Raw genomic sequence first — 144,179 nt, forward strand, 5'->3', positions numbered from 1 at the left:
TCGTCTTATCGGGAAGCAAGAATTTACAAGTCAACTTTGATTTTGCTTCCTGATGAATCTTCTCACATCTTCACTCACCTTCGCTGTGGTTCTGTCTCGTCCTGCTCAATTCGCGCCGGGTCGGCTCTGGTCTGCGATTCGCAATGCAAAATATGTCAAACTATGAAGTGTGGAGTCTCACAGACGGAGGCTGACTGAGCTCTGAGGTTGATGGGCTCGAACTGAGAGATGCAGACACACCGGCCACACCTCCCAACCTGTCCTGCTTCTTTGCTCATTCACCATGTCATGTGACATGTTTGCATTCCTGTGGGAGGACAACCAGACAGATAAACGTGGCCCGACTCCCCAGCGACGCAGAAAAGCAACGACGTCATGCTGGAAGATCACAGCACTTACTTAGCAAGCATCAGGACGGGGTTGCTATGATATGCTGTAATGTAGCATGACGTCATGTCAGCATTCCTGGGACAGTTTATGTCCCACACGTGTTAGCTTTATGTAACCAACCAGATCGTTGACCCCGCCCACCGCACCTGCTTGATGGGTGACAAATAACAGAATAAATATACTTTCTAATAGCCTTACATTATTTAGCATGCCAGTCTATGAAAATTCCAATAATTTGCAATAAATTAATATATCAATGAATATAAAGGTCCAGTTCATTTACAAAACCATGAAATGACTTAAAATTCCAAGTCAGTACATCAAAATTAAATGAAAATGTGATTGAAAAATTAAACCCCTAGATTAAATAAAAATGCCATGAAAGCAATACAATATACTGAATTCATTAAAAAAGTTGTGAAATACATCAATTAATGATTTTATAAGTTTTCAGTATAGTTGAAGATAGGACAATAGAATACATGAGTTGTCACTGAAATGAGAAAGGCTTTATGATCCATCTTATTTTATGATCTATCTTATCCTGACTGTGGGTGGACACGAGGGGGTGCGTTGATCCGACGAGAAAAAAAACTCTCACTTTCCACTTTAATTGTTAAAAAAGACAACAACAAAACAAGAAAGGCACAGTAAGTGCAGCTCGTCATCGTCGCTATCAGCAGCGAGGCCCGCGGTCGTCGCCGTCCGTCTTGCTGATGAAGAGCCTCTTGAGGAAGAGGAGCTGCAGGTACCCCGAGGCGACCACCAACACGGTGAGCGCCGCCGACCACCACGTGACGTAACGCGCGTTTGACAGCAGCAGGAAGTAGTCGGCGCTCCTCCTCATGCGGCCAAAGTTGTAGTAGCGAAACATGTGGAAGACGTGGTTCTCCACCTTGTGGGCGGAGTCCTGAAACATCAAAGTAGGCCAATCAGTCTCCGCCCTGGTGGTGTCTTGGTGGAGGTCAAGATGGGAGGACCTCGATGATGCTCAGGGTGTTGTTCAGCTGTTTGGCCACTTCTTCCTTCCTGTCGTCGTCGTTATTGGCGGACGGGCGGTGCTCGTCGTAGTAGACGCCGAAGCTGAGGAAGACCTGCATGGTTCCGAAGTGGTTGTGGAAGTTGCTGAAACACATCTGGTAGAACCCTGATGTCCAACACCCACATGTAACAAATACATAAAAGGAGATCAATGAAAAATGATTTCGCTGGCCCCGCCCCTTCCCGCCTCAATATATGGCAGCACCCACATCAAGCATCGCCTGTCCCGTCATGCCCTCATGAGGAGCATGTGCTTTCATGTCCACGTGGACTCACAGTCCAACACGTACCTGTCTCCTTGGCCTCAAATTCCACCTGACCGGTGGCGTCGTCCACGCTGGACAGCAGAAGGCCGCTTGGAGCGTTGACGGTGACCGACAGGTGCCTGTCATGGCCGATGCCCGTCACCCACTGGACCTGCATGCAACTCACGTAACAAGGTCAAAAGTGAAACACCGTTCTTTCATTTTTCCAGAGTTTGACCCTGGAACAGACTATTTCTTCACTTGTAAGACAATCAGCAGAAATATTTAGCATTGAAGCTTTTTTACAAAACAAGGTTGGTGCTAAAAGTGTAATTTGAAGCTAAATGTAAACAAAGTAGTCCTGACTCACCATGAAGCTCAGGTAGAACTTCTCACCAGTGTGAGCAAAGTTCCAGAAACAGTCCATGCCGGTGGCAGACAGCACCACAGAGAAGTCGTACTGGTCTGCACCCCAGAACAGCTCCTGGTCCGTGATGTTGGCATGGGGAGCCGTCAGGGGCCCGCCGCGGGCCGCACCCCAGAACGCGAGGAGGAGGACGGAGCAGAGCGCGTGCTGCTTCATGTCTCCACTCAGCAATGATTAGCTGCAGGAACGCTGTGGGAAGGTTGAGCGGGCCCACAGCTGGACTGGATGCTGATATGAACACCACCCCCCTCCCTTAAATCTCCAAATAACATGGGAACCAGGTGAGAAAATTCTACAGATTTTTATTTCAGGTGTCAATCAAACAAGACACGCCCACATCAACACTGACAGCACCAGGACCTCCAAGGGGTGGAGGACCAGCAGGGAAGTCTCCATCCCTTACTTCCTGCTCTAAGCTAGCACTCGAAAGTGAAAGTGAAAGTCAGTAAACAATGAACACTCAAATCAGCTGCAGGAAGTCAACAAGGAGTCATTTAAATGTTTGAGCTTCATGGGGACGACGTCAATGTCTTTCTCATGACGCAATCCTTCCACGTGTGCATGTGGACACACGCGCACACACACACACAACTGCATCCTGAGTAAACAAACGTTATGATGAACTTCAGCACTAGAAAGGAACCACTTTTACACCTGGACAGGGGCGTGTATTGACCATGGGAACGTCACTGGGGAGGCGTGTCATTGCAAAGGGGTGTATCTTGGCCACTAGAAAGAAGTGGGTCTTCACAATGGGGTGTGTCACTGTAGAGAGGTGTGTCTTGGTCATGAGGCAAGTCACTCGTGTGTGGCGTGTCACTACAAAGAGGCATGTCTTGGCAATGGGGCGAGTCACTGGTGTGTGTTGTGTCAGTGGAGAGGGGTGTGTCTTGACCATGGGGCGGGTCACTAGAGAGGTGTATCACCTGAAAGGGGTGTGTCAAAGGAGAGGGGCAGTCTTGGCCATGGGGTGTATCCGTGGCAGCTCCATGGGCGTGCATGTGGGGGTGAAGTTAAAGGGGGCTAGTGGGTCCAGTGTGCAGGTCATGTGACTTGATGAGTCAGTGGGCGTGTGAAAGTGATTCGTGGAGGCGTGTGTTAATGGAGATAAGTTGTCCAATGATGACATCACAGCAGAGGGCGACATCCCTCTCGTGAGCTGGAGTGTCGTGTCAGGGCCATGGCCGCATGTCCGAACTCGTACGTCGTGTGCCGACGGTGAGCGCTCTCCAGAGGGCAGCGTGCGCCACCGAGATAGGGACCGTCCTCTCAGATTGGGAGTGCTGTCTGTGCATTGTAATGGGCTGCTGATGTCCACCGTTCCACCGCGTCGCAGCATCCGTGCATCTGGACTCACCTGCATGGACACAAGTCATTCAACCAGTGTTACATAAAGTCCACTAAGAAGACTCCAACATGTCAGCCAAGGAGGCTTGTGGCCAGATGAGCAGTAATGTTGACTCCTTGATGTGTCCAGTGGCACCTGCGTTTACCTGCGTGTGCACAGCTGAGCGACATGAAGGACTGCAGGAGCTTTTCTTCATCTTCTGAATCCTGAACAAAAGCGCATCAAATCACATGACTCCACTACAGACTCGCTCAGGGAAGCGGAGGCGGCAGAGGTGGGGGCAACCTGCTAGCGGTGACATCATGTCGAGCGGCGCGGTCGCCGGTCCTGAGATGCTGGACGAAGGAGTGCGCTGCAGAGAGACAGCGGGGAGGTTTGGCTCACCCAAAGTGACCGCACGTTTTAAAACGTGTACTCCATTACCCAGAGTGCCTTTGGGCACGGACAGAAGCTTGATAGGCTCGTCTTCAGGGGAAAGTCCAGACGCTTTCTGCAGCGCTCGCAGGATCTCTGTGTTCTTCAGGCGCAAACAGGAAAAGTAGTTGAAGACATTTCATTGCCATATCTGCCAAAATTGACCACTATGACACGGGATGAGATAACTTGCTTTCATTCTGTGATGTGGGACATGCCATGGCTGACTTCATGCAGTGTTAAGGTAATGTCATGTAAGCTAATGTGTCATTACTGCCACTTAGTGGCCACATGCAGTACTACACATCACTTGTATTTCCATATGTTTGGACTAATAATACACCATAGTCTACCACCAAGCAGCCGTCACTTATTCATTTCTGAAAAAAATGCGATATAGCGATAATGGCACCACACCATTACGAGGGACAAATGTAGTCACAAATAGTGATTAATCATAATTAATTTGAAAACTGTGATTGATCTGATAAAAATGTTTAATCATTTGACAGACCCATTTTTTTCTCATCTGAGAATAAAATGTTCTTCCACCTTTCAATGTCCCATGTTTGGTACAATTTTGTGGCCTGATGGTTATCGTACTGCACTCAGCACCAGTAACAACCTTCATTGGGCCGAGCATGGTACCGTGTCTTGACAGATAGCCAATGGGCTCCTCCCAGCTCATTTTTTGGGGTCAATTTTGTTCCATACATATGGAAAGGAACCAGGCTTGTGGGCATCCTGAAGCAGCTGATAGGTACCGGCAGGCCAAATGGCACGCGGCTTTGGCGGTGGTCGAAGCAAAAACTCGGGTGTGGGAGGAGTTCGGTGAGGCCATGGAGCACGACTTTCGGTTGGTCTCGAAGAGGTTCTGGCAAACCATCCGGCGCCTCAGAAAGGGGAAGCAGTGCCCGGTTGACATTGTTTACAGTGGGGACGGGGGTCTGCTGACCTCAACTGAGGATATACAAGTAGTTGGGCGGTGGAAGGAATACTTTGAGGCCCTTCTCAATCCCACTGACATACTGTACCTTCCATAGAGAAATCAGAGTCTGAGGACACAAACGAGGACAGTTTCATCAGTGTGGCTGAGGTATGTGGGGTAGTCAAAACGCTCCCCAGTGGCAAAGCTCCGGGGGTGGACCAGTTTCTCCCCGAGTTCCTCAAGGCTCTGGATGTTGAGGGACTGTCTTGGCTGACACGTCTCTTCAGCATTGCGTGAAAGTCGTCAACAGTACCTCTGGATTGGCAGACCGGGGTGGTGGTCTCCCTTTTCAAGAAGGGTGATCGGAGGGTGTGTTCCAACCATAGGGGGATCACACTTCTCAGTCTCCCTGGGAAAGTCTATTCCAGGGTTCTGAAGAGAAGGGTACGACCGTTAGTCAAACCTCGGTTAAAGGAGGTGCAATGTGGTTTTCGTCCTGGTCACGGAACACTGGACCAGCTCTACAACCTTGCAAGGGTACTGGAGGGTACATGGGAGTTTGCCCAACCGGTCTACATGTCCTTTGTGGACTTGGAAAATGCATGGCACAGTGTCCCTCGTGGTGTCCTGTGGGGGGTGCTCCAGGAGTACAGGATTGGTGGCGCGCTACTACGTACCATTTGGCCCTGGTACTACATACCATTTGGCCCTTGAGAAGGAGCCTGGCTCGCATTGCCAGCAGTAAGTCCAGCCTGTTTCCGATGAACGTTGGCCTCCGCTAAGGCTGCTCTTGGTCACCCATTCTGTTCATCATTTTTATGGACAGAATTTCTAGGAGCAGCCAAGGCGTTGACTGAGTACAGTTCGGGGACCTTAGGATCTGGTCTCTGCTATTCGCAGACGACGTGGTCCTGATGGCCTCATGCGGCTGTGACCTTCAGCGTTTACTGGAGCGGTTTGCATCTGAGTGTGAAGCTTCTGGGATGAGAGTCAGCTCCTCCAAATCTGAGGCCATGGTTCTCAGTGGGAAAAGGGCGGGTTGGGAATGAGGTCCTGCCCCAGGTGGAGGAGTTCAAGTATCTCGGGGTCTTGTTCATGAGTGAGGGAAGGTTGGAGCGTGAGGTGGAAAGGCGGATCGGCGTAGCGTCTGCAGTAATGCGGTTGCTGTACCGGACCGCCGTTGTGAAGCAAGATCTGAGCCGGAAGGCAAAGCTCTCAATTTACCGATTGATCTATGTTCCCACCCTCACCTATGGTCACGAGCTTTGGAACGTGACCAAAAGAACGAGATGGTTGATACAAGCGGCTGAAATGAGTTTCCTCCGTAGGGTGGCTGGACTCACCCTGCGAGATATGGTGAGGAGCTCAGAGTAGAGGATGAAGGGTCTATTTTGATACTTTTTATTTTGTAAAAAGGCTTAAAAAAACGTTTAAAATGTCAACAAAAGTTTGCATTAGTTTTGTGTTTACGTGATAAAGCAAAGTGACAACCGTTCCATTTTTTTTGCATTGCTGGTGTTGTTTTTTGTTTAATTTCTAGAATGTGCTGTGGGCCAATAAAAAAAATGAGCTGCAGGCCACAAAAGACCCCGTGGCAGTAGTTTAAATCCCTGCTATATAGTACCATTCACGTAATTTAACATTGAAACATTTTAGAACTTTAAGTCTCCTCAAATTCATGGTTAATGGTTTTACTGCTTTTATTCTTTCTTGTCTTCTTTTGTGCCAAATGTTATTACTGCATTTCATCAACCCGCCTTCAGGGACTAAAGATAGAAATCAGCCACTGACTATCATCTTGCATATTTACATGAAAATGTCCTTCTCAAATAAAACAAAACTACAAATGTGTGAAGCCACCTTCCCGCCGAGCTCGTAGGCGCTGTCCAGCGGTGTCCTCTGCCTCCTGTTCCTGAGTTCGGGGGAGGCTCCACCCCTCAGCAGCAGCTCCACCAGCGCCGGGTGTCTGCCACGTACCGCCTCGTGCAGCGCCGTGTTTCCCTGATTGTTGGCCACATTCACCAGTGCCTGGCTCTGGGGATTACATGACAGCTTCACTGGAGACTACGCCCTGTGTCTGCTGTGCAGTCGCCCACCGGCGCACGTGTTCACTAGGAATGGGCCGGCTACTGGTTTCAAGATATACCACGGGATGAAAAAGTTACTTTTCCATCATAAGGCTCCTGATCAAATCAAAGATGGTGCCCTCCACGGATGTCCACCACAATCCTGAGTTGCTTCTACAGATGCACTATCGAAAGTGTCCTTACCGCCTCCATCACTGTTTGGTACGGTAACTGTACAACACGTGATAGGAAGGCACTCCAGCGGGTGATCAAGACCTCACAGAACATTGTTGGGGCAGCCCTCCCCTCACTGCAAGACATTTATAAATCTAGAGTCCTACGAAGAACACACAACCTCATCAAGGACAGCACACATCCACAACACTCATTATTCACACTCCTACCGTCAGGCAGACGCTACAGGAGTTTGAAGTCCAGGACCACAAGGCTGGCAAACAGCTTTTACCCACAGGCCATCAGGCTTCTCAACGAAGCACTCGCACACGCCGCACGCAACACACGCACACACTCATAGCACTTTATTTATTTATTTATTTATTTGTATTATTTGCTTGTATTAATGTCTCTTCTGTTGTTGTTGCTTAATTTATTGGTATATATGTTTATGTGTTTATGTTTCTTATGTTCTTATTCTTTCTTGTGTTTCCTTTCTTTTCTTGGGAGTATGAACAGAATAAGATTTTCATTGCATGGTATAACTGCTGTTTTACCATGCACATGACAATAAAACTCTTGAATCTTGAATCTTGAATCTTGAATCTGAGGAATGAGAGAACGTGGAGGTCCAGCACGGCCACCATGTGGAAATGCTTTGTCACGTCCTGTCTTAGTCCTTGCAGTCGGGACCTGGCTTCTATCTATTGAAACCACGGGCTTGAGCTGTGTTGCTAAAAGCTGAGCAACCTCACTGTCAGGGCGTGTTGCCTCGTTAGCATCGAGCGGCTATATAATGAGACACGTGCCCTCATCCCATAGCAAGTGGATTTCACCTGGCTTTGCAGCTATCCAACTAATGTGTAAGCACATACCACTACACTAGTACATCTTCCACATCATAAGCTAATACTGTAAGTTGTACATGTCATTGTTTCATACTGTAGGTTGGAGTGTAAACGCGTATTGACACTACACATTGTGGCGTAAAAGGAGTAAATAACAGAATACACTAATATAGCATTACTCACTGAAAACATTGTACTCAGGTGAAAGACTCCTTTGACATTTAGAAGACGTGGTCTATTTACAACAAGTGTACTTGTTAAACGCATGCGCAGTAGCGTTATGCGGTAGACCTTTACAATGTTGTCCCAACCGGTACAGGCGACATATTACTCACGCTGAGGGTCACCAAATACGGACATGTGATTCAGAAGGAGACAGTAGTGGAGGATAAGCGGTATAAAGCGTCGACTCGCCACTGAACAGCAAGCAACAACCACATGACCGGGAAACGGAAGTGAATGTTTTAAGTACACCGTGGGTCACCCGCAATGTTCCCTCTACTGTAAGCGGCACGCCTGTGCGATCACACGTAGCTCCAGCGTTCTCACTTCACAGCAAATCTCCTGTATGTAGTGAACAAAATACAATCCTGTAAATGATATAAACGCATAAGACTTCCTTCTGTACCATTTTGCAATACAACTCCATGAGTGACGGGAACAATTTTGGTAACAACTTTGGACAGTTGTGATACTAGTGTGCACGTCTTATGGCGCCTACAGGGGTCCAAGGAATGCTCAGATACTTGACAAATTCGGGGGAACATTGGTCGCCACACAGGCAAATGAATGACAACTCAACAATCCAACAACTCCACAACACTCTTGTGGACGAGGTGAGACTTGCACATTCACCACAATGTCATGTAATAACACAACATGATGAGGTCTTTTTAAATTATTTATGTTCGCAGTGATTGCATTTTGGCTTTGTTTTTTGACAAAAAAAACTTGAGTTGCAGGATTAGACACGGTAGACTGCATTTTATTTATGACTTATTTAGAAAGAATTCTGTTATTTTTTCTTATTTATTTGAATGATCCACTTCCATCATCCATCCATTTTCTATACCGCTTCTCCTCATTAGGGTCACGGGGGTATGCTGGAGCCTATCTCAGTTGACTTCAGGCGAGAGGCGGGGTACACTCTGGACTGGTTGCCAGCCAATCGCAGGGCACATATAGACAAACAACCATTCACACTCACATTCATACCTATGGACAATTTAGAGTCACCAATTAACCTAACATGCATGTTTTTGGAATGTGGGAGGAAACCAGGGCACCCGGAGAAAACGCACGCACGCACGGGGAGAATATCGAACCCAGGTCTTCCTGATCTCCAGACTGTGACTGTGTGGCCAACGTGCTAACCACTAGACCACCGTGCGGTCACATTTCCATCATGTTCTATTTTATTCTTTTAACATGACTGTTTGTTTCTCTTCTTTTCTACAAAGACATTTCAAAGTAAACATTTTAGAGCTGTAATTCTAATACTGTGAAACGGTGCTACTTTTTCCCAAGGTTACTGAAAGGAGAAGATGGCGGGTACGGTGGCTGGGCTCTCCCTTAGTGATAAGGTGGCAAGTACTGCCATCCGGAGAGTAGCACTGCTGGAGCCAGATGAGGTGGCTTGGGCATCTGGTCAGGATGCCTCCCGGACACTTCCCTGGGGTGGTGTTCAGGGCACGTCCGACTGGTAGGAGGCCTCAGGGAAGACCTAGGACACGTTGGACAGACTATGTCTCTCAACTGGCCTGGGGACACCTAGGGATCTGCCGGGAGGAGCTGGACAAAGTAGGCAGGGAGAGGGAAGTCTGGGCTTCCCTGCTTAGGCTGCTGCCCCCACGAGCCCACCTGGGATAAGCGGTAGAAGATGGATGGTTTTCATACCAGCCCGTGGCCAGTGCTCACCTGTATGAGGGCTGTGGCAGTGTCCAGGTTGCCACAGAGACAAGCGTGTATCAAGGCTGTGTTGCCGTACTGATCCTTCTTATTAAGCTTGGCGTTGCACTCCAGCAGAAAGACCACCACCTGAACACACAAGCACGTTTAAGCCCCGGCTGTCAATCATCTCTCACATGCACACCCACCTGCACGTGGCTATTCCGGCTAGCCAGATGAAGAGGCGTGGCCTTCTGGTTGGTGCGCCCATTAACGCTGGCCCCGTGGCGGACGAGCAGCGCGGTCAGCTCCACATGACCGTGCATGGCAGCCACGTGGAGCGGCGTGAAGCCGTCCGCGTTACAGCTGTTGACGCCTAGTGTGCCCGCCTGCGCTGTGGACAGCTGCAAGACACACAAGAGCACACGCACGTGATGGGCTACCAAGAAATGTCCACGTCCACACTCTGTTCTGGCTGTTCTGTCAATGTCACGCCGATTCACGTGCGTGGTCAGACCTTCTGAGCCGGCGCGCACATTAGACACTGGCACAGAGGGTGACACAGCGGCGCCTCTGATGGCACTTCCCCTTCCTCCTTCTCTTCTTCATCAGTCCACTCCAGCAGGTAGCGCACCTGAAACATGATGCACACGTGCACATTAGAATGACTGTCACCCGTCCAGATGTGTGTTCTCACCATTTCCAAGTCACCGTCTGCGACTGCTCGAAGCAGCTTCTCCACCTGTCAATTACAAACCCCGTCACCATGGTGACATGCAGCGGCTTAGATGTTTGTGTCGTGTTGTCAAGTGTCACCTGGCGATGTCGCACGAGCACTCGCTCGGGCTGTGGCTCGCAGCTCACGGAGGAAGTGCTGGACACGGACGAGCGCCGGCTGCTGCGGTCTGACGCCGTGGGAGAAACGCCGGGTGCACACTGACACACAGGCGCATCACATGTGTTGACATGGACACGTCACATGGAAAAATGAAGACGTCTTCTCGACTCACATTCAATCCACGTCCGCCACGCCTGCACAGCTGGCCGCTCTGCGTCGACTTCAACAAAGTGAGGACCTGCGGAGCACCAAAGCATGCAGTTTAAGCGTGCGTGCGCACGTGAGAGCACGTCAGGAAGGCTTTGATGATCTCAACTGATCTGAGGTCCGACTGAGTCAAACATCTGCTATGAATAACAGGAGCCAATCACATGCCTCCTGAAGCCATTCAGCGATCAGCTGGGTCACCACTCGTGATGAGTCGCTTATGAGCTTAAAAGAAGCGAATGAAGCACCATGGCGACCATCTTCACAAGGAACAGCTGACATTGTGGTACTTTCTCACATGTGACTCAGTGATCCCCATACATTCATTTATTTGTGGTGAGCTGCCACAAATAGATTAGATAGAAGTAAAACACATTAGAATGGGACTGTCACTAAATGTAGCTTGTGGTTCCAACTCCGTACAGCAGACGGTATCATCACCCCGCTGCTTAACACACTTCATACACACCTGGTCTGCCAGAGAAGAAGACGTAGCAGGAAGGATCACTGTTGCTAACTTAGCCAGTATTCACAGCCCTCTAGATTGGCTTTTCCAAAAAAGCAACTACTGGATACTTTAGGAGACTAACAGGAAAGTACGTAACGCTCTTCTCAACGAAGTAGGCAGTGCATTTTTTTTCAAAGCTTTTTTTAGTTTATTATTATTATGATTATTCTTTATACACACGCACACACACTGGCCTTGGAGTTGAGCGCACAATGAAGCGGAGTGTCTCGGTTCTTATTGAGCACATTGATGCTGGCGTTGTTCTCCAGCAGAACCTGGATGATGCCCTCGTAGCCCCAGCGCGAGGCCAAGTGAAGCGGTGTGTCGCCTTTGTCATTGTGCAGGTCCAGGCTGCACGTTTGGAAGTCGTAGTAGACCAGAGCCTTCACGCACTGACATACCACAAGAACAACAACATCAGTGACATGTCCAAAGAGATGAGGTGCTGGACAATCACCTCAACTGAACAACACAACCATGAGAGTAAGTCGCCAACGATTTAATCATGTGACTCACATCCTCGTGTCCATACATGCAAGCCAGGTGCAGCGGTGTGTTGCCGTTGTTGTCCTGAGCGTCGGCATCTGCCTTATAGTGCAACAGCAGCAGCTGTGGAACACAAACACAGCACTGGCACATGATCACGCTGATGTGTGTGTGCATGCTTACCGTGACTCCCTGGTATCCCTTTTGACACGCCAAGTGCAGCGGCGTGAGTGTGTGGTAATCTGTGGCGTTGACTGGTGCTCCTTTGGACACCAGCAGGTCAATCATCCGAGCCTGACCTGTAACACAGACATATTTAGCCACGTGTGTGTGTCAGAGCTGTGTGGTGACAGTTGCTCACCACAGATGGCAGCGACGTGCAGAGGTGTATAACTCCTGTCGTCCCTGGAGAATGGTGTGATGATGGACGGGTTATTCAACTTCCTGTGACAATAAAAGAAGGAGACATGGTCATTTGAGTGGGATGAGCCATGTGCCCATTTTAGCTGTGTGTAAAGCGAAGCCTGGATTATAGCATATGTTACGCCAGCTTGCTCCTCCCTCTCCAAACCCGCCTGCATAGCTTGACACCTCCAAAACAATGTAACCTGGCAAGGCAGCGACAAGGACTGTGAAGGCTGTGATTGGTCAGGTTGGAGTACATAATCTCCGGGGTGCTTTCAACTCATTGGGAGGGTGCCTTCTCCAATTTCAGATCAACATTTGCAAAAAAAAAAAAAAAGTATTTTGTAACAAAGCTAATTCCAGCTCCGTTAACACTTCCCTTATGTCTTTAAGTCCCATTCTTGCTTACAAGAAAGAAAGCTAACAAGCTAACAATTTAACATAACAGTTGTGTTTGCTCACTGAGTTGAGTCAGAAACAGCGCTCCTAGTGTTAGGGCTGACAATTACATGTCACGCCCCCCCTACCACAACGAAAAACTGTGGAAGGAACATGACAGCGTTAAACTACATAGAAGCATAACCCAGGCCTCACACAAAAGAACAGAGCTTCTGACCCGGAGAGCTGGAGGTCACAGAGATGGCACGAGCAGAGAGGGTGACACGTGCGTCCATCATCTTCACTTGCGGCTTCACCTTTGCTCAGCAGACGCTCAACCTCGGCCTCGCTTCCATTTGCGATGTGCTGCAGGATACACGTGCACACAAGGACACATGGCAAACTTCATAGCAAATCTTCTCCTAAATCTTGAAGTACACAAATGATTCCAGTGGTTTCTGAAGTGAGAAAGTCATTTACTGTAATCACTGGAACCACGTCACAGCAGCTGCAGCAAGATGAGGCAGTAAAACAAAGCAGGATGTGTGATGGCGAGTGTGCAGATGCAGGGAGACATGGAAGTAATTTATTTGATCTATATTTGGGTGTTTTTCACTCTTTGCAAATTTAGGAAAAAAACCCACTAGAGATGCACAATATCTTTTTTTCAATCCGATACTGATTACTTTCTGCTTCTCAAGACCTTTATATCTCCTTTTTAAAATGTAGATGTAAGTGTAGTTAGTGCACACGTGGAGGGAAGAAGGACTGGAACAACTAATGAAATATCATGACATGACTACTACCACAGCACTACTATCAGGAGAACCAGAGCATAGAGGGGGAGGAGCCACCTGCTGTGGCCCAGCAAGGTGCACTGCAGTTGGGCACACACTGGTGTGAAGCCACAAAGGTCTCTGGCAAGCCTTTTGCACTTTTCAAACACCGTGGCACAACAAGCCTCAGGCATGGTAGCCATCGGGAGTGGACAAAAAAAAGTCAAGGTGAAATTCTATCCATTTAAAGGGAAGGATGACAACAAACTGGAATAAGAGATACGTAAGATGATGATTTATCTATTTATAAAACACACATAGGATGACGATTTATCTATAAGAGATATGCAAGATGATGATTTATCTATTTATAAAAGATACGTCAGATGATTATCTGTATTTATAAAAGATACGTAGGTTGATTATTAATTTATAAAAAATATGTAGGATAATGACTTATCTATTTATAAAAGATATGTAGGATAATGACTTATCTATTTATAAAAGATATGTAGGATGATGACTTATCTATTTATCAGTGCTCATGTCAAACTTTATCAAAACATCACCATGCAAAATACTAATTTTTAATCATGTTCAATATTTCAAATGAATGAAGATAACAGGAGTAGGGGGTACAAGACTTCACATCAAAAGACTGAAGGGGTACGCCACTGTAGTTTGGAAACCACTTTCTTAGCCCAACGTGGCCCGAGGGTCAAACTACTTGCCTACCAATTCTAATAGGTTTCTATAGGCTTCTATATGTTTCTTTACATTTCTATATCTTTCTATAGGTTTCTGTTTCTATAGGATTCTATGTTTCTATATGTTTCTTTACATTTCTATATCTTTCTATAGGTTTCTGTTTCTATAAGATTCTATGTTTCTATAGGATTCTATATCTTTCTATGGGTTTCTCTATGTTTCTACAAGATTCTACATGTTTCTATAGATTCTATAGGATTCTATATGTTTCTATAGGATTTGATATGTTTCAATAGGTTTCTGGGGCTTACCTCAAACAGACAGCTGATGGGTGTGGCAGTGCTCTGAACCAGAAGACTCACATTCTGTGTCAGCTTCACCTTGTTGTTAGCCTCAACACAACCCTGATGACACCAAACATGGACCAACGTCACATCTGCTCACTGTGTGAGTGTGTGTGTGTATTTCTGTTATCTGTCCTTGTGTATCTTTCAATGACAAATGTGGTCAAGGTGTACATCACACATATGGCATCTGCTTGGAACAGGAGATGACTGGCTAAGAAAAATACTTCCTGCTTTTGACGGTGAAAAGCATGAACAGCGGGCAGAGCCTATTAGGTGGCGTGCAGAAGAAAAAGGAGTGACGCACAGATAGCGTGTGGTGCAGTTTCCCCAGGTTGATGTACTCCACTGCAGCCTCAAAGGTGCTCAGGCAGTAACTCAGCTCATCTTTGCTGGAGTGACTGAAGCAGAAGTTCTTCATGTAGCTCAGGTTGGTCACCCTGCAAGCAAAACATTCACAAGTTGTAGCATCTAGCTCAGGTCTCAGCCAGCACCCTTCCATGCTCACCAGTTGGGAATGTCCATCTTGACCAGCAGGTAGAGGATGACGGTGAGCAGGTCATCTGCACACACAGCTTCTATGCTGACTGCAGTACACACACACACACACACAAAATGAGCGAGCTAACGTCATGACCTCCCCTCAAATGACTTAACTGGCGCCATCGTGCAGGCTGACAGGGATGATTGTTGAGGCCAGCACTTGCGACACAAAGTGGACAACATGACACAGCAAACATAGCGTGAGCAACACACTCTACAGACAAGGAGAGGGGATGAGCGCTTGGATGACTTTTACATGCTGAAATGCTCATCAGAAATTGATTGTAGGGGTGTCACGAGACAAGACCATACACAAAATTAGGTCTACAAGAACAAGATGAGACGAGATTTTAACTTTTAAGAAAAGTACAATGAAAAAATATTAGACAAAATATTGCACTCTACTAATATCATTTCTGCTACATTACTCTTCTGCATTCTGTGTGTATGCTAGCAGCCCCGCCTCCACCCACGGAGACAAAAAGACACTCTGACAGACAAAAGAGCTCACTGTTTGTTCTACGGAAAAAGCGAGCTGAAAGCAATGCACAGAGTGAACCCTCTTCCTGCCAGACACGCATGCACATGGCAACATATTGATTATGCGCTTCATTTTCATTTCTTGTGTGATCCATTTATTACTTATCGTCCCAGGCCTAGAGCCCCAATGAGACATTTTTTTCTCAACAAGAAATCTTGTCATGCTTTAATCTTGTGACACCCCCAATTGATTGTGTGAAGAAGTGCAGCACGCTGCTCACCCGTGGACGTGGGCGTGTGTGTGGCAGTCAGGGCGACACGGTGCAAGCACAGGAGCTTGAACAGCGGAGACGTCTGCTGGTTGAGTCGACCCAGCTCTCGCTTAGCGCGAGGCAAGTTGACGCTGTAGCAAAACAACAAAGTGCCATCTTAAACGACCATTGCAAAGATGCCACTGGACTCTTTGTTGCTAGCAGTCCTTGCTGGCCAGTGTTGCTCTGTGACGATGAAAGAACATCAGGAAATCGTACAAAAAACAGCAGATCGTAAAAGGATATGTAGAAAAAAAATTGATTGGCCTCTGATGACCCCGTGCACATGCCTGAGCAGCACCAATGGATGTTGGCTTTTGATACGCTGGGACTGTAAAAATATTTCACATCGATTCACTGTATAGTCTCCGTCCTTAACACGCTGCCGACCGTCTGCTCGGCATGAAAAACACCACGAGTCACGTTAGACCGCATCAGTGCTTCATGACAACCCCAGGGTGCCGGGACAGCTGAGCGTTCATGAAGGCACCCTATTCTGTGACCAATCAGAAGAACCCACCTGAACTCGGGTCTGACTCCCAAGTCTTTGTGCTGGAGGTCCTGCAGACTCCTGGTGGTCTTGTTGAAGGCGGCATCCTGTTGGAAGACACAAACAGCAATGACAGCCATCTTGAATGGAGTCCCAGGTCCTGCTGGCTTGCACCGTACCTGGCTGGCTTCAAGCGTGCCCACCAAGTTGAAGATGAGGCCGTGAATACCGTGATGAAGGTAGACCTGCAAGAGAGGAAGCCATGTGACTACGCACAGCGAGTCAAGAGCAGGGGCTTAGACTGAAGTGCTGACTACCTCCACTGCTTGTTTCAGCACACGCATTTGGACCTCCTGCTTGGCCAGTACCTTCTGCATGCAAACACAAACAGTATCAGAACACACTGCACCACCAGGAGGGAAGGGGGGGAGGGGGGGTTATCTGACTAATATTTTTTTGGCGTCCTCATGGCTGATAATAATAACGATAATAATATAACCTCCTCACATGACCGCTCCTGATTATCATTTCATGAGCAGAGACATGGTTACCATAGCAACTTGAGATGTTCTTCTATGAGTTCTGGCAGCCGTGAGGAAGTCATTCAATCTTAGAGGTCCCCTATTACGCAAAAGTGACTTGATGATGTTGTAATAGTAACTTGTGTCCTTAGAGTGTGTGAACAAGAACTAAACATAAGAATCCATCATCTTCCTCATTTCTTTGTTCCACTTTTGCGAGAAGAGGCGCTCAAACGCTCCTTCTTCAAGTTCCATGAAGGAAAATCCTCCTGGACATGATACCACCTCTGTCTGGCGGTGTCTTGCCCAACCTTCCGGTTTCTGGACGACCTGCTGTACCTCCTGAGCCGCTGCCGCCGGTCTCCGTGTTTGGTGAGACAGGCGCCAGACTCCTCACTAAGGTTCCCCAGGGAACACATTTACTGTGACACTGCTGGAGCAGAAGATGTATTTACATCTTCCACGGCTTATTTACTGGTATTGCGTCTACTATATGGGCTAACACCAGTGTAAAGCCATTTCAAGCCATTTATGGAAGCCACTGAGTAAAGAACTCAGACAATGCACTAAAATTAGCCATTTTAAGAAAGTGTACAAGCAGCTGATGTTTACAAAATATAAGAACTACTATGCTGAGCCGCATGAAGTGCACATGTTCTACTTACCAGACCAGAGTCTCTCAGCACACACTGAAGACATCGAGTGTACAGGCCGTGGACCGAGTCCTGGCAGAGGAGAGAGCACTTTGACTGTGCATATTGAGTATACAGGCTAGACATCAAAGTGCTTTACAGAAAAGAAGGGGAAATCATTCCATAAAAGGAAAAACGGAATAAAAAGTAAAGAGTGCAGATCACATAATTATATGCACAGTTGAGGAAAAGTGTTTTCAGCTTGGATTTGAACATTGCCAACGCTGAGGATTGTCGCACATCTCCTGGAAGACTGTTCCAGATTTTGGCAGCAGAAAGCTGAAACGCAGCCTCACCGTGGTTAGTCCTGACCTTGTTGGAGATTTTTGGAGGTGTTTTAATAGTCCATTCATTAGCTGCCTCTTTCTACCTGTTTTTTACAACTTTAGAAGGCACACACAAGAGAAAGACGTGTTCATGATTGTGGCCATTTTTAAGTGCACTTTTCCTTTAAGAAATGCTTCCAAATGGAGTGAGGCAGGAGGACAAAGTAAGAAGCCAAAACGTACCACTTCCACAAGGAATGGGAGAACTTTTTTCATTCTATCCTGTGGGACATGCCATGGCTGACTACGTGCAGTGGTAAGGTCATCTAATCTAATGTCTCATCACTACTGGCAGCTAGAGGCCAGGATACGACAAATGACTTGTCCTTCAATATGTCTTATTAATACTAATAGTCCACAGTCAACCATGATAGAGTGAGGGAGTGATGTGTGAAGCGTAAGCTTTATAAAATGTCTTACTGTGTTTACTTGAGTTACTTTTCACTTCCAACATCTATAACAATATTGTAGTATCAGGACACAAAATCAGATGGGATCTGAGGCCAAAAACGCTGACCAGCACATCTCAAACACAGACAGACGTTCAGTGAAGTCACATTCCTAGCGTGGTGTGACACGTGGGGAATAAAGGTGATAAAGGTGATAGACAGACAGATATAACATCCTACTATGTGATGTCGCAGTCCCTTCTTCTCGTGCTCCTTGAAGGCCTGACGGAAGTTTAGGATCATCTTGTCCAACTTGTTGATATAGCGGCCCAGGAAGTCCTTGACCTCCCCCAGGCTCTTCGGGTAGTACGGCGCAGTAGGGCCAATTTCAGCCGGGCCCGGTGCCGCCTCGAAGGGCCGGGAGATGCAAAGGATGTTGTAGCTCTGCTCCCGCTCGTTGTAGAAGGTCTCCTCAAACAGGATAGGGACGGACGAGCCGGATCCCAGCAGGACCTGCCTGTCATGGATCCTGACCTCCTGCCATATGCCACAGAACATGAGAACATGTCCCAACACCGTGGTCCAGCTGATGAATGGGATGCTAAGACCAAACCTTTCCATCAGCAGTGTGGTAGTGCTCCTCCACAGGCTGCAGTACGTAGCTGTCAAAGTGACAGTCTGACAGGGCGCTCGCACCCAAGCTGACACGGCACGGCACCAGAACCTGCACCACACCATCATCATCATCAGTCACTGTGGTGAAAGTAGGAACGTGCAGTATTTTGGCAAAGTTACTGCATATTGCTTCATCAAAACTGGCTTGTTTGAGAATACACTGTTCAACAGAAACCACACAACCCTACCAGTGCCCATCCAAGATTATGATGCTCTTTCAAAGCACTGATACCAGTATAATGATGATGCAAAAATGGATTTGTTTTTACCTATGTGACATGCATCATGTGAAGCCAGGTGGTTGTGCAGAGAATAATTAGTAGACAACCAACGACACTACTCAAATGATTGTATCCAGAGAAAACCACTGCTGATTGTAAAATATTGCTACATGCAAATACCCCAATTTACTTTCAAAGCATTCAACTGTGTTTAGTTTAAGGCTATACAGAGTACAATCGACACGTAACATTGCTAGCTGCTATTTTTGTGGCTATACAGAGTACACTCAACAAGCTAAAATCACCAGCTGCTATAGTTGCTAGTTTAATGGCTATATAAAGTACAATGAACAAGCTAATTTTGCTAGCTGCTAGTTTTTGGCTATAGTTGCTAATTTTATGGCTATATAAAGTACAATCAACAAGCTAATGTCGGTAGCTGCTAGTTTTGTAGCTATTCACTACTTTATTGATTGTAGTACTTGTACAATGAACAAAGTAATATCGCTAGCTACTAGTATAGATGGTCGTCATGTTGCTAGCAACACCAGGAGCTGGCTGACGTGCTAATAAAGTTGTCAGAAAAGAGCAGCTAGCCACACAGTAAACATGTGACAAGTGTATCACTTGACTGTCATTTGCTGTGCACATGACATCTTCAACAATCTGTTCCAGGATGACATGAAATAAAGCAATTGAAAGGGCTTTGATTGCTACTTTCTCCTCTGCGTTAAGTGCCCGTGTAAAGGTCATTTTGCAGGTGAGCATTTCACTGTGAAATGTGTGTTAGTTGCAGTAATATCCTGTTTCGATGGTACTCACATCCCCTGTTTTGCTGTTTGAATGTTATCTAACCATCTCAGATCACCAAATTAGCTATTTTCTAGCATGTCATGATATCATCATCCATGGTGATGGGATCTCGTCCCACAGACACAGGGCGTAGTGCCAAGCTTGGTAGCCATGGTAACACAAGAAAACAAGAACAACTAACAAGGTGCTGCAAAGCTAAGCAGTGATCAGCAGGCTGATCTAGAGTGGAGGTTTCTACTCAAGGTACGAAGACTGAAATAGAAAGAGATACAAAAAAAAAAAGAAATGAAAAGAAAAACGCTCACAATGCTGTGGAGCTCGGCCACTCGGGCGCACAGGTCTGGCCTCTGCTTCACCAGCGCCAAGTAGAAGGGGTTCTTGGTGATGTTCTCATCATACGCTGCCATGGGGAGCTGCAGGTTCAGAACCTGGAGGAACCAAGGAGGATGTTATGTGGGCAGCTCACACGCCATGTTACAACTGAACTTCCATGACAAAATGTGACGTTTCATGTTTTCATGCACGTGTTTCCACGTGCACTTCCCACCCACGCGTTGCTGACCATCTCCTTCATGATCCAATACAAACGGTAATAAATCATTTCATACCAGTGTACAGACAAAGCAGTAGCAGCAGGACAGAAGAAAAGGCATTGACTCACCTCCTCACTGGTCAGCTTCATCCTCACACACACACTCAATGACTCTACCCTTTTCCACTGGGCTTTTTTGGAGCTGCTTCTCCACTGTCATGGTTCCACAACTGGTGGGACCTGACGCTGTCTTTTTTGGTTTGACTCTGGCTCCCAAAGCTTGCTGGCCAGTGAGTCAACTGTTTGCATAATAAGCTGGGCGGGGTTACCCCCCCAAAAAAGATGGCCGCTGCGTGTTTTGTTGGGTCTTTCAAACAAATAACAGAGTTCAGAAATTAAAGAAGGCCTGCACAGGCTGAGACCAAAACAAAGACCTCGACAGGAGTGGCAGCGGTCAGAGGAAAGTAATGCCTTCTTTTGAGGAGCTCTACAAAATTTTTGGGCCACAGACGCCAGCGTGCCAGCTTGCTGATGGGTTAAATACCACAATGCTGTGCTTGTCCCAACTCCTCCCACCCCTAGTGGCACATGTCAGACATGCCTGGACTCCCATAACCCTAAGTTGTATCAGTTTCATTTAATATCCATGGCACAGTTTTGGGTGAAAATACTATGCATCCATCCATCTTCTATGCCACTTATCCTCATTAGGGTTCTAGGGGTATGCTGGAGCCTATCCCAGGTGACTTGGGGTGACGTCAGGGGTGCTCATTACGTCGCCAACGTTGTGTTGGTCGATCAAGTCACCCAAATGGTAAATGTCACTTTGTAGATGTCTTGTGGCATCAGTCAGCTGACATAACCCTCCTCCTGATTGACTCTTGGCGCTTGTGTGGCAAAGCAAGTGGTCTGCAGCGTGACATGGATCATGCAACTTTCATTTGTGAAGGTTTGCAAAGCGTTTTCTCCGCTTCCGTTTGTGATAGAATTTGATCATTGAAAAATGTGTCCATTGCAGAAAGCTTGTCTTTTGCAAAATCATTTTCATTTCCTGTGCATGTGTCACGTTTGATTGCAAATGCTAGCAAATGCTAACGCCTGGCAGCTACTTTCACTGACATACTACATACTACTGACATATGTACACAACTACTGAGGAACTACCTTTATTGCCATATTGAATTGAATTGTCCATTATGAGTGAATAACAACTACTTTGATGATCTATAAACTGAATGTCAAATACTAATCATTAGCGTTTAGTAGTTTCGTGGTTAGATTTGATGTATGTGTTATATAGTCAGACATACTGTAGATCATGTTGACGTGTGCGTATTTACATGTACATAAATGTACATCAATACTCATGCTCATATACTTTATATATACAGTATGTGTGTATGTTTTTTCTGCACTACTTTGTGCTCTGTAGATGATGTGATGTGTCAATGTCGATAAAGTTGTTATGTTAGCCATCTGAGCAGATGAAATACATTGTTTCTGGTGCTGAACCGTTTCCCGAGTATAATAGTGCGTGTGTGAACCTTTAAACGAGAGACAATAACTTCAAGTTCTTTGTAGAAAGGCGTTTTATGAAGTACATTTCCTTGTAGTCACTTGCATCGCCACATCCAATATGGCGGCGGCGTTGACGTACGGCTCAGCACTCGAGGCCGCGTGCGCGTGTATGGTTTTGACAGCAGCGCTTCCTGTTTCCCAGCATGCTTTGCTGTACTGTTTCTGTACATGGCTGCTAAGTTACATGTTTAGAGCACAAATAGCTGTCAGTTATTCAGCATTATTGGTTGGTAGTGTCTTTCTTGTCTGTTATCTACCTATTATGTTGCTGTGTGATGCTTTTTTTAGCTCTTTCTTTAAAGACACCGTGAGTAAGAATGGTAATGGTTTCATTCATCTGGAACATGCACCCAAAGTATACTGGAGCCCATCACATAACACAATTCTGCATGTGCAAGGAGGCGTAGGAAGAAGCAAAGCTTTATGTCCATACACGGCCACTCCTCCTCCACATTTGTTGTTCCTATCGACGCACTTCATGCCATAACTTTCTAGCTCAAAGTCCATGCACTTGTCAGCGTTGATCCAAGTTTCTGAGATTGCTAGTATTTTGAAGGGTTATGGTTATGATGACCCCCCCCGCCCGCCCCCCGTGATCTCTATCGCGCTGGTAAGTTCATCGTAAGCTCTGTTGCTAAATAAATAGTTACTTCTTCCCCACTGGCTTGTGAGCGGCAAAATATTAACAACATGATTCAGCAATGTTGCAACGTTGGCGCCAAAAGGCCGACATCAGCTTTCAAAGTAGGGGAAAAACCCACGGCGACGTTGGCCGATATCACATTTTCATGCCAATATCGGGCTGATAATTATTGGTGGCCGATATTATGGGCAGTGATGGTGAGATGAAGCCCCATGAAGCATGGCTACCTTGAGTCAACTGTGCCAGCACATGTACGACATCTCATTAGGAATTATTTACTCTTTGGCGTCATCAAGAGGCCGATGACATATACTACAAAACAAGTGACAGGACCCCAGTGAAACACAGTATATAGAAACAGGAATTCACTTTTGTTACTTGTAATTTAAAAAAAGAATTAAACCCCCAATATTTTCACTGGTTTTTATTGGTTTTCATTTTTATTTTTTTTATTAAAAAAAAAAGAGGAATTTTCTGCAAAGAGCCAAGACTAAGGCGGTTCCGCTTTTTTGCGAAGATTTCTCCCGCTTTTGGCAAAAAATCCTCTCACAAGGCACAGATGTAGCTGGAGTGGAAAGGTACATGACAGCCAGTGTGAATACATTTGGAAACAATTTCTTAGCTTTCTCCAGTACTGCAGTGGGTCCTCCTGTCTGTCTATGTTTGCTTCTGCCAGGCATTGATGCATTTACTGTCAGTGATGTAGATGCGGGGGTTTTAATTTGCTGAATGGATCTGTCTAGGCGGTGCCACAGTTTGCTTCCTGAGAGAGAAAAACAGTCTAAGTCACTATATAGCAAAATAAATGTTCATATAGCGTATACATTACCTCTGTTTACCTTTCTTTTTGGTTCCATCTTGAAAACACTCGCTGATCGCTAACCAAAGACCAACCAAACCAAACACAAGGTGAGCGGGTCGACTGCACTGAGTTTGGCTGTGCCTTACGCTTCAAATGACACGCGGTTCCCACGCCAAACCAGCAAACCGCTTCCTGAATCAGTCACGTGGTACGGTGGTTCAGGAAGCTTCCAACGTCATCGCTTACGTCATCAAACCACGCTTCGCCTGGACTTTTGCTGACACTTCGAATCCTTGATACAGACCGTAACGTCACAAATTATGGGAAAACCCTAATATATCCTCAATGTTTGTGGTAGGAGGTGTAGCTCTTTGGAATGTGGTCGTATTAAAAGTAGCCCACAGGCTGAATAAGCGAGCACCCCTGTGCTACATCTACTATCTGCATGTATCTGCTAATATTCCGCACACTTTGACCACAGTTAGTTTGAAATCCAATTTTAAATGTCATAAAATGTTTCACCACACTTTATTTTGAAAAAGATGCACCGGACTCACCTGTCTGCCCTGTTGGCACTCAGCAGATAATGAGAGAAATAAAACAACGAGAGAAAGGTATTTGAAATTAACCTGTCTTGTTCAAGCCTGACCTTCAACGACCCTGATGCTGACAGTATTGCCCACAGTAAATTTCAATACACTAGGTCCCCAACTTACGAACACAATTGGTTCCAGACGACCGTTCTTATGTCGAATTGTTCTTAAGTAGGGGAAAAGGTAATATTACCAATGATATAGGTACTACATGTACGTGTATACAGATACAGTATATGTGTATGTATGTAAATATGAGTTTGGATGCAGTAGTAATATTAAACGAGGTTAATTAATGGAAAAAACAATAATAAAAATGATATAATAATATGTAATGATAAATGTTATTTACCTTTGAAGAGGAGTGGTCGAGCATATGTCGTTGTGGAGGAGTTGGAAGGGGAGTTATTGAAAAAAAGGACAAATCGTCGTCGTCGTTAGACTCTTCTAAAAGAGGTAGTGTTCTGTGGGTGGTGTAGAATTAAGCAGGCCTATTAACTCTTCATAAACTTTAATCACACGCTCTGTCCAGGTTGTATCATACAGCTAAAACTTAGCTTTCTACTTACCGGTAGCTGTCTCTGCCCAGTCTGTTGGTCCCATTAGCAGGGTCACAGTGCCCTCTACTGGTTAAGCATGTACAGTAGCAGTAGAAATACTGATTGGCGACTACAAGGCAAAATGAAATAAAATATAGACCAGTTGGCTTGTGTTCGTACCAGTGAGTGTTCGCTAGTCGGTGTTCATAAGTTGGGGACCTAGTGTATTACAAGAAAAAAGTTGCTGCCACAGCAATGCAGCAACAGCACAACACAGCGGCGCCAGTCCGCCCCCATGCAGCCCACTACCACAGCTTCAAAAAAATCCTAAGGGAAACCTTGCCTTTATGGATAACGTTACACCACGTAAATACGCACCCACATGTGTTGGGTGGCTCGCTCTGGTGCCAAATGAGCACTTTTGAAACAGTGCCGGTGCTAAAACACACACTTTAAAAAAGGAAAACATTAAAATGTTGTCCCAAAACAATACCTTTATATTTTTTACAGAATTTTGTGACATGCAAGTTGTACAGATTAGTCATCGAAATAAAACAATAAGCAACACATTCACCAATCAACAAGTTGTCCTAATTATCACAGTAATACTACACATAGGGACAGCAACAGATTCAAGATTCAATTCAGATGGTTGATATGCAACTGTTAGACTAGCCTCACAGCAGTGTTTGCTAGTGAATCCTACATGTAAGAGTTGTGTATTGGTTGCACAACAACCTGCTTGTGTTGTAACGTTGCTATTGAGAATTGTGGTGTTGGTGAATGCACTGACTGTGATTGGTGGGTAACGAGCAAGTGTTGTGTTGCTGCCAGTTGTTGCCAGTTACTACCAGATGTTAGGATGCTGAGATTTCCTTAGCATCCCTACTTCCTCAAAATCCAAACTGAGAGCTCACAGCCTTTAAACAATATCTTACGCAAGCATCGTCCTTGTTATCACAGCCAACGTAGACTACTTTATACTACTAACACTGCTTCACTTCTTTTTAATCATGTGTGCCTGTTACCAATGTTGCCTTAAAACATTGCCTGTACACTTTCTAAAGCCTTTACTTTGGCTGAAGCTTGACCCTGGAACGGATTATTTCTGACGGGGGTTCCCTGCCCGTCAAGTGCAACATGACCCAATTTACAAAGGTTATTTAGGAAACGACGGATTCTCGTAACACATTCATAAAGACATGTTAAAAAATCGTATTCATGACTTGTGTGGGAATATTTTGTCACTGTCAGGCTGCTGTAGATGTTAGCTAACAAGATAACGGAACAATAACCAACAGGATAACCCAGCAAGATGGACAAATGGAAAGACCTACCTTTGCACTATTGTTTTATTCACATTTCGAAACAAACAATGTTAATGCCCGGCATGTTTGTGTCTATCAGATGGTTTCTGCCCATCCAATCCCAACTAGGACCGGAAGTGTGAAGAATTAGCTCTATTAGTAGCTATAAACAAGACTCTGTTAGCATCAGCTAGCACTACACAACCACAGGCAGAAAATAAGCGTCATCAAGCGTGATGGAGCAACAAAATGGTTTTCTTTTACCTTTTATCAACACGTCGGCTGGCTGGGGCGGTGTCACACCGCTTCAGAAGCCCGTCATGAGCTGGCTGAGGTCCGCCTTACTTCGCTTCGTTAGACGCTAGCTAGCTAACAACGCGTTACGTGCTTCCGTCTGTCATGATCAGTCCCAACACGTTTCATACTTGCACTCGATTCTCCGTCCTGGTGATATCAACTACAATCAAACATGTTAAAAAAACAGTCATGTTGCGAAAACCTTGCCAAAGATGCTCCATCTATGGAAGGACCTACTCCAAAAACGCTAGACAAAGATCCTCTATATCGGGAGTTCTCAACCGGTCTCACCCTGGGATCCACATTTTCCAGTGGTCATTAACAATTAGCAAAGGAATAACGAGGAATGCTAACCGGACCTCCAAAAAGTGTAAAAGTCACAAGAAAGAGGTGCTCATTGGAACACGGACAGGAAATCGCCAAATCGCACTCTCTAATGTTGTTAAACTGCCTTTATTGTTTTATGACATATCTTAATGGACCTCAGTCGACCTCAACGCTTAATTTTAACAATCATAAACAGCTTTATTGGCCAAGTGTGCTTCCACAAAGAAGGAATTTGGCTTCGGTTAATATAGCTCTCATTGTACATACACACGACACTTAATAGCGAGTAATTCAAAATTACGATTGAGATGTGCATTTGGGTTCATAATATGACAGTGTAATTCAAGTAAGTGGGTGTGTGATTAAAAAACCGGGACATTAAGGCGACTCATGCTGCCATTTTTGTATTTTGTCTGTATTCCAACTACTTATGCTGGCATTGTGTTGTTTGCGGTACGTGATACTGTACCTCTCAGTGCAGACATGTCAGTGACCCAACCCCATGAAGTTATGCTTTGCTTATGCAACAAAGCTTGTACTGTACTTGAGCATCTCTCATAGCAAGAATACAAAGCTAGGAATTTACCATCAGAATGTTCAAGAGCGGACGCACGGTAGTCTAGTGGTTAGCCAATACAGGAACAGCCTGGAGATCGGGAAGACGTTGGTTCGATTCTCCACTGGGCATTTCTGTGTGGAGTTTGCATGTTCTCCCCGTGTCCGCGTGGGTTTTCTCCGGGCACTCCGGCTTCCTCCCACATTCCCAAAAACATGCAGGTGAGGTTAATTGGCGACTCTAAATTGTCCATAGGTATGAATGTGAGTGTGAATGGTTGTTTGTCTATATGTGCCCTGCGATTGGCTGGCAACCAGTCCAGGGTGTACCCCGCCTGTCGCCCGAAGTCAGCTGGGATAGGCTCCAGCATGCCCCCGCGACCCTAATGAGGATGAAGCGGTATAGAAAATGGATGGATGGATGTTCAAGAGCGGGGGGAGGAGTAACCTGCATTTTTTTAATAAAACTGACTGCATGGGCAAGGTTTTTAAAATACCACAGTGCCATCTAGTGGTGGGAAAGAGGCCTTAAATTTTTTGTGCACTTGGCTTTGCTACATCCCAACGTTTGAATTTGATCTTTCTCTTTGTACCTTTTTTGTTCCTTCCCATGATAAACCAACTTAATGAACAAGCATCTGAGTGCCCTCATGCCAGGTCTTACTGCAAAGGTCTTCAGGACATACAATGCCTCCATCACGCTACAAGAGCAACTCAAAGAGCTCACAAATGGTAATCACTTACCCAATTTAATGTAATCTCCTTAAAATAACAGTACTGGTGATATATATATAATGACTGCATTTGCGTCTAACTTTATTAGCAGTATGTTACCAAATATACCCAAAAGTTGTGACTCTTTTCAAGATTTTGCAGAATATGATGTGTCTTTTGACTGTTTCAGGTGTAAAAGAATGGGGATACCTATTGAAAAAATCTACAATAAGAGCCAAAGAGACAAGTTTGCCTGGGCCATTGAGATGACGGAGGTGGACTTTGAGTTCTAACTGCCCACTTGGACATGAATGCAATAAACAACCGATCTGCCATAATATAAACTAAAGTGATTCATGTTACATTTGTAACATCTTGACATGTCATTTGTTGACATTTTCATGCAGTTTTAGGTCACAGTCAAGCTCTACTCTTTGACAGTTTTGTTTGCTGCTTCTCTGTTGGACACTTTGTCATATTGCTGTATTTTGTGTTTGCATTTATTTGAATAAAGATTCCTAAAATGCAGTGACGTGCCAGGTGTCTTTTCAGTTGGAAACACCCAGTTTATTTGGATGAACTAAAGCGTACAGAGTGAACATAAGTCATGAGATATTAACTTGCATTGAAACAGTTGAAAAGCACCTTGTAGTTAATTATATACAAAATATGTCCTAGCACCAACTTTAACCTGTGTAATACAGTACAACTGTGTTTTAGTAAATATTTTTAATAGAAGGAAATCTCTGTTGGAATGCATCTCACACCTCATCAACAGTATTGTCTGCCACTGTAATGATGTTCTCCAATGTGAATTTGTCACAACAGCCCTGGGCAACCGCCTCCATCAACCAGCACGTCCCAAGAATCCGCTATGATATCGGACAACACCCTGGTCAGTGCACTAAATCAATTTGTATTTGTGCACAAAAGCATTCTAAAATTCTAATAAGCAAACCACACTACTCTACCTTACAAATAACATTCAGACCCCCCCAAAAAAATCAATACATGTAACAGTTTGTCACAATAGTCAGTCTGTGTGTGTGTATATATATATATATATATATATATATATATATATATATATATATATATATATATATATATATATATATATATATATATATATATATATATTTAAAAAAATCACGCAAACATCAAATCAATGTCATCCTCAGGATTGGAACTCCACTGCACCAGTACACAGCATCAGACTGCGTGTCTCTAGGAACCTGTAAGGAATGAACACAGTGTAAATGTTTAGCACTGATGCAACAGTATTTGTTGCAGCAGTCCTCCACTCATATCTTTTTGTATTTGCAATATTCAGGAACCCTGAGAGGAATAGATGCAGCCATGCAAAATGGAGATGGTTCATTTCACCTTCACGAGGAGCCTTGACCCTCTTTCGGCTTTTCGGGTGTTGCCTCATTTTCTTCCACACCTGCCTGGGTCATCAGGTCAGCAATGTTCTTCTCCAGGTCATCAATCCGTGTGCTCATCTCATCAAGTGGCGGAGCAGTTAAGGTGAATTGCAGACGACTCTTTGGAATGAATTACGGTACATGGGCATGCTCACTGGGAAAGAAATGTGGTTGCAATGAACAACACTACAAGTTCTGAGCCTTGCAACACAGTAATCAAGTAGCATTAGAAATGCAGGATATTCCTCCCGATGATCTGGTCTGACATGGTCTGGAACTTGTCTTGCATCTGTTGCAGCAAGGTCTGGACCTGGCAAAACAATCAGGAATTGAGCTGAAATGACAACGGAACTCAGAAATGCCATCCGTAAATCCCATCAATTTGACATAAGCGACATAATTTCCCTGGCAACTCAGACAGACAAAAAAATCTGCTCGAATGAAGATAAATGTGTTTCCTAGACAATATGAAAACGCATGATTATTTATTTCACTGAAATGAATTCATAAACCCACATTGCACACTTTGTGCGCACTGCAGCGTTAACATTGCGTAAATGCTGTGACATTGTACCTGAAACATCCAAAATGTGTAAACTAACAGCGTCCTGGGTTTGATTAATTTACTGTAAGATGATAGCAAAAAACCGTATGGTTAGGAAAGAGCTAGGAGGAACTAATACGCTGTCTCGTTGACAACATAAAGTCATCCCAAACCAACACAATTAACCACTCTCTGTTAAAAACAAACAAACAAAAAACATTGGGTGTGATAAAATACACTGACAAGGGAATAACAACTATATTGTCTATAATATTGTAAATGTAAACAGACGTACAGTATGACAACACTGATGAACACACGGAAGCGCTTTGGGGTACCAAAAGTACCTGCGCGTCTTATGCCAGCGAAATGAATTAACCGTAGGTTTTGTGACATTTTCTTTCAAAACTAAATATCAATTTAGACATTGTAAGTGCAAAAATCTGGCTAACCAGCTATGCTCGCAAATTATAGCTACATAGCCAGCTAGTGTCGTTAGCTTATGGTTAGCCGCTGCTATCCAAACTGCTAACGCTAGCTTGCTCCCTGGATCACAACTCACCACATTTGTAAGATCCTGCACTGACTTGGGGTCCGTCTCAGCCATTGTTTTCTTCAAAAATATATATTTTAACCCCCCCAAAAAGGTCACGGAATTTTCTTCCAAAAAATCATAGCGCTCCGTCGCACCATTCCTTGCGTAGTCAGCTGTTCCGCAACACGAAGGAAATCTCGCGAGAGTTGAGTGCAGCTTTAAAATGAATGTGGGACTTTGTGTTTTTCAAGGAGGAACATGAGCACGAGTGTGTAGTTTTATTTTGCCCCAATAGCGTCTGACTCTGAGCCTCGAGGACCCGTTAGTCAGGACGTGAAGCTGTGTTCTAACTTTGTATTTTTCGATTTGTTGGGCGCACAATTCGGCACTCACAAAAGGAGCGCATGTGTGTGAGCGCGCTTGGAAGGCGCGCTCTTGTTGCGGTCTCCCCCTCCGGGAGTTTGGATTGAAAAGTTGGAGTTGTCAGTGGAGCACTTTGAAGAAACAACAACAACAACTAACCATCTAGTTAAAAAAAGCGGATGAAGACAGGTAAAGTTAAACTACAAGTTGATCCTGCGATACCATGCTATTCATATCAAAGGCGACTCATGCTGACATTCTTGCATTGTGTCTGTATTGCAACCGCAGTATATGTAAGAACATTCCAACTACTTATGCTGGCATTGTGTTGTTTGCACGTTACTGATACTGGTGCTTTACCTCCAAACGTGATACTGTACCTCTCAGTGCAGACATGTCAGTGACCCAACCCCATGAAGTTATGCTTTGCTTATGCAACAAAGCTTGTACTGTTCCTGCAGACCTAATGCCTTCAGGTATACTGTAGCTATTCGTTCACAACAGTATGGAAGACATGTCTGGATGAATATATGATGATCAGTGCATCTCTGAGTAATATTTAACTCCAGTCATTTTTATGGATTATGGAACACTGTTTTTGCTGACTGTCTGACGTCTTTGTTCTGCAATGACCGCCCTGCTTTGAGTTTTTAACATTTGCTCCCAAAGAACCTGTTCATGAGGTTTTTCTTGTCCTCTAACATGTGGGCCAGTTGGTTTAAAGCCATATTGTGTGACCTGTCAGCTGACACTGGTTACTTATTTTGTATGGGACAGCACGGTGGGGTAGTGGTTTGCATGTTCCCCCTGTGCGTGCGTTTTCTGTCCTTGCTTCCAATCACATCCCAAAAACATGTGTTGGTTCAGAGGTGTCCAAAGTGCGGCCCCTGGCTGTTGTTATTTTATTGGCCCGCAGCGCATTCTGCAAAAATGGAATAAACTGTAGTAATATCACAAAATAAAGTACAAATATAGTATGGTTAAAAAAAAGAGCTGTAAAAATAGAATAACACTGTAATATAATGAGGAAAACAACTTCAGTTTAGCAGCATAAAGTTGATATATTAAAGAAAAAAGACATTTTCTAAAGTTGTTATACAAACAAACAAACAAAACGAATAAAGCTTTGGGAAAAATATATACTATTACGCGAATAAAGTCAAAATGTAATGGGAAAAAGTCATAATGACAAGAAGAACATTTCCAAGAAGAAAGCTGAAATAGTTGGAAATTAATCGAAAAAAGAACAGCAGAAATGGGAAAAAAATGCTGTAATTTTACATGAATAAAGTAAGAGAGAACTAAGTCTTACTATAATGAGAAAAAGGGGCAATTTTCTGAGAATAAACTCATAATATTATGAGGAAAAATAATATTTTAGTAGCATAGAGTTGAAATATTAAAGAAACAAATACGTTCTTTTTTTTAAGTCATAATATGATGAGAAACAAACAAAACATAATAAAACATAATAAAGTTTTACATTCTGGATATTAGGTTGGGGGGAAAGTTGTCATATTATGGGAATAACGTTATAATACTACGAAAAAAAAATTACAAAGATTGTTTAAGTAGAAAGTTGAAATATTTGGAAAATAAAAAAATAAATAAACACAGTCTCTCCAACGTGTCCTGTGTCTTCCCTTCCCTTCTACCGGTTGGACGTGCTCAGGGAGGCATCCTGACCAGATAACCAAGCCACCTCATCTGGCTCCTCTCAATGCGAAGGAGCAGCGGTTCTACTCAGTTTGTCCCGAATGACAGTGCTTCCCACCTTATCTCTAAGGGAGACCAGCCACTCTACAGAGAAAACTCATTTCAGCCACTTGTCCTTGATCTTGTCCTTCGGTCACTACCCAAAGCTCATGACCATAGGTGAGGGTAGAAACGTAGATTGACCGGTAAATTGAGAGCTTTGCCTTTCGGCTCAACTCCCTCTTCACCACAACGGACTGCATCGCTGCAGACGCCGCACGCTCCATCCTTCCCTGACTTGTCAACAAAACCCCGAGGAACTTAAACTCCTCCACTGGGGGCAGATCTCATCCCCGACCCGGAGATGGCATGCCACCCTTTTCTGGGCGAGAACCATGGACTCAGACTTGGAGGTGCTGATTCTCATCCCGGCCGCTTTACACTCGGTTGCGAACCGATCCAGCGAGAGTTGAAGGTCAAGGCTCGATGAAGCCAGCAGGACCACATCATCTGCAAAAAGCAGAAACCTGATCCTGAAGCCACCAAACCAGAACCCCTTAACGCTCTGGCTGCGCCAAGAAATTCTGTCCACAAAAGTAATGAATAGAATTGGTGGAGCGGAGTCCAACCCTCACTGGAAAGGTGTCCGGTTTACTACTGCAGGCTCAGATTCAGCTGGAGAATCACAGCTCAGAACATATTTGCTTTCCTCAGGAGCTGCGTATCAACACTGCTAATAAAGTAGTCTGAGATGAAATAAACCTGGTTATTTGCACTCCTGGATGCGTTACAGAATTACCCAACTGTGAAAGTTGATTTTATTCATTGTACGACTGCTTGTTAGGCCGCATGAAGCATAAAACATCATTGTTTCAGGGATTATGGCGTATTAACAGTAAATACCACGACAGGCTGTAAAGTACAATGTTTACTCTGAAGTCTCAGGGTGACAAATCATGAGGGAGGAGGAAGAAAGCTTATCTTCATATTGAGGCGGCGAATGGAGACACCTCCCTTGCAGTCCTCCTCAGTAGTTTTTCACATTTACTCTGCGTCATAAATGTATTACTTGAATGTATTGTTTTAATGACACAGAAGAGCATTAGGACAGATTGCATAATCCAGTGTGCATAATTGGCCATGACATATGTGCATGTAATGACAATTTGTCAGACATAAGTGCAAGCGCTGGTAGCTGTTTGGTTAATTAAATAATTAATTAAGTAATTAATTAAATACTGGTCAAAATTTTAAGACAAGTTGAAAAAAAGTTGAAAAATTGTAAGAATTTACATTTTGCACTGTTGGGTCTTAAGGAGGTTCTACGGTACATCGGGCTTCAAAATGCCAAAAGGAAGAAATGGGAGTGGAACAAAAACATTTCTGAGAAAGTAACTTATTGCAAACAAACATAAAGTGAAATAGGCTGTTCATCAGCTGATCAAAAGTTTAAGATCACCGCATTTAAAAGCCAAACTCTTGGCAAAAATGTGGGTTCAATGTGTTTTTCTGTCAGGTATTCACACTGACATGATCTCTTGATGGCAAAGGCAAAAAAGTAACATTCCCACTAGCCTCATGAAAACACTGGCATCAAACATCACCAAAGTTCACTTTAGTTCTTGTAATTTTTCAACTGGTGTTAAAATTTTGATGAGGAGTGTATTAGCAGGATTACACAAAAACTGAAAAGAAAACAATTTCCACAATGTTTGTCGGAAATTGGCACGTGAACAGAGAAGGAAGAAACACTAATTTCAATTGTGATGTAGCTCTGGATATAAGTGCAATTCCGGTTGGAGCCAAAAAGATCCAGCAGATGGCCATCATAGTTGTTTAGATGTAAAGCTCATATTTCACAATGTTGCTCAGACTCTAATTCATACCAATCTCTTCCCAGGTTCCTTGGATGCCACTGATCTCCTCCTTGTATGATGGATGGTCTCCAGGAGGAAGAAACGGAAGGTTCATGGATGCTGTTGTCCTGGCTAGCGTCCTGCCTCATGGTATTTGGAGGATCCCTTCCCTACGTACCCCAATATCAGGAGATCCAGAGGAGCAGCAACACTGAGGGATTCTCTACCAGAGTGTGTCTGGTTTTGCTCATAGCCAACATCCTGCGAATCTTTTTCTGGTAAGGGTATGTAATGAATTGTTCAAATGAGTGATAATTCAGTGTGTTTTATTATGACGCTCTAGTCAGAAGTTAATGGAGTCTACAGTACCCTGAAAGCATTACTTTGATACTTCGGAGCGGCTGTCGAAGCTAGTGCTTCTGTAGCACAAAAAACTTTTGCGTTTCACAGCAAAACTACGGTGCGTTCAAGAACTGCCAAACTCAAAGACGTTTGACAAACAACATTTTCTAACTCCTTAACTTCCTAACAGTGGTACATGTAGGCTTTATTACCTGTACTATCATATATTTGTATGAGATGTGTTTTTTGGGGAAAACATTTTTACCCAAAAATCTGCAAATTTTCGGATTTGCCAGGAATGCTGACTTGTGAATGTGCGGGGATGCACTGTAATACAAAAAATGCTTACAGAGGCTAATGAATGACTATGAGATGTAAACACAAAGAGACAGCAGCAGAGGCTTTACAGTGCTACCATCCATACATTTTCCATGCTGCTTATCCTCACTAGGGTCGGGGGAGTATGCTGGAGCTTATCCCAGCTGACTTTGGGTGTGATGTGGGGTACACCATGGACTGGTTGCCAGCCATTTGCAGGGCACATATAGACAAACAAACATTCACACCCTATGGACAAGTTAGAGTCACCAATTAACCTAACATGCCTGCTATTGGAATGTGGAAGGATGCCAGAGTACCCGGACAAAACCCACGCACGAGAACATGCAAAGTCCACACAGGGGAGAGCGGAGAGCAACTTCATCTGACTGATCTTTTTTTGTTCCTCTGTTCCTGTTGCTTGCGCTCGTTATCCAAATGTAAGTGACTGTTTGTTTGCATCTGTGCAGGATAGGAAAGCAGTTTGAGCTCACGTTGCTGCTCCAGAGTGTGGTGATGATCCTCACCATGTTTGCTATGCTCCACCTTTGCAGCACAGTCCACAACACCAACCGTGTGAGCACCAAGCAACACCGTCTTACAGGTTAGCAGCTTTGAGTTGCCTTTATTACAATAACATCTCAATCATATGTGATAGAAACAGTGACTGCTGTCCTTGCAAAATGTCTTAATTGCTACTTCTTGCCAAAAGATCAGGCCATTGGAAAACTTTTTTCATGTGTATATAGAACTCACTTTCCAGTTATGCATCCCTCCTGTGTCTTTAATGAACAGCTCATTTTCAATGCAAACTTGACAGTTTTAAACAGCTTTCAGCTGGTAATGAGGAACCCCCAAGTAACTATTAGTGATTTCTACATAAAAAAAATATAATAAACTCACTTATACTGTGAATAAATAAAGGTATCAATGGGAAAGGCTAACCTGACCACAAGGTTAAGCTAGAGCCTATTATGGGGGTAATGTGGATGAAATTTATAGCTTTGTTCTCTGTGTTTCATGGAAAAATAGCGAAAAACAACAATCAGGCTTTGTGTGTGCGCTAATGGCTAAGCTTGACTGATACTTTAGGCTTGGTACTTTAAAAGTGAACGTATAATTTGTTATTATTTTTGTAAATATTATGCAAATTTAGTAAAAGTGGAGTTATCGATCGAAGTAACGACTACAGAGCTGCAACAAATACTCAGTGATTTAATGATTATCCAATTAATCCGCAACAATTTTGGTATTCAATTTTTTTCGAATTGAAATTCCAGCCTCTCGAATGTGAATATTTCTTTATTTCCTTAGTCACCCATGAGGCCGCACGGCGGCCTAGTGGTTAGCATGTTGGCCACACAGTCTCAGATCTCCGGGTACTCCGGTTTCCTTCCAAAAATATTGTTATGTTATCAGATCTCCGGGTACTCCGGTTTCCTTCCAAAAATATTGTTATGTTATCAGATCTCCGGGTACTCCGGTTTCCTTCCAAAATAATGCATCTTAGGCTAACAGGAGACTCTAAATTGTCCATAGGTATGAATGTGAGTGTGAATGGTTGGTTGTCTATATGTGCCCTGTGATTGGCTGGCGACCAGTCCAGGGTGTACCCCGCCTCTTGCCCAAAGTCAGCTGGGATAGGCTCCAGCATACCCGCGACCCTAGTGAGGATAAGCGGCATAGAAGATGGATGGATGGATGGATGGATATTCACACACATCAACCTTGAATTTGGAAAACAGCGATTGACATTTGTGCCTCTTTTCTGATATGTTGGGGACCAAACCACTAACTGTTGGTGTTTGGTTCATATTGATTTGGTCTGTCTGGGGCCTAACCGAATCAACAAGTTTCAGATTAATCGAATAAGAAAATAAGTGTTCATTGCAGCCCTAAATGAATAAATGCCCCAAATGAGCTGGTGTAACACTCATCATAGACACAGTTTGATCAAAGATGAATGTGATTTTAAACCTTTTCTTGGTGAATAAGGATGCTCAGACAACTAAAGACCAGAGACCAAACAACTGCTAACAAAGTTGGTGTTTTCTCCTCCTCAAACACGTCAACAAAACCCATAAGTTCAGGTTAAATCATACAAAAGCGTGTCCTCAATGTCTGGTTTAAATATAGATAAATACCCCATGACCATGGCCGTCCAGTAGGATTGGCCTGAGGTCCGGTTTCACAGAATGTGGCACTGAAGGGGGATGGTGGGCGTCCGAACAAGAATAGATTAGGGCAACCTTTCAGTAAAAAACACTGCCATGTTCGACAGCGTCATCACCATGTGAAGTAACTTCCTCAGTTGTGTCAACATGATTTCCAAATATGCAAATGTTTCCGTTTCTCATCTCCTTGAGAAACACAGTTTCCTGCTTTGTATCAGCATTTTTTTCTTCTTCCTGTAATGCTACTTGTTTACTGTTCTCTTCTCTCATCTGCTTTCACCATCTCCCCCCTCTTCCTTCTCTTGTGTTTCATTTCCCCCATTCTGTTCTCCATGTCTACACACGTACACTCTATAGACAAACTTTTGGCTCTGCAATGGCTGCACCTACATGAAGTGAAAGTGGAAGAAAATATAGTAGGTCTCTACTTAGCAGCAGTAACATCTTCCACTCTTCTGGGAAGTCTTTCCACAACATGTGTGTGGGTGGTATTTATTTAATTTTCATCTAGAAAAACGTTTGTAAGTCAGAGGTTGCTGACGTTGGACCATCTCTGCTCTAGTTCATTCTTCCGCACCAAACACCCCATAGAGTGTCTTTATGGACATTTCTTTGTGCAATCTACAGAGTTGCAATCATAGAATTGTCAAAAAGTTGTGGTAAGATGATATTTAAGATTCAGGGAGGAATAAGGGGTCTAGTCCAACTCCTGATTGATTTGTTTATTAATCATTTATAGCCGTGATATTCACTTCTCACTGGATCGGTTCACAGCCAAGTGTGAAGCAGCTAGGAAGCCGTGAAGCTGCTTAGGCTGTTGCCCCCACAACTCGACTACAGATAAGCGGAAGAAGATGGATGGATGGATGTAGCGAGGGTCGAGGTGCTCAATTAAGCATTTTTAAACCCAATATTACCGTACTCTGGCTCTTTTCTATTACAGTCAATTACCGTTTGCCGTCCTGTGGGCGTTTCCAGTGTGATCCCGCTTCAAATGCGTGTTGAGGTTGGCCGTATTAAACTTTCCCGGTTCTATGCCGCCACAGGAAACTTGTGCATGACAAGTTTTGCACTCAGCTGTGACGTCTTTGTTTAAACTTTAACGAAAAATCCTGCCACACGGCCGACATCACTCCAACTCCTCGCTAAATACGCTGGCACAGACCGTTGTTGTGATCATGTGGGCTCGATCCGGCCGCTGCTGGATCGACATGCTGGGGCGGAGTCTGGAATCGACTGCTTGTATCGGAGTGCCAGTATCGGAGATTTTAGACACAAGCCGATATAATCTGATATCTCAATATTGGATCAATATTGGATATACACAATACTGTAGTTGCTAATCTGATTCTATCAAAGAAAAACACAACATGGATAACCATGTGTCTGTCCCGATTGTGCATCGGTTTATAGCTGGACAGATGTACTGTGTATCACGTGTCTCTGGGTTCAGCCAGCGTCTGGAGGAATCTTGCATCCTGTGCTGAGTTGTCTTTTGTGCATTATTATTGTTATTATTATTATTGTTATTTTTAATAAGCCTCTTCTGGTTGAAATTGTTCTTGCAATTTAACTTTAGCTTTCGTTAGCAATGTGTGAGGCTTGAAACTGACCAAGCATCCTGCAAATCAGTTTCACTTACTGCGACTTCCATGCAGTTCACAGCTCAAAGAGTAGCACAGCGGCCTCCCCTGCTGCTTGGAGAAGGTATTGTCAAACTAGAAAAGAAAATGTTATGTCTGGAATACAACTGGGGCCTGCCCTACTTGCAGAAAAAAAAGATTTTCTGGACCATATTTTGTTTTCTCTCGTAACTAAAAATTGGTTAATGAGTAGGTTTGTTGTTTGATGTTTCTCTTTATTTTTCTCAAGCTGCCGAGTCTCTCCTGTAGTCTTCTGGTTCCGAGGTGAGGCTGGCCCCATAGATTACTTCTTGAACTTTTAACCTTTTTAACACCTGCAAAAGTAGATGTAGCATGGTGGAATGCGCTTTTGAAAGGCCTGGAAACTTGTCTTCACTTTTTAAACGGTTAAGGAGAATCCAAAGTTATTTTTCCACTTCTTCAGAGGAGGTTAGATTTTTTAGTTCAGCTTGTAAGAAAGGACCCATCAAGCTTATTTGACTTTCTTCCAGAGGTTGGAGATAGTCAGTGTTTTGCAAGTCTCGGATAAACGGAGGAAAATGGATGGATGAATGAATGAATGGATTCTCATGGAATACTTTTATATGCAAGAGTTAGTAGAGGTAAAGTAGTTACCCTGCATAAAGGTGTAGTTTGCCCGGGGTGTGCATGTGTATGTTGGAAAAATGGGCTGGCAACATCGCTTTCGGAATTCAATTTTCTTGGAAATATATTGACTTGGATGCGGGGCTTGACCGATGTGTAATACAGTCTAGGGATTTTTAGTGATGTTTTTTTCTGCCAGCAGAGGGCACATGCGCCCTATTTATCAAACTATAACGCTCTTTCACGAAGCCTCCGCCTTACAAATATCCTAAATGAATTTGAGGAGCGACACAAACACATTACATCACACATTACAGCACTACATGAACTTTTTTTTTTCAAAGTTAGCCTCATGACTCCATTCTTTGTGCTGTCCTGTAAGTTTTGTTCCTGCTCAGTGAGCAACAATATGACATCTGAAAATGACTTTTTATCTAACTTCATTCTCAGCCCATAAATTAAAGATTGATTACCCCACACATTATTCATCCAGTAAGCCCTTTTTGCTCAGTTGAATTTAATGTCGGCTGTGTAATATATATTGTGTCGCTTCTTCCGGACTTGCAGGGTTGCAAATGTGAATTTCTTTCTTCCCCACTTGGAAGAGACAATGAATATTGCATTTAAGTATGTCGTTTTGTCTACATGTGCCCTGTGACTGACTGACAACCAGTCCACCTCGCGCATTTAAAATCAGTTTGGATAGGCTCATCCATGACCCTGAAAACAATAAGCAATACGGAAAATGAATGAATAATCTTCAAGGACTTGGACCCAGTACACCAAACTCTGTGTGGTGCAGTGCAGAGTGTGATCACTCTGTCACTCACGCTTATCTACAGCGCTCAGGCAGCAGTGCAGCAGGACAAATTGGGTGTAATGAACTCAAGCAACTCAAGCATAGAAACGCACAAACACATATCCACACTTTGCAGCCCAGGCAATTGCATTGACAATATCCTGCGACACAGAGGAATGCGTTCTGTCTACTTTCAATGTGTTTCATTATCCCCCTGATAACTGTTTAATTGGCAAGGTAAATTAAGTCAGTATGGTCATTAACAGTTCCTGCTTTTGGATTGCTTGCACAGAATCATTTTGGAATGGAAATGAAAGAAATTGCCTTTCAGGTTGAACTTGTGGTAATAATTGTATGCTTTCAAGTAAGTAGTTGAACAGTTACTGCGTGCGTCTGAGTAGCTCATGTTTAGTCTAATTCTAAATGACCGTTCAGCAAGTGGAGAAATTAATGTTTTTTTTTTTTTTTTGCTGTGTAGACAGTTTTGCACGCCTAATCGATTAGTCACGGCTGCAATCTCTATTTCCTGTTGAGCTTGTAACTGCTGCTATTTTTGCTGTACATGTCAAAGCAATGATTACGCCATGCATTTATAATGACGGATAGAAATCTTTAATTTTTGAAGCCGAGCAGAGTTTTCGTCAAAGATGGTAGAGCACTGCATTGCGGCGCAAGATCACAGTAGAGCTGGGGTGTTCAAAGTGAGGCACAATGTAGAAATACAATTTTTAAAAACAACAAAAATGTGAAAAATTGAGCAAAAAGGCAGAATGTGATGACAAAAAGCTGAAATGTTAATGCTAATAACAAATTATGCAAAGCTTTGTCCTGAAATATATATACAGTACTGAATTACAGTATTATAGTTTTTTATTACAGTAATCCCTTGTTTATACTTTGCTTAATTGATTCCAAGTGGAAACTGTTGGCGATTGTGTGTAAGAAACTCAATTCAGTCTTGTTTTGTTGCGGGGAAGTATGCTAAGATGAAGGCTGAAAACATTCAGGGAGATCTTATATAAGTTTTTATTTAACTTTACAAGAGTTGCTGTCGAGCTTGTTAAGTCCCTGTAGTTTTTGGTGTGTCTGAACTTAAAACAAGGATACGTGATATGTACAGTGGGTACAGAAAGTATTCAGAACGCTTGAAATGCCTGTTCTAGCTCAAAAGGGTGCTTCTACTCAATACTGAGCACAGGGTCTGAATACTTATGACCATGTGATATTTCAGTTTTTCTTTGTTGCCCCTAAACTGCCTACAGTTTTTTTTTGTTTTAAGTACAGCCTCAAAATGTCAAGGATCTTACCTGAATATTCACTTTTGCATATGGAGTGGTCTGTTGGTCGCTCTTGTACACCTTTCTAATGCAAAAAGTGTTGTATTGTAAGTGTTGTAAGGGGTTGCCTACCTTAGAGAATAAATATCATGCAGAGCATCACCCCGTCAAAACAGAGCTGTCCTATCCAGTCTTGAATGGTCCAGTTGTGATCGATTCAATGCCTTGGATGAATGAGAATATTCACACATTTTTATGACGTTATAACAGTTGTACTGTATGTGTCACGAGCGCCTGTTCACCACCGAGCGTAAGAAAAGTCCCCTACCTCTCACACATCGCGTCTATTATTTTGTAAGTGCGGAGAGGTTTATAACAGTTTATATGGCAACCTTTTACATATTGTAAAACCCTCTGTGTCGATGTGCTCATCCTTGTTTTTTCGTGGGCATTTTCGGTGAAGTTGATGTCCTTCAGTCAGTCCCCTTGCCCTTTACTGTCCTGTGGGATGATTTCCGTTGAAACTGCATACTGCATACACTGCAAACAGTGTTCGTGCTGAGGACCCTTATGAGAAATGGACTGTAGTTCCGCCAGAATGCATGAATGATCAGCCTTTTCCTTTTACTTTGACTCATGCCATTCTTGGGAGCTTAGCGCACGCCGGTCCTTGACTCTGCAATGTCAAGGAGGAGCTGCGATAGACACACACCCCTGTGAGGTTTAAGCTCATTATTCTCCTCATTTAGTTGAACTGAAATGAGCTCAGCCCTAACAATTCCTCCTGCACTCTCTCAGGGCTTTGTTGCTCATTGCTCTCTTATTCGACCCCCATCACCGGGGAGTGTGATGGAGTCAAACTCTAAAACCCTGCGGCACTCAAGTTGTCACATGCTCCTTGTTTCTCATGCATATCATAAATAGCAGTATATTTTAACAACATATCCACAGTTACGTAAGGCACATTATACTAGACCTAACATGCACTTTTGCATACAGTAGTCCTCCTGTCATTTTCTTTTGAAAATATCTCCCTCAACATCCTGTTAATGAGTCACTTTAAATTTGGAGATATGCTGAGCTATCAAATTGGAAGTTTTTAAGCTATAACTACAAAAAATAGGTATGGCGATTTGTATTGGGGTGGGAGAAATAATTGATTCTTAGATGCATTGCGATTCGGACATTGACGATTATTAACAGATTCATACATGTCAATAATCGATGCTGACGGAACAAAAAAAAAAAAACGGAACAAAAAGACGGAAAGCGGAAGTGCCGCACGGACAGTTTTTGGTGGTGCACCTAAGTGTAAGATGCTACCAAAATGGCTGAGCGCAAACTCCGACCCGCACCCGCTGGATTTAAAGCAAGCATCTGGAAGCACTTTGGCTTTCATGTAGTTGAAGGTAAAAATGAGCTGGACAAGAGGCAGACAATATGCAAGCTTTGTCATACAAGCTTAAAATACTTTGGGAATACGACAAATATGAGAAACCACATAGCACGTTTTTTTTCCACCCGAACCAGGAGGAAAAACAGCCAGCTGAAGTCGCTGCCATCCAGAGAACCATCGAGCAGGTGATAACAAATTTTCCACCCAACTCGGAAAAGGCAAAGCCAATCACAAAGCCAATTGCAATTTTTATTGCGAAGGATTTGTGGCCGTATTTGGTTGTTGAGAAGCAGGGCTTTTGTGCTTTGTTGCGCACTTTGGAAACCAGAGACATAAATAAGACTCATGCGAGATTCGTGTGTGTTGCTATAAGTATGCTTCAGGGACGTCAGGGATTCAGAGTTGAGTTTCAGCTTTAGTAGCCCGTGTATTTATTAGGGATTGTTGTACCTGTTGTGAGATAATTCAAACCTGCAATAAAAGCCTCTTGTTCTGGCAATGAAGTCTGGTGCTTGTGTCTCACCGAACATCACAGTAACATTACTGACATTTCATGACCAGTGTAGCATATTTAGCTATTTTTATGCTTGAAAAAGCTTAATTTAGGCCAAAAAATGTAGCATTTGCTTAAATATGCCAAAGTTTTTCCTAATAATTATCCGTATTCGACCACAAAACAGCATGATTTATTAATTAATGTATTTTTGAAAATCGTGCTTGAGTGACGCCACAGAACTCGAACCGCAAAGTGGCGAGACTGTGTACACAAAATGACACGGGGGTTTTGCATTTTTCCCAAAAATGAATACAAACTCCCACAATAATACTAAATCACTAAAAACACAGACACAAACGTATATACAGTAGCTCTGGATATGAGAGAAGCAAATATGGACAGATGAAGGTCAATTGACTCCCCATCTAAATAATAACTTTTAATCAGGCCCTGCTGTGCTAATTACTGTGCTCTTGAGCTGGCTGAGGGTAATTATACCCTAAGGAGGTATATGAACAAGTGTTAACGAGCATGTGTTTTTGTGTTTTCAAATGCATATTTTTATTTGTGGCATCATTCTGTATTTGTAGTCCATTGCTCATGCAGAAAGTTATACTGTATATTTGTATGTGCCTATGCGCAACCTCACAATTTTGCCCAGTCCTCCCTCAACATCCCTGCGAATTTTGGCCAATCATTGTTACTTTCGCCAATAGCGTTTGTCCCTGAATGGCGCTAACTAATCAAATGTAACCCTCCATGGACCCACGTCCTCACTTTCTTGTTTACATTGACAGAGATGTGGACGTGTGATGATAACACATTGCTCTCAACAGTTCTCCAGTGTTCCCAGTGAAAGCAGGAGTAAACTACATTCAATGTTTTACAACATAAATGAATGTTTAACCGCAAACCATATACTGAGAATGTCTTCAACTTGTGGACGACACAGCAGACAGAGGACAACATGGGAGCCGTTGGTGGTGGATGACACTGAAGTAGCACTAGTTGGATTCCTAGCAGGTTTTCTTTTCCCAAAATGGCACATGGATGGCATGCATGTAATGTGTATGCACGTTGCATGCAAGAGGCAAAAACATTGGGCTGTGAATGATGTGTATGACATCGGGTAGTTTATAAACACCGACCATTATGTAATTGCATGTTTCGTGTACTGTATAATAACATCACGTGTCCAGTAATTGTGTCATGTTTTTTTTTTTTACTGAAGCCCTAAATGGTCCTTACCTGAACTGCTTTGGATTCACAAACATCATCTCTCCTATGAAGGTCAACTTGTTTGATTGGAAGACCTTTATACACACACTTCGTTATTGTGCCTCCAATAATAGTGCCTCATTTGTTGCTGTCCACCGCTGGCTCTGTTCTGGTGGCATTATCTTTGATTTACACCTGTTTATCTCATGAGGAAGAAGGCCTCACATTGACGATGTGTCCGACCTAGTTGACCCTATTAAATAGTTTGGTGCACGGTGCTGTTATCGCCACCTCAGGATTCCTCCCCCTGGTCAACAACTGATTATTATCATACCCGATCACCTTCACACACAGACAGGCTTAACTTTGACTCTGCGTGTTCACTGTGCGTGTTTTTAAACAGGAAGGAAATGCTTACCACTATATATACTGTGTGTGTGTGTGTGTGTGTGTGTATGTGTGTGTGTATATACAGTATATATATATATATATATATATATATATATATATATATATATATATATATATATATATATATATGTATACTGTATATATATATACTGTACATATATACTGTATATATATATATATGTATGTATATATATCACAAACGGTGGATTAAACTTTAAGCAAGTACTGCATGTCAGTTGAAGCATGGCTGAAAATACAAGATACAATAATAATAATAATATATTTGATTGATAGAGCACTTTTCAAAAACTTTTCAACACTTTTCAAACATGCTTTACATGGTAAAAGCAAACAAATACAAGTGTACAAAATAGAAGTGGAAAGTGAAAACCAAAAAGCAGAGTTCAGAACAAATAGTTAAAAGTGCAGACCAAAGACAAGATTAAGTTAGTCCTAAAAGTGGTAAGGTCAGCAGTGTCACGGATGTGTGGCGGAAGTTAGTTCCAAAGAGAGGGGGTGGCGACAGAGAAGGCTTTGTCCCCTCAGATTCGGTGCTTGGTCCTAGGGACAGTCAGGAGGTTTGGGTATGGGACTGTCTTTAAGGTAAGAGGGGGCCTGGTTGTGGAGTGGTTTATGGGTGAGTAAGAGGATTTTGAATTGGAGGTTCTGAAGGACAGGGGTGATGTGGTCTCGTGAACGGGTACAGGTGAGGAGGCGGGCGGCAGAGTTTTGAATGTATTGGAGTTTGTTAAGGATTGGTGGATGTGCAATAAAGGATGCTATTACAGAAGTCAATACGTGATGTAATGAATGCATGAATGAGGGTTTGATTCGCTGTATTTTGAAAATCAGATAATATCGACTTCCGCCATGAGATCAGGCCGATACGCTTGCCGTATAGCGTTCGTAATTCTGGGCCACGCTCCAAAATAGTAGGTGCGGTAATGCGCCGCAAAGCTGGTTGCCACTCGACTCCCGCCACCCGCAAGAAGAAGAAAACACAACACCACCATGCAGACAAGTTAGTTTCAGTTGGACGTTGGATATTGGGCTCTGTAGCTACAGCGGTAGTTCCCCCTCACTGTGCTCGGATTGCTGTGTCATGGTGTGGGGAGCTCGAACGGGAAGTGCCGCTCTACAGTGGCGGAGCTACGTAGTGGCCAATGGTGTCCAATGGTGGCCGTGGTCACTCTTCGGGCACCCCACTGGCCATCTCACCGTTTCAGGTGTCAACTTATTGCCATGCCTATGTGAGTAATGGTCTCAACTTGGCCACCCTGGTGCAGCATTTCTGGCGCCGCCAATGCCACTGTACCCGTTGGTTGTTTATACTAGGGACCGCCAATAAATTGCTATTGTGTCGAAGAGTTTGTTAATATACAGTATTCTAAATCACACCACAAATTGATCTATAACCATGTCAAATGATTAGTCCTACCCTAAAAGTAATTTGCATGAATTTTTCCAATTTGACCTTTTATTGGATGGACTTTTATTGGATTAGGGACCTGAGTCAAAGAGGTTTGTTACAAAAGCCAACAATAATGTTGGTCATGCTGTGTAACAAAAAAAGTAATACTTTGGTTGCATTATTTTTAATGCTTTGAAGAGCTGCTTTCATAACCCTATTCAATTCCACAAATTCATGTTTGTAACAAAAGCTTATTGTTAAAATAAAAAAAGGCTCGTTACCGGATCGGGTCGGATTGGAGCTCTGAGGGTTGATGAATTTAGTGGATATACCTCTCTTCATCTTTTATCCTCTTCTTTACTGACACTTTTAGTTGTGCATGTGTGAAAAATATGATATGCGGGAGACAGAACAAGTTAAATCAGCGCAGGGGGAGTCCAATAGTAGTTAATTGGATGTCCTGCTCCTCTGTCTCTGTCATGTTCTCCTGGCATATGTTAGGAAGAGTAAAACGCTCCAGTGATGCGTCACCTCTTTAATTCCTTCCTCCGCTATCAGCAACTCCTTCAATCTCGGCAAGGTCACTCACTACAGCTCGCCAACTTTGGTTTCCCCCTCTACACGTCCATCAAGTGCAAAAAAGAGCTAAGATATTTTTCAGTTTTGTGAGTATTGCCCGTATCCCAAAACATACAAAGTTACAAATACAGGACACATTTGTTGATCGCATTTGGAGGAATCTTTGCAGACTTTCTATTTTGGACAGCCTTCACACGGCCCGATGACATCATGTAGTCCACAAATGCAAACTAGTAGGCTGAAGACCCCGAATTTAGACACAGCTAGGCCTGTCACAATAATCGATAAATCAATGAATCCAGCAATAAAAAAAAAAAGGTAGATAATTATGACTCCCTCGATAAACTGACATGTGCATGTATGCGTGCATTTTTCATCTGCTCGTCTCCCTGTGCCACACAGGCCGGATGACAAGAGGATTCACTCTGCATCTGTCTGTGCGCATTGGTTCTATAGTGGAATGAACGGAGAGAGTGAGCCCTCATCTCATTCAGCCTCTTTGTGGAAGCCGGGCTACTCGTGAGTGGATCCAGAGGATTAGGAGTTAGCCTAGTGAGACAGCAAACGCTAACATGAATGAAGACACAGAAGTGATGGTTTCTGAGGCGAATGCCACAGCCGACAGCCCCAGTGTGGCAATATTTTGCCAAAAAAAAAATCCCAAGAACGTTCCTGTGTGGACAGGGCCTTAGTTTACTCAGACACTCCATTCATCTGCTTCTGGCCCGACCCCAAAGATTGCCCATACTGTAATCTAACCTGCCTACAGTTCAAAATCAGTCAACCAATGTCCATTTGGCTTTGTTATTCTGATGTATCGGTCTTAACAACTAAACCTACTAACTAATACTATCACACACATTGACATGTCTTTTATGGTTCTGTGGTATTTTTAAATGTCACCATCCTTCATCCATCCATCACCAACTTCACCTCCATTTTCCCTTAAAGGGAAAGTTCTCTTTATACAGGCAAAGACCTCACAAACATCTGCCTGTTGCTTGCAGTTTTGTGCGTGTTTTTCTATGTAAATGGCTGTATAACATAATTAGAGATGTTCCCACTATCCCGGTGAGTAGTGTGCATAAAAGGTTGCTGGCAGACATTTTTGCGGCAGATGTGACCAAACAGCTTTGAGAAATCGCGGTGGAGCTGTCACACTGTGGAACAATGTGGCCCGAAGGCTGAATCTTAATTTGTTTGGTTTATTCACTCTGTACAAAAGATAAAAAAAATACTACAATTGTGAGAATTGGGCAGTGAAGCAACAAATTGGAAACTGGATTAAACATCAACGCTAGAAAGATGGGGGATGGGACGGAGGCACCTTAAATACATTATGCGGTTTATGGCTTTACTCACTGCTGTCACCTCCCCACACAAAGCTGTTGTAAATTAAAAACATGTAGTGACTGTTGTAATTTAAAACTTATCTGAAAGGCTCTCTGTTGTGCGCATGAGTGTGAATTTGTGCTACTTTCTAATTAAATGTGTATACTTAGTATGTTAAACATGTCATTTGTATGCAAAAGACACACAATAAGCCACTCAAAGCTGTGTGTATATAGAAACAATCACAACTACAAAGTAGGGATGCTCCGATCGATCGGCCACCGATCAAAATCGTCCGATTTCCATGAAATCGCCAGTGATCGGCATATACCGCTAAATGCCTTTCAACGCCGATCACAGAAGTCGATCACCTCTGGCTCGTCCTATTGCAGCATGCGGCCTGTAACAAGCGTCTCCCGCCCACATACCTTCACACTGAGCAGGCATGCAAAACCCAAAACAATCATGTCTGCCGTGTGGAACTTAACGATGTGACCATCAGGCAAACGGCAGCTAATGGAGCCAACGCTGGACAACATTCGCCCGTATGTGCTTGACAGTCGGCATTCTAAAGCCAATAACCCAAAAAATAATTGAATTGGACTAGATGACCAACCTCTCTCAGCGGTGGAAGACACCGCATGATACCTGGAAGTCCTGCTAGAGTGCCATCAAACAATGTACTCTCACATTCAAGGTCTCCTTAAAAAAGGCATGTCTTCTGTAAGTTTCACCAGTGATATATGTTCTCTTGAGTCAAGTATGTTTTACGGCCAAATACGGCCTTCTGGCAGTTGGGGGACCTTGGAATTGCCCTACCTTTTCCCCCTTATATAGCACCCCTGGCCAATAGCACTCATCATAAATAAATTTAAAAATGTACACATAATCTATGTGAGCGGTATCGGCAGCATAAAACCTGATCGGTGCATGCGACCTCCGCCAAGTTGGAAAAATTGTAGTTGGCACATCAACACCAAGGATTTCTGGCACGGAGGTGCTGAAAAGACTTTTATATTCACATTGCTATGGTATAAAAGTGATGCAATGCCTGTACTCACACTGCGCTGTAATCTTTTGCACTTGCATATACGAATACCTTCCAGGTTTGCTGTGCGTAAAAAGTAGTCCTTTAACATTTTCATTAATACTCCACAAAAAACATAAACATAAAAATACCTGGACTGGCATATTTACAGTGATGCCTAATATAATGTGGAGCGTTAAAAGCAGGCCAATTAAGTGAATGACCTCTGTGGAGGTCCGTGCTCCTCAAGTGCCCTTTTAGTTTCTTAATTCAGTCATTTGAAATCCACTGGGAATGTGTGTGCCAAAAAGGCATGTTTGGATAAACAAGAAATTAAATGAGTGGACACTTTTTCAGTGTAGGTGTCCCCTTCCTCCCTTTTTTACCTGCTGTTTCATGAAATCATCTCACATCTGCTTTTCATCACACAGAAGCAACCCCAGAGAGAAAGAGAGAGAGGTCAGAATTACTCTCTGTAAAAATAATTGCACAGCGCCCCGGATCCTCCCAGTGAAACTTGACAAAAAAAAAGTATTACTCCAGTCGTTATATGTTTGGTGAGATGGTTTTTGACCACGACTTTTGAATAAGAGGTGTGTGCAAGTACACCATCACAGTCGAGTAAGATCCAATACAAGAGCTTTGTATGCATTTACAGTAATAAAATATTACAACCATAATGATGAACTCATTCTAGAACTGCCATCCCAAACTGAGGCATTAGTTTCTTTATTAAAGCAGCAACCATAAAAATGGCTACAGGAAGTAAAATACAAATATAAGGCATTCAGAAGATGTTGTGATGATATGTAGTCTTCTACACCGGCCACTTGGTGTCAGTAATGTTTGGTGAGTCGCAGAAACGCCAGACTTGATCTCCAGAACAACAGGCTTTTGTTGCAGGTATAAATTATCTCACATCTAATAAAAACATGGGCCACTGTTCCTGTAGTATAAACCACACTAAGCTAAAAGTCAACTGTGAACCCCCAACATCACTTCCTGTCCACCTGCCATTCATCTCACAGGAGAACACACTTAGACACAAGCACGATTCTTGTTTGTGTCTTAAATGACTTATTTACTCTTATTATGTCTAGTTCATGTGCAGAGGTGTATGTTAAACAACATTTTAGAAGGTTGTAAACAGGTTTTCTATGCTAACCAAAAAAAAAAAAGATTTATAAATAAGGAATCCGACTTCGCGGAAATTCACTTATCGCGATGGGGTCTGGGACCAATTAACCAGGATAAACGAGGGATTACTGTATACCTAATGCCGTGGCCTGCGAGTATAGACAGTATGATTGACAGACATGACAAGTTTGATGTCACACTAGCAGAATAGAGCAGCAAGCACGGACAAGCAGCCAATAAGAGACGTCAAATAACTTTCACACGTCTTAAAACCAGCAGACAGCCTTCAGTCGCTTTGCTGGCAGGCTCACGGTGCTGAGTCAGCATGTCTTCAAGTCCCTTAAGCTGTCACTCTCTATCTTTGTCTCCGTCTTTGCGCTTCCCCTCACCTCTCCTCTCTCACTGGACTCGTCTCTGTTCGGCCGAGTGGGAAACGCCTGCGGTATAGCCTTTATACATCTACTTGAATGACTCACAGACACTCTCTTTCTGCCTGACTCACCGTGTGCACCTTCCATCTTTGTAACCAGCATTTCCCTCCGAGTGTGAAACTGTTGCACGGGTCCAACTGCTGCTGCAGAGGACCTCCCGGATGATGTGACATGCGTGAAACATGGCAGGCAGACACCTACAGCCTTATAGCACAAGGATGGATGCCTTTGAATGAATGCTTTCATCTCGAGTGTGCCTGAAAAGAAAGTAAAGAAAGGGACAATTAATTCAACTTCTACATTGCATAATTGTCCATGACACAAAAGTCCACTCTGTGTGGACGAGTAAAACTGAGCTTTTTGGTTTGTGTCATGATAGGCCTGTCACGATAATTGATAAATTGATTAATACAACCATAAATTTAAAAAAAAACGAAGTCGATAATGATGCCGGCCTCAATAAATTGACATGTGCATGCATGTGTGTTTCATTTCCTTGTCTCTCTAAACCACACAGGCTGGATGACAAGATGATTCATTCTGCATCTGTCTGTGTGCATTGGTTCTATAGCGGAATGAACAGAGAGAGTGAATCCTCCTCTAATTCAGCCTCTTTGTGGAGGCGGGGCCACTAGTGAGTGGATACGGAGTGCTAACAGCAAGATAGCCTCGTGAGCCATAATGAATGAAGGCACAGAAGCGAATATTCCGGTTTTAAACAGAATGAACACGGTGAGCGCATGAACGCCGACGACCAATACTGACAGTTTTCTCAATTGGAAAAAAAAATACGATGGAGGTGCTGTGGGCAGCGAAGCCTTTGTCCCGACAGTCAACGCTTATTGAGGCGTTTGGTTGGCAAAGTAAATATAAACAAAATTGTGCAAAATGGTGCACACTATTTAACACTATATGTTAAACCTTCCTATTAAGGAATATACTCAATGTTCATTATTTATTCAAGTGCAGTTTTGTTTACAGAGACTTGATACTCAATTTTCTTTCTATTGTATTTATTTCTGTGTGTGATTTTTATTGTGAGTGAGAGAGACACTTTTCCTTAACAGAGACAGGGTACATTTTTATTGTTTTTGGTTATGATTGTGAGTTTTATTTAAGTGTAATTTTTGCTAAAAGAGACCGAGAGTCCATTTTATTTTCATTGTTTTTTTTTTGTTCTTGACATTCCGATTACAGCGTTAAATACTCTTGACAACTTAAAGTTTATTGCTTTTGACACAATGTACTTGCATTATTATTCCACATAATTAATGAAAAAAATGGTCACCAAAAATGTTGTCAGTATCAATTATCGACGGTAATTTGTAGGCCACTTATCGACGAGCAAAATTTGTTATCGTGACAGGCCTATGTCATGAGAAATGTGCAGCGTCGTCTCGTGTTTTTAAACCTTATTTAACAACCAAACATGAAGTTATTGGCTTAATGGTGTTGGTGTCATGTTGTGCGTACTCCTTAGAACACACACACACAAAAAGCATTCATGATCTTTCCCGGGCTCCATGTAAGAGTGCGCTGATTGGGTAACACATGCAATCGACCCTCACTACCTTCATGATGGACGTAACGGGCACCCCTGGTTTGGGAGGGGGTAACATGAAGTATCACACCACTGCAGTTACAGAACAGTGCATAACGTTTGACAAACCAGTTGATTTCATCCTTTAGAAATTTTAACAATGGTAGCACAAAATAATGTACGGTTTATTGAACTTAACTAAACGGTAATGCTTGGTGGAAACAGGGCTTTAAAATCAGCAAGTCAGATGGGAAAAAAAAAAGTTTTGAGTGGGAAGAAGTGAGCTGGTCAGGGAGTGGATGCTTGGCATGATGTATGATATGAGCGGTGGAAAAATAAAAGGGATGCCCTCATGAATGATGCAGAGCTTTTCCGAGCAATTTGATTATGCAGGTAAACATAGCAAGCAGAAAAAGCCAGAGTTGAAATGAGCCGGAGAGAGATAAGAGGAGAGAGGAAGTAGTTGTGTTGCTTTATATATGAAAATGGACCCGAGTGCACGGTAGGAAAACGTAAGCGCTTAAGTGTGTATGTGTTGCCAACAGGCTGAAAGTGTACGGAGACAAAATCCATGTTAGAAATTACAGTCGTCCCTTGCCACTTGGCATTTCAAATTTCACAACTTCACTTAAAAAATATATTAATTCATAAATCCTGCTGTTTCTTGGTTGAATATGGCGTAATATTAGTAAAAAAATATGCATATTAAAGCAAATCTTACATAATTTTTGCCTAAATTGAAACATTTTCAACTATAATGGCTAAATGAACTAAAATACAAATACCTATCAGGCATTCAGAAAACGCATTCAACGGCACTGTGAATGATATGTAATATTCTGCTCTGGTCACTAGGTGTCAGTAATGTTACTGCAATGTTCGGCCAGGCCCACAAACACCAGATTTGATCACTGGAACAACAACCTTTTATTGCAGGTTTGAATTATCTCACAACAAGCACAATAATCCCTAATAAAAATCCCTCATGAAAACACAGGCCGTAACCCACGCCAAGCTAAAACTCAACATCACTTCCTGTCTGTCCGCCACTCTGCTCCCCAAGGGAACAAATTTATATCAACACACACGAGCATGAGACTTATTTATGTCTTAAATGGCTTATCTACTCTTATTGTGTCACCATATTGGGTAATATGAATGTAAAGGTGACTATATGGGTGTTATTTTGAGTGTAGAGGGCTTTAGTCATGTTAAAAAACATATTTAGAAGGTCATAAACACACTTTCTGTGCTCTAACTACAAAAATATTAAATGTATAAAGAAGGAAACGTACTTATCACGGTCAGGTCTGGAACCAATTAACCGTGATAAACGAGGGATTACTGTACAGGGAAAGGTTTGCAGCGCTGTAGATTGCTGATGTCAGCGATATTTAATGACGTACCTTAATTGTACATTAAAGTACATGATGAGCCTCTGATACAATAGGTGTAATGACGTCACGTTGTGTTGCTGTAAAGAGGACAAGAATTGCTGAAACAACTATTTGGCTCCTGTTCAGTGTCCTAGTTTAAGTTTAGACAAGGAAGGCCCCAAAAGTCGATGTTTGCCTTGTAGTGACTGTCAGAGGACTGTTATGTTATGTTTGCGTACATCTCCTGGTCCCTGTGTTGTCAGCTGTGAGCAATGCATCTTTTGTGGCTCTCGCTAATAAAGCTATTAATCATGTCCGCTGTTTGCCACAAACATGCCACAGTGCACTCGCTGCGAGACGCCTCCGCTCTGATATCCCAGATCCAAACAGCAGATGCAGCTCACCGAAAGCGATGAGAAACATTACAGACGTAACACCCAGACGCATATTATATCTTAGATTATTCTTTGCAGAGAGCAAACTTTAAAATACCGCCGTTTTTAAAGCTGGGAGCTGTGACTGAGCACTCTTTCCTGTTGCACTGTGTCAGTCACTGGTAATGTTGCTGTGTGACAGGTGACATTTTCAGTTATTTCTCCTTATTGTCTGTACTATATCACCTTGTCAGTTCCCATGACAACTGAGCAAACACGACCAGTGTTTCCCATACATTCATACATTCATAGTAAATTTCCCCGCTGTGGGATCAATAAAGTACATACAATACATAGATTGTCATAAATTTGGACCTCCACGAATAGATTTGGCGGCACCTCTTTGCCCTCGCTTACAATCATACTATAATGGGACAGTGAGTGTTGAGTTGTTGCTCTGTATGACAGGGGGCGTCACTGATCAAACACACCTGGCGTGCCAGAGAATAAGGACACGTGGTAGTTATTTGCAGCTAGAAGTACTCAAGTACAGTAAGTACAGTATAAGCAAGTATAACCCAGACACCCACCTCGGAATATGGAATGCATTATGCATCTGCTGCACCACACAGACATCAAAATAAACACCTACACACAAAATGTCCATACACCGCAAAGCATGCTGGGTAACCTGACTACTCTTTACCAACATGCTACGCTATATTATATTATATACAGTATAGGCAAATCTAGTGACTTTCTCTGGCCTTATTGATGCCTTTGGAGACAAGCAGCGGGTCCTGCTGTGAGACCCTCCCACACCTTAAAGCATGTAAAATCTCGAGAAAAAGAAGCGACATCAGAAAGTTACAATTGGTTGTCCATAGCTTTCCCAGAGCCAACTGGATGTTTGGTTGGAATAAATCATTTGCTAAAGAAAAGTTGTGAGTTTTTTCAGAGGCAAAGAGGAAATGAAATGTCAACCGCTGCTTTTCAAGATGGTTATGCCGCATTAGGTGACATTTTAAGGATAAAAAAACGAAAGTTGATGAAAAAAAATGTATGAGTCATTCACAATCTTTCAAGAGTTGTCCTCAAGTGCACACACATAGACATTGCAATGACGTCACACCCCGAGTCCCCAATTTAGTGAATGTGCTCTTATTAAAATGTCCCTTGGTTGATACTGGCTGCTTTTCCGTAACTCCACAGCCATACAGAAGCAATGAGAACTAACTGATCTTCTCACGTGTTCTTTGGAGCTGTTTTTGTTCAAGTTCGTGCAATGTGATGCGTAGGGGTGTCAAATTAAAAGATTAAATGTGAGGAATTAATTACAGTCATAATTTTTAATGAAGTTAATAACATTTTTAATCTTTACCTTTACTGTTTCTGTATGCCAGTGGCAGGCAATGCATTTGGTACCTGGGCCTTCGGCGGGGTCTTAACTGATCAGAAATTGTTCCGACAGACACTGATTCAAAAATAAAATGTAATAAAAAGTGCCGTGCCAGATTCTCAAACTGTTGCACCATAGCAAACATTGTTCCCTTATCTTCGAATACATCGTCACTGATACGCCTGACATACATCACTGCTTGTAAGTTAGTGGCTAATTTCCACCGGTGATCAGCAGTACACCGGAGCTTGCAAAGTCGGCGCTCAGCCAAATGTAACGAGCGTAAACGGAACGGCTCACGCTCGGTTTATGCATTTTTGTCAAAGTGGTTGAGATTAGGACATTTTTTTCTTCATTTTTTTGTACCAAAAATTAACCGAACCGAGCACGTCAAGAAACTGAATCAAACCGAAATTACATTTTAGTGTACCGTTACACCCCTAGTATTTACTACTGCTACCAGTAGAGGGTGTTGTATACTCATGTTGAAGACATGTGCAGCTCCACCTCAACTTTGCGTTTACGTGCCTGTATGAGCATATTAGGAACCCACAGCAGATAATAGCCTGCCAAATAAAGTGCCACAACAGTCCTTATTGGCTAAGGGAGAACCCGGGAGAATCAGGTGTTGTGTGTCCTGATTGGCTGTAGACCATTGTCAATCAGGCTCCTTCGTGCCATCGCTAGCAAACTAGCTAACTGCGTGAGCTGCTTGGTAACCTCCAATAAACAATAGAAGAAGAAGAAGAAGAAGCTAAACTGGCTAAATGAATCTTCGGTAAAGTGTATTGTGAGGGGTTTTACAGCCTTAAAACATACTGTATATAATAATTGGAAACAAAGTTGGCTACTTTGCGGATTTCACTTATTGCGGGCTATTTTGGGAACCTATCCCCCACGATAAACGAGGGAACACTGTACAGGTATATGTAACATCTCACATCTACCGTACATGGGTTGGTTTTAGCTTGTTTGCCCAATTCAAAATATCAATGTTTGGACACCCCTGCTGTACAGTATCTTGTTTTTTTCCATATCAATAATTCAAACTTCTCAGATCCCGCTTCTCATTTAACCTTTTTACTTCACTGCAATGCTTGCTTTCTTCTGCATTCAAGAAGGGAATAATACTCTTTCAAAGAAAAAGCAAGCGTTTTGCACTGCTGTGATCTTTCTATTTGTCTGTGGTGTTCAAAATCCAAACATGATAAATGGATGCGTGAATGGAAAAATGGCAAGATAGCTTTTAACCTAAGGTAATAAACTTTCTAAATATTCGGCCTAATTTTACCAAAGGCCACTTTATTCTGAAGTAATTGAAATGTAAAATCTTTGCAGGTCCTCTCCTCATTTATCTTGTTCTATTCCCTCGTGCACGTGCACAGTATTGATTTAGGTGTGCTTTCTGTGCAGAATTTCTATGCATCCTTTAATGAAACACTCCTACCTGCCTTCCTGCTGTATATTGGCTCTCTTCCTGTCTCCACTGTTCTTATGTTTTCATATTCACATACCGTAACCATACATGCACGCACCCACACACTTAATGTTCTGTTTATTCCGCTCTGCTCACTTTAGACTTGGATCTACGCTACTTCTGGAAGTGGAGTGCATTTGAGGACTACCTTCTGTTTTGTTTCGGCTTCAGTGTCCTGTGTGCGGTGGTCACCATGCTGCTGCTGGACTCTGCCATGTTTGTGGAGATGCTGGGCTCCCTGGCCGTGATGTTCGAGGCCATGCTTGGCCTCCCACAGCTTTTGCAGAACTTCCACAACCGCTCCACCAAAGGCATGAGGTACAGCACCAAGAGGTCAAATACACTTTAGGAACAAGTAATTCGTTTTCACTGCCTACCCTGATCCCACTGTCTATAATCGTTAACCTCACCGTCCAAAGAAAGCACGTTTTGTATATCTTTTATATTTTTCTAAACTAAATATGCTGGGATTGGCTGGCGACCGGTCCAGGGTGTACCCTGCCTGCCGCTCAACGTCAGCTAGGATAGGCTCCAGCATACACCCGCAACCCTAATCAGGATGAAGCGGCATAGAAAGTGGATGGATGGATGGATAAACTAAATATGCAAGTGGATAATTATAGGGGTTAAAGGAGGAAACGCTTAGTCAAGGTTTTAATCTGCATACATTTAGCACCAAATATACCAAGACAGTAGCTGTTTATACGGTCCTGCAGCGCATTAAGGATTAAAATTCTGGACACATCCTGTAGAGAAATAACTCATTGCTGCATTTCCATGGACGGATTATAAAAAGAAAGCAAGCATCCTTCATTATATTTATAAATATATAAACAGTCAAACCTCGGTTTGACTGTTTTGTCTAAAATTTTCAATAAAATTTTGTCTCAGTTTATGTACAGTATTGCACATTAAACTCGCCCGTTTGCACTGTACCGTATCGTTCCGCAAAATCGAGTGCCCAAACACTCAAAAAACACTCAAAAAAAGACCAGAAATTTGCGTCTGCAATGTGCCGGATTAGTAAATAGTCGCATCCAGACGGGAACGGATCACTCGGTGAAAATGACGTAATACACAAAGCACACCTGCGTGTGGCGCTGTGAACAGACACGCAGACAGAACCACGTCACACACCAAACTATAGAGTGTAAGGATTGAGTGTAAAGATTACTTTGGGGTGTTATTTCATGTCTACAGAGCTCTAATAATGTTAAAAAATATATTTATAAGGTCATAAACAGGTTTTCTATGCCATAACTACAAAAATACCCCATTCATAAAGAAGGAATCCTATTTTGCAGAAATTCTCATATCATGGTCGGGTCTGGAACCAATTATCTGCCCATTTTCAGAAACCCCATCTCATTTACCTTAAGTTGGAAATACAACCATGTGATCATAAAGCATCAAATGCCAGCTTAATTCACATTGAAAATCAACATTTGTGTCATTCTCAAAACCTTGGCCATGACTGTACACCAAGCAGCTGCAGAGACTGAGCTCTAGTATTATGCAGGACCCTCTGCATCACTTGAACCACCTGTTCCAGTAGTGGCCATCGGGGCACAGACTGCTGTTTCCAAAATAGAGAATCAAGACATACAAGGACTGTTTTATCCCAGCAGCTATTGTTTTTCTTAAGAACATTTCTCATTTTCACTAAGCGCAATGGACTTACATTTTATTTTATTTATTTATGTATTTACTCTAATTGTTATGGTGAGGCCTCTCTTGCACTGCACTCTAATTTACCTACAGTTCATAATACAGACAACTGAACCTGGTGGACACAAAATAAAAAGAGGTTTGATTCCTTCTGCTGCTTTTCCCCTTGAGTCTGTCCCTTTCACCGTAGACAAGAGGCAGATAAGTTGTCTACTTAATATGTTCTACACATACTGCCAGCTTTGCTGTAATGCTACAGTTCAGCTCCTTTTACTTTTCCAACTCTCTTACCCTTCATTCTTTATTTCAATGAAAATACATCTTTGATAAGGGAACACAGGCAAAGTTCAGCTTAGACCATGACAGATGAGTCTATGTGAGACAGGTGTTCATTTTCAATGCGAAGTCGCAATGTACTTAAATATGTTTCACTGTCTGTGATTTACTGTTTTCTATGGCCTGAGGTTCTTTATGGTGAATGTGCCCCATTTCACATAAAGTGTCCTCAAGGGTTACAGCTGGGCTTTCTAGAAGCATCCTTTCAGCTCAGAGCGACCATCTTGCCAAAGATGAAATGTGCAATAACACTCCATTAGGGCCCCTAAGATGACTGATGAGAAAGTCGGCCGTTTTATCCTCCCAAACTCATATGTATGGAAAATTTCCTGCAAACTCAATATTATGTTAATATACCATTGGCCGCTTAAATATCTTAGGCCGGGGTAACTCAATCCTTTCATTCACTCTCTCTTCACTTATTAGCACTAAAAACATATAGAGATAATAATAATAATACTTTGCCTTACACTTTCTTCATTAGGCTATTTTTTATGACATTGTACAAATTAACCTTGATGGCTAAAATCCGCCTATGTAGCACTTTTAATACACATTATATCTGACACTCCAATCAGTTCAGTAAAGCTTAAACAAGCTTAATCAGTTGTGCAGATATAATGAGTCTGCACATCCTCTCATGCCATCCCATTGTTGTTTTGCAGTCAACATCCCCATGGGTCCTATTACTAGGCTGCACTTGTGACGGCACGGATATATGTGTCACCTTACTGCATGCATGTTATGGAAAATACACAGGCATGTTCAAGCACACTCAATGTAATTATGCTGCATGGTCCGTATTGACACTTTGTGTTACATACTCTATGTGTACCACCACTGTAGGGAAACTGAGCTCAGGACAGCCCGGTAATGGAAAGTTTTATTGAAAGAGGCAGAGAGAGATGAAAAACCAAAAACAGGCATAATTTGGTGCTGTTTAAATTTCACTCAGTTAGCAAGTAATCTCCTGGAGCAAATGTGCTGTATACTATACAGGTATGTTTGATTCAAATAGACACTGAGGTCAGGATGTCCTTCATGTGCTTCAATAGCGACTCAGCTCTGCCTTGTTTTGTCCTGTTTCTAGATTTTAAATATATTGGTAAATTACATCAAATTAGCAGTATTGTTGCATTTTTTACTCGGATTGTTTTGAAAAATTGGACTCAGGAATGCAACCTGAGGGATGGGGAATGTGGTTAGCACATCTGCCTTACAGGCGGGTGGTTCTGGGTTCAAATCTGGCTCCGATCAGACATCTCTGAGTTCTCCTCGTGTGTGTGTGGGGTTACTCTGGGTACTTCCTCCCGCACATGCAAAAACATTAGGGGTGCCTCGATAGATCGGCCACCTATCAGTATCGGCCGATTGTCGTGAAAAAGCACGGTATCAACATATGCCCATACTTCCTTTTAAACACCGATCAGCTCCGCCCTCATTGCTGCAACCATCTCCAGCCCACTTTCCCTTCACAAAGTCAAAACAAGCATGTCTGCCATGTATTGTATTGTATTGTATTGTATGTACTTTATTTATCCCACAGCGGGGAAATTTACTTGTTACAGCAGCAAGCAAGCAAGACAAGTAAAGAGAACAGTAAAGTAAAGTAAAGTAAAGCATCGTGACTACAACATGGTTCAGGTGGTGCAGGTGTTGTAGAGCCTGACAGCGGTCGGTATGAATGACCTGCGGAACCTCTCCTTCTTACACCGTGGGTGTAACAGTCTGCTGCTGAAGGAGCTGCTAAGGGAACCCACAGTGTCATGTAGCGGGTGAGAGGTGTTGTCCATGATGGATGTCAGCTTAGCCAACATCCTTCTCTCCCCCACTTCCTCCACGGAGTCCAGAGGACCGTCCAGGACAGAGCTCGCTCTCCTGATCAGCCTATTGATCCTGCTCCTGTCCCTGTCCGTGCTGCCCCCTCTCCAGCAGCCCACAGCATAGAAGATGGCTGAGGCCACCACAGAGTCATAAAAGGTTCGTAAAAGAGTCCTGCACACACCAAAGGACCTCAGTCTCCTCAGCAGGTGGAGGCGACTCTGGCCCTTCTTGTAGAGGGCGTGGGTTTTGACGGACCAGTACAGCTTGTTGTTAAGGTGAACACCCAGGAATTTGTAGCTGTCTACCAACTCTATGTCCGCTCCCTGGATGTTCACCGGTGTGAAGTGAGGTGTTTTCCTCTGGAAGATATAGGTATACAGTTGCTAGGAATGTATTTGGTGTGCTCACAGTTTGACAATACAATCACGACAATACAACTCGAGAAACAAAACTAAGGAGGGGCCAAAAACAGCACATAGAAGACAGGAATGACAGCGTACGAACATTGAAAAAGTGCATTGGTAAAATGCATGGTTGTACAGGGCTGCTGGAGTAACAGCGTGCAAAATAAGCAGAAGAGGTAGCAGGTCGGTAGTGGAGTCCTGTAAGTGTTAGCGCATATTCAAGTGGCGGATGGCTTGTGGGTAGGTGCTGTCCCTAGAACGTGAGGTTTTGCATGTGATGCTCCGGTACCTTCTACCTGATTGTAGGAGTGTGAAAAGATGGTGTGCTGTGAGTGGGGTCGGAGGTGATATTCTTGGCTTTCCTGGCAATTCTGGTGTTGTAGTGTGAGGCTAATGTGGGAAGATTGTGGCCAATGATTTCAGAGCGCCTGCGTACCACCTTCTCCAGCTGTTGCCTATCTTGGCTGGTGGTATTGCCATACCAGGCCAGGATGGAGAAGGTGAGCACGCTTTCTATTGTGGCACGGTAGAAATGGATCATGCCTGTTTGACTGACCCCAAATTTCCTCAGCTGTCGGAGAACGCGTAATCTTTGGTGAGCTTTTGAAATGATGAGACTGGTGTTAAGGTTCCATGACAGGGACTGATGGATGGTTTCATATGATGTTTCATCCTCGTCGCGTATGAGGCTTCTAACTGTGGTGTCGTCTGCGAATTTTAGGAGTTTGACAGATGGAGAATTGGTTATGCAGTTGTTGGTGTAGAGGGAGAATAACAGGGGTGATAACACACAACCTTGTGGCGCACCGGTGTTCAGGACCTTGATTGATGAAATATTGTTTTGGATTTTAACACACTGTGTTCTGTTAGACAGGAAGTTGAGCAGCCAGTTACAGAGTGGGGGGCTGACACCGATGGACAGAAGAGTATTAAACAGTCTGATAGGCAGGATGGTGTTAAAGGCTGAGCCAAAATCAGTTAATAGGGCACGGGCATAGGTGGACTTACAGTCGAGGTGTTGCAGAATGAAGTTTTGTATTTCAGAAGACATTTCTTTCTAGTATTCTCACATTATTAACTGAAAACCTGAATGAAAAGCAGGCTTGCAGGTGCCTCGTGGTCGCGGGGGGCTCCCTGGTGCCCGCGACACCACGTTGGTGACCGCTGGGCTATGTGACATGAAAGGGGAACCATACAATTTTGACAAAAACATATTTGACTTACTTTGTCAAAATCACTGGTGAAACTTAGAGGATCAGGCGCCTTCTTTAAGAAGACGTTGGATGCAAGAGCATCCAGCAGGACCCCGGGCGGTCGGCAAACCCCTTTTCCTCCACCGAATCCAACCACTGCTCGGGCTGTCACGGGCGAGTATCCCGCGGTTTGGCTAAATAGCCGCCGCCCGACCGACGATCACATCGCGAGCCAAACTAAAGCTTTTTAAGGCCTGTTTTGCAGGGTGCCAAACTTATATCACTCTCACAACGACAGGAAGTCCCACATGGCTTACAGACGCACTGCATCACAGACTATATAAACTTCTGTGTGGAGAACACTGTGCCCTCCAAGTTGGTGCGGTGTTTTCCCAACAACAAACCCTGGGTGACCTCTGAGATTAAGGCCCTGCTAAACAAGAAGAAGAGGGTCTTCAACTCAGGGGACAAGGAGGAGCTGTGCAGAGTCCAGAGGGAACTCCGGCACAAGATCAGGAAGGGGAAGGACTACTACAGGAGGAAACTGGAGAAGCGGCTGGAGGAGAATAATGCCAGGGAAGTCTGGAGAGGCCTGCAGACCATCACAGGCCATGGTAAAGGAGTGGGGAGAGACCAAGCCAGTGGGGACAAGATCTGGGCAGATTAACTCAATGTGTTTTTTTAACAGATTTGAGTCTGCCCTCCCTCCCTCCCCTACCAACTCACCACTCTTCACCCCCACATCCCCATCCCAGCCATCCTCTACTCCCCTCTCCATAACTGATGATCAGGTGAGAAGTCAGCTGAGGAAGATCAAGGCAAGGAAGGCCCCGGGACCGGACGGCATCAGCCCTAGAATCCTCGAGGACTGTGCTGACCAGCTCTGTGGAGTTCTCAGGCACTTGTTCAACCTCAGCCTGAGCCTGGAGAAAGTCCCGGCCCTGTGGAAGACCTCCTGTGTGGTCCCGATCCCAAAGACACCGCGTCCCAAGGAGCCTAACCACTTCAGGCCTGTTGCCTTGACCTCTCACCTGATGAAGACCATGGAGAGGATTATCCTGCAGCACCTGCGACCCCTGGTGGGCACTCAGCTGGACCCCCTGCAGTTTGCTTACCGGCCTCGGATCGGAGTGGACGACGCAGTGATCTACCTGCTGCACAGATCACTGCTACACCTGGAGGACAGCGGGAGCGCTGTGAGGGTCATGTTTTTTGACTTCTCCAGTGCCTTCAACACCATCCAGCCGGCACTACTCAGAGTGAAGATGGAGAGTGTGGGAGTAGACCAACACCTGACTGCATGGGTTATAGACTACCTCACCAACAGACCACAGTATGTGAGGCTCCGTCACTGTGTGTCTGACATGGTACTCTGCAGCACAGGTGCCCCTCAGGGTACGGTGCTCTCCCCTTTCCTCTTCACCCTCTACACCTCGGACTTCACACACAACTCCACACAGTGTCACATCCAGAAGTTCTCCGATGACACAGCCATTGTTGGTTGTGTTTCAGAGGGGAATGATCTGGAATACAGGACGGTCATCAGGGACTTTGTCAGCTGGAGTGAGCTTAACCAGCTGCAACTCAACACCAGCAAGACAAAGGAGATGATCATTAACTTCCAGAGGAAAACACCTCACTTCACACCGGTGAACATCCAGGGAGCGGACATAGAGTTGGTAGACAGCTACAAATTCCTGGGTGTTCACCTTAACAACAAGCTGGACTGGTCCGTCAAAACCCACGCCCTCTACAAGAAGGGCCAGAGTCGCCTCCACCTGCTGAGGAGACTGAGGTCCTTTGGTGTGTGCAGGACTCTTTTACGGACCTTTTATGACTCTGTGGTGTGCAGGCTAATAAAGTTGAACTTGAAAATGTGAGTTGTGGATACCAGCATTTTGTTAATGTTCTGGTAAAACAAACATATTGGCGTCGTTTAGTTAGCGCATAGAAAACCTGTTTAGGGCCTTTAAAATGCATTTTTTATCATTATTAGAGACCTCTAGACATGAAATAATACCCCTATAGTCACCTTTACACTCATATTACCCAATATAGTAGACAACATCAGAGAAAATAAGCCAATTAAGGCATAAATAAGACTCGTGCTGGTGTGAGTTGCAATAAATGCATTCGGCGGAAGGGAAGTGACGTTGGGGTTCAGCGCAATATTGTATGTCTGCTATTTTTGTGAAATATGTTGTGGCGTGCTGCAATAGCCAGCACTGAGCTGCTGTAAATCAAATCAAGAAACAGGATTTCTTGTAGCAGTTGCACGCTTGTATTCACACTTGTATACCACTGCAGTTCTTCTTTCCAAGCTGGTACTGCCTTTATGGGTCTCACTACATCTCTCTGTCTGTCTCTGGCTCTCTGCCGCATTTGAAAATGCAGTTTTGCTCATTTAGATTCATTTTTGTCTGTGCTGTCTCTTCTATTACCGCCCACAGATCTTGTTGTCCGCACTGACATGTGAGGTTAATTAAATTGCTTTTGACTGCAGGCATCGCCTTGACTTGCTGAAAGGAAGCTCAAAAAGAAGTATTTGGCCATAGTAGCAGGTAGTCAGGTTGCTGCGTAAGAGAGGCTCCTCATCTGGCTGTGGAGTCTCTGTGTCTTCCTTTTTCTCATTAAAATATCAACCACACCTTGTCATTTTTTCCACCAGCCACACCTACCCCCGAGATGCCAACCTTGTCAGTGTCAGTGACTACGTTTACATGCAGTCAATATTCGGGTTAAGGTCAATATTCCGGTTTCTGAAACATTAGGAATAACCCGTTTACATGCGCGATGTGAAAATAAAACAAAAAAAAAACCCGCACGGACAACGTCTACACGCATGGAAAACGTCATGATGCACTGCCTTCTTTGTGAAGAAATAGGAAATGGAGCCAGAGCTGTGCCATCCAAATCCACGCTATACCCCCAGAGTCCCCCGGACACTTTTGAAGATGCGTTCGTACAAACCCTGCTTTGCGGAACTGCCTGCTCACCTTCTGATAGATTTTGCTATTGTGGTACTTTCTACTGTCAATAAAAGACATCATGTTCCTGTCTTTCACCACACTAACGAGGTCGCTTGTTTCCCCCTCGCTCCAAAAGTGTGAGGTTTTGCGTGTCGTCATGTTTACAAGTAGTTCCTGCCAAAGACACAGGATTCAGAACACAAATTAAAGCTCCTTTTGATCGGGATATCCCGATAGGCGTATACATCACCCGATTTTCGGGTTAGTAAAGGAGTAACCCAGGGGTAATATTCATTTTTTAAAAACCGGGATATGAGCATATTTCGTTTTTTCAAAAGGGTTTTTGGTGTTTACATGGCAACCGGGTTATTGCTAATATTCCGGTTATGAAAGGGTTATTTGTAAACGTGTAAACGTAGCCACTCATGTACACAGACTCGGGTTTTCCGTTGCAAGTGCACAGACGGACAACTCTCACTCTGTATCTGCAGTGCAACTGCTTCACAAACCCATACATTTAAGGAAAAATACAGTCGCTGTCATGTTGTGGATCTAAGTCTATGTGGGTGTGTGGCTGTATGTGTGTGCACGTGCATTTTGTCCTTGGAAAGCTCTCCCACACCTCCACTGCCACAGCTTGTTCTTTTTGTCCATTCTGAGCAGATCTCAATGGCAGTTTCATGTTTCTAATGAGGTGGCCTTTCCCTCGCAGCCATTTCAATCAAGGGGCCAATGCCCCCGATAGGCAGGCTCCAGAGGTTATGGTGCAAACACTGTGATGACCTCCAAGTGTTTTTTTTCCCCTAATAACAACCTCAGGGTGAGAGGTAGTTCATGCATTCACACATTTATTAATGAGTATTTCTTGATGTACACAGGCCAAGTCTCTTCAGTGCTAAATGATATTAATCAGCATAGCTGTTGATTCCTTAAGAGAAGCCACCAGTCTACACACGACTATTACGTCCTGTTTAGACCATTGTAAATAAAAAACATGAGAATCAAGTTTTTGCTCATACACATTTCCACTTACTGTTTATTCTGATACATCTTTTTTTTCTCATTATATAACAGGCTATTAACAGCAGTTTACATTTCCCAAACATCTTCAGGCAAACTGCCCGATCCACCTCCTCACCTAACCTTTGTTTCATTTTGCAGAATCCATTATCATTCACATATTGGGAACTTTTCTGTATGTGCCCATGTGCGATCAATGAACATGCATTATTCATACTTAAAAGGGGTTGTAAGCAGCTCTGCTTGAGCTAAAGCACTGCTGTTAAATCTCCACACACGCCCTCATGTGTGGGCAAACAGATGCACAAAGCAGCATGCGTGAACGCATCTTCCCGATGCGCAGGTGCAAAGTTGTGCTGAATAAAGAGGAGACGCTTCAAGGAGCGACTGTACGTGAGCTCTCGGGGCTGCGTTAGAGTAATATCGATGGATTGCTCATTGGCAAATCCCCCATGTAGAGTCTCTGCCATAAAAGAAGCAGTAGAAACCTTAAGGTTCCGCTTCTAAATCATCCAAATTTTAACCCCAACAATCTACTAACGTTAAAAGTGCATGATGTTATTACCTACTGGAACCATTTTGAACCAGGCAGGCATTTTGAACTGCGTTGTCCTGTTGAAAAATCCACACCAAAAAGACGAGGGCCTTCAGTCATGAGGGATGCCCCCTGCAACGTTTCCACATAGCCAGTTGCCGTTTGACACCCCTGCACAACCTGAAGATCCATTGTACCATTGAAGGAAAAAGCACCCCAGATCATGATGGCGCCGCTTCTATTGTGTCGTGTGGAAAACATCTCTGGTGGGATCATGCCAGTAACATTGGAAGCCATCAGGACCCTCAAGGTTCCATTTTTTCTCATCAGAGAATAAAACTTTCTTCCACCTTTCAATGTCCCATGTTTGGCGCTCCTGTGCAAATTCCAATTTTGTGGCGTTGAAGGAGATGAAGCTTTTGAAGATGTTTTTTCTTCCTAAAACCCTTCTCTCGCAGATACTGTTTAATGGTATTTGACTGCACTCGGCACCAGTAACAAACTTAGTTTGGGCCCAGAATTGTCCCGTGTCTTGACGGACAGCCAATCAGATCCTCCGGCTCAGGACTGTGGACATTTTTTTGGGTCTACTATTTGATTTTTTTGTTCCATGACGCTCAGGATCTTTTAATAAGTTTCAAATGACTGTCTTACCGCGTCCAACCACAGCAGGCCTCGCTTATGCAGCTCAACAGTCCGACCACGTTCAAAGAGGGAATTTCTTTTTGTCTTTGTCATCAACAGATCATGACGCTGTGAAAGAAAATGACATTGACGCCACATTTTTGCCAAGATTTTGTCTTTTAAAGGCTGTGGTCTCAAAAATTTGACTTTAATGCTTGTTTGCAATAAATTGCTTACTCAAAAATTTTTTTGTTTCACTCCCATTTTTTCTTTTTGTATTTTGAAGCTAAACTTAGTACCTCCTTTAGATCCAACAGTGCAAAATGTAATTTCTTGCAATTTTTCAACTGGACTTCAAATTTTGATAAGTGTGCTCTGGTTTTATAGAAATCACGCAATTTTTTATTATTATTATGATTATTAGTTATTAGGGCAGGAAGGACAGTTGATGGGGGGACTTTTTAATATAAATAAATAGAAATAAATAAATAAAAATTCAAAAGTCACAAAAAACGTCATGCTTGCTCACTCCACAATGCATTCATGACAGGTGAAAAGAAAAGTGAATGAATTAATGCAATCGCTACTCCCGCAAGCTGATGAATGATAGCCAGAGCACGCTGCCAGTAAATCACATTAGTGTGACTCAAGATGACATTTTTTTTTCAATATTTTTTGTGCAGCCCCAGGCTGTATGTTTAATTTTTTAAATAATTTTTGACCAGCTGTCTGCAACCCCCCGAGAATGACCCACTTTTATCACTGTAATTTCGGTATTCCAGTCCCTGGAGTTGGATACAGAAATAACAAATCTAAACTGTTATATGTCATTTTAAAGATTATTCATATCCATAAAAAAAGTATTGAAATGTGTGATTAACAAGTGTTTATTCGGTGGCGCTGCACACTAATATCCATTTAATTTCTCCTGTTGTGTTTTTGTATCTTTCTACCTGATACTCAACCCAGTATCTGCGGTTTGCACTTGTCCACTCCAGCCGTGCAGAGGTGCTAATCGTCAGCCTGACGGCCCTCGATCAATACATGTCACAATTACTGGCTGGCCCGCACACGACGCAGCCCATCACAGCGCACAGTGAGACCTCTTTCACTTTCTCCATGACTCTCTCTGGTCGACAACTACCGGGGTGGCTTCGTTTTTCACCTTTCTCTAGATTTATAGTTCCACACCCAGCTGCACTCTCATCCATCTCATGTCATTTTCCTCTCACCACCATCCACTCTCATCCATCTCACAACCTTGCTCTCTTTATTTCGATGCCTCAAGTACACAGTTCACCATTTCTCCCCTTTCCTCTCTTATATCTCACCTCTTAGCTCTGATGAAGGTGTCAGGTCAGGAGCAATCGATGAGACTTGACCAGGCTGAGCTTAGCTATGGAGTGTGTGGACAGTACGCCCTGCTTAGAATGCAGGGCAGTATCTGATTTCATGCTTTGCACGTTTGGTCTCGCATGGTCTCTTGTCTTTATCATGCAAATAAAAGCAAACACTGCTGGTTGATGAGTGATGTGTGTGTGTGTGTGTGAATGTGATAGTCAGTCACTCGGTCTTCTCAATCAATACCATAATCACTCCATCTCCATGTGCATGTACAAAGCATCACTCGGGCCTAAATTCAGCTGTTTGCGCTCAGGGTCTTTCATCAGTTGTCAGCACAGCCACATCAAGGCCTGAGATGGATGCGCCCCCTGTCAGATGGCGCTATATGAGACTAGCATGATAAAGAGTTAAATGTGAGAAATGTACGCATGCCTGCCAGAGATGAATGACCCCCAAATGGTGTTTTGTCTCCGCTAGGCTGCATCGCCTTAGAGACTATACTTGTGCAGGCCACCCGCCTGCTGTAATTACAATGTCATGGCTTATCCTTAATAATAGTGTCTCTTGAGCAAAGAAATCACCGAAAGGGGAGCAGAGACTTTGGAAGGGTAAAGAGGGTCTGCAGAGCCGTGTTGGAACTTTGCTGAGATAATGTCGTCGCTGCAGTGGATGAAATATCCAATATCCAACAAACAATTTTTTTCATCAACATGCATCATTATTCAGTCAACCTTTAAGAGGAAGTGATGCTAGCTGAGTGCTAGCAGCAGGTTAGCAGTGTAGAGAGTGGCCGACAGCAGCTCCTGTGTGAATGTTCACTGCATGTGTTCTCTGCTTGTTAATTAAGCCATTTAAGTGCATCGTGAGTCTCTCCTTTACCGTAAACTGCAGCAGTAGAGTAGTATTCTCTACTGGTCAGTAACGTGACATTGGTGAGACTGCTGAATGCTAATGTGTGAGTATCTTATATTATTTATGTCTAAGATGGCTTATTTTCTATTATTATGTCTACTATATAGGGGAAGTGTAAAAGTGACTATAGGAGTGTTATTTCATGTCTACAGGGCTCTAATAGTGGTAAAAACTATATTTAGAAGGTCATAAAAAGGATTTCTATGCTCTAACTACAACAGTAGTCCATATATTCATATTGAATTCTACTTTGAAATTCACTTATCACGATTAGGTCTGGAAGCAATTAACCGTGATAAACAAGGGACAACTGTATTGTGGTTTTAGTTTGACTGAAAACGTTGTTTCTCAATAGATATATGGATATTGTTGTGAATGCACCATTCATTATCATTTCTAGGGCCAGCGTTCCTTACATAATCAGTTTTTGTCATTTACCTTTAAAAAAAACTGGCAGCTTAGTTGCATACAAATGACCCAGAATCTCCTGTCGAAAAGTAAATGCACTCTAATAGCTACACAATTAGTATAATGGCTCACATAAAGTCTCTCAGCAAGTTCAAAATGACTGGAGATGTTGAACTACTGGGACATCTTAATCATTCCGGTAAAACAGTTTGGGCAAAAATATAGAATGAATGATTCATTCATGGCTGGTTTGGACCCTTCATTATGTCTGAGTCTACCAACAAATTTTGGGCAAGTTTTGCTTCAGACTTTTTTTTTAAATACAAGCAGTCCTTGTTTACGACATTTTCTTAGGTAGGATTGATCGTCTGGTAATATGGACATGGGACACAGTGAGTGGACTGATTACAATTTTGGGCAGGTATACCAGACAACTTCATGAGTTCATGGTCAAATCAGCAGACAGGAAGCGACAATGGCGTTGGTTCACGACACACAACTTAGATGCACAGGAAACAGAACAGGTGGCTGACAATGTTGACTTACAGCCATCTATTAATGGTCTTGTCTAAGGAGTAAGAAGATCCATGTGTTGGTCTTGACCATTTATGTGGAGGTACAGTACAAGGGTGGCCTTGAAATGTAACTTTACCCTTTAACATGTGATCTACAGTATATGAAGCAACTGCTAGAGGTCCAGTACATAGAAACTCACCATATCAAAGACACCCCAAAAATGATTACTACTGCACAAAAAGAAAGAGAACTAGTTTCATGCCCACGGCGGAAGAACACGTTGCCCTTAAAATACATACAGTCAGCCACCCAGCCAAAGTCTGGGTTCCAAGTGGTCTTTAAAGTGAAAATGAGTTCCTCTTCCTCATATGCCTTTTGTGAAGGCGGCCCCGTTAACTGTTTGTTGGTGTATTCGTCTGATCTGGTTTTAGCCATTCTTGGCCAGGCGGATGTGTATCGCAGTGAAGGTGAAGGTGACTCATAATGAAACTGTGTTTAGAAGGTGGTAAACGGGTTTGCTTTGTACTAACTATGAAAATATTAGATTTATAAATAAGGAAACCTACTTTGCGGAAATTCGCTTATCCCGTGGGGTCTGAAACCAATTAATCACGATAAACAAGGGATTACAGTAATCCAAAAGTTAAGTTTTACCAAAGTTTCTTTCAGGGAACTTAGGCAGAGCAAACACTAAAAGTGTAAAAAAAAAAGTCCTCAGTGTACTTTCTGGAAGCAGCGTCGATAAAACTGGAGTGTTTACCCCAAAAGTCTAAATTGTTAAGGGAGCAGAAGTCAGTGAGCCCCGCGTGCTGTAAACAAGCACTTCTCTGGCAGCCTGAGGGAGAAGTGGAAGAAGTCTGATCCTGACTAAAGCCTGCAGGTAAAATTGGTGGTTGAAGCATCAGTTTAGGAAAGGACAGTGGAGGCATGCAGCGTGTGTTGACTGAAGAAAATTACGTATGCTCTGTTGTCAGCATGTCCTCTCTTGCTCAGGGTACGCCGTTATCTCACTTTTAACTGAAATTGCTTCAAAGACTGTATAACCTTTGAAGAACAAAGCTTCCTGAAGACGCTAGTCTTATGAATGATACAACATAGACCAGGATACAGTGATATCTACGAAAAGAGCACTGGCATTAGTTACCAGTGACTGAACAGTGCCGTAAAGCCCGACATTTCAAAGGGACCAAGCAAAATACCAGAGAAGAAAAGAACCAGTGAGTCGTTTACGTCATTTCTGGGGGGGGTTTTGTCTTTCACAATTTTTCTTTTTCATTTGTTTTACTTTTTACACCAGATACCCTTCCTGACATAACGCTGCCGTTTTTATCCCTAGCTGGGAATTGAACCACCACCACCACCAGGGCAGTGGTGATGAACATGTCAGACTTTGCCTTGACAAACTTTAAGAGTCTCTGTCGGTCATGGCTGCAGCCTGCATGAAGTCTCCAAAGTCGCTACTGTGTTTATTTCCAGACTGATGTTTTCATTAGCGGCGCTAAATTGTCCATGGGTGTGAATGTGTCAATGCTTGTCTGTATATTTGTGTCTGTGATTGACTGATGACCATTTTCAGGGTGTACTACTCCTCTTGCCCAAAGTCAGCTGAAATGGGCTCCAGTTACCTGTGCAGTGTCGAAAATGGATGAGTGGGTGGATGTTTGCAATGTGTGAGTATGTAAATAAACAAAGTGAAGATGTGGTTTGTTACAAACACAAACCAACCCTGCTCTATTTGTCTCATGTCTGGATTGTTGTGCAAGAATGGAAAGAAAGTACAAGATTAAAAAAAAAGACAAACATTCACCCAATGACAAAGTCACCTTAACATCATAGCGCTTCCTGACCATCCAATCAGATTGTTCTGATGTCATCCTCTGACTGCTCACAGACTCCAGAGGAGCATTCTCGTGGTTTCAGGGGATTGCTAGGATGCATCATGACCTATTTAGATTCACAGTCCTAACAACAGCAGGAGTAAATCCTGAGAGGAAGCATCATTTCATCATTTCTACTTGTAGTTGCTGAAGTTAGTTTTTTAACCTACACATTTACAATTTTTGTAGTCCGGTTTTACGGAATTCCGGCCTACGGAGAAAAACAGTTACCTTCATTTCGCTTGCTTCCATTCCTGGCCAGTGCCTTAAGGGAGCCCAAGGGAGAGATGGGAGTTTGACATGACTCTGCAAGGACAGCTCAAGGATAGTACAGTCCATACATTCCTATGGTCATTAGGCTGCTTCCCAACCCATATAGACTCATCATCCGTATCATTCTCCCCTCTATCTCTGGTGGGTTTCTTGTCTGTCCCACTGCATGCAGGATAGATGCTGTCCTCTGACTTCCCTCTCTCCCTCACCTCTGTAAGACCGCCCCCCCCATAATATATCTCCTTGATGACTGATGGGCTTTCACTCTCCCAGACCCAGTCAGCTCTAATAAAAAGTATAAACTCATGTTACATTAATACAAACGGGTACTCACTCTCTGGGGGATCGTGGTGGAGCAGGAGCTAGGTGGAGCAGAAGCGATGTAAGAGCATTGAGTGTGAAGGGTATGAGGTAAAGAAACACAACAGTAAGTGAGGCGAGACAGACAGAGAATGTAAAGGAGGGAAGGGAAGCATGAATATTACAAGGATGAAGAGAAACGTAGGTTGAGATACAATTAAGATGACATAAAATGGAGTGCATGTTTCCTTCTTTTTGTCTATAGAGTTTCCTTCCAACCGCTGTGCTTGCATCACGCAGCTTGTGGGTGTGATCAGTCAGCACTGGAGAGTACATTTTTTTCATTAAGTGTATTTTAGTTGATTTTTCTGCTTAATGTAAAGCCAGATGTTGTGTATGTAGCTGTCCATAGACAGATGGTTCATGGTTCATGGTTCATGGTTTTAATTCATCTTGAACATGCATACAAGTCAAACAGTTGCACATCACACAATACAGTTCACAGTTTTGCATGTCCAAAAAGGAGTAGGAAGAAGCAAAGCTTATTTAATCCTACCCCTCATCAGCTTCACATCAATTGCAATACATTCACTCACCTCTTTTTCTATGGGCCTGATTCCCTATCTATCACACATATCTAAAATAAATTAAGAGTAGCTCAGTTATCAGGTTTATTGTTTAGTTATCTTTAGTTTCTATGGTTTGGCAAGACCTCATCAAACATATTTGTGCTTTCTTAGACTATATAGTCAAACCTCGGTTTGTCGAAAATGTAGCTATAAGGTTTTGACTTCGTTTTTGCACAATATTGTACTTAACAAACATATCCGTTTGCCCTGAACTATATCGTTCTGCGAAATGAAGTGTCCAAACAAAGTACCCTAACGCATTGATGAATCGCTGTGCATTTTTTATTGAGTGTGAATGCTAAATACCTTGCCATGGGGCCAAAGAAAGTTGCCAGCATAAAGGTGAAAAACACTTGAATTTACCAGGATGTACGGAAAAGTGTGCATCAATAAGTTCCATCCATTCGTCATTTTGCATTGTTTTCTGCTTGTAAAACTAACATTACTCTCTATAAAACATATTTTTAATATTTTTGGGTGTCTGGGATGGATTCATTGGATTTACGTAATTTCCTATGGGAAAAATTGTCTTGGTTTTTGTACGTTTCCGTTTTCGTTGGACCTTTTGGAACAAATTAATTAAAAGTAATATTTTTATCAACGTAATTAAGTAATTACGTAATTACCTTACTAAGGGGAAAACCCCGTCGGACCAGTGATTATATGCATGATGGCATTTATAAAAAAAAAAAAAAGAAGTCATAAGAATATGTTTAATATCCTTTTGAATGTCTTTTTGCATAATATTGGTAGTCATCTAACTAACTAGGTCAGGGTTCTCAACTGGCCTCATCCTGGAACCCACATTTCCCCATGGTCATTAAGACAAGACCTATATCATCTTTATAAATACAAATGTACAGAATGTGCAAAATGTCTTCAGCCGCCATTACATTACATTGGTGAGACAATAGCCACTGCAAGAAGTACGCTGTCCAGAAAAAAATCCAACAACCTCCCAATGCTAATATGTTATGTCTTATTTATGTCTAATATGTCTTATTTTCGGTTATTATGTCTACTATATTGGGTAATATGAGTGTAAAAATTACTATAGGGGTGTTATTTCATGTCTACAGGGCTCTAATAATAATAAAACGTATTTAGAAGGTCATTAACAGATTTCCGATGCTCTAACTACAAAATTATTCCAAATAATCCTACTTTGTGGAAATTCACTTATCACGGCCAGGTCTGACAAGGGATTACTGTAATGTGATCACTCCTCACAGATTATTGAAGATAGCCAATACCGTACGTAAAGTAACAGCCGCCACTTGCACAATAAAACAATCTGAACAACTAGACGTAAGACTGAAAATAATCCACAAAGTCAGCGAAATGGCATTTAATAGAAGGTAATAGACCAAAGCACGAATGCTCAGTGTGAGTGCCGGCCAGGACACATTGTGACGTGTCGGGTTTGCCATGTTGGTTATGGAGTACACCACTATAAAAACACACGTGACAAAGTTTTACCACCTTACCTGCTGGTTCTTTACAAAAGGAACTCATTCAACTCAAACATACAAGGCAGCACTGAAGTCCGTCAGAGCAGGGTTACCATGGCAACTGAATATGCTCATTTTCAAGCGTGCCTGTATGCAGTTATAGTGAATGATATGTTTATGGACTAAGACTTGTGCCTGATTCAGCTGTCATTGATTACTATGATCTCCGTGTCACCTTTTGTCATTTTCCTCGTCTCCTTGTGTCGCCAGTGTGAAGATGGTACTACTGTGGACTGCCGGCGATGTCTTCAAGACCACGTACTTTGTGATGAACGAAAGCCCATCTCAGTTCTGGGTGTGCGGTTCAATCCAGATCCTCGTCGACGTGGCTATCCTCCTCCAGGTGCTCTTCTACAGCCAGGACACACGTACCAAACTCGGCTGAACAGGGCTTGTTTTGACAGGCGAGCATCATAACACTGTATGGTAATATGATACCTTTTAGTGAAACGTGAACACCAGTTGCTTTCAAGACACTTGTGCATTTTATTTTGTGAGTGAAAGATAAATTTTTAAGATTTTTTTTAGGTGTATGGAGCTGAATCACCCTAATAGGTCTTTTAGTGGACACGGAGAGTGTACGAGACAGACATTACTCACATTGGCAGCTCACTAACTGCAGGTCGGTGTTGCTCTAATGGCAGCTGTAACAAGCAGTGCTGCACCAGTAGCCCTCCTCTGGCCTCTACCACTTGACTGATGAGTCTCCCACTCCATGCCTCAGCACATTGCTCCATGTCATGAATGTGTGTGTGTGTGTGTTGTGTGTCTGTCGGAATACCTGCTGATGTGTGCTTGCAGCCAATATCGATTTTTGCCGTTGGCAGTGCCACGGCAAGGCTGCGCAATGTACAGCTACTAATGGTGCCTGCAAAGGCCATCAGTCTGTGTGTTAGGGCTCACCTTAGTAGTTTATTGACAGGCACAGCATTGATTCAGCATATTATGTAAACAGCAGTGAGCAAGACCCAAAATCTGCCAGCAATGATTTGAGATATGGCTTTCATATTGTGTTCATTCTAAGGTCCTCCTGCAGCCATCCACGAGACATTTTGTTGCCACGCCTTGTTCAAATGATATTACCTTTTAAATGGACTTTTGATCAGAACATATAAGCAAGTCTAAACAAGGAGTTCTATTGACAAACCAACCCACATATGTGGAAACTCCTGATCAAAATATAAAGACCATTTGAAAAATGGCAAGAATTTTCATTTTGCACTGTTTGATCCTATGTAGAGCTTTAAAATACAAAAGCAATAATTGCAAACAACCAGCGAAATAGGCTGTGCATCAGCTCAAAAGTTTAAGACCACAGCTTTTAAAAGCCAAAATCTTGGCAAGAATGTGGATTCAATGTCATTTTCTGTCAGGTTTTTGCACTGTCATGATCTCTTGATGGCAAAGGCAAAAAAAGCTTTTTCTCTTTGAAAGCAAGGCCTCTTGCAGCGTGTCATGTTGGACGCAGTAAGACAGTCCTTTGAAACTTCTTCACAGATCCTGAGGGTTAAGGAACAAAAAATCAATTGGTAGACCCCAAGAAATGTCACCGGCCCTGAGCCGGAGGATCCGATTGGATGTCCGTCAAGACACGGGACGATCCTCAGCCCAAATAAAGGGTGTTTGTTGTGAGAGAAGGCTTTTAAATAGAAAAAATGTCTTCAATGGCCTCATCTCTTTCAACGCCACAAAATTGCCCGTTTTGAATTTGCACGAGAGCACCAAACATGGGACATTGAAAGGTGGAAGAAAGTTTTATTCTCTGATGAGTAAAAATGAACCCTAACGGTCCTGATGGTTTCCAACGTTACTGGCATGACAAGGAGATCCCACCTGAGATGTTTTCCACACGGCACAGTGGAGGGGGCGCCATCATGATCAGGGGTGCTTTTCCTTTAATGGAACAATGGCGCTTCAAGTTGTGCAGGGGCGTCAAACGGCAGATAGATTATGTGGAGATGTTGCAGGGGGCATCCCTCATGACTGAAGGTCCTCGTCTGTGTGGTAATGACTGGCTCTTTCAACAGGACAACGCTGCAGTTCACAGTGTCTACCTGACAAAGGACTTCTTCCATAGGAATAAGCTCACTCTTTTGGACCATCCTGCGTGTGATTTAAATCACATTGAGAACATTTGGGGATGGATGGCAAGGGAAGTTTACAAAAATGGACATCAGTTCCAGACAGTGGATGCCCTCCGTGAAGCCATCATCACCACCTGGAAACACTGGCATCAAGCATGACCAAACCAATTTTTGAGGTGATTAACAAGACTACCGCAGATACTCATTACTGAGTCCTTTTTTAACATTTTATTTCTATTTTGTAGGGGGGTTCGGGTGTGTTGAGATATGGTCTATAACTTTTGATCAATTGAAGAAGTGCCTATTTCACTTTCATGGCTGTTTTCGTCTCAGTCCCATTTCTTCTTTTTTTGCATCTTGAGACTCTCCTTAGAATCTCCTTAAGATGCAACAATGCAAAATGTAAATTTTGCAATTTTTTAACTGCTCTTAAAGTTTTGATCAGGAGTCTGAGCTTTTAATGCCTGTGTGATGATCACCTTGAGACCCTACGTCACAGTTCACGTTAGCCATAAATCCCCACATGATCACTTTGACTCATCCCGATAGCAGTGCAGCCCTTCTTGGCTTGAAAGGAACATTAAAGCTACGGCAATGATCCAAAACTGTATTATTCACACGTATTTAAAAGCTGTTGGCTGTTAGGTAGGTAAGAACACTTTGGTCTCAAGAAGAAAGTTATGAATCAGCCTCCAGCTATGGAAAAATAACATGAATCAATGCAAGGGTTCAATGCAAGAGGGTTCACTCTTCATCTGTCTGTGCACATTGGTTCTATATTGAAATGAAGTGAGCCCTCCTCTCATTGAGCCTCTTTGTGGAGGCGGGGCTACTAGTGAGTGGATACAGAGGGTTTGAAGTTAGCCTCGTGAGACAGCATACGCTAACATGAATGACGACACAGAAGCGATGGTTTCTGAGGCAGATGCCACCGCCGACAGCTCAGTGTGGAAATCTTTCTGTTTCAAACAGAATGAACAAGGTGAGCGCATGAACGCCGACGACCGACACGGACATTTTTCTTAACTGGAAAAACAAACTACCGATGGAGGTGCATGGGCAGCGGAGCCTTCGTCTCGACAGTCAGCGATTACTGAGGCATTTGGTTGGCAAATATAAACAAAACAGTGCAAAATGGTGCGCGCTCACACTGACACTCTGTGTCAAGCTAATGTGGCTCACACAGGTACACTATACCTGAGTACCATCTAGTGGTTCAAATGTGAATTAGACCTCTCATGACAATAATGAAAAAATGGTCAAAAATGTTTTTGTCGATAACATCGATTATCGCCGATAATTTGTGGCACCATTATCGACCAGCAAAATTTGTTATCGTGAGTGAGACAGGCATTTGGGTTGATAAATATCAAGCAGATATCCTGCATATTAAGCTCCCCTCCTCAAGCGAGTTGAAGATCGCCTCTGGCTACTTTGTGTGCAACTCAAGCTTTACCAGTGTGGGGCACATGAGATGGGTTTTCTCATGTTTTCATCAAAAAATCTGTAAATTTGCTGAATCGCGACTGTAATGAACTTTTCATATGTATCAACTTTTCATACCTCTCACCCGCTACATGACACTGTTGTTTCCCTGGGCAGCTCCTTCAGCAGCAGACTGTTACACCCACGGTGTAAGAAGGAGAGGTTCCGCAGGTCCTTCATACCGACCGCTATCAGGCTCTACAACACCTGAACCATTTTTTATTCACTATGTCTATGCATTGCATGCATTGTCAATGACTATGCATTCTTTACTTGTGTACATACTTGTGTATCTTGCTTGCTGCTGTAACAGATGAATTTCCCTGCTGTGGGATTAATAAAGTACGACTACTACTATATGTGCACACATGAACGTAATGCTCGTACATTGTACCTGAGAAAAGTTGGAAGGCTCCCTGTCGTTTATGCGTATGCTAATGTACAGCATGTCATCCATGTGTGCATGTTAGCGTACATATGAACCCGTCAGACTCAGCCACTGCGTATGAATACGTTGGTATTACATGTTTGATGGATGTGAAGCTCCAAGTGCCACATTATATATGAGTCATGAAAGCTCCTCAGCCTGTGCTCCACATGTCAAACTCTTATATTTATAGAAGTGCCAAACCAGCTGATAGATTTTTCAGATGTCCAGCTAATACTGCCGCTGTCAGCATTGTTGTTGTTGCATGTGACCTTCTGTTGTTTGTTTGCCCTGTCCGTGTAGCGTGCACTCAGGATTCTTGTGCACATGCATTTTTTAAATCCAGATATCTCACTTTATATCTGACCGCCGAATGTGTCTTATCTCCTCTGCCCCACGTCGAGCAGCTACATTGCACCGTCTGTCTCCATGTTTTCTATAAGTACTTATCACCATATGCACTGCATTATTTGTCCCTGCGGCAAAGGTCAACATAAGCAACTTGGACAGACTTTCTTTTATATTTCGGATCTGCTTTGTTGTCAAAGCCGGGAGCCTGACAAGCACATACCTGCCTCGTGTTCCAACTCTGTTAACGCATTGATTGTCATTGCCACCGTGCCTGTAAACATTTTCTGTCACAATGTTATTTCTATTTTTAGAATGTGCTTCCTCAGGTTATGGCTTTAAATGATTTGTGAGCCACGTACACTGGAACCTGTTTATGTCGACAACCCGTCTAAGTCAGTGAGTCCTGCTCCGCCGTCTTCTTCTTATTACTAAAAAGTGCCTTAAGTTGCGGCACATTTAACAAGAAAACTTAACAAAATTAATAAATAAAAATAACCCCCAAAAAATGAAAATTCAGCAGTAATTTCACAAGAATAGAGTCAAAATATTCAGAGAAAAAAAGTTGTAATCTAACGAGAAAAAGTTGGAATATCATGAGAATAACGTAATATTGTGAGGGGAAAAATAACGTCAGAATAAACTTGAAATATTAAAGAAATACCTTATTTTTTACAAGTCATATTATTATAAAAAACAAACATAACGAGGAATGAAGTTGTAATTTTGGGGAAATTAGGCTGCGGAAAATGTTTTAATGCTACGGTAATGAAGTCAGAATATTGTGAGAATAAAGTTAAATTAAGAGAAGAACATTTAAAACAAGAAATGTTTAGTTGGAAAATGTAAAAAAAAATAAAACACAACAGAAATGGAAAAGACAGTTGCAATTTTATGACAATAAAGTAAAAATATTTGTTATTGAAACAAATATCCTGCTTTGAAGATCTACTTGTGTTGCTTTCCAAAATATCACAGCAGCCCTTGCATCCTTTTATTTGTCACTATGTGGCCTTCGGTGGGAAAAGGTTGGACACCCCCGGTATATGTCAAGAGTAATATTGTTATCCACGTCCTTAAGTGCTTTTGCCAAAGCAGATTTATAGTTATGTCATAATCAATAAAAACAAGTGAAGAAGGGTGGGAGAAGCAACATCATTATTATTTCTGCAAAAAGCAAAATGCACAAATTTGGCACAAATGGCCCTAAGTTCAAAAATATGTCACCGCCCATGCTCCTTACGCTCCTTACAAGGTGTGAACAACCGCTTACGTCGACATAAACGGGTTCCACTAACTGCCATAAGAGTGAGCTCAACTTGACTTTTATGCATATTGATGCTCGTAACATGAAAAACAAGTTACTGTCCAACTTGTTCAATGCATGGATTCTCCTGGCGATGGAATGTATATGTGAAATATTGATGTTGTTATTTCGTTCAGACATAAAGTATTTATATTGCATCTTGCGTTGTGTAGTTCTTTGTGTGATTTGAACCGACTGCAGCACAACGGGACGGTGACAAGAGAAAGGGAAAACAGAGCTTGTCGCAGCTCAGCGGGCTACCGCCACAGCTTCAAACTGGACTTAAGCAGGATTTCGGAAACCTCATGTGATCCCTTCAAGGTCGAACACGCTCCTATATAAAAGTCATTTCTCCGCCGCCACGGCCGATACCGTACGGGGGCGTGATAGCGCCCGCGTGTGTCCTGGGAAAGCCTGAATTCCTCTTTTTGACAGAGATGAGAAGGCATCAATTGCAGCTTATAAATAATGGGAAAAAAATCTCCTGCTGCTGGACACAGGGCAGACAATTGACGAGTGTAATTAAGATGTGTGTGCTTTTATAGTTTTTCCTCCCTCAGGCTGCAGTGCATCATCTTCCTCAGCCTGTCATCTCTGCAGAGGCATGTTCTGCAGTGTAGATAGTGAAATATTAAAGTGGATACTGTAGATAATGGGAAATGCTGTATGGTTTATAGATGAGGACAGACATGTGTGCAGCACTTCACTGTACTCAAATCCTGACCTGTACATCTGTCTGTTAATGCTAAGTGGACTACAAGTCCACCTGCAGGTCCTGATGTTAATACTGTGCGTTGTACCTCTACCTGTCTTAGCTTGTGGTCTATTTAGGACATTTCCAAATGTGCTTGTACAGAAATAGAGCTCATTTTTCTCCTGCTCAAAAGTTGTTTTTAGATGATGACTGTGTTATTTATAGACCTCCACCTAGACGCCTCCACATTAATACCCAGAGGCTCATTTTATCTCCCTTTAGATTCATGAACATCATTGTGTGAAAATGTAGATCTTCTCGACAAAACTCTTTTTTTTTCTTACATTCTGCAAAGCTGTATTTATTTTGAAATGTATGTGGGCGGGTAAAGGGTCACTGACGCACATAATGAGTGAGATGCTGTCATTAAACAATGACTGTCATTCGCAATTGATGTAATGGATCTTATATCTGTAATCTTCCCCGTGATGGACTATGTTATGTTATATAAGATTGTATTTTGTGTGGGCCGCGCAGTGGAAATGTGGTTAGCACGTCTGCCGAAATTCAGCTCAGACCTCTCTGTGTAGATAATGCATGTTCGGGTCAATCATGGGAGACGAGCTCTACAGCAAGAAAGTCAAACCCAAAGCATCCACAGTCAAAGAGCCACAATCCTGCTGTTATATAACATTGGAATGACCCCCAATCTTGAAACAAGCAGAGGTTACGACTTACTTTAAAGTCGGATTGTGTGTGCGATCGACAACAACACCCACAAACGTCAACTTTTGGGATCTTTCATCCATCCATTTTTCTTCAAGGCAGTCCCGTGGGGACATGGACTATATTTATCACTGCAGGTGTCCAAAAACGTTTCTTTTTAGGAACTTTTTTGCTTTGGAAGAGCACTTGATTTCAGTGTACAGCATTTCCCCCATGAATGAGAGGAGGATAGTCACCGTTAAAAAGGACTGATGATTTTTTGCAGGAATCCAGAACCAAGTATCAGACAGCTTGATATAGGTACGACTTTTCTCTCTCTCTTTCACAACTTCTGCAAGCATATCTGGTGCAATCGTACATTCTGCTTGTTAAGTCGATGCCGAGAGTGCTGATGATACAGTCTGTGACAAAACGTGATACTGACAAAACAAGCTGAATACACAGCACCTGAGGGAAGGACAAAGTGACTCTGCGGGGCTGCAAGGGGCGTCATGGTCTTACATTTGGGGACAGTCAGCCCCTACAGGCATGAAATGACAGGACATGATTAAACTCTTCAGACAGAGAGAGGAATATTCTCAAATATTTGAATTTGCAATCTAGGGGTGGGAATAAGAATTGATTGTTAATTATTATGGAGCGCACTACATTGCTGCAACCAGCAGAGGCACTGTTGACTCAGGCTCAACTCGCTTGTGGTCTAAAAAGAACATGACATCAGCCACGGGAAACTGAGCTGCATCCATGCAGTTTATCTCCATGATAGCAAAACTCCTCAGGAGGCGACATTTTGCTGACATTGAAGCAGGAGTTCAGAACGTTGGGAGAGAGAGTTTCCCATCCAATGAAAACTACTGTATTTACCAGAATATAAGATGGCATTGTTCCTCCCCAGGGTTATATTATACTAAGGGTTACATTATTGTTATTATATTATATATGACTCAAATGGGAGTCAGAGTTTTTCTTCCTGTCACTCACACACACCCAACTAACCTGGAGAGACAACAGAGGAGGAATTATAATGTTAATTTTGAGATAACGGTGATCAATAAATCGGAGAAATTGATACATTTTGATACATTTTTGCGACTACTTACCACCAGAGTTTATTTCATTCATTCTGAAAACATGATGTCAGGAAAATGTGGTTTGTTATTGCACTGCTAAAATGTTTTGTGTCCATTATTCCATTTGGTTTTACCTATACTAGGTATAATTATGCACTAACATACAGTACATATGTATTTCTGCTAAAATACGCATTAATGTCACACTCACTTGCTATATTTGTACGCTCGAGGCTCGAGGTCCTGTCTCCAAAACAAGTCCTCCACATGCTTATCACCTGATTCAGATAGCCTTAGGTGTCTAGCCATGTGAGTCCGCCCTTCATCGTCATCGAGATCACCCCTCCCCTCGCATTCAACCAACATTTTACCATGAATAGTCAGATTTCTTTAGAAGCTGTCTTTTTTTACTTTGATTTGGTATTGAAAATATGTTTTCCCAAACAGGTCTAATATTTGTGTCATTACGGTATTTTAAATGTTTATCAACAGAATCAGTGACAAAGGGCAGCCCCGTCCAGCTCAACCCTAACTGGAAACGAGTCCGACGTACTGCCGGCAATGCGGACCAAGCTCTGACACCGATCATACTGGGAGAGTACCGTACCAATTAGGTAGTCCGGTACCATATACTCCCGAAGTACTCCCGACAGGATTCCTTGAGGAACACGGTGGAATGTCCACGAAGCACATGTAGACGAGTTTTGCATACTCCCATGCACCGTCAAGGACTTTTAGTCGAGAATCTCAATCATAAAACGCGTGTGAAATCTGGACTCCTCCAAAGGATTCTGCAACATTTAAAATCCATCACATGTAGCAATACAGACAAACTTTTAAAGGACCTGCACTACAAACCAGTCCATCTTTGGTTGAACACTGAGGTCAGATCAAAGACATCATTTTAAGAGGTCTGACGGAAACACAAACGTCTCCCTTTTAATGGGATATTTTTCTTTACTCAAGTACACAGATGGCCAAATGGCTATTTTTTATGCCATCTTGTTCTCTCTCAGATTGAAATCATCTGCCCAGTAAGAAGGACATGTTCTTCAAGCTGCCGTGCTTTGGCAGTGTTTCTTGCTCACGGTGTCTGTGAGCGCATCATGAGGGACAATGCTGTGTACGACAGCATGTGTCATGTTACATGGAGCGTTTGTGAGACAGTAGTTTTAATGGAGTGTACAGAAGACACTAGCCGGTAAACAGATAAGCAACGACGTGACTCCAGGATAGAAAAATGACACGACAAGATGTCTGTTAGAGATAGTGCCGTGCACGTCAGCCAGCCTGGAAAAGAGCTCTGTTTTTATTTCAACATGAGGGGTCGTTGGTAGTGTACTTGTTCACGCTAGCCTTGTAATGAATGGGCTGGCCACCAGTTGAAGATGTAGTCTGCCTTTCTTTGTCCTTCTTTGTCCTTCTTCCCCTCCTCGTTTGAAGACCTTTCTTAAGTTTAGAACAAGTAAATTGGAGAGGCTAACTTTTTAGCTTGGTAGCTTGCTATGCTAGCGGCGGCTGTCCCTCCAGTGATCCCGTAGTCTGCGCAATATGGAGTAAGCAACAAATAATAGGAGTGTAAAAGTACTATAGGGGTGTTCTTTGTCTACAGGGCTCTAATAATGTTGAAACCCGTGTTTAGGAAGTCATAAACAGGTTTTCTATGCTCTAACTATGAATATATTCCATATATTAACACTGGATCCTACTTTGCGGAAATTCACTTATGGCAGGTGGGTCTGGAATAAACTGGAACCTGGAGCCTACTGTATGTCTACAAATTCAGACTTGTGAGGACAGTCCTGTCTGAGGGATATCGACTTAAATGGATTCCACTGTATAATACTCCATAGTTTCCACTTGGCTGTACTGTCAGTTGTCTTACTGCCCTCAGTCTCTTCATGAATAAGATATGTCTTGTTATCATGGCAACCACTTCTGTCAACATGAGTCAGCCAGTCTGAGGAGTGTTGACTTAAATGGGTTCCACTGTATTACACTCCATAGTTTCCACTTGGCTGTACTGCCCGTTTTCTCACTGTCCTCAGTCTCTTCTTGCATAAAATTTGACTCATTATCGTGGCAACCGCTTATGTTGACAGCCGCTTGGGTCGACGTGAGTCAGCCTGTTGGAGGGGTGTAGACTTAAATGGGTTCCACAGTCTGATACGTCACAGTTTCCACTTTGCTGTACTGTCCCTTTTCTCACTGCCCTCAGTCTCTTCTTGAAAAAGATTGGACTCGTGATCATGGCAACCGCTTCTGTCGACAACCGCTTCTGTCGACGTGAGTCAGCCTGTTGGAGGGGTGTAGACTTAAATGGGTTCCACTGTCTTATACTTCAAAGTTTCCACTTTGCTGTACTGTCCCTTTTCTTACCGCCCTCAGTCTCTTCTTGAATAAAATTTGTCTTGTTGTCATGGCAACCGCTTATGTCAACTTAACTTCCTTGCTGCTCTCGGTCTCATATTGAATACAATTTGTCACATACTGAGAAGTAAATACAGGAGACCGTTATTCTCCTCCAGTGTTGTTGGTCAGCATATCTTTGATTGTTTTGGTGATTGTTGTCATGTGACTACTTCATCAATACTATTGAGTGAAGCGCAATGGAAAATGTGTCACGGTTGCGTTCAGTGTGACTGCTTTTCCATCCTCTTCTGCACCTCTTTTCTCCTCCGCTAAAACATTAAATGACTCCATAAGTTACCATGATGGGGTGGGGGCCAAAGTGCGAGTGAAATATCCACCATGTCACAAGCCACAGCTGGCCTCCAAATTGAAACAGAGTAGCCAGCATTTTGTATCGTTGTATCGCCCGTATGTTCTGTAGCGTGCTTGTGTGTGTGTGTGTTTTTGCCTCATGATTGCTTCTACAGATCTCAGCTTCTTTCCCTCCTCCAGTCACCAGTTAGGATGTAAGGTCACGCACACAGCACAGCCGCATGAACTCATCTACTGGCACACCAGCTGTTTTCTCAAAGCAGCAGAGCGAGGTGCTGCAGCGACAACCTCAGCGAGTCTATTTATCGGGGATTCCTCTGCCCTCACGCAGACAATCATTGGGTTTAGATTAAGACTTGAGGGCTTTTCGCAAGCCTCCTCACGCGCTCAATTCCTCCATCCCCTGAGCCATTAGCTCAGGATTAACTTGAGGTGAATCGTCTGAGGTCCATTGCATTCTCATTTTAGGTCACTTTTTTTAATCAATTGCAATTCCTTTTCCGTTTTTATGCTTCCATTTACCATCAATGAAACCATCTCTGGTCTTGCATTTAAAGAGGACTCTTTTGTCACGTCTTGGCCTGTTAATTTGGGAGCTATTCTCTGCACTCAAGAGAGGTTATCATAAAGTCATTGTCTATGGAAAGAAGGGGACTATGAAGAAGTGACGGAAGGGAGAGGTGATGCATGACAATGGTGAGGATGATTTTATGGTTATAACCCTCATCGCCATCAGCAGCAAACTGATCCTCCCACTGTCACTGTAGGAGAGAGCAGCGCAGCCATCGGCCATGTCTCGCACTCCACTGAGTTGACACACCATCATTACCATCACAAGTGATGATTAAAGCCAGCATCATTTGCATGTTACGGTGCTGCTTCCGGCATTGTCGAGCACACGGCTGGTGGCCATTGAACAAAAGGTCATCCGTGCAATTTACAAGCGGATATGTAATATGTGCAAAAGTATTGGGACACGTGGAATACAGCAGACGCCAGCTATTTGTTCACTTACGTTCCAAGACCAGCCGCAAATGGCAAAAAAACGCACAGGTAATTGAGACACGTCAGTTAGGAATCCACACTAGGCTGGCTACTATAGAGCTTATTAGCAGGAGAAATGTGAGTAGACTTACTGCCACCTTGGCACGCTTTGACTTTTTATTTCCGTCTGCGGGGCAGCGTGGAAACATTTGTCCCATGAAGTTTGCGGAGGCGAATGGTGTCTTTTAGAAATGTGAACAAGCTTACTCCGTCTCCTCAAGTGTTCCAGCAAAAGGCTTCAACACAGCAAGCGGGCATAACCAAAAAATATACATAACAACAGAAATTCACAGAGAACTGGAGAATAATAACAGGGAATGCATTGTAGTGAACGGGAACCTCCGGTGTAGAGGTCACTTGCTTCGCCTCCTCCAGACCAGGAAAAAGTGACAAAATGTTTTGAAATGATAAATATTTCAATGTTTCAGCACACATCTAACACAAGAACTGGCTGCGGGACCCACCGTCAACCCTCAATGACAAGCAATGATCCCAATTGTGGAAGTTTTTAAATTCAAACTTCTCAAATCTTATCTTTAAAGGGACTGTGTCCAAAGGCTGCTTAGACACGTGGCGGCGTAGCAAACAAATAGCACAGACAAGGACGCGAGGTGCATTCACAGCCAGTCGGGTCATTAAATGATTTCTTTTTTTCCAAGACAAAAACCCACGACCCACCAGTTGAGAATCACTGACCTAAAGCAGGGGTGTCCATAGTGCGGCTTGGGGGCCATTTTCGGCCCACAGCTCGTTTTTTATTGGTCCTTGGAATGTTCTAAAAATAGAATTAATCAATTAATAATGAGACATATGATTAGGTATTACTCTAATCTGCATTGTCACCAATAATACAAAGCTAAGTTTAGATACAGTATTTTAGTAATACAGTCGCATGCAGTGGATCCGCACATTTGCGATTTAGCATTCACGGCCCCATAAATTTGCAGATTTTTGATCAAATTTACATTTTTTTTAATCTCCGAAAGGTGGCAGTTTTCTCCGCAGAAGACAGATCTCTTTTACCATAAGTCGGTAATAATTTCTAAATATTGGTAATACAGTTAAAATGTATAGCATACGTGTACCGCTGTGAGAAAGCTGTCGGGAAAATATGGTTTGTTATTGCACTGATAAACTGCTTAGTGTCCATCATTCTTGGTGATTTTACTGATATTAGTTATAATTATGCACTAACATACATATATACCCTATATAGTAATAATATATAACAATATACTATAATAATGCAATATTTCCTTTAATATGTGAGTTGTCGTTTGTGACTTGTATTTTCTCACAGGAAATTCGTACTGTCTGTCACACGTTTGGAGCATTTCTTGAAATGCTGACTTTGCAACTGTATTAAAGAGCAGCAATTCTTTTGCAATGTAGCAAAGTACGCTTTCTGTGAAGGCACACCATTTTGAGCTGTTCCGTTTGAATTTACTTTGCCAATCAAACGTCTCAGTGATCTTTGACTCTCGGGACAAAGGCTCTGCATCTTGATGTATGTTTTTTTTTTCCCCAAATAGGAAAGCTGGGTCGAGTAAGTCCAATGAGCTTAAGTAAGTTGATGGGCTCACCTTGCTCACTCGGTTTGAGGCTGGAACATTCCCATGCGAGAGCTGTGGCATAATGCTTTACAATCATCTTTTTCCCTCCTAATTTCTACCACGTTACCTTGCATTGCTCCCCACTAGGCTTACTTGATGCACTTGTGTGTATGCTGGCGGCCCCGCCTCCCCCCACCAAGACAAAGTGACTGTAAGACTGAGAAGAGGTCCCACTTTGTTCCAACACTGTTGTTTTATGGAACACCGCTGTTCCATGAAGCATCTAGGTGCTGAATCAAGTCAGAGTGAACCCTTTTCCTGCCTGTTTGGAGGCGGGAGACGATGAAAACAGAGCATGCACATGGCAATATATGGAGGCCGGCAAAATGATCCAGTCCATTGTCATTTATTGTGTGATTAATTCATTCATTTGCTATTGCAAGACAATTTTTTTCTGAACGAGAAATCTCGTGACGTTTTAATCTCGCGGGATGTCATGACACCCCCAGTTTATAAACATAATACATATTTATTTAGCTGATAACACAAAACACAAACAATTCAACACAGTCTCACGGCTTCAGGAAGCTAAAATAGAAATCCCAAAGCCTTCCTTAGGCATAGAATTTGATCAATATATAAAGTACGCAGCAAGTGACTTTCTGCCTTTGTTAACTTGGCAGCTTTGAAATGATTAGAAAAGAGGGCAGCTCTTCAAGGGAAGAATACTTTGTCATTATCGCCAGTGCCTTGAACATGTACACTCATGGGTATATCTGGAGGACAGCTGCAAGAATGCAGACCTTCAGAATCACAGTAAGCTCCACTAAGCAGCGACAAAAAAGCATTCATATGGATGTGAACATTTAAATGAGCAAACGCTTCTACTTATTTGGTGATTTGTATTGAATTGTACTGTGTTCGAAATGCACTAAAAATATTGCTTATTAGGTACTGACCCACGCTTGCACAATCTAATGAGATCTCCATTCCAATGTTTTTCCCCTCTCAAGAAAAACGAAATATTAAAAATGGCTTTCGGCGTGACGCATTGCACAAGAATAAAGATATTGTTCAATTCAATCCTCGCTGGCAGTGTCAGTCCGAATGGAATATTATTGTTGTAAAGTTATTGTTGGATTTCATCAGATTGTGTGATTTATGCACAAGTGTTGGACGTAAGCACACGCAGACATCACACATCATACTGCCCACAGTGTCTCCAGTCTGCTGGTAAACAACTCCTTGACCTTTTTCCATTCTTCTTTCCACTCTGGGACTTATCAGCCCACATTAAGAGCTTGCATGGTTGCATCACGTGCCCGTGCACACACACACACACACACACACACAGAAACACACCTAATGTGCTTTCGCTTCCCTCTTTGTCTCTTTTTAGACACATGACACAAAGCAAGAAAAGGTGAGTGCGCAGGAGAGCGTAGACTTCTCTCCGCCCACACCAGCTCTTTTTTGCTCGTCTTATGTGTTGTATCATTGCTGCCTTTATGGACCTCCGGTTCCCGGTGTGAATTATTAACTACCACGCTACAAGCTCAGACAGGCGGCTTGAGAATCTCTCCCTCCACTTAAAAGAAGAGAGCTTCAATTTTGTTTTTAGCTGCCTCCCACTTTCCATTCAGTCATGGAAGCACTTGAAGAAAGTGTGCAGGGTGTGTTGGTGGGGACGGGGAGTCCTCTACAAGCGGCTACAGATGGGCCGTGGATACTTGTGAAAGATATGTTTGTGGAACGCTCTTTGACCTTTTGTTCTTTTTATCACTCGTAAACCCAAATATACCCAGCAAACATTTTTGGAGACAGTGACTGATTTTTTTTTTTTACCTTCAAAAGTGTGACAGCTATTGTTTTCACCCGGTTGCATTTGTTGGATGATTAGTTGGAAGCACTGTTGCCAACTCCTCAGGAAGAAAAGTAGCTGCTGGCTGTCATCGTGCATGCCTGATTCATTTGCACGTTGGATTCATAGTGCTCCACTATGCACTCAGTGTGCCGCGGGAGCTGACAGTGCACTGACCGCTTGCGACTGCTTTGGGGCGGGGCGCACCTCGGAACAATACATGCTTTCACTGTCTCCAAATACCAGATTGGAGAATATCAATTATCTGTGTTGCAGTTTTCTGTCTATCAGACACACAGCTGGGTCTCACATGATGTCACATCCGGTTGTTTTCGGCCCCGCCTCAAAGAGATGGGGGGGTGGCAAATAAGCTTATTTTAAACTAAAAGTCGTATAAAATCAGCAAAAATGCCATGTTTTTGCATGTGGAAATTGTTTAAATATGTATTCCGGAAAACGTTATACTAAGATAGCTCAGAGAAGCGACCGTTTCTCTGCATTTGCTAACCCTGTCCCTCTCGTCGAGCGGAGCCGAGTATGGACACGCTGCATGTATTCATGCAGACTGATTCGGTGTATGAATGCAAATGTTAGACGCATTATTTTCATGATGTCTGACACTGACGATAAGCTTTCACTGCTTTTTGATCAACTTGCTTTCAACTATTTTTTGTCTTCATGCATCACACCATGTACACTCATACAAATGGAGCAAATAATTTCAAGAACATGCACTGTCATACGCTTTAACCTCCAAAATATTGCACAGTGTGAATGTGCTTGGAGCTTATGTTTGCCCCCTGTCTGCTCACCGGAAGTGAACTGCCTGTAGGTCACGTGGTTGAAACCTAGCAAACCTGATCTGATGAGCAAATGAGCTCTGAGCACAAACAAATATGGTAATGGTAATGATTTAGGTCATCCTGAACATGCATGCAAGTTACACTGGAACACATCACATAGCATAATTCACAGTTTTGCATCCAAAAAGGAGTAGGAAGAAGCAAGGCTTATTTAATCCTTCCCCTCATCAGTTTCACATCAACTGCAAGACATTTATTCACCTCTTGTTCTTGTGTGGTTCACTTTTCGATGTAGTGTGCAAGAAAAATGTACATTGCCAAGTGTAGGATCCAAAAAGATGATCACTTATCGAAATAAGAATAAATCCAGGTCTGCATAGAAAGGTCTGCCTATTGAGGACTTCTGGTGTCGTCTGTTTGAGTTATAAAACTTTTAGCCGTGGAGGTGATGCAATGTATTGTACTCAAGAGAAATGCTCTGATTTTTTTCCAGTCCAGTTCACATATTTGTGAGGCCGCTTGATGCAAGACAGATTCCGTGGGCATATGTCAGTCACACCCATCGTTGTGTTCCTTTGGCAACAGCGAGGCTGAGGGCTGTGCCCTTCACAGCTGAGAATGAGCTGGAAGAATTTTGTGTCAGGCATTCACACTGTCATGCCCTCCTGATGGCTAAAGCTAAGAAGCTTTCTCTTTTTGAACGTGGTCGGATTGTGGAGCTGCATAAGCAAGGCCTCTCGCAGCGTGCCACGGCTGCTGAGGTTGGGTGCAGTAAGACAGTCGTTCTACGTTTTTTGGAAGATCCTGAGCATTATGGAACAAAAAAACAAAAAAATCACATCTGCGCTGAGCCGGAGGATCCGATTGGCTGTCCATCAAGACACAGGGTGGTCTTCGACCCACATTAAGGCCCTTACTGGTGCTGACTGCAGCGCAATAACCATCAGGGCAGCTGCGGGAAAAGGGTTTAAAAAACAAAAAAGGAAGTCAAAGACCTCGTCTCCTTCAGCGCCACAAAACTGCCCGTTTAGACTTTGCCAGGGAGCATCAAACAAGGGACATTGAAAGGTGGAACAAAGTTTTATTCTCTGATGAGAAAAAAAGCAACCTTGATGGCTTCCTGAGCATACTGAATGTGAATGAGCGTTTTATTGTGGAAAATGTTGCAACAAAAAAATGAGAACGTTATATTTTGACCAAATTGTGTGTGGCTAGGGATCCTCATATCCGGTAGGTTTTTTTCAACAATCAGCACGGCGTGCTCAGTCTTCATTTATAGTGACTGCAACATGTAATCTTGGTAATCAACAGCAAAGGTGGTAAATAAACCCCTAAGATAAGAAAGAAAGTTATAAATTTGACTTTGAATGAGAGTTTCTGTCTGCTTTTTGCTATAAGATAATGTGCATGTGCACCTGGTGACTGTAAATGACTCAATAAAACTTTCATCCTTTTTCCCTATTTTCCCTCACGGCAGCGTGTCCTCCGCTTACCTCGTGAGGCAGCGTGTTTGCCTGCAGCATTGTATCCCTTGTTTGGAGACTTGCGTGTTAATTAGAGAGAACAGTTGGCCTTTTCTCCCTCCCCGAGCAGCTTTGCCCATCCATATGTTGATGCTGCATAAAAGATCGCTGTATATTTCACACTAAACAATGACATGTGGGTTAACTGTAATTGAATATGTGCCCCTCCTGTTGTGGGCACACTTATTAGCTGAGTAAATGAGAGCATAAGGACAGTAAGCAGGAGGGAGGAAAGGAAAAAGACTAATGAAGGAAATGAGGGGTGGCAATAAAACAAGAGTGAACTGGATGAATGTGGTTTACTGTAGTGACTCTTGTGAACTTGAATACTTTTGTTCCCGCGTGCACAGCAATAATCACACTCAGATGGGTGTGTGCCGGCTATTTCTTCTCTTTAGCCTTCCTTCCCGGTTCTTGGGACCGCATTGCAATCAGAAAAATGGTCAACGATCACACAATTTAAAGGTTTTCAAATTGTATTGAAAAATAAGAGCAATAGATTTTCTTGCAACGCTGGACTCTTATCATGAAAGAGCCCAGAATGAAAGTACACAGAGCATATACAGCACCCCTCTAGAAAGTGAATTAGAGCTTGCATGCCTGGAAAGTGAAAGTTAAGTTTGTGTGAAAGTGAGAACAATGCATCTATTGCAGTGGTGTCCACCGAGGACCACATACTGAAAAATGAAAGGATGCAAGGGCCCCTTGGATATTTTGTAAACCAACACGTGTAGATATGCTAAGAAGTTATATATTTTAAAAAACAACACCGACACTTCAGCTTTTGTATAGGTGAAAAAGCGTATTTTTATTGTGAACTTTTGTCTGTGCTCCTTTTTTCCCCATTTTTGCTGTTTTAAAATTTTCCAAATATTTTATCTTTCTTCTTTAATAATCTTTTTTTTGTAATATTATTCATATCATATACAGCATATCTACCGAATAAATGAAAAAATGCAAATCTTTTCTTTAATATTTCAACTCTATGCTCCTAAAATTACATTGCTTTCCTCATACTGTTCCAAATTCATTCTTGTCAAATTTAGACTTTTTTCTCTTAATATTTTGACTTTATTTTCTGAAAATTACAGCTGTATTTTCAATTTCTGTTCTTTTTTTTAAAAACAATCTTTTCTGGTTGTTGTAAAATTTCTTGTCATAATTATGACTTTATTCCCTTAGTACATTAATATTATTTTGTAATATCAGAACTTTTTCCGCAACCTAATATTCAAAAATACTTGTGTTTGCTTGTCATATTACAACTTTAAAAAAAATATATTTTTTTTCTTTAATATTTCAACTTCATGCAACTAAAAGGATGTTATTTTTAATATACATTATTTGTGCAAATTTATGACATACATTTAATATATTATATTATTGATTGATATTTATATATATCTATATTGATATTGATTGATATTGACATTGATATCAGTAATGAAGTGCTGGACACTGTCGGATATTGGAATCAAGTGCTTGACAATATCAATATCTCTTGGTATTAGCAGTGATGTGCTGGACAATATCGGTATCTCTTGGTATCGGTATCAGTAAAGAAGTGCTGGACAATGTCGGTATCTGTTGGTATCGGTAGTGAAGTACTGGACAATATCACAATCTCTTGATATTGGTATCAATAATGAAGTGCTGAATAATGTCAGTGTCTGTTGATATCGGTGTCGGTGATAAAGTGCTGGACAATATCAGATATCGGTATCAGTAATGAAGTGTGGACAATATCGGTATCTGTTGATGTCGGTATCAGTAATGAAGTGCTGGACAGTATCGGTATCTGTTGATTTATGACTTATTGGAGGTTTTAAAATGATGACATTTGCTGTTAGATTTAGACAACATTTTCTCTTAACACTTTGACTTTCTTCTTGTAAAATTACTGCAGATTTTTCCATTTTTGTTGTTGTTATTGTTGGTCTATTGTGTGTTTCCTGGTATTTTTCCATGAGTCATATGTAAGTGTTGTGCAAGTCTGATTGTGTTAGGTGTGTGTGTGTGTGTGTGTGTATTGTAAAGGCCTCTATGAGAAGCAATTAAACCAGTTGTTCTCAATTATTTTCTGTCATGCCACCACTGGGGGACAGGAACGTTTTCGCTAAAACATACAGCTGTGCAGCAAAGCGTGTGTAGTGCAGTAGTTAAAAATGAGCTACTTCGTCATGCATATAGGCGACAATAGAATGTTTCCGCTCCCCGGTTTCCTCTCAGGGTCTTTTGTTTGCTCCATTAATCTGAATCAATTGAGAAAGAGAGCTGTGGGTGCAAGGTATGATGCATAATTGATGGCAAGTTCATGAAGAATCAGTTCACCCTAGCAGGAGCACCCTTTGCTGAATTATTCCACATTGACAACAGAGCAGGAGCACAAAGAGTCAAAGTCTGCCTCGTGTCTTTGCTGCTTCTTCGGTCTCCCTTCTCTTGTTAGTTTGCTCACGGCTGGCAGGGCTTCCCCTGCTTGTTCCACTCGGCTCCTCGCGTTGTCTTCTCTACTTTTAATTAGTGCAGCAGTTTGGAAGGGATTTCATGAGATGTGCCATAAAAATTGCTGGTATTGATGCTTGCGTGTGCAATTGAGGTTCATGGAAGTGTAAAATTGCAGTAAATGAAAGACTCCAATATTGGAAGCAAAGATAGCAGTCAAACATGAATTTTTATAGTGCCCTGAAGGTATTTTGTTGGAGGAACACATTGGCTTGCTAGCCAGGCAACGTCTTCAGACAGCAGCTCTAGTCTGACAATCAGAAGCAACATAAAGCTCCAGGAAGTCCAGTCTCCAAGATTCAAGAAAAAGTTTCTTTTCCTCAGGGGGCTTTGTGTCAGCCTGGTTTCTGGATGTTTCTGTTGTCGTCACATTTTAAAAGAATACTGTCAGAGATATGGGTGCAGTAGGCCCACACACGGTAGTCTTTTAGGCCACAGAAGTCCATGTCTTTTCCAAAGGGTACCCATAGAGACATTCATTAGACTCTAAGCTAACTCGACTTTTGCCAAAAAACATTGTGCCCGCTTAGGGTGCACAGACGCTTGGCAATTCATACCAAGCCTGATCACTCTGACACCTAAAGTCTGGTTCGTTTGACGAGTGTGATGAATGCCCCCATTCTTGCTGAAAGGTGGTGCCTGGCACCAGTACAGTTGGAAGAGGTGGTTCTGGGTGCGGCATGACTATGCATGTCGGAGCAGAATGTGGACTTGTTGTACAGTGGAACCCACTTACAGTATGTGGACAAACTAAAGTCCTGGCCCATGGTGTTCTTTTCATTACTAAAATGCCCGCTTAAGCCGGCGTCCGCACACATGATCGGCCACTTTTGTCGACATAAAATTTGAGACCCAAAGGGGTAATTTTATGAAAAATAAGACCGTTTATGTCTACATGTGTTGGAGCCTTGTTAACATTATCATTATTGCTCATGAGTTTTAGCAAAAGCAGATATGTGGTTGTGTGAAAATCAATAAAAACAAACCGTAACAGGAAAGGAACTGCCACTTACCTTCAAGGCTTTGGCGTAGGACCAAAGCTCCTTTCTTCTTTTGTGGAAAACCCGTTCTTTCATCCCTCTTTCTGCAACCAACAAAATGCACCCATTTGCACAAATGGAGGAAAACAACAAACAAAATACAACAAAGTTTCAAAACTTCTTTGTCATTGCCCATTCTCCTTAAGTCTCTTGCAAAAGTCGCTTAGGAAACGTGCAAGCAATGACTATTTTCGGATGTGTCAACGTGAGTCCGCCAATCTGAAGGACGCTGACTTCAACAGGTTCAACTGTGAAATCAATGCAATCATTCCTCCTCCCTGTTGTCAGTGATAACAGGCATCAAGTATTCAAAATGATAAACTAAGTCAGAAAAGCTGTAGTATTGCAGTACAGTCATCGCTCACTATAAAAGCATTTTTCAAAAACGTGTGGAAGTGGTACATTTTTGGCGTCTTCGGCCTTCTTCCCCACTCCGTTTGAAACACTTAAGTTTAGAATAAGTCAATTGGAGAGGCTAACTAGTCAGCTCGGTAGCTAGCTATGCTAGCAGAGGCCATCTGTAATGTCCCTGCAGTGATCCTGTAGCCTGTGCAATGTGATGTAAACAAAGAATAATAAGAGTGTATAATTACTATTGTGTTATTTCATGTCTGCATGTCTCTAGTGATGTTAAAAGCTGTACTTAGAAAGTCATAAACAGGTATTCTATGCTCTAACTCAGAAAATATTGAATGCTACATGCTACTTCGCGGAAATTCACTTATCGCATTCAGTCTGGAACCAATTAACCGTGATGAGGGATGACTGTGTTGTATTATGAAGTGATGGCCTGCGCAAATGTGCCCTAATGCGGATGAGTGCGGGCCAGTGGGAGTGGGCCAGGGGTTAAAGGGGTTATCATGCTCAAGGAAATAACTTTGTTCAGCATGAGTATGAACAAAAACACTTCTCCAGCACTGTTATATATTTTGTTTGGTTTTGTTTTGCCTTTCATTGCGGTACAAGATGCAAAACCGGTGTCCACTGAGTTCTCAACAGGTAACTGTGTGTCATTTCAGAGATAGATTCAAGATAGATTCACTAAAAAATTAGCTACTGTTTGCTTTTGCAAACAGTAGCTAATTCAGGTGTCATCAGCTGTATAAGTGTAGCTTGTACCTTGAAGGACAGAAATAGACCTACCTAAGTTCCTCATGATGATGACGAGTTTATGCCAGCTACTTTATGATACAAACTCATCACTCAGCCTATCGTTGTATAAATACTCAGAAATGAAAGTCATGAGCAAGGAGGGGAAAGCCAGATAAGGTAAAGCTAAAATAATAAATGACTTTGTTGTCACCATACTGCTTGCCAGCCAGTCAATTTCAGTCAAGACCGCTTCACCGCCACGGACCGATGCTTGCGATGAGCCTCATACTTAGCATGCTATGGCCACGGTGCAATGATGGACAGGTTCAATAAGCTATCTCTGTCGCCACCTCCACTTAGCACACAACACGCAGCTAAACCCCCTGCGAAACCCAAAGGGCTACGAAAAATGACCACTCAGCCTGCATTATACCATGCTGACATGTTGAAAGGGGACGCTCTGATGAACCATGAGGACAGCTGGCTTTCGCACACCAGGCTGCCCAGCTTAAACAGGAAAAGTGTAAAAAGACCTCGGGCGAGATACAACGGCACGCACTCAAGCCATTGGCCAGCATGCTCCAAACGATGTCACATGCCACAAGTAACCTATGGCCATGTGACTTCATTCTCATGGTCTGCAAATCTGACTCTGACTCAGTATAACGCTAGTATAAGCGTTAAAAAACCTCATTCAACTGCACTTTATTCTTTTTTAAAATATGTAGTATACTGACCATGATAAAACATGTAGTTCTAGCCAGCACGATTCTGTTCTACAGCTCGTTTAGAGAGGCCGCGAAGGTCGTTACGGCAGTCTAGCCTGCTGGAGACAAAGGCAAGGATTAGTCTCTCTAATTCTGGCTTAGACGCTTGATTTTGGCAGTGATTTTTAGGTGGTAAAAAGGTGGTAAAGCTTTATTGATGTTGGCTGTTAAAGTTCAGATCTGACTCCAATATTACTGCTAGATTTCTAACCTGATGATGAGGTTTTAGAGACAAAGTCTCAAGGTGGCTCATAACTCTTTCTCTTTGTTTCTGTGGGCCACAGACAATGATTTCAGTTTTTCTGAGTTTAGCTGGAGAACGTTGATCTGTTTGATGCAGTGACAAATGAAATCTGCAGGACCATGTTCACCTGCCGTGACACCTGAGATGAGTGACGTCTGCATAGTTGTGGTAGGACACATTGCAGCTGCGGATCAGCTGGCCTCAAGGAAGCATGTACTGATTGAACAATGGGGGTCCCAGGATTGACCCCTGGGGAATCCCACAGGTCGTTTGGTCTGTTACAAATTCCAACAAGTAGTTCCTGTCCTCCAGATAAGACTTGGACCAGTTTAGAGCAGCATGCTCTAAATACAAAAATATGCGGGATCAGGAACCAATTAACCGCGATAAACGAGGGAGGACTGTGTATGTATTTCGCTTTGTTTTCGAGATGTTAAACTATAATTGTTCTACAGTCATGGAAAAAATGATTAAACCAACCTTTTTTCTTCAGTTTATTGGTCCATTTTAATGCCTGGTACAACTGAAGGTACATTTGTCTGGACAAATATCATGATGCTAACAAACATAGCTCATAAGAGTTGAATTTAAGAGCTGATATCTTGCACCTTCCATGGTTTTCTGGATAATAACCAAAATCACTTAAGTTCTTCCATGAATAGCTATAGCATTGTACTGCCAAAAAATTTTACTCTTGTCCTTTAAAGAATTGAACTCTTATGTATTTGTCCAAACAAAGATACCTGTTATTGTATCGGGCATTAAAATGAACAAGAAACTGAAGAAAAGGGTGGTTTAATATTTTTCCATGACTGGTGTCTAGAACAGACTGACTGGGTTTACTTTGGTTCCTTTGGTAAAAATTGTTTCCGTTTTTGTACGATTTGATTTTAGATGGACTCTTTGGAATGTCTTAATAATAAAAACACGAGGTACCGCTACAATAAATAATCATTCTACTGGATGGTATGATGGGATTACAAGCGGCTTGTCTTTCACTGGTAGTTAAGAAGCAGTGTGCAGCTTGATTAGAAGGCACGGCACATGTAGTTCACTCTTTTACTCTCTCGTTGATCTGACTGGACCGTAATGGATGTGGCAGACACTTCACACGTTAAAAAGCACCGAAAAGCGTCCTGTGAAGTTAGGGCTGCAAGTTAGGGCTCTGGGTAGTTATTCAATTAGCTTGATGTTAATTAGTATTCCTGATCACCTCGATAATGTTCTTCTTTTTCTAGCCACCATGTCAAGCACCGTCTTTTGATCGTAGAGTGCATTGGTGTGTATTCTGTTACCGGTAATGAGACTGACAGAAGAATACCTGAGCCTTGAGATTTGAGAGTGTAATGAGACGTGCATGGCCTCATGTTTCCAATTGACTGTCTACTGTTTCTTTTGTGGCCTCATGGAAGGCAACTTTGATGATCAAATGGGGGCAACGATGAGGAACAACACTCCTGGATGATTAAACGCCTGATGAAGAACACGTCATCAAGGGCTTCTGACATGCAGCCAAGGTGACCTCATTACCACGCTCGCTGTATAACCTCAGGGTAAAGGTGTTTGTTATGGTAAAACCTCCCTGACATTAGCATTATAGCATTAGCATTATCAGCAGTATAGCATTAACATTATAGCTCCTCGTACAAAATGCAGCAGCTCAGCTTTCCCAAAAGTTGAACGTTCCAGGAGCTGCTTAATAGTTTTGGAACAGACTTTTTAAAGTTACCCGGCCTCTGAGAAAGTGAGATGGAGGAGAAGGAGCTCTTATTTGACGTCCTTTTAACTCCACGAGGAATGAAATATACCAGACATCTTTGCAGTTCAATTTCAGTGGAAGAAGCAGACTTCCTGACAAAAGCAAATTATTCTAATAGTTTAAGTGCGAGTGAAAAATAATATGCAATGGATGGGTCGATACAAGGATGAAAAGAGGACTTTGAAAACGGTGACACTGAAACGACAGCAGTCTGAAAGTCACCTGCTGTCCTGCTGTGGAAAATTTCATTTTCTGCTGAGGAAGGGTGTGAAGTCAGTCGGGAGCCTTGATAAGCCGTGGAAGTGCTCTGAATGTGAATTGGTTCACCTTACACTGCTCTCTCATTTGAAATGATTCAGTGTTTTTTGATGTTTTATGCTGTATTACCCATTTGTTGGGATTGTAAATCAGCTTTTACTCATTATTATAAAGACGGACAAATCTTTAACAGAAGGCGCCACAATTAGCTTTCGCACCTGGTGTGGTTTATTCGGTGTAAAACTGGCGTTCAGAATAAAATGTCAGTATTGTGTAATTCACAATCCTCGCATTAGTCATTTGGCGATGCATTGTTTTATTTCTAAAAACAACAGATAGAACTCTTATTTTAGTCTCTCGTAAGCAAGCCAGGTTGTGTTTGCTCAGTGAATGTTTGTGCACAAGCCAAGGAACATGGATGAGAAAATAAGACAAGCGTTCCCAAGCGCAGTCTCATGCCTTTAATGAGGGAACTGCAGGAAAATATATTTAATGGCAGCCAAGAGAAAAGCTGTATCCACAATTCTACCTTTGGAGAGATGCTTAGTGTTGACTGACGTTGTCAGAGAGCTAACCAGTGCCTCACATGTGGCTTTAAGGATGCAACATTTTTGAGGGGTGCAAAATTGCATCCATCCATCCGTTTTCTATGCTGCTTGTCCTCACTAGAGGACAGGTATGCCGTCTTTGGCCGAGAGGTGGGGTGCACCCTTGTCGCCCCCTCTGCCAACAATACAATTTGGGAAGCTCCACATTTCTATGTGCAAAGTATGAAACTCTGGAATAATACAATCAGTGTAATAATACAATCAGCACGACTCCCGTTGCTTATTATTTAGCTGAGCGTGACTCTGAGTACGCACACATAGAACCAACGAATCCATCAGAAGTGAAATAACTCCAGCAATTGGAACCCACTATCATCTTCTTCAAATTGTGAAAGAGTGCAAAGGTTTCTTCTTTGGCCATGCTATGAGATCAACCTCAAGCCTTGCACAAACCATCCTTGAAGGATCTGTGGAAGGAAAGCGAAGACGAGACCGCCCTAGAATGAATTGCAGAGATAACATCAAGGCATGGACAACCAGCTCCTGGACACCGCCAAAAACCCACAGAGGTGGAAGGACTTGGTGTACTGTACTTCATGTGGCCCTCATATGGCCCTCCAATCCTTCAGGTCATGGGGCAGCTAGAACTAGAACTAGAACTAGAACTAGAACTAGAACTAGAACTAGAACTAGAACTAGAACTAGACTCTGGGTGTGATATTAGATTAGAAGTTGCATCATTCAGTCAATGAAAATTGCATATTTACAACCTAAAGGCATAACTTGGAAATCATTTCAGACCGCGGACTTACTAAACCAGCAAGCTTGTCATCGCTCGCGTGCCGATATCATCATCAGCGGAAAAAAACAACACGGATATGAACCAACATTGAATTTTTACGCCAACATCGGCCAATATTACTGGACATCCATATCTACTAGCACTGTCGAAAACAAGTACTTGATCCATTCGGGTTAAAAAAGGCTTACTGGAGTAATGGAAGTGACCCACAGTACAGGTCCACGGGCGAGGGAGTGCAAATACCTGACTGGCCCCCCGCACTGGCAATCCACATTCCACCAGTACATTTAGCATGATGTTGGCTACAATGAACAGTTTGTTAGAAGTGCATTGCATCACGTTGTGTTGTGATTCTTATCAAGCTAGCGAGCGCTTTTATTGACTGTCATTAGATTGTGCAGGCGTACCTAACGTAGCGTCCGCTTAGTGTGTTATCTCAATGTCATTGGGGCCACTGTGATTCCTCATTTGCACTTAAAACACAAACTCGGTGCATGCGAAATGTAAAATCATACTTCAAGCAGATTGCTTTATGTCATTTGGTGGTCACATCACAACTAATACCCATCATATTGTGGCGTCAGTAATATTAAATATAATATAATATACAGTAGTAAAAAAAAGAAGTCTGAATTTTACAAGAATAATGTCCTAATATTACGAGGAAAAATAACATCATTTTAGTAGCATAAAGTCGAAATATTAAAGAAAAATGTTCTTTTAAGTCCTGATATAATGAGAAACAAAAACAACAAATAAAGATGTAATTTTGTTTTCATTGGGTTGCAGATAAAGTTATAATGTTACGAGGATACAGTGAAAATATCAAGGGAATAAAGTCACAATTACCAGAAGAAAATTTACCAGAAAGTTAAAATAGTTGGAAAAAAAAGCAGAAAAAGCAGAAATTGCATTCTAATGAGAAAAAAGTCGCAATTTCACAATTGCTGTCTCGACATTGAGAGGCCCCGGCTGAGATAAAATATTTAAAATATTTTATTTTGATGAAGTGATGACCAATTTGCAGCTGTAAACGTAATTAAGGTGTTTTTACTCGCTTTTTTCTCTCTCTCATGATTATGTGTTTTTCCTACAGCATCTGTTACAACATCATATGCAAATTTTATGCAAATTAGCCGATGACGCAATCTAGCAACTTCCAGATCAGCCATTAGCTACTTTTCTGACTGAGCAGTTGGCAACAGTGGTCTCTCCTCCATCTCTGACTATCCCGTGAGAAGATTAACACCCTTGTCAACCCTGTCGGGCTCTTTCCCATCACATTCCGTCTTCCCTGCATGATCCCAAACCTGATCCCACTAACTGCCACTTCTCGCCATGCGCCGATAGCTTTCTCTTCCATTCGGGGTCGTGAGGGTTAATCTGTCTGTTTTCCCTGTTGACTGACAGGAGAATTGGTGGAACATATAAGAGATCGAACAAATTTAAGAGGAGGTAAGAGAATCTCAAAGAGAGGACTGCAATTACAGGAGAGCCAGATGGAGGCTAAAAGTTAGTTGAGGAAGCACCTTCAGCTGTACTCCAGGACAGTGCGTGTTTTTTTTTTCAAACAGCTCATTGCACCTCTCCTGCGTGCACCTCACACCACTGCAGACCCCAGCATGCCGGCTGCCACAATCTCATCTCAGCCCCTCTTGCCTGTGAGGGATTAAACCCTTAATCCACCAGACTGAGGCCTGCTTGTGCAGACGGGGCTGCAACTATCTTTTGTTTGCCGCTGTGTTTATGTGTGTGTCCTGGCATCTGGTGTGTTGCGCTGTGCGGTGCGTGAGATTAATAAGAAAACGATTTAGGAGGAAAACAGAGTGCATACTGGAGGGCTGTGTGAGTATAAACACATTTTCTTGTCTGATTGTTGGGGCCACCCTATCTTGCACCTGTGCTGAATACACAATTATGTGTGTTTCCCGTCTATATAATCTGATGAAAACAGAATAAAAACAAGGAATATAGCATTAGTGTCACATCAGGGCAGGCTGCAGGACGGCTAATCCATTCAGCTGCGACAGACCCATTGTCTCCTTTGTGCACAAAAAGAGTATCTGAGAACTAATAGCCTGGCATGTGTGATCAGTCTCGTGTTGCATACACAAGGCAGCCGTGGGCATATGCTGCACTGTAGGTTAATGAATAGTGATGGAGGGATTCAATAAACTATGTTCTCTCTCTCTCTGTCTCACACACACACACACACACACACACACACACACACACACACTTGTTTCTACTCCCACCAGTAATGTGCTGTCCGCTCCGTTAGCATCCACACGAGCCCGGACAGACAAACAAGTGTTTGCTTGTTTGAGTTGTTCCCTCAAATGAGCAGCCTCTCAAGGACAAAGTGGGCGTGTCAGGTTGAGTATAATGACGCTAGTTTCTCTGACCTTGTCAACTTCTGCTCGGCACTGCGGTGGTCAACAGTCAGCAGATAAACCACTCGAAGGTAAACGAAATGGACACAAATTTTGTTGCATTTGGCTCGTTTCAGTTTCAAATTCAGTCTGTACAGTACAGATAAATAAAATAGATATTATCAGTTTCTCAACAGTATTTCAAATCGGGGGGCATTTCTGTCCCCCAGTGGGGGCATGACAGAAAATAATTGAGAACCACTGGTATAAGGTCACATTTCACTTTTGTAAAATATGACATTGAGATTTATCCTTGTCAAGAACCAGAAACGAAAGTGAAATTCACACAAAGCATCCTAAGGCATCACTCTGCAGCCCAATTGACAGGGGGCTCTATACAAACGTATGCACCATCAAGTGGTGCAAAACACTCCTAACATAGCATGAATCAAAATGGTGATGATAATTACATTTTTCCCATGGTTGATATTTTCTAAGTCTATAATTGGAACATGCAACAGCCATTTAATTATTCATTAGTGAGGGTTTGAGCTACATATTTCCATAGCAACAGTCTTGACTGACATCCAGTCATCAAACCGGTTTGGATTCCCATATAAGTAGGAACATCACCTTAACAACTTCAGCTGATTTAGGGCGAGACATCTTAGAATGAACACCTGCCAATCACAGAACTTAAACACATTCTAAATCCATCCATTTTCTTCCGCTTATCCGAGTCCGGGTCGCGGGGGCAGCAGTCTCACTAGGGAAGTCCAGACCACCTCTTCCAGTTCCACGGCGAGGACACCAAGGTGTTCCGTGGGCAGCTGTGAGACATAATCCTTCCAGCGTGTCCTAGGTCTGGAGACGTATTTGGCACTAGTCATCTTGCAGGTGTGATTGGACACATTATTATGCTACAACACATCCATACGGAGCAGTTTCCGAAGGGAGGGCATCATGCTCGGCATCACAGTGTCACAGTACATGTTGGAATTTATGTTTCCCTCAATGAACCACAGCTCCCCGGTTCTGGCAGCACTCATGCAGTCCCAGGTCAGGCTGCATTCTTGACTGTAGGCATGACACAATATCTTCCAACTCAACATCATCTTCAAATAAACTTGTATGGATGTTAGGAGGGAAGAACCCACACAAACACCTCAGATCCCAGGTGAGGATAACTTTTTTCTCCTGGGTGATAAAAAAAAAATATAACCCTGGGCCAATATGCTTCCCAAAATAACTATTAAAAATTATAAATACTATTCATTTCATGCACAAAGACATAGCTTTTGGATTAAAATTCCACTATGGGATGTATTTGTCCTCCAGTTTGCCCTTCAGAGCAGGTTTGGAGGAGCATTTTAGGACTGAACCGCGCCCCCTGTTGCGCCAGGAGCGACCAGGACAGAAATATAGACAGTGGGACAGCGCCACTTTTGTGTTCTTCCATTTAAAAACATTAAACGGTAGGAGTGTTACGTATGTGTAACACCTATTCATGTTTCGGCACATTGCAAAGATGCGGATTCGGACCGCCTTTACGCAAACTTGAACTCCTCCGTTACGCGCAGCCACTCCTCCTCCTTCTCTTCCTCCTCCTCCTGCAGCACCACTCGCATACCGAGCTGGAACGGGACACTTTGAGCTCACCGAGCTTGTAGCCGCATCCTGCTGCGGCGTGCACACATTGTCAGTGCGCCATGCGCCGACACTGGACAGGTAGATCCGGTCATGGTGACGTGTAGCAGCCTTTGGTGTTAGACCCTTGGGGACTGCGTAACAGAACCATCCCCACCGAGCGAGGTTCAGAGCCCAGGATGGTAAGTTATGCTGCGTGGAAGTTGTAATGCACTGTATTGCAAGATATTCCTCTCGGTTTATTCAGCATTGCATGGTGCAATAAGTGTTTTACATGCATGCATGACATTGCATGTGATTAAAAGGCTCGTTTCTTTGAAATTGTGTCCTTACAGTGTGGTTGTCGGGTGTTTTAAATAGTCCTATTTAACACAGCTTCATGAAACTTCCTGGCTGAGGTGCAAAATTGTCCCATGAAATGGCCAACAGCCTGCATGTGAGGAAAGAGATGTCCCCTGTCCTCCTGGTACTCTGTATGCTAATGCAGGATCGATCATTTATAAATGAAAACAATATTATATATATAAAATAAGTAAAGTCAAACTGAAAACCAAATGCTGCTTGAAGACTCTTGATAATGTCATGGTTTTATAGTCAGCTTCCAATTGTTTTTTAACTTCAAAACAATTTGTCCTACAGGGATCATCTATAATTGAAATACAGTCGCACCTTGGTTAGCGTCATTAATGTGTTCCAGAAGGTCCGACTCTAACCAAAACACATTCTAACTGAATCAGTTTTTCCCATAAGAAATCATATAAATTAGGGCTGTAACTAACGATGATTTTCTTAGTCGATTAATTTGAACCATGCTGTTTCGATTAATACAGTAATTAATTGGGCCCTAGACAGACGAAATCAATAGGAACCACACGCAAACAGTTAGTGGTTTGGTCCGTAACATATCAGAAAAGGGGCAAAAATGTAAATCGCTCTATCCAAAGGCAAAGTGAATGTCTTGTTTAAGGAAATTAAAGAATATTCACATTTGAAAGCCTTAAATCAAAGGACATTTACATTTTTAAATAAAAAAAACATCAATTGAAAAACACAAGAGTTGTCGATTAATTACATAAATGATTGATTGTTACAACCAATTAATAATTTCCAAAAACCCAAAAATGATCACTTGAACACGTTTTCATAGATTTACAATTACAGTTTTACATGCAGAAAACTATTCAAAATGCATATAAATGCATACAAATGATGGATGAAAGGGATACATGAACATTGAGCCTTAATCGAAGACATGATTGTTGCCAAAGACACCAAGTGGCAGTGAGATCAACACAGACACCACCTTGGTGTTTTGGATTCAATAGTGTTTTTCACCTCAGGTCTCTGTTTTTCTTTTGTTCACGGCTGCAAAATAACCTACAGTGGAGCCAAAGAAAGTTGCAAGGTGCTAGCATTTTGCTAAAGACGGTAAGACACTATTGAATTCAAGACATAACTCAAAACAAAACAGGAAGATGGTGTCCGTGTGGATCTCGCAGCCCCACTGTGTCTTTGGCAACGACACGTTTTCAATGAAGGTAACAGTAACCTTAAATGTTCATTTATCCCTTTCATTCATCATTTTTAGAATAACGTTTTTTACATGTAAAACTCTAATGGAAAAACTATAAAAACGCCTGTAATGCCGTGTATTATTAACACGACAAAACATGCGCAATATTGTACACTAAATGTACGCAAACCCAGGCAAAATTTGGGGGGTAAATTTTGATGTTAACTGAGGTTTACGTTAACCGAGGTTCAACCGTGATCTGTTCCAGACTCATTGACTATACAGACTGAATGACATTTTAGCATTGCCAGCTGTCATACAAGTGCAACGATGGAATGGCTGACTGTGTGGCTCATTTACACACGAGGAGACCAAGCAGAATAAGTGCTGCTTTCTTTTTGCAGTATTGTACCTGGACTGGCACGTATCACCAGTTTTGGTTCCATCGCAACAAAAAAAGCCAAAGATAAAGCAAAATAAACTTGTGGTGACTTCCAGGTATTTTTGTGATGTCAGAGCCATGTTTGTGGAATGGAATTGTCACAGTTTCCCTCAGTCCCTCATTTATCACAGCTAATTGGTTCCAGACCCAGCCATGATAAGTGGATTTCCGCAAAGTAGGGTTCCTTTAATTATAAATCAAATATTTTTGTAGTTAGAGCACAGAAAACATGCTTATGACCTTCTAAATATGTTTTTTTTAACATTATTAGACCCTCTAGACATCAACTAACAAACCTCAGTCATCTGTACACTCATATTACCCAATATAGTAGACATAATCAGAGAAAATAAGCAATTTAAGACATAAATGTGTTTTGCAATAAATGTATTTTTATTATTATGATGATTATTATTATGAATATTATGTTATTATTATTGTGCCTGTTGTGAGATGATTCAAACCCGCAAAGAAAGCCTTGTTGTCGATCAAGTCTGGTGCTCGTGTGCCTAACCGAACATTACGGAACATTACTCACACCTGGTGACCAGTGTGGAATACTACACAGCATCTTTGACTACGTCTTCTGAATTTGTATTTTAGTTCATTTGTGTTTTGTTTTTTTAGAATGTTTACTTCATTTAATGCCTTCATGCTTTAGGCAAACACTATGTAACATTTGCATGCATTTCTTTTGACTAATAATAGGCCGTATTCAACCACAAAAAAGCAAGATTTATTGATTAGTCTATTTTTGAAAACCGTGATAGAGTGAAGCCGTGAAATTCAAACCGCAAAGTGACGAGGGACGACTGTAAAAAAAAAAAAACATTCAAAAGGAAATCACCTTGTCGATGGAATCCAGCAAAGAAACAAGAGCTCGATCAAAGCTGTTAGTGCCAGTGTGCTGCCAAACCCACCCTCATCAATTAACCTCCCTCAAGGAAATACCAGCGTTTCCTGAGAGAATTCAAATCGATGTCTAAATAGTTTATCACGCTGTCTGCCCTCCGTGAGGTGGAAATGAAACACCAACATTGTGACAGATGTGATTTATTGCTTTCCCCAAATGCAAGTTGCTACCCTGGATCTGAATAAGTGGCGGTGCCGTCACAGTCTCTGCTCTGTCCGGTCACACGTTCACTGTAGACGCAGGCGACAGAGTAATCTGACTACTCGAGATTCGGTTGCGCACAATTGGCTCTTCCGTGGCATGCTGGAGTGCACCAGACTAACATGAAAAGTGAACACAAAAGATGGGCGAGTCACGTGCGAGTCATGATCGACTCACTTATTTACCCCTGCCACCGGCAGCTAAATTAAAAAAGGAAACCATAAAATGTGTCATTAATTGTGTAATTGTAACTCTAACTGCATTTGTATTCATGTATCGGCCCCGTGGAACAAGCAACAGATTTTGTCCTTGCCTCAAATCAGCTCTCCTTTCCCTTTCCTGCCTGCATCACAGACTCGACAAAATGAACGATTGCAACTGCAGTGTTGTCCTGTTGAAAGAGCCAGCCATTACCACACAGACGAGGACCTTCAGTCATGAGGGAAGCCCCCTTCAGCATCTCCACATATAAACCAGCCATTTGACGCCCCTGCACAACCTGAAGTGTCATTGTTCCATTGAAGGAAAAAGCACCCCGATCATGATGGCCCCCCTCCACTGTGCTGTGTGAAAAACATCTCAGGTGGGATCTCCTTGTCATGCCAGTAACGTTGGAAGCCATCAGGACCGCCAAGGTTACATTTTTTCTCATCAAAGAATACAACCTTCTTCCACCTTTCAATGTCCCATGTTTGGTGCTCTTGTGCAAATTCTGGCAATTTTGTGGCACTGACATAGACGTTTTTTCTTCTTAAAAGCACCAGTAACAACCTTTATTTGGGCCAAAGATCAAGACAGCCAATCGGATCCTCCGGCTCAAGGCCGCTGACAATTTTTTGGTCTACCACTTGACTTTTTTGTTCCATAACCCTGAAGAAGTTTCAAATGACCATCTTACTGCGTCCAGCCTCAGCAGCAATGGCAGTTTCATTTCTGTGGTAGGGTCCCTTGAGAAGATATACAGTAACAAAAATGGCCGCTGAAATGTGAGGGCTGATGTATGTAAAAATTGCAGGATTTGCAGTAGAAATGTTGGCTCACATAATAGTAGAAAATGTATTAAAGCTGCAATACTACAAAGGTGGCTGGAGAAAAGTGCTGCAGTGTTAAGAAGTGACTAGCAATGGATTATTACCGCAGTTGCAAGGTGATCTTTATTCTTTCATCATGTGCCTTCTTCACTTTGTAGAACAGCTTTTATCTCTCAATGGATGAATGATTGGGTGCTATTTGCTTCCACAATGACAACAAATAAGTACATTTTTGTTTTTCACTCCTGATTTCTTTGACGATGAACTAGCCATGAACTAACCATTCACAGCTCATGCATATGTCCTTTTTCTTAATGAATGATTACACGGTTATTGTACAAACCTTGTTTTCATCAGCGTGTCAGCCTTGAAAAATGTCTCTTCACGAAGGGATTTTAATGGACACCTTGATTTGTAGTTAACTACAAAGATGGTGAAAGCTATAATGTGAAAACACACTTGATAAACAGCTATTTAGAGCTTTGATACAGGGCAAGTCATTCTGGGCAACTACAATTACTATATGTGCCAATAACTTTCCCAGCAATCATATTGCCAAGAAACACATTTCAGAGCCTCTACAGCAGGCAGATATTCACTCTTGAGTGCGAATTACACCATTAAACCTAAATGTTCTCCTCTCCTCCTGTTCCTTAGTTTTTAAATAGTATCCCCAGTGACTAAACCACCTCGAGAGAGTGAATGATATCATGTATTGATCATGGTGTTTGCAGATGTTGAAAGTGTTTGACTTGCGCCTCACGTAAAATCATTTTGAAGCCTGAAGCAGCTGTCAGTGGGTCTTACTGGATGTCAGGCCTGATGTGAGCAATTTGCATTTACTGGACCATTGCCACCATCACATAGTTGTCAAAGTTGAATGTGAATACTGTGAGAATACTGTGAGGCTTCGAAAGTGACTTTTATATGTTTATCTCTACAACTGATCTGACATTTGTGTTGGGGGCTGGGTGAACTTAGACCTGGGGTGTCCAAACTTTTCCCAGAGAGGGCCGCATACAGTAACACTTTGATATTTTACATTCTGTAAACCAGGGGTGCCCCTTCCGTCGATCGCGAGCTACCCGTAAATCACGAAAGTAGCTTGGGTCCTTCGCAAACGTCACTTCGTAGATGTCTGATTTGTTCTTGCTCCCCTGCGGCAATGGGGAACAGAATTCTCAAACTACAAACAGAGATTAAACTTTCATCTTCCGATTATGGATCAACTAACTGAGCGGTAAGATGCCTATATCTATAACAAAACTTATTCATTCACTTGGAGCGGAATTGTTTGAGGACTTTGCGTCGCGTCATGAACTCCACTATAGAAATGCGTGTTTTTCTACTATTCCCTTTCTTAAACTATTATTTCATGATGAATTGGGAAATGTGCCCATTGCCAAAAGGTGTTTAATATGTTGCCTTGACTTCGGCTGCATTGCCTTTTGCATAATCATTTTCATTTATTTTTTATCGAGAATGTTTGATAGCAAATATGATAGCTAACCGGGCGTAATACATTCAGTGTGTGTCTAATGAACGCTACGTAGCTATTTTGACTATAAAAACATGTTTTATGTTAACATTTTTGGCCTTCTGCGATGGATTAATTGGATTTACATTCTATTTTCTGGGAAAATTGGATTCAGACAGTTTTCTTGCAGGTGATGACTGGCTGTTAACAGTGAAGTGCAGTTGTGTTTGTGTGTAGCTTCACAATAAAGATCATTCAGTCTCATTGCTTGCTTCTGTCTTGCCAAAGTGCACGCTGCTGATTGCAGAAATGACTGCTCGCCACATTGTAGTCAGACAAACAAAAAAATGCAGCGTGCCGTGATTACAAAAATAAAACATTTCAACCCCTTGTGGAGATCTGAACTCTGAGTTATATAGTTCCTAAGGTATGTCCATAATGGATGTAAGCAATGTCTTAAAGTGCATAATTGTGTGCCTGTGTCTGAAAATGAAAACTGCAAGCATGTGCAAACTTTTCCTAATTAGCTGAGGTAAAGTCCTCCCATAGAAGAACATAATAGACTGTGTATTCCTGTATTATTTAGTAGCATCACTCATGCACACAAAGCTTGCAAAGCTAAAAGGAAGCTGCTCACGTCTGATATTTAATGGCAATGCATTGGTTGGGAAGATAATTATTAAAAGAAGACTCAATAACCATGTGATTGTTGTGTGCTGTAGGTTGTGTGTGTGATTGGTTATGAAGAAAGAACCTTGGTGAATGCAACAATTGTTTAGGAAAAGTGTCAAAGTGTGATACGTTAAGCATTCTTTGTAGGAAGCCATGTAACTTTGTTCTAGGTGGAGCTTCATTTTTTGTTTTATACGATATAAATATAATTAAGCAGACATTCTTTAACATCAGCCATCTTGGTCTCTTTTCATGTCTCTGTCTCAGATCCCACATGATGCCACCACAGGCCCTTCCTAATCCTGCCTCGGCCACGGAGGATCCACATCAGTGCCCGGACACCTCAGCACCACATTTGGCTACCGCTCATTCTCCACAGTTGTCAGCCACTGATCCATCTTAACACACTCTTGCCTCACACCAAGATTAAGCACTGATGTGTTGCTGAGTTCTGCTCGGGCATAGCAAGCCTATTTTATCCTCTGATGGCAACTTCAAAACTCATTCAAATGTGACAGCAGGTTGCCTGACACGCTCACTCCAAAGGTTTTTCATTTTGACCTCATAAATTGGAAGCCAAAGGCTGTCAGTCGCCCACCGCTGGAAGGAGACTCAATGTTGTGCAGGGCTCTGTGGTCAAAGAGACTTGGAGGACGTTGAGCAACGACAGGCAGCCTTTTGCTCAACTTGTGGACCTCTCACCGAAACAGGACAATGGACTGCGTGGTTTTGTCCTGACCCAGAAGAAACATAGCCGGTCTAAGACCCCGTTCTTTTGTAAACTGATCTAAGCTGCATACGTTCCGGATGCTGCCATGCCCATCATCAGCAATGCTAACCACGACTTCAGCAATCTGTCCGTCAGTGACGACAGCAGTCTTGACCGCATCTTCACGGAGATTCCAGAGACTGAGACCATCAAGGTATGAACAATGTGGGGATTATGCAAATTTAAAATCGCTACCAAATGACCAATATTGATCAGATCTGTATACAGTGGAGCTGCAACAATTAATTGATGAATCGATGATGAATTGATTATCCAATGTGGCATTCCATAAATCATTGTTTTATTTAAAAATGTAAATGTCCTCTGATTTCAGCCTCCACAAAAGCAACCATATTAGCTTATTCACACACATCAGCTTTGACTTTGGAAAACAGTGAACAACATTTTTGCCTCTTGCTGTATTATTGTACGCTAACCACCAACATTTTTGTGAGCATATTTAACATAAACTGAAAAATAAGCTCACCGGGGCGTTTGCTAAACAAGCTTCCACTGTACTCCACACACCAATACTGTATATTGCTGTGGACAAAATTACCTCAACCTTTGATTACACAGGGATTGATAGTGCTTACGATTCATGTCTTGGTTAGAACCATATTTCAATCGGTTAATGTTTTTTTCCCTCTACAGGGTGTTTATTACCAAAGGGCCCAGTTCATCCGTCAACCAGAGGACCTCGTGTCTGTCGACCACCGCGTGCTTGCCGTGATTAACGTCGGCGGGAACCGCTACACCTTCCCTTGGACTACACTGCAGCAGTTCCCACTCACTCGCCTGGGCCGCCTGTGTGGCTGCAGGTCACCTGAGGACATTGCCAGCGTCTGCGACGACTATGACGAAGCACGGAAGGAATTCTTTTTTGATCGCTCGCCATCCGCCTTCAGGGTCATCCTCAACTTCCTGGCCGCCGGCAAACTCCGCCTGCTGCGAGAGATGTGCATCCTCTCCCTGCACGATGAGCTCACCTACTGGGGCGTGGAGATGGCCTACATGGAACGCTGCTGCAAGAGGAAGATGTACACTCGCATCGAGGAGGTGCACGAGCAGGAGAGGCAGGAGGAGGAGCGCAGGCAGAGAAATGCCATGCAGCGAGTTCCCGTGGAGGAGACGACATATCGAAAAGTTATGAACTGGCTCAGAGACATGGTGGAGAATCCCCAATCTGGCTTACCGGGGAAGATCTTCGCCTGTCTGTCGGTCATCATGGTGGCGGTGACTGTGGTCAGCTTGTGTATCAGCACCATGCCTGACCTCAGAGAGGAAGAGGACAGGGTAAGTGAGCTACACTACACTGCACAAATACCAATGTACAGTGAAAAATGTTGGGTCACCGTTAGATTTGTTGTTCTATCAACGCACTTAGTCACTCAGCAGAGTGCAGACCTCCACCAAGGCCAAACTGTAAATTATAGTAGCAAAAAATATCCATCTTTAAAGAATTAACTGGCTTTGAAAGTCAGTATTTCAACTGTTGTGACATTACTCTTGTTTTTTAAGCGTTAGAACGGTGAAATGTATTTGCCGCGTATGATACTTTATCAGAGGGGAGGAACTGGCAAGGATAAAGCAGCTAAATTAATTTTATAAATCTGTCTCACCCGCAGTGAAGCTCAGGCAGTAAATAGATTGATGCTTGAATAAAGTGCAAATTCCTGAACATACCTGTGGTGCTTTATAACCCCATGTACAGTATTTACTTCTCCTAACTTTTAACATAAGTTATTCATTATGACTCTGAGGGGGCGGGTGGACTGTTCTATTGATGCGATAGTGACTCAAAGTGAAAGTAAATAGTGCCTGCACCTTTATCCAAATCCTGACCAAAATGTAAGGGGTTCTTCATTTGCCCATGTATCCCTCTGCAGTTTTTTCGAGTCACCTACATCACTGCTTCTCAAATAGTGGGGTGTTCAATAGTCAGGGAGCGTGACTCCTCTCATAAAATGTCTTCAAGGTTGGCGGGTCTTTTAGTGTCTTTATTCACGCTTGAATGATGTTGGTACCGACAACTCATACAGTGGTTTGTACAGATAATTGAGAACCACTGTAAGTTCTATCAATTAAAAGTCTAGTTGAACGATTACATAATGATATGCAGTTTCACTTGCAACTTAACACAACAAACATGGACTCTCCAGCTGTATGGCTGTTGACACCAGCCTGGCTTAGAAGAATTAAGCCTGCACAAGTCTTGTTTTATTAATTTCAAGTGGACAAAAACAGACTGCAAGTACTCGAGCAAAGTAATCGGCTCCCTCTCATCACAGCCTCTTAAATATCTGTGGGATGCGTGTGTGTGTTTGCTTTTGTGTGTGAGTGCTGGCCATGAATATCCTGTGAACTGTGCCTACCCATAACAGGGCGGGATAATGACGCCTCATGCTCACTGAGGCCTGTTCAGTATGTGCCAGTAAACACTGGAGTAATAACAAAATTGTTTCACTGTATCGCATGCATGCAAATGTATGCACAAGTAGACACGTGAAAAACCCGATTAACACATACGCACACAGATTCATTGTATTGAAGTGGTCTGCTGCCGTGTTACTTTTTTGAATTTTCAGCCCTTTGTTGCTCAGATATCCATGAAGCACATCTGATCGTATGGCGATATGGACGCAGTGATCAAGCAGACTTTGGGGAACAGTACCAGCTTGAGCTCGGGTCATGACTGAAGACACAGATTTGACTATGGGGTTTTGGTTTGCAGGACACACTTACATACACAACAACAGAACTGATAGCTGAAAATGTTGACTGATGGATAACTATTAGTGGAACTTGTGTCAGGGATAAGCAGATCTACACATATGTAAGTCTTGAATCATTTATGTCAAGGCATGCATGTCAACTGAGAGGTGTTACTTTACCTTGCAATGTGTGGAGCCACTGTCCCTCACCACGTCGTGCGGCCAATTTCGGAGCTTCTCTCTATCATATTTTTAAAAGATATCATACTCAAGCAACTTGTACTTATTTTTTGTCTAAATTAAGTATTTTCAAGCATAGAATGAACTAAAATACTGGGATGATATGTACTATTCTACCCTGGTCTTGCAAGTAATGCAAGTTTGAATTATGTCACAAGAGCACAATAATCCCTAACACAAGCTACGCCAAGCTAAAAGTCAACTCCCAACGTCACTTCCTTTACAGCTGACAAACTGCTAATATCTATTTATGTATCTGTACTGCACAGACTGAACTCGAAACTGAAACCAGCAAAATGCAACAAAATGGAGAGCAGTGAAGCATAAAAGCGTATTTAAGAGCCAAATTGCATGCTCAGTACAAAAAATTATTACATGTTTGCAGGTCTTCATTCATATTGAAAGTCCTCCCTGCCTCTCACAACCTCCCCGACAATACACCTCGACCCCCCAGGGGTCGCCCCACTATTTGAGAAGCACTGCTTTACAGCAACACACACAAGTACAAGTCTTATTCATGTCTTAAATGGCTTATTTTCTTTTGTTATGTCTACAATACTTGCTAACACGAGTGTACAGGTGACTATAGGGGTGTTAGTTCATGTCTAGACGGCTCTAGTAATGTTAAAAACAGTATTTAGAAGGAAACAAATTTCCACTCTCTAACTAAAAACTATATAAATAGGAATCCTACTTTTCGGAAATTCACTTATCACAGTTACTGTACTCGCAGATGTGATCCCAAATTGACAGCAGTTGTGCAGACAGCAGTATTGTTCCACTTTGTCATGACTTGGGTTTCTGTTTAAGTCCTATCTTGCAGCACAGTATGTCAGGATCTCCTTTTGGGCCAGTGAGGGGAGCACATATGACACATGTACAAATGTTCGGTGGGAAGTGGATTTACTAAGCTTACTATCATTTGTAATTATTTTTGAAATTGTTATCTTGTTAAAAGGCTGACTACTGTGTTCATTAATAGTGTATAATACGTCTATTACGTTTTAAAAGTACTTTGCTACAGCAGAGCCCGATGGTACCGTTTTGGTATGAGGAGGCGCATACTGCCAAAGGGTTGACTGCAGCAGGGTGTGATATAGGAGAATTTAGATCTGCAGAGGACTTCATTATCTGTAATGCCTGAAAACTGAATTTTAAGTGTGCTACCGGGAGCAGCCCAGTGGTTGGTCAGGAAAACACACACACATCAAGAAGCTCAGACAAAAGCTTGGACCAAATCCATAAATCTAATTGCGGGGATGCTGGGAACCTTGTGTGATGCTGTCGGCATGATTGGATGAATCTATGGAAAGAGAATAAAAACATAGTGGAGTCAGGTTATATGGTTTTGTGAACAATGTTGTAAGCAGACACACAGTCAAGCTGGGACACTGTTTCTGAAAAATGGGTGTTTACATTCCCATTATCGGGATTACATTCTGTGAAGAGGAAGTGGGCTTTTCTGCTTGTGGTTGTTTCAGGTAAACACAGGAGAAGTGAGTGTGACAGTGGAGCACCACGGGGAGAAATCAAGCTGTCCTCAGGGGCAAGTAGTCTCCACTGAGAGCACAACACTTCCCCAAACTCAAACCTTATTCACACAGCACTTCTTATTGATTCCTGGCAAGAGACTCCATGTGTTAAGAGACCATTTATACCACTGTGGCTACGTTTGATTGCCTTGTAAGGACATTGTGGATTGGAAGGACATATTTGGCACGGGAGGTTGTCCAAAGTTTTGCCTTAGTCAAACTTCCACCTCAAGTAAACAAACCTATCTGCCACTTTCATCTTCACCTGACTACCGAAGTGGGTGTCGGGCAAGCCTGCACGGGGGAAGCAGTAAGAGTCTTGTCATCTTTAATTCACACAGTCCATCTATGTGCTTCTCCTTGCTGGAAGGGGGCCAAGATTCCCTCATGCGCTCATCATTCACCTTCCGGCCTGCCTGAGTGTGTTTGCGTAAGGAGTGAGAAGGGAGAGGTAAAAGAAGATAAAAGAAGAGAAGAGTTAAAATGGTTTACTGTAAGTATGGAACATTAAAGGCAGAATGTACAACAGAGGTGAACTTATTACCCCTAATTCTGTTCCCCTTGCGCCCTTGTGCTGAGGCTTGTCCTCAGCTCATCGCTTCTATCAATCACTCAATTATGACACTCAGGGTTTTGGCAGCGGACTTTTATTAAACAGCTTAAGTCCTCCGGTCCATCCTCTGTCTATCTTTTCTATCAATGCACTTAATGTAAAATCTCTTCTTAGACGTGGACCTTTATTATCTCATCTATCTATGTGGATTTTGCCAACTTCCTGTCGGGAAGTCTGGTCCTTCCCTGTTGTGTCAGTAAATGCAAATAGATGCAATAGATATTGATTACCATGGTTGTGTCAAAGTAGGACACATGGCTGGACTAAAATGGCTTAAGGAGGACTTTGTCACTTTGTCACTGGTCATAACATAAGACTGCAGTTTGTAAAATGAACACAGTGTGTAATTATATGAACATCCTGTGCAAATGTGCATGTTAACTTAATAGGACTCTAAATTGTCCACATGTGTGAATGTGAGTGTGAAAGGTTGTGTGTCTACATGTGCCCTATGATTGGCTAGCAACCAGTCGGGGGTGTACCCCGCCTCTCACCCGAAGTCAGCAGGTGTAGGCTCCAGCATACCCCTGTGGCCCTAATAAGGACAAGCGGAATCAAAAATGAGAAATGAGCCATGATTCAGATTGAGATAATATAACATCTAACAATTACAACAGTCTCTGTTCCTGCAAATGGAGATGAAGGTCAAGGTGAAGCTAGCAGGAGGGGTTTGGAGAGGGAGGGGAAGCGAACTGTGTGTAAAAAAAAAAATTGTTGGCGTCTCAGTTACTTCTGGACTTACGCTAGTCGTCGGTGGTGTTGGAAGGCAACCCCTCCGAAAAGTGGGGATCTACTGTACCTGAAAGACAGCAACATTTGCTCATCCAGTTTTCCTTATTTATTAGTTCCTTGTATTGGCTGCCTTTAAATTCATCACCGGTTTTATTTCAGGTCACAAGGAAAACGATTTATTGTCGTATAATAACTGTAATGAGGAGGTGAAACCCGGTAAGTTGTGCCGCGAACGAGAGAGCATCTCCTTGTCTTCTCCTGTTGCAACACAATGGAATGGAGAAAGGGTGTTTGGTTGTTTTTGTTGTCCAAGGAAAAAACACAAAAGGGCAGCTGTAGCCAAAAGCTACCTCGTCTTCTGCTTCAGCAGCCCTCGCCCTCTGAAGGTTACATCAGCATTAGGATGGAGCAACTCTTGGAATGAAGGGAAAATAAGAAATCACAGTTTGTAAGTTTTTAAAAGTTCCTAAGCCTTTCTGCTTACACATTTACACTGCACTAAGACCCATTAAATCAAGGTTAAGATACTGATACAGACTGTAACACTTTTGTGCTTCAGTCATTCTACTAGTTTTTATTATCTACAGCAGTGATTCTCAGCTGGTGGGTCGCGGACCCACTTTTAGTGGGTCGCGGCTATTAATCTTTCATGTTCATTCTGAAGGGGATTTTTTTATGCAGCAGGATGTCGTCTGTTAATACTCCTGTAGCTGGCGACAACGCTCAGTTGAAGCTCTCTGTCATAGAAGAAGGCCAACAATGCTGCTTTGTCAGCATTAAGATGTTGAATGTGTTAGTCCTGTCTCTTCTTGAGCCTTACAAAGTATTTGTAAGTATTTTATGCTCATTATATATCAGCTATTCAAGTGTAATGTGAATCTTAGTTGAATACGTAATTGTCATATTTAGAGGCGTTTGAAATCAACATTTAAAATCGCTTGTGCTAATCGCTAGCGTGTATAAGGGATTTCCAGTGTAAATTAGCAACCAGCTAGCGCATGTATTGAAATACATTTCGTTGATGTTGAATTTGTTTTGTTCTTGCACACAGTGTTATTTTGCAGTACCTCTAATTCAAATTGCTGTCTTTTCATTAAATATAAGCTATTTTAGAAATTTGATCCGCTTGAAGCTGCCAATCTACAGAATATCTCCTTGGTTCATTGCATTTTTATAGTTATGGTTACGTCAAAATATGTTGACTTAACCTTGCTTTGTGGCAACATACCGTACATTTACTTACACTTACTAGTCTACTGTGATAGCTGTACAAGGATAATAACCTTCACTCTTAGTGAGATATTGAACGTTAAAGCATGAAAAGAAGCATAAGCTGCCTATCCCAAAAAATTGTGTCTTGCTGATAATTGTGTCTTGCCTACAGTTAAAGCATGATGGTGCTAGCGTCAGGGTCTGGGGCTGCATGAATGCTGCCAGCACTGGGGAGTTTCGGTTCGTTGAGTGATACATGAATTCCAACATGTATTGTGACACTGTGAAGCAGAGCATGAGCCTCTCCCTTGGCAACAAGGGTCACAAGACAGTTTTGTAACATGATAACAAGCCAAACACACCTCACACCTGACTGCTTCCTATAGTATTGTCCCTTGAGCATTTTTATCAGGCAGAGGTTGGACAGACCCCTTAGTTCCCTCTGCATTACCAAGACATTTCGGAAAATTTGGGAGAATAGTTTGAAAAAGGCTAGCGAGAAATGTCCATAAATGCATGATGGAGTGAGCTTGTTTCGCAAGACCTGAAGAGCCCTAACCTCAACCCCATCGAACAACCTTTGGGTTGAACTAAAACAGAGATAGTGAGCTAGTAGGCCGTCTCACATGTCCAACTCCGACCTCAAAATGTTCTTCTGGACAAATACAGTAAATCCAACTCCATGCTTTTATTTTCCTGCGATGCCTTCTTGTAGATGACCCAATACTTCAGGTCCATAGTGTACGAGCGTCCAACTGTGATGCGTGCTAATTTAATATTGATTAGATCCGTTTCTACTGTGACTACTGGGCTGACCCCGCACCGACCCCAGTAATCTGTTGCAGTAAAACCCTCGGCAGGATGTCTGCAGCTGATTGGAGGGAGCAGTAACTGCCCCCCACAAGCAGGCGGCCTCGTCACACGTCGATAACCGGCTTGGCTAAATTTGGTGACGTCTGACATTCTTTTGCACAGATTCAAGAGGGTGACTTCTAAGCCGAGCAAACACTTTGACTGCATTGTCATTCCTCCTCTGCAAACTTTCTGCATATGTTTCACTCCCGTTTCAGTCTGATGCATGTCTTTAATATGCTTGTCCAGTGAAAGTGCCTTTTCTGACAGCCTCATCAGATTTGCTCTGCTTTTGTAATTCAGATGTTTTCTGACCTGGGGGAGTAATTGAAGTGGTCATTTATGTCCTTAATGCTGTAAATTAAAGTGGGATTTGCTGTTCAGTAATTACGCTCCCAGCATCAATCTCAAGTATGTAGAGAAGAAAAAGGGAGGGAGAGGGTGAAGAAGCTAAAAGCAAGACAGGAGAGAGCAATGGATGATGTGAGTTAAGGTTAAGCTTGAGAGCATCTGCTGAGTTGGATGACTTTTTGTCCAAGATGTCTTGGTAAGATGAACATTGAAGATCAAAGTGGAATTAATAGGGTTTTTCACAACACTCAGTTGATTACTTGATTAATCAGCTGCATTATTAAGGAACGCCGGGTGCGGGGGGGGGTCAGCCAGAGGTCACCTATTGAATCAGGTGAAGGATATAAACATCGCACTCGCCATGAAGGCTCCTTTCTCTCCTTTCTCATTCGTCTCCTCGCTCAGGAGACCTGTTCAAATTTTTAAGACTGTCTGAGAGTCAAATATAACCAGGTAATAGGAAGAGGAAGGTAATAGGAAGAGGACACAGACAAGCAGACCACACACGTGCCCGATACACACATTGTTGCCAAGGTGGAGCAATTCTAATGCAAGCCTAAGAATTTAGGGGTAATTCACAACAACAAAGGCCATCTATCACTAATCATTTAGTTTCCACACACATATTACAGATGTGACTGACAGGAAGAGTGCTAACTCACATCTTTTCTGCAGGGAATCCAATTGAAGTGCTGTTTGTGGTGTAATTGTAGAATATATGAAGATGCGTTCATCTCAACAGCCAGCAGTCTTTGTCTGTTGTGTATTAACATTTAAAAACACATAATGAAACAGCTCAGTGTCTTCATTCCAAGCCAATATTAGTCGCAATTCAACCCCAAAGTACTGAAAAGGGACTACTGACATTCAGTGCAATGCTTCATTCATTATTTAGACAAAATATGGTAGTTTGCATCCTGTGGATAAAATTAGATGGTGTGCACTACTTGACTGCAACCAGCTGAGGCGCTGTTTTGTCTTAACCAGTTTGTGGTCTAAATAAAAAAATACATCAGCTATGGCAAGTAGACCTACATCCACATAGATGTTCACTACTCAGGGGTTCTGGAGAGGAGGGTCCCGCGGATAGTCGAATGTCAAATTCAGGAGGAACAGTATGGGTTTTCACCTTTGCCGTGGAACTGTGGACCAACTCTACATTTTCAGCAGGGTGCTTGAGGCTGCATGGAGTTTGCAGTCTGCAGTCTACATGTGTTTTGTGGACTTGGAGAAAGCATTCGACTGTGTTCCTGAAGGAATCCTTTGGAAAGTACATACTAGGAGTATGGGGCACTGGACCACCTAATTCAGGCAGTTTGTTCCCTGTATGACCGGTGTCAGAGCTTGGTCCACATTGCTGGCAATAAGTCGGACACTATCTCAGTGAGGGTTGGATTCCGCCAGGGCTGCTCTTGGTCACCAATTCTGTTCATAACCTTCATCGACAGAATTTCTAGATGCAGCCGGGGTGTTGAGGGGATACAGTTTGGTGGCTGTAGGACTGAGTCTCTACTTTTTGCAGATCGTTCAGTGGTCGTGCTGGCTTCATCGGGCTGTGATCTTCAGCTCTCACTGGATCGGTCCAAAGCCAAGTGTGAAGCAGCTAGGATCAGAATCAACACTTTCAAGTGCGAGTCCACGGTTCTCGCGCGGAAAAAGGTGGAGTGCCATCTCCGCGTCGGGATGATTCAAGTACCTGGGAGTCTTGTTCACTAGTGAGGGAAGGATGGAAGACAAGATCGACAGGCGAATTAGTGCGGCATCTGCAGTGAAGCAGAGTCTGCATCAATACGTTGTGGTGAAGATTGGGCTGAGCCGAAAGGCAAAGCTCTCAGTTTCGTGTTTGATCAACATTTCTACCCTCACCTATGGTCATGAGCTTTGGGTAGTGACCAAAAGGACAATATCTCCAACACAAACAGCCAAAATGAGTTTCCACTATAGGATGGCTGCGCTCATCCTGAGAGATAATGTGAGAAGCTCCACCATCCAGGAGGATGTCAGAGTACAGCCATTGCCCATCCACATTGAGAGAAGCCAGTTGAGGTAGATTTTAATCAGGATGCCTCCCAGATGCCTCCCTAGGGAGGTGTTCAGGGCACGTCAAAATGGCAGGAGGCATCAGGGAAGACCCAGGACACATTGGTGAGACGACAGTATGTCTCTCAACTAGCCTGGGTACTCAGGCTGGCTGCTCAGACTGCTGCCCCCACGTCCCAACGCTGGATAAGCAGAAGAAGATGGATGGATGACACCATTAAGCAAGCAGGTGTTCACAACATGCAGAGAGAGGCTCTCCTGACCCATTTACAATCTATTTTTTAAAATGAGCAGTTATGTTGCATTAAAGTTTCAAGCTTCTGTGGCATACACCATCTTGTCTTTCGGCTGTACAAAGTCATCTGTGCAGATTGACTGCACAAAATTAGGAAGCTATCAGACAACCTCAGGTGCAACGTGTTTATTTTCCCTTCCTGATGACAAGACTTGGATTCTTCAGGCAAGACTGATGTGAGCAGAATGCAAGTGAAGGAAACAAAATCTTGAGGCTGCTTGTGATGGCTCGAGGAAAATAAGGGTGAATGAGAAACCCGCTGGCTGTCACTGAAGCATTTGCAGTCACAATCATTTACAGAGTCAGAGGGACCTGACCTTTCTGTTGCCGCAGATTGTCTTATTATCGGGCTTTGACAAAGTGCTGTGCCTTTTGTGTCTGTATGTGAGTGCTGCCACCTTTATGCAGTTTTGCATTCAAAGATTTTAATCAAAAACCTCCTCCGTTATGATTTTAAATGTGTATATTATTAAGTGCTGAGGCGTGTTCTGTGCAAAAAACACATACAGTTGTAGCTCGTTCGCCCCCGTTTTTGTAGGATTCGGTTTTCAGCGGACACTATTGCCACAAATACGTATCGATTTTCGTGCACTCTCTCGCTTATCCTACGACCAAACAGTGCACCTAACACACTAGTCAGTTTACCCACGTATCATTCCGCGGAATCTAAAGTGCCAAAACAAAGCATAGACGTTTTGGTGACTGAGTTTCTGAGAAGAATAGATTTATTCTTTTACTTTTTATTCCTTCTATAAAGCACTGTGCGCCCTGCGCTGATGAGATGTTCAAGCGCACTGTGCATTTCTGAGTGTTCTGTGCTTTTTTTAAAAAATTCAATACAGTTGCAAGTGCCAGAACTTTGATAAAGAAGGTGAGATACACTATTGAATCCAATAAAGAGGTCGTAGTAAAACGTCTGTTACGATAGGATTGTAATGTAAAGATTCCTAGTTACACAGGTTGCAGAGGGAACATATTAAGGGAGAGATATTACAGAAAGTGAGCCGGAAGTTTACAATTAAGTTCAATACAGCTCTAAACGTTTAAAAAACGTTTTAAACGTTTAAAAGTTTATAACGTACTAGAATGAGACAGCCTCCATGTGGCTCTTCGGCCCCCTCCCCTCATCCCCCCACTCATCTTTGTGTTCCCAAACAAGAGTCATGAGTAAACGGTCAATGTGATTTTACATCACTTTTACTTTTACATCACTATTTTGCATGTAAAATAATAATTATTCTCTGTAAAATGTGTTTTGTGTTCATGTTTTTGGGTGTCTGGAAAAGATTAATTGGATTTACATTTTTTTTTATTCTTTTTGATTTGATTCTTCTGAAATTGATTCCTTTTCATAGGTTACGTTTTCATCTGTCCCTTTGGAAAGGATTCATGTAAAAAAACGAGGTTCTGCTGTCTTTTAAATTTGCAAGCCTTTCCAGTGTGTTTGTGAGCACATGCATAACGTTTGTTCGGTTGACAGTATCAGTGTGCAGCAGATTTCATGCCTTATTATAGTCTATCTGGTTATGAGCTGTATTATTTCCATCCGTCACTGCATGGCTGCCAAGTAGGCTTATGGAAGAGAACAGCAAAGTATGAGGTGTTTATCTTGTCTGTGCCAAAATACGATTGGACAGCTAACACAGCACAGACGTGCAACAATGCAGTTTTACAACTGAATGTTATACACGAAGGCACTTAACAAGGCAGTGAATAGTGTGTTAACTTTTTTGATAATGTGACCTTTCAATGACCCTGAATTTTTTTTTTGCAACATAAAAGACAGAATCTTACTTTTGCAAAGGCCTCTATTATTTCATAAACTATTATTATATATTATTATTATTATTTTTTTTAATTATTAGTCTAAAAGATGCATATTTAAGCAAATGTTATATTATGTTGTACCTAAATTAAGCATTGTCATATATCAAAATGGCGAAATGAACAAAAAATATAAATATAAGGCATCCAGAAGATGCATTTAAAGAGATGATGAATTGTCGTATTTTACACTGGTAATGGTGCGTCAGTAATGTTACTCTAATGTTCGGTGAGACACACAAGCACCAGACTTGGTCACCTGAACAACAGGCATTTATTGCATGTTTGAATTATCTCACAACAGGCACCATAATCCCTAACCCACGCCAAACTGAAACTCAACTCTGGACCCCGAATATCGCTTCCTGTCCGCCACCCACTCAGCTCCTCTACCACCGGAACACATTTACAGCAATACACACAAGCATGAGCCTTATTTGTGTCTTAAATGGCTTGTTTTCTCTTATTATGTCAACTATATTGGGTAATACAAGTGTAAAGGTGACTATAGGGGTGTTATTTCATGTCTAGAGGGCTCTACTAATATTAAAAACTGTATTTTGAAGGTTGTAAACAGATTTTCTATGCCCTATGAACATATTCAATTCATAAATAAGGAATTATTTTAATAAAATTCACTCAAGGTCGGGTCTTGAACTGATTAACCGCGATAAACGAGGGATTACTGTAATTGGAATTGACATGTTTACATGAATTTCAGAAATGTGATATTCAAAAAACCCAGGTTTATGTTATTTCTTCCGGAGTACGTACTATACCTGTACATCCATAGTGATGTTTAACCCAACATTCTTGTTATTTTCAGATCTTAATCTTGTTGAACATCTTTATTAATTTACTCCACGAAAATAAAAAAGATAGTTGACTTTCATAGGACAAGCACTTGCACCTGGTTTTGGCCTTCATCCTTCCTTCCTCACGTTATGATTTCCATTTTCTATGGTTTTTACTTATGCGCAAAACAATGCACAACAAATCAAGTTAATGGGTATACATGCACCAAGACAGAAAATAGTTGCTGGCAGTAACAGAAACAGCAAATACATTTCCCCAAGTGTGAAATTGAGACGCTGATAAGGGTTTGCTTGCAACGCATTGTGATTACAAAAGCAGCTACTCTAAGTGTGCACATGTCCATGCAACCTCCCGAGGACCTTTCTGTGTATTGTGTGTATTCACACATAGCGTAACACACCACACACCTTCCACTTTGCATGTTCTGCATACATGCTGCTATCAGGTTGCAGGAGGGCAGCCTGGTGACGGATGGAGGTGTCACCTAATACAAGTCCTTTAATAACACATGACGCATGAACGCAGTGCTTCTTCGTTCTCTTTGTCATCACGTGTTGTTTCATTTCTCCTCCTTGCTCGCCATTTGACTGCCTTTGAAAGTATGTGAAAGGTCCACATAGCAGCATAAAGCAGCAGGTTCACTGAAGTATGTTCAATGTCCGCCTCAAGGTAAAGCTGATTGATGGGCTGAATCTTTTGTTCCCATTTCTGCCCCAACCTTTGGACACACTGTGATTACAAGGTCATGGCTGGGGATTTTTTCCTTCTTTGTTTGATGGATTGAAATACCACAGCAGAAATAAGGAGAGAGCTAATGCATAGAAAATGCACTGAGGTAGATGATGAGCAGTAATTGGGACATGCCAAATGAAACATTTTGTTATCTTGCCATGGTTATATATTCATGGGAAGAGCCAGGGGAAATCAGGCCTTCATATCACTTGGAAAAAAATGTAACCCCAGAAAAGGATTGGAGTAAATTTCAAAACTGTTCCAGTACAGTGGAACCTTGGTTAGCATACGCCCTGGCTAGTGTGTTTTTCAGTTAATGCTGAAAATTTAGCAGAAAATATGACAACGTACAATAAACGCGTGAGACAACTGTGTTCCTAATGTATTTTTATCACAAAACGTGCTTGTTAGAATCTTGTTAGCTTGCTACTGCATGGGAAAATGAACCCGAAGTCAGCTCTGTCGCCTGTCTATGATGTCATCAGCAGTTCACTCTGTCGTTTTTTGCTAACACAGTTAACCCGCAAGTCTCAAAAATGTTAACACCAGACGTTTTTACAATTATAGTGTATAGTTTGTGTATGCTCTGATCAGGGTTTTATGCTGCCGATACTGATCATCCATGAGTGAAATCGGCTGATATCAATACCGTTCACATAGATTAAGTGAAAATTTTGAAATTTATTATTGGCTATTTCAGGGATCACCAACATCATTTACAAAATGAAAATGGCAAAGATCTACTCATTTTTGCAACATTTATTTCCATAGCTTATTTCAACCCAAACAAAGCGAATATGCTTGTTTCACCAGAACATGAACAAATTGCTGGCATCCACAACCATTTTGTATTTCAGAATGCATTTCTTTCTGATGTTCTCACATTATGAACTGAAAACTTGAATTAAAAGCAGGCTTGCAGGTGCCTCATGTGGTCGGGGGAGGCCCCCTACCGTGCACGTTGGTGACCCCTGCCCTGGGCTAAATGATATGAAAGGGGAACCATAAAATTTAGACCAAAACAATTTGACTTACTTTTTCAAAATCACTGGTGAAACTTAGAGGATGAGGCGCCTTCTTTCAGGGGAATTTGGATGCGAGATAAGCTTGATCCAACCGCTTTTCGGGCTATTCGCCTTAGACCTCCGACTGCCACACATACACACGGGCGCTACATTAGCCGCCGCCTGACCAATGATCACATCACGAGCCTCCATAACTCACCACATCCTGCCAAGTGCCTGCCCCCCAAATGCTGCACCAAACAAAAGCTTTTTAACGCGTGTGGCATGTTTTGCAGGGTGCTAAACACAGCGACAGATAAGTCCCACACGGCAGCCATGCTTGTTTTGGCTTTGTGAAGGGAAAGTGAGCAGGAGACGGTCGCTTGTAGGCTAGATGCTGCAATGGGGGCGGAGCTGATCAGCGGATTATAAAGCAAGTATCGGCATAATACTGCTTTTTCACAGAAATCGGCCAATACTGATCGGTGGCCGATAGTTCGGAGCACCCCTAGTTTACATGCATAAAATAATTCTAAATGCACATAAATGAACACAAAAAGGATACATCTATATTTAAGGTTCATTTGACCTTCATTGGAGATGTGATTGACACAGAAAGACACAATGTGTCAGCGAGCGCAACACGCACACCACCTTTGTGGTTTGCTGTGGTTTCTTTTTTTTACATTCAGTAGTGTTTCTCACCTTCTTTATCAAAATGCTAGCACTTGCAACTTTCTTTGGCTCCATTTTCAGTTATTTTGCAGCCGTGATCAATAAGAAAAATACAGACTTGAACACTATTGAATTCGAGAAATAACTCACGGCAAAACACAAAGGTGGCATCCGTGTTGTGCCGTTGTGCCGTGTTGTCAACAATCACATCTTCAATGAAGGTAAAAGTAACCTTGAATGTTCATTTATCCTTTTCATTCATCATTTGTATCTTCATATATGGATTTCAAATAGGTTTTTTACATGTAAAACTATAATTGTAAAACTATAAAGACATGTTTTGTGTTCACGTGTTTTCCTTTCTGGAATGGATTCATTGGATTTATGTTGTTTCTTATGGGAAAAATTGCCAGGTCGGGAGAGTAGGGAGGTTGCTCCAGCACGGCGATGTTCTTCTCAGCCAGGAACTGTTGAATGCTCAGGGCATTGTGAGCAGGCACATTGTCATGGTGAAGCAGTTGTGAGTTGTCCTGCTACCATTCTCGCCTCTTCTCGCAGAAGAAAAACGCAGCAGAATCTTTCTGTAAACGTGCTGGTTGCTCATCTGGACCTGTGGAAAGAACTCACAGTGGACGATGCTCCTCACATTGAAGAATGCGGTCAACATCAACAGTCCTGAAACTTTTTTGACAGACCTAAAACCATTATCTTTCTTCACTGATTGGGTGGGAAAAATCACAGGCAGGTGTTGTGCGTTCATTTCGATTCAAGCTCAAGTTACCAAATATGGATGTTTGCATTATTAAGGGCTATGGACCTGGATTTGGCAGAGGCCACAGCTTGTAGGACCAATATTGGATACAAATATCACGGTTTGGTACTGGATTTTGGATCAATGCCAATTGCATTCCCTGGCACCAGCAAATTGTGAAGAATGCAATAATCTTAATTACCATACACTTAAGATGCTGCTTAGTCTGCTTACCACTGAGAGACTGATTTGTATTTGTATTATTATTACCACATATATCTTTTATGACTAAACTGGTGCTTGCATATATCGAGAGTTGCTCGAGGCAGCACAAACTGTACACTTTCAACTGCTCCACAAGTTAAAAAGCACATCAATAATTCAAAACAATAGAGGCGTCTTCTTGTCTGACAATACAAAGACACATTTACACTTCAAACCTTGTGTGCACACAGCGGTCTCACTGATGAGGTATCCGGATGAAGCCCCACTGTGAAGGTATGGTTCTTAAGCCGAGGGTAGATGGACGTGGACAAGAATGTAAAAGCGTGGAATACAATATGTTGGAATACCAAAGTGGAAACCAGCACACATTAGCTCACTTGCCATAGTCTGGACTAATTTATGTTTAAGCATAGTGTTACTAAAAGACAGCTGTTTATCACAGAGCAATATAGTATATTTTATCACTGCAGTTCCCTGACCATCTGTGATACCATTAACACAGCCACTGCCATCAAAGTAAAGCATATGAGCAGTACATGCATAAAGCACAGGCATCTGCCACTGTACGATTTTTCCATTGTACAAGTAATCATCCGGGTCTTTTCACTGTCTGTAATGATTTAATGTGTGTTCAAATGATATCTGCCTTGCTTCTTGTGGTTGTTTGCCTTCTCTGTTTAGTTTATTTATTCTGCTACATAGTGAATTATTTGTAATTGCTGGATTCCAAGCCAGTGAATAATAACATTGTCAAAGATCAGATCAGGACTCGAAATCGAATCAGATCTGAGGGGAAAAAAAAAATTGGATCAGGATCGGAGGCAAAAAATGCTGATTCTGACATCTTTAGCCTACTAGTATGAGTGCCTAAGGCCGATCTATAGACGTATATTCCATTGGTAATTTGCAATAGAACATCAAGAGGATGATTACAGAATCCTTATCTTGGTGGAAAAAAAAACACTACAACAGTATGTTAAAATCAAGAGACGCCTTCATGAATGTAAGTACTGAGGGTGAAACTACGGTCATCTTGGACTGGAATGATAGGAAGAGAAGCTTGGAGAAGGAGACTGCTAATGGAACACTTGATGATGTGACTACTGACCAAAGCAACATGTTAAGTTGTGAGGTGTATACAGCTACAGCGCTACAAAACTACTAATATGAATACTGTGAAAGCAACTCAAGACTTTTCGAAAGCGTGGTTTGACTTTATAGACGTTTGTTGGGCATAATTTTCACTTATTGAAGAAAAATGCAGTAAGACACAGAAACGAGTGGCAAGTTAAGGCTGAACACATCATTTTCAGGAAGGACACTTGGAATGTGGTGATGTCCATGGGCTCTAGACTTCAAGTACTCATTGATTACAAAAGATTTTCATCTAAGTACAGTGAAACCTCGGTTTTTCAATGCCTGTTTTTGTATAAAAACGATTGAATGTTGGCCTCTGCCAAGACTTCCCTTTGTCACCAGTTCTGTTCATAATTTATATGGACAGAATTTCAAGGCACAGCCAAGGTGTCAAGAGGGTCTAGTTTCAGGGCCAGAGGATCTCGTCTCTGATATGTGGACCAAATAGCAGCCTCATCAGGCCGTGACCTTCAGTGTTTACTAGAAGTGTTTGCAGCTGAGTGTGAAGCTTCTGGGATGAGTCTCAGCACCTCCAAATTCGAGGTCATGGTTCTCAGTCGGAAAAGAGTGGATTGCACAGTATCTCAGGGTCTTGCTCACCAGTGAGGTCGACAGGTGCATCGGCTCTGCCTCTGCAGTGATGTGGTCGCTGTACCAGACCTGAAGGCAAAACTCTCAATTTACCGGTCGATCTATGTTCCCGCCCCCACCTACGGTCATGAGCTTTGGGTCGTGACCGAAAGAATGAGATTGCGGATACAAGTGGCTGAAATTACTTTCCTCCGTAGGGTGGCTGGACTCACCCTAAGAGATAGGGTGAGGAGCTCCATCGTCCTGGAGCGGCTCAGAGTAGCCAGTTGAGGTGTCTCGGGCATCTAGTACAGATGCCTCACCTCCCTGGTGAGGTGTTCCAGGCATGCCCAGATGGGAGTAGAGATTATGACTCACAGCTGGACTACGAACACCTTTGCATCCTCACGATGGAGCTGGAAGAGGTGGCCAGAGAACGGGAAGTCTGGGCTTCCCTACTGAGACTGCAGCCCCACGACCTGGACTCAAATAAGCAGCAGAAAACGGATGCATGGATGTTTTCGTATGATTCAGTTTTTGAAAAAAGTAATTGCCAAACTTTTGCCTTGGTTATAGTATATCAAGTATATCAAACCCACTTGAAATCAGGATGGTCATCACTCAACACAACAGTCTCAGTCATGGTGCACAACTACAAACATCACACAGCAACGCAAAAACAGACAAGACACTAGCGCTATTTTTGCAGAACAATAACTAACAACTATGTAGCTCAAACATGTAACTTTAAGAGCATTTGCACCAAAACACGACCGCAGAGCACGCTGGGGAACAGGAAGTGCTCCCAGCGACGCAACAATACGCTAGCATGCTTGCTATTGTATGTTTTTAAAAAGCCAGCGGGAGCAAAACTTAGTTGGGTTGTACTTTATTGACGTATTTAACAATGTACTCACATTATTTTTGATCAATCCTCATCCACACATCCATCAAAGTACTCATCTTTTGTTTCACAACTGAACAGCGGGGCAAGTTCTCCATCAAACACGCCAGGCTCCCTGTCGTCATTGTCGGTCAGTCTCGTTGCCGTGCGGCGCCTCAGAAATGATGCTGGCTTTTATGAAAGCTCGAACAGTGCATCAATCCATTAGTGAAGCTGTGTTTGCTAGCTGTCATTCATCGCTCCCACGCCGCTCACAACTTAACTTTAAACGCCGTGTTTACATCCATTCACAAATTGTGGCGAAACTTGCACGGCACTGCCTCCCAGTGTTAGTGAAGCTGTGTTCGCTAGCTGTCATCTATGGCTTCCACGCCGCTCGCAACTTCTCTTTAAACGCCATGTTTACACCGATGTCCAGCGGTTCAGCAGTCCAGCAGTTCATTCGTCAAGCCTCCCGGAATGATGTGAAGCTCCAAGTTCATTTGCTTCATTTGTGGTGACGCGTGTGAAAAAAACATCCGGTCTCTTTCCGTACACGTCACTCAGCCATTTTCTCATCGTCCTTCCAGCCTCGTCAGTCGAGCGGAGCGCTCATAAAAGTCACACAGCAACATTTACAGATTTTGGAACTCGGTACACACATACGGCGCTCCGCATTATAAGGCGCCTTGGCCATTTTGGACAAAATTTAAGACTTTTAAGTGCGCCTTATGGTCGTGAAAATACGGTACTCCGTTTGCCCTGTACCGTATCATTCCGTGGACTCGCCTTGGCGACTAGTCTTGTGTTATTAAAACACTGCGTGAGTCCAACTATGTTGGGAATGTGTCTATTACAAAAGGTCCTGTTCGCCTGCTCTCAACTGCCACCCGGAAGTCATTGTACCCCAGTTCCCCTCTGCGACATCACTGGTTGACTTTTCAATTATTTGCTAACTAACACAGTTAGACCACTTTTTTTATTGATTATGGCTGCAAAATGTCCCTTCCAGAAAATTTGCCCGACAGTGTTTTTTTTTCATTTTAAAATGATATTTTCATAGAAATGTGAATGAAAGTGAAAAATGTGGGCTTGTGCTGAAATGAGCTGCCACAGAGTCCCGGAAAGAGTCACACAGAGAAGCAAAGGTCGGAAAGATGTTGTGACAGTGTGGCTGTTTGAAGAGACAGAAGAAGAAAGCTTGTAGCTGTAACAAATGGCCTTTCGTACAAAGGGTGAGAACAGCATTGCAAAGCCCTAATGGGACAAATGCACAGAGGAGGGGAGGTAAATGAGAGGTAGAAAGTGCACATGAGAGACAAAACATGAAAGCTGAGGGCAGAAAGTGTCTGAAAGATTGATGCTGGAATGGCAGTCCTGAATTCCCACAGTGCTTTCGGGCTGGATGTCACATGGCGCAAGTGTGAGGAATGCATTTTGATTAAGGAAGAGGGCAGCTGTAGAGGCTGATATTTAGTTAGATTTACCGCATGCTATTCTCGGAGAGAGAGAGACACTTCTTGTAATTATATTTGTCTTTCCCGTCAGTAAATGTCTGCACGAGGAATAAATATCACTTCAGTCAAGGAACCACGATGTTCTTTGACGGTGACTTTAGAATACACTTCTCATTTTCATAACAGTGACATTGGCTTAATTCTGGATGAGTAACTGTATCCATATTTGTCTTTGTATGTGGAAGTATGTGGACGTTAACGAGAGTGACGAATGAGAGATCCAACAGTTTCAGGGTAGAACTGTTTCATAAAACATTGGCTGAATATTGCAACCAATATTAGCTTATAATTGCTGTTCTAGTGTAACCTGATCCCCCCCCCCGGGCTAGATCCAAGGTCCGCAGAATGGGAGTCGAGAGCCCGCTAGCCGTTGAGCTAAAAGCCGTATTATGTCCATGAGGAAGGACTCGTTCATTGATAACAACTGGAACTCTTCTCTCAAATATAAAGCAAACGTGATGAGGGCTATAGGGACACTTATTACTGTTTTAACATAATTACAATGTCAATTTTGGATACGAGGTGATCGTCAATCTACCTGGCCATGTTTGAAAAGTTGCTAAATCTCTGCAGTACACAATGTCTCACATTAACAACAAAACCTTAACTAATCTTCCATGCCCTTTGGCAGCTACGGGATTTTCTTTCTCGTTCCTACATCAGTGTGGAGCATCTTCATTAAAGTGACTATGAGGACATGTTCCAACCACGCAGGATGCTGATAATGCTGTTTCCAGCTGTAGCAAAACATCCCCATTAAGCCCAAGAACCAAATGGAAGGATGACCATGCCTGGGCAGCTAATAGAAATAGTTTGTTTACTGCAGCAAATGCTCATTTGCAACTTGCAATAATAACCCTGTGCACAAAGGGAAGCAGGTGCACCTCACACGGTGGATGCAAAAGGCTTAAAGTCACATTGAGATAAAGAAGGGAGCGAGGAAAGGAGTGATAAATGAGAGTGAGCGCAGTGGGACACGTGTGTCGTAGAGAAACAATGGAGGGAGTTGTGTTTCACTTGGGGAACACTGAAACGAATGAAGGTTTTAAAGGAGAAAGGGTGAATCGTGTAGGGCGCGGCGAGTGGCAAAAATAAAGGATGAGAGGGAGGGCGTCCGGAGAGGTTGATGAAGGGGGAACCGGAATGACTAATGAGGAGGAGGAGACAGAGACAAAATGAGAGGAAGAGGGTTGCAGGGTGAGGAACGAGCAATAGAAGGAAAGGGAAGTACATGAGTCACACAGTGTGAGCGGAGAGAACAAAGCAGAAATGGAACAGAGAGGAGAAGCTGCTGGGAGAGGCTGATGAAGCTTTTCCTTTTCATCACTTTTTCAGCCAGAAATTCTGTTTTGAGTGCAACGATCTGGAACAATACAAACACTGTGAAAAACAGAGATGAAGTATCTGTTTCATCCCAATCGATTGCTGCTGCAGGATTGAGTTGATGAGTCAGTTCCTCTCTGAGGGGAGGTTGTGGGGGGTCGTTGTTAACGGAGAAGAAATGTTTCCTAGTATCCCAGTATCGTCCCGTAGTATTTCACAGTGTATCTAGACTGCACAGCTTTTCACAGGCACCATTTCAAGATTCCGAGTCAATGTATGCATCCACAGTATGAGGGTGTATCTGTAAGGGTCGCGGGGAGCTGGAGCCTATCCCAGCTGACTTTGGACAAGAGGCGGGGTACACTCTGGTCGGGTCACTAGTCAATCATAGGACATGGCAACATAAACTGACCCATTTTCCATAGAAAGGCCGCCTTTGGGTGTCGACAAAAGCGGTCAACCATGACTGTATGTCGACGTTGACTTAAGCAGTAGTCACACTTTGTAGTCACAAGAAGAAGACCACGGACCGAGACGTGATGAGTTGGTCGACGTAGACTCAAACAGGTTCCCATGTATTTGACTGATCATGTGTTGTATTTCTAGGTGTTGATTGTGTGCAACTACAGTAGCTTGTGTTTGTACCGTTTGAAGTATTAAAAATAACAAAGACCCATGGTCTGACCTAAGGGTTGATGTCTTCTCTTCTTCATCTCATTTTTTTCCTGCTCATCTTTCTCACTCTCTGTCAAACCCTCTGTTCTCCTCAGGGTGAGTGCTCGTCCAAATGCTACAACATGTTCATCATAGAGACGGTGTGTGTGGCCTGGTTCTCCCTGGAGTTCGTCCTGCGCTTCATTCAGGCACGCAGCAAGTTGGACTTCCTCCGCGGACCGCTCAACATCATCGACGCCATGGCCATCCTGCCTTACTACGTGTCCTTGGTGGTGAAAGAGGAGGACCCATCCGTGGAAAGCGATCGTCCAGGAGGAAGTAAAGTCTACTTGGACAAGCTGGGCCTGGTGTTGAGGATCCTACGGGCGTTGAGGATTCTGTATGTGATGCGGCTGGCTCGACACTCTCTCGGCCTGCAGACGCTCGGACTGACTGTCAGGCGCAGCACACGTGAGTTTGGCCTGCTCTTGCTGTTTCTCTGCGTAGCCGTCACCCTGTTCTCCCCGCTGGTCCACCTGGCTGAAAGTGAGCTCACCGGCACCCACGACTTCAGCAGCATCCCCGCCTCTTACTGGTGGGCCATTATCTCCATGACAACCGTGGGCTACGGCGATATGGTGCCTAGATCCATCCCAGGACAGGTTGTAGCACTAAGCAGCATCCTTAGTGGGATCCTCATCATGGCCTTCCCTGCTACCTCCATCTTCCACATGTTCTCCCGCTCCTACCAAGAGCTAAAGATGGAGCACGATCGCTTGTTCAAAGAGGAGTGCGCCGCAGCTGCGGCTGCTGCCGCCACAGCCGGCACCACTGGGGAGCTGCAGGAGGCAGGAAGGGATGGAGGAGAGGGTGTAGATGAAAAACTGGAGGACTCTGCTGCTCTTGGACTAGGATTCCATCTGGATAAGAATAGTGTGCACTCACTAGAGTCTCTGGCTCTCTTAGGGAAAGGAGATGATCCTGCAGCAAATCATCACAGTATGCCAGCAGCCGCTTTCTGAATGACTTCTACAGTACATTTCTGGCTATCCATCTCAACCTTCCAGTCTCCATGTTACAGTCTCCATTTCCCGCAAAGGTCTCCCTTTCCATTTGTATCCTAAATGCATCGAAAATAAGGAGATTACATCTGCTGCATTTATCTTACTCTTCGGGGTGCTGATGTGGGGCCCGAGAGTGCATGTGAGTGAAGAGCACACTGCGTAGACACTGACTGAAAGACCATTTTAAACCCTTTAATCCCAATGGTGCAGGTCGTCTTATCGAAAGCCTGTGCAGCAATATTAGTAACTGCTTCCATAAACATGCAATATCTGAAGTTGCTTTTTTCTTCCACTGTGAAAAAAATACTTTGCAACTTTCAGTGTACTACTTATTACTACTACTTATTGATATGTTGCCTACAGTATGAACTGTAAAAGACGCATACGTCCATGGGGGACTTCAATAGGCATACCTGAATAATCTAATGAGCTCCATCATAAGAACACCTGTCGGTAGGAATAAGCGATTCCACACTCTTGTGAACTCAAATAGTGAATTCTAATGTAGTATTATTAATTCATTATCTTTGTCAATGCAGATTTGTTATATATCATTAAACTGTCTAGAACTAACCTAATGTTGTAGCCAAAGAGTGTAGGTCACATGGTGGAACCTCCAAATTCGAACATCCCAAACGTGGTACAATCTTGGCATTAAACCAGAATTTTCTGGGGCGGTGGTTTAGAGGCACAGCAAATTGTGTTCAACTTTATAAGCATCACAGGATCAATTCCACAGGTGTGTTTTGTTTTTTTCTTAGCAGTAATTACCTATAGTTACTAGTTGTAAAAAGTAATGGAATTACTCCTTCATAAATGTAATTAATCAAAATGAAAATGAAATGATTCATTAGATTAGAGTTACAGTAATCCCTCTTTCATCGCGGTTAATTTGTTCCAGATGCTACCGTCATAAGTGAATTTCCGCAAATTAGGATTTAATATCAATGAATTGAATATTTTCTTAATTATTAGGGATGTCCGGTTATGCCAGTGGGCTGATATTATTGGACATCCCTAATAATTACTATTTATGGCCCGATATTGCCATAAAAATGTGATACAGACAGCAGTATCGGGTTTTTTCCCTAAAAACAAAACCGATGTAAAAAAATGCTGCATCGATGGACATTTTAATGTTCGCATGCCGGGGATGACACCACTGTATGTTTACATACAGTGCAAGCACACCAGCTTTGCGCTTTCCACGGGCTCTCATGCACCTCTCTGCTCTGACTGTGCTAAAGTCCTGCTCGCTCCACGTTAGCATCTGGGACGCTAGCTGTTTGCCATTTTTCAGTGCAGCACAATAAGCTGCACTCTCTGAAGGTTTTGACGTTCTTTGTCAGCTTGTGGATCTTGTTTGATAGTCAATTCACATTTCCCATGATAATAGAAGGTACCGAAGGCATTAATCTCCACTTCCTTGCTAGCCGCTTAGCTTTCATCTTAGCACTGGCCCTGCTGCCTCGATACGGCTTCTTTCCTCAATGGATAAACAGGGAATCACACTGATGCGGACCCGCTCTCATGCCACGTAAAAATGTGCTTGAATAAACAAATATCGACGTATACTGTATATTACTTACATAAAAGATGATATTAGTAGGAGAACAAACAGAGCTGCTTGAAAGGCAGCCATGTATCTATGTTACACATATCAGTATTAGTATCTGTTGATATCGGAATTGGAAATTGAGTGTTGGACAATGTCGGCATATTGGATATTGGCAGACCCCATCCCTAGTATTTACACTTACACCCAAAATGCTACTGAAATGAAAGTAGTCATTCTTGGCTAATTTTAGGTCACTGAATACAAAAATGCTCACTAGCACTTGTTAGGGGTTACCATACCATACCATACCATACCATACCATACCATACCATACCATACCATATGCTCACAATTGGCAATGGAGGAAGGCCACATAATTTTGAATACAGAACCTATATTCACTTCACAGAAGTGCCTAGTTGAATATTCATAATATTGTGACTCTATGCACATAACGTGTATAAAGACATACTGTATCACATTGCGTATTACTCCCTATACGTTACTATGTAATAAAGAACCTCGCAGATCTTTAACATTTTAGCTACTAAGATTTTTTAATGGTCATTTTCTTGTTCAGCAACCCAAAAATGACCAAGGGTGATATGTTGTATCTAATTATGGCATAGACAACCTGTTTGCGACCTTCTGAACACAGTTTTGAACTTTATTAGAGCCCTGGAGACATGAAGAAACACCCATATAGTCACCTTTACATTTGTATTACCCAAGATAGTAGATATAATCGGAGAAAATAAGACATAGACTCACACGTTAGCAGTTTCTTGTTTTTTTCTGGACAGCATACTTCCTGCAGTGGATGTTGTCTCATCAATGTATTGTAATAGCCGCTTTAAATGGCTTTAACTCGTATTACCCAATGTAGTAGACATAATAAGAGTCAATAAGCCATTTAAGAAGTAAATGAAACTCCTGCTTGTGTGTCAAGTAAATGTGTTCCCCAGGGGACCTTAGTGGCAGGCGGACAGATGTGTGGAGGACAAGAAAATAAGGTCGGAGGTTGAGAGTTGTGTTTTGGCATGTTGTGGGTTATGTCCGCATCAGCAGCCTGTGTTATTATTATGATCATTATGTTATTATTATTGTGCCTGTTGTGAGAGCATTTAAACCTGCAATAAATACCTGTTCTGGCGATCACGTCTGGTGCTCTCACCGAGCAATTACTGACACCTAGTGGCCAATGTAGAATACTACAGTCACAATGAGATGCTTCTGTATTTGTATTTGAGTTCATTTAGTTCGCTAATTTAACCATTTTTATGCTTGAAAATTTTTAATTTAGGCCAAGAATAAGTACAATTCGCTTAAATATGCATATTTTTCTAACCGATAATCGGCCGTATTCCACCACGAAACAGCGATCATTTATTAATTAATATATTTTTGAAACACTGCGATAGAGTGAGGGCGCGTTGTTGGCGCTGCAATGTAGAGAGGAACGACTGTACGTACCAATCCACCAATCCAGTCACTCCAGGCAATATTTATAAAACACCACTAGGTGACAGTATTGCTTTGCAAACGCCTTCCTGTTCTTTCTCCATGAGAATTCTGTCAATTGTAATCGAAGGTTAAGTATTTTTACTTTTAAGTTTTATTTTTGTTTTACTAGCTCCGCCAAGCGCAGTGCAAAGCACAGTGCGGAGGTCATGTTTTTCCAGCGTTGTTTGTCTGTTGGTGTTCAAAATAACTTGAACATTCTGAATGGATTTGGATGAAATTTTGATCAAATTTTGGTGGTGATCCAAAATTATTAATTATTAAATAATTATTACCTGCTACTCCTGCCACATTTCTCAACCGATTCAAGCAATTCCAACATCAAACTGTTCAACACGTTCAAGGACATTCAGGCTACTTATATTTACGCCGGAAAAAAAATCCAAATTTTCCAAAAATTGACACTTTTCCGCAAAACAGCTATTACCTCCAACTACTTTCACATTCTCAACCGATTCACCTCATTCCAACATCAATTCATTCAACAAAGTCAGGACTTTCATGCTATTTAGCCACAGCACAAAAAAATCCCACATTTTTTCTTCCGGAATGCAAAATGCCTTTGATCTAAAGAGCTGACGCTACTTCCACATTTCTCAACCGATGTCAACATCAAAGCATTCAACTAATTAAGGACATTCATGCCATTTTCCACATACCAAGAATTCCCACTTTTCTTGACATTCCCATTTTTCGGAATGCAAAATGCCTTGGCTCTAAAGAGTTCTAACTACTTCCACATTTCTCAACAGATTCAGACGATTATATAAACACTTGCCACTATATTAGCATACTAATGTTAGCATGTTAGCACTGCTAGCATGCTACCATTAGCAATCCAAATATGTAGATTAAAATAAATCTACGACTAATAGTGTGTTTTTCTAGTCATACAATAGTTTTTAAATTGCTTATGGCAGTTAGGAATGCTAAATTAAAAGTTTATAAAAAAATGTCTGTACAGTTTAATGGCGAAAACAAATGGATTCACATAACATGAAACATGAAAAAACGTCTCTGAAATGGAATGAACTGTGTTCAATTTTGAAGGTTCCACTGTCGTTTGAATTCAAATAAGTGCTCCTCTTGGTTCATTTCTGAGATGCCTGATGCCATGTGATATTTTGTCCTCCAAAATACTGTTTGAATATCCACATTCTTTCTTGTATGTTTGACAAAATAGGTTCTTGATTACGGACTGAAAGGTGTGTGAGCATGTACAGTATGAGAGTTGAGCCATGAATACAAAATAATGCACATCAAGATGCTGTTTTCTTAAAAGCAGCTCATGAAAGGTTGCAAATAAAGGCATGCTTGTTTGCGAGTGCCTGGGAGAGAATGAGCGCTAACAACCATGAAATGTACTTTGCAATGCTCCAAATAAAAGCTCTCGCAATAATCACAGGAAAATACCCTCTTTTTTTGTTGCGTTTCAAGTGGAACAGTGTAATTGGCAAAGTCATGCTGATGAACATTTCTGACTGAAAAAGTAGGACACAACTGCTCCAGCCAGTACTCAGCACACAAAAACCCTTCCAGTCACATGTACTATTACACCCGAGATACTGTAAAATAGTATTATGTAATATTATGTGACTCATCTAAGAAACGATCCTTAACATTTCATATCCAAGTTTGGCATAAACCCATCAACATTACTCTGAGAAGAGTCAGGCCCGCTGAGGGTGCACACAGGGACACACCAGATGTAAACCAGATTAAAACTGGGATTATATGGCCCATAGCTAGCATGCGACTACCCGAAATTTAACTCCTTCTCGTAGTTTTAAAAGTGATACCTGCATATCTTTTTCTCGCTATAGAATCTCAGCGACTGGTGTCTTTTGACCATTTGGCATCCCATTTCGCAGCAGTGGGATTTATGGTACAGTTGAGTTTATTCTCTGGAGCAACATATGGCTGGGAATGTATCAATTTGAATTAAGCAGTCCTATTTTGCATGAGAAGGCGTGATGGATTACACAGACGAAAGCCATTATCCATCTGGATAATCTAAATCTGAAGAGACGCAGGTATATAAGTAATATGAATTATGATCATAATTATGGATGAAATGTGTTTCTAGTGTGGAGCTACAGCCACTAGTGTTAGTTAGTGCGACATCTAAAGCAGTGGTGTCCAAAGTACAGCTCAGAGACCATTTTCAGCCCTTAGCTTGTTTTGTACTGGCACTCTGCATATTTTAAAAATAAAATGATTTATTTTTAATGAGATATATTATGAGATATTACACACTTTCATTATATGCCATGATGTCACATGTAATTGGCGGTGTATAAAACGAGACATGTTTCTCATGCTTTGAACCCTGCAGCTTGTACAGCGATGCGGCTAATTTATGGCTAAACACTGCATTTCCCGTTATGCTTAGAGTGCAGCTTCAGGAAATAGTGACGTGGACGAGAGAAATGGAAGCTAATATCATGTTTTGAAGTCTTATGCAGAGATCTCTGACACATCTTAAGTAAGTTTGATCAAGTCTAAAATTACCACAGTTTCTGTTTGGACTCCTCAGACCGCCGACCGTCAGCTAGATAGACAGATAGATAGACAGATAGATAGACAGATAGATACTTTATTAACCTTCTAGAGAAATGGCTAATGGCTCGAGACAAAAGTGACACAGAGAGCGACAACAAAAGAGAGAGACAGACACTGACCACGTGTGTGATGAATTAATTTTGAGGCTGTTCAATTGTGATGCTGAAGAAGATGATTTTAGTGGTTTTAGTTCCGAGGAGGAGGAGGAGGACGGCGATGAATGACTTTCCTGGTTGGATACTATTTAACCAGCCATCCCAAGCACTGTTCTGTTTATTTAATCAAAAGTTTGAAATCTTTCTGTGTGACATATTTCTGTGTTCTAAATATCCCATGTTACGGCATGGACACCTGAGGCTTATAGACAGGTGCGGCCTATACGTGTATAAATCTTTTGCTTCAGAACAGTTATTTTGCGCTTCATGCACATGACACTGAGAGCGGAAAGGAAAGAGAGAGACTGACAAAGTGTGTGACGAAGGAATTATGAGGCTGTTTGATTCCGACACTGAAGAAGATGCACGAGAAAGATGAAGACAGCGATGAATGACTTTTCTGGTAGGCTACTGTTTAACTAGCCGTATTACACGCAATGTTCAGCACTCAATGGAAAATTTTATTAAAAGTTTAAAAAATCTTTCTGTGTACTAAATATCTCATGCTACAAAATGGACACCTATGACTTATAGAACAGTGCGTCTCATATATGTACAAATCTTTTTTTCCATTTAAATTTAGTGGGTGCATGTCATGTCCAAAATTACGGTTATTTAGTTTAGGTATAAGTTCCGACTTACGCTAAAAATCAACTTACGTGTCGTAGGACCAGAACTCGTTCGTAAACCGAGGACCTCCTGCATTTGGGTTCTAGACATTTATAGATGCAAACCAGCAGGTGACGAGTCGGAGCTTTTTTTCCTGTCACTCACACACATCAGTAACCTGGAGAGATGCAGCTGCGACTCAGAGACAAGCTGGAAAAAAAAGGTGTCTCAAAGGTTGAGCAAGTTAGCTAACAACAGAGGAGGAGTTATGATACAATATTATATCATTCATATATATTATATGTTTCCTTTTTTTGTCGCAGCTGGCACTTTTTCTAATGAACATACCAGAGAGGTTCAGGTTTCTATGGCAGCAGGTCCAGTACCTGCAAACCTGCTACTCCACATGATCCCACAGGTGCCATAAAGCAGGCACTTTAAACCTTTGGCAGACCCTGGGTGTCAAATGACAGGAGTCCCTTTGTCTCTCCTCCAGTGGACTTAATGGCCTGCTGGGAGAGCAGATGGTAAGACTGCTGGACCATTGCTTTGATGGCTACAATTGGGGTATTGATTCAAAGCAGGGAAAAAGATGTGAACCTCCTCGCCGGGTTGTCAAGCGGGTCCACCAGTTCAGGATCACACTGTTTATCACAGACCCGTAATGGACCAATACGTCGTGACATAGGGCTTGGTCAGGTGTTCACTAGGGGCGGGCGGATCGATCCAAATCTCGATAGCAAGAGTAGTGTCAGTATCAGATTAGTCCTCCTGGGATGAGAATGATATTTTTCAGTTCTCTTCTGTTTCTTTTCACAAATCTCAATGTTTTTTCTTTTGGTGTGTTGTTCATGTTGTTACATTTTTATATATTGTTATCTACACTCCTGATCAAAATTTTAAGACCAGTTGAAAAATTGCAAGAATTTACATTTTGCACTGTTGGATCTTAAGGAGGTTCTAAGTAGAGCTTCAAAATGCAAAAACAAAACATGGGAGTGAGACAAAAAAATGAGATTAAGCAATTTATTGCATACAAGCATTAAAGTG

The 144,179-nt window shown here is 42.6% G+C and overlaps 5 protein-coding genes and 1 long non-coding RNA gene across 10 annotated transcripts in view; 3 read left to right on the forward strand and 3 right to left on the reverse strand.

The window, feature by feature from the left end:
• Window positions 1-937: 937 nt before the first annotated feature.
• Window positions 938-2,271, reverse strand: tmed6 (transmembrane p24 trafficking protein 6). Its single transcript, XM_054775996.1, has 4 exons — window positions 2,047-2,271; window positions 1,722-1,848; window positions 1,371-1,537; window positions 938-1,300 (listed from the first exon to the last, which is right to left on the reverse strand). Exons 1-4 carry the CDS (start codon window positions 2,257-2,259, stop codon window positions 1,067-1,069), a joined length of 741 nt encoding a protein of 246 aa, XP_054631971.1. The 5' UTR covers window positions 2,260-2,271; the 3' UTR covers window positions 938-1,066.
• A 118-nt stretch (window positions 2,272-2,389) lies between these two features.
• Window positions 2,390-26,991, reverse strand: ankrd27 (ankyrin repeat domain 27 (VPS9 domain)). Of its 3 annotated transcripts, XM_054775993.1 has the most exons (28): window positions 26,138-26,591; window positions 20,185-20,307; window positions 18,784-18,894; window positions 18,411-18,707; window positions 17,429-17,488; window positions 16,560-16,613; window positions 16,422-16,487; window positions 16,273-16,349; window positions 15,723-15,844; window positions 14,927-15,005; window positions 14,726-14,858; window positions 14,386-14,478; window positions 12,829-12,956; window positions 12,169-12,251; window positions 11,991-12,106; window positions 11,838-11,930; window positions 11,516-11,713; window positions 10,779-10,844; window positions 10,585-10,704; window positions 10,466-10,510; window positions 10,286-10,402; window positions 9,978-10,172; window positions 9,799-9,918; window positions 6,654-6,827; window positions 3,875-3,968; window positions 3,737-3,803; window positions 3,597-3,657; window positions 2,390-3,460 (listed from the first exon to the last, which is right to left on the reverse strand). In XM_054775993.1, exons 2-28 carry the CDS (start codon window positions 20,284-20,286, stop codon window positions 3,044-3,046), a joined length of 3,288 nt encoding a protein of 1,095 aa, XP_054631968.1. In that variant the 5' UTR covers window positions 20,287-20,307; window positions 26,138-26,591; the 3' UTR covers window positions 2,390-3,043. The 3 variants fall into 3 exon arrangements, with proteins under 3 accessions (XP_054631968.1, XP_054631967.1, XP_054631970.1); XM_054775992.1 differs by having other exon boundaries at window positions 11,838-12,106; window positions 26,138-26,985; XM_054775995.1 differs by lacking the exons at window positions 2,390-3,460; window positions 3,597-3,657; window positions 3,737-3,803; window positions 3,875-3,968; window positions 6,654-6,827 and adding an exon at window positions 6,836-9,604 and having other exon boundaries at window positions 11,838-12,106; window positions 26,138-26,991.
• LOC129181190 (uncharacterized) lies at window positions 25,857-28,268 on the forward strand. Its single transcript, XR_008570387.1, has 3 exons — window positions 25,857-26,125; window positions 27,688-27,784; window positions 27,957-28,268. It is a non-coding gene; the product is annotated as an uncharacterized LOC129181190 (long non-coding RNA).
• LOC129181189 (heat shock factor-binding protein 1-like) lies at window positions 27,805-30,474 on the reverse strand. Its single transcript, XM_054775999.1, has 4 exons — window positions 30,300-30,474; window positions 29,437-29,503; window positions 29,153-29,279; window positions 27,805-29,001 (listed from the first exon to the last, which is right to left on the reverse strand). Exons 1-3 carry the CDS (start codon window positions 30,342-30,344, stop codon window positions 29,155-29,157), a joined length of 237 nt encoding a protein of 78 aa, XP_054631974.1. The 5' UTR covers window positions 30,345-30,474; the 3' UTR covers window positions 27,805-29,001; window positions 29,153-29,154.
• A 33-nt stretch (window positions 30,475-30,507) lies between these two features.
• On the forward strand, window positions 30,508-81,053 carry si:dkey-246g23.2 (solute carrier family 66 member 2). Of its 2 annotated transcripts, XM_054775998.1 has the most exons (6): window positions 30,508-30,824; window positions 34,231-34,464; window positions 35,317-35,450; window positions 57,030-57,246; window positions 75,482-75,614; window positions 78,958-81,053. In XM_054775998.1, the coding sequence occupies exons 2-6, from the start codon at window positions 34,262-34,264 to the stop codon at window positions 78,991-78,993; spliced, it is 723 nt and encodes a 240-aa protein (XP_054631973.1). In that variant the 5' UTR covers window positions 30,508-30,824; window positions 34,231-34,261; the 3' UTR covers window positions 78,994-81,053. The 2 variants fall into 2 exon arrangements, with proteins under 2 accessions (XP_054631973.1, XP_054631972.1); XM_054775997.1 differs by having other exon boundaries at window positions 75,482-81,053.
• A 24,738-nt stretch (window positions 81,054-105,791) lies between these two features.
• Window positions 105,792-144,179, forward strand: part of kcng4a (potassium voltage-gated channel, subfamily G, member 4a) — a 39,752-nt gene continuing 1,364 nt past the window's right edge. Inside the window, exons 1-5 of one of the 2 annotated variants that reach the window (XM_054777287.1) lie at window positions 105,792-106,132; window positions 109,374-110,166; window positions 112,467-113,122; window positions 113,623-114,264; window positions 135,777-144,179. The exon at window positions 135,777-144,179 is cut by the window's right edge and continues 1,364 nt beyond it. In XM_054777287.1, the coding sequence (XP_054633262.1) occupies window positions 113,015-113,122; window positions 113,623-114,264; window positions 135,777-136,682 (1,656 nt within the window). In that variant the 5' untranslated portion in view covers window positions 105,792-106,132; window positions 109,374-110,166; window positions 112,467-113,014 and the 3' untranslated portion in view covers window positions 136,683-144,179. The remainder of the gene's footprint in view (window positions 106,133-109,373; window positions 110,167-112,466; window positions 113,123-113,622; window positions 114,265-135,776) is intronic. The other variant, XM_054777286.1, reaches the window with a different exon arrangement.

The sequence above is a fragment of the Dunckerocampus dactyliophorus genome, chromosome 5, assembly GCF_027744805.1.
Source record: "Dunckerocampus dactyliophorus isolate RoL2022-P2 chromosome 5, RoL_Ddac_1.1, whole genome shotgun sequence".
Taxonomy (NCBI): domain Eukaryota; kingdom Metazoa; phylum Chordata; class Actinopteri; order Syngnathiformes; family Syngnathidae; genus Dunckerocampus; species Dunckerocampus dactyliophorus.

What these genes read in the sequence shown, in the direction of transcription:
- tmed6 (XM_054775996.1), bottom strand. Translation starts at nt 2,259, where the DNA reads ATGAAGCAGCACGCGCTCTGCTCCGTCCTCCTCCTCGCGTTCTGGGGT. An exon ending in AGTTCTACCTGAGCTTCATG is followed by an intron (nt 1,849 to 2,046) that starts GTGAGTCAGGAC and finishes AGTTGCATGCAG; the next exon opens with GTCCAGTGGGTGACGGGCAT. An exon ending in ACACCCTGAGCATCATCGAG is followed by an intron (nt 1,301 to 1,370) that starts GTCCTCCCATCT and finishes TTGATGTTTCAG; the next exon opens with GACTCCGCCCACAAGGTGGA.
- ankrd27 (XM_054775992.1), bottom strand. Translation starts at nt 20,286, where the DNA reads ATGGCAGCGTATGATGAGAACATCACCAAGAACCCCTTCTACTTGGCG. An exon ending in GGAGTCAGACCCGAGTTCAG is followed by an intron (nt 15,845 to 16,272) that starts GTGGGTTCTTCT and finishes GTTTTGCTACAG; the next exon opens with CGTCAACTTGCCTCGCGCTA. An exon ending in ACACACGCCCACGTCCACGG is followed by an intron (nt 15,006 to 15,722) that starts GTGAGCAGCGTG and finishes TGTGTACTGCAG; the next exon opens with TCAGCATAGAAGCTGTGTGT.
- LOC129181189 (XM_054775999.1), bottom strand. Translation starts at nt 30,344, where the DNA reads ATGGCTGAGACGGACCCCAAGTCAGTGCAGGATCTTACAAATGTG. An exon ending in TGCAGGATCTTACAAATGTG is followed by an intron (nt 29,504 to 30,299) that starts GTGAGTTGTGAT and finishes TTGTTTTGCCAG; the next exon opens with GTCCAGACCTTGCTGCAACA. An exon ending in AGACCAGATCATCGGGAGGA is followed by an intron (nt 29,280 to 29,436) that starts ATATCCTGCATT and finishes CTGCTCCGCCAC; the next exon opens with TTGATGAGATGAGCACACGG.
- si:dkey-246g23.2 (XM_054775997.1), top strand. Translation starts at nt 34,262, where the DNA reads ATGATGGATGGTCTCCAGGAGGAAGAAACGGAAGGTTCATGGATGCTG. An exon ending in ATCCTGCGAATCTTTTTCTG is followed by an intron (nt 34,465 to 35,316) that starts GTAAGGGTATGT and finishes GCATCTGTGCAG; the next exon opens with GATAGGAAAGCAGTTTGAGC. An exon ending in CGCTCCACCAAAGGCATGAG is followed by an intron (nt 57,247 to 75,481) that starts GTACAGCACCAA and finishes TTGTGTCGCCAG; the next exon opens with TGTGAAGATGGTACTACTGT.